The 144,179-nt window shown below is 39.6% G+C and overlaps 4 protein-coding genes and 1 long non-coding RNA gene across 8 annotated transcripts; 2 read left to right on the plus strand and 3 right to left on the minus strand.

Annotated features, from left to right (window-relative positions):
• The first annotated feature begins 331 nt into the window (after positions 1–331).
• On the plus strand, positions 332–18,944 carry LOC145420451 (uncharacterized). The gene is made up of 2 exons (XR_013901762.1): positions 332–458; positions 18,314–18,944. It is a non-coding gene; the product is annotated as an uncharacterized LOC145420451 (long non-coding RNA).
• Positions 18,945–24,992: 6,048 nt separating this feature from the next.
• fgfrl1a (fibroblast growth factor receptor like 1a) lies at positions 24,993–91,779 on the plus strand. Of its 3 annotated transcripts, none has more exons than XM_026182139.2 (9): positions 24,993–25,477; positions 26,657–26,760; positions 51,089–51,361; positions 52,913–52,972; positions 79,729–79,806; positions 83,308–83,601; positions 86,997–87,169; positions 87,265–87,445; positions 88,545–91,779. In XM_026182139.2, the coding sequence occupies exons 2-9, from the start codon at positions 26,700–26,702 to the stop codon at positions 88,964–88,966; spliced, it is 1,542 nt and encodes a 513-aa protein (XP_026037924.1). In that variant the 5' UTR covers positions 24,993–25,477; positions 26,657–26,699; the 3' UTR covers positions 88,967–91,779. The 3 variants fall into 3 exon arrangements, with proteins under 3 accessions (XP_026037924.1, XP_080160583.1, XP_080160588.1); XM_080304457.1 differs by having other exon boundaries at positions 87,027–87,169; XM_080304462.1 differs by lacking the exon at positions 52,913–52,972.
• An 8,476-nt stretch (positions 91,780–100,255) lies between these two features.
• On the minus strand, positions 100,256–108,081 carry rnf212 (ring finger protein 212). Of its 2 annotated transcripts, XM_026182164.2 has the most exons (13): positions 107,857–108,081; positions 107,392–107,520; positions 106,729–106,790; positions 106,522–106,596; positions 106,294–106,350; positions 106,070–106,128; positions 105,931–105,990; positions 105,309–105,373; positions 103,577–103,637; positions 102,475–102,517; positions 102,260–102,305; positions 101,514–101,583; positions 100,256–100,618 (listed from the first exon to the last, which is right to left on the minus strand). In XM_026182164.2, exons 2-13 carry the CDS (start codon positions 107,510–107,512, stop codon positions 100,510–100,512), a joined length of 828 nt encoding a protein of 275 aa, XP_026037949.2. In that variant the 5' UTR covers positions 107,513–107,520; positions 107,857–108,081; the 3' UTR covers positions 100,256–100,509. The 2 variants fall into 2 exon arrangements, with proteins under 2 accessions (XP_026037949.2, XP_080160595.1); XM_080304469.1 differs by lacking the exon at positions 101,514–101,583.
• A 113-nt stretch (positions 108,082–108,194) lies between these two features.
• Positions 108,195–112,835, minus strand: LOC113030586 (transmembrane emp24 domain-containing protein 11). The gene is made up of 5 exons (XM_026182181.2): positions 112,554–112,835; positions 111,686–111,777; positions 111,410–111,535; positions 111,139–111,285; positions 108,195–110,902 (listed from the first exon to the last, which is right to left on the minus strand). Exons 1-5 carry the CDS (start codon positions 112,681–112,683, stop codon positions 110,753–110,755), a joined length of 645 nt encoding a protein of 214 aa, XP_026037966.2. The 5' UTR covers positions 112,684–112,835; the 3' UTR covers positions 108,195–110,752.
• Positions 112,836–115,249: 2,414 nt separating this feature from the next.
• spon2b (spondin 2b, extracellular matrix protein) lies at positions 115,250–123,611 on the minus strand. The gene is made up of 6 exons (XM_026182193.2): positions 123,480–123,611; positions 122,154–122,414; positions 121,571–121,794; positions 120,261–120,452; positions 118,750–118,936; positions 115,250–116,289 (listed from the first exon to the last, which is right to left on the minus strand). Exons 2-6 carry the CDS (start codon positions 122,386–122,388, stop codon positions 116,111–116,113), a joined length of 1,017 nt encoding a protein of 338 aa, XP_026037978.2. The 5' UTR covers positions 122,389–122,414; positions 123,480–123,611; the 3' UTR covers positions 115,250–116,110.
• Positions 123,612–144,179: the final 20,568 nt, after the last annotated feature.

Here is a 144,179-nt window from a genome sequence, read left to right on the forward strand (position 1 = left end):
AGGAACAACCTTATAGGGGTCTCCTTTTCTCTGTCTGTTAAATATCTGTCGGTAGTGGATTAGAAACTAAAAAACAGCCTAAACACAGAAGAAAAAACATATTTGTTGCAATCATGGACTTCCACAGATGGACTGATTTTTGTCCTTGTGGCTTGCACAGAAAATGAAAACCAAGTGGAAAGCTCAAGAGTGGAAGACGAGGAGGAAGAGAGGAGGGATGCAGCAGCCAAAACTGCTGAATTGCCAGCCTGCTTTCCCTTTACGCCACCAAACAGACACCAGGCAAGCTGACAAGGACAACTAACCCCAGCAGAGATGAGTCAGGGGTGGGGTGGAAACACTGGGATGTGGACTTTGTTTTTAACCTTTATTTATTCAGGGAAAGCTTGCTGAACACGCAGTCTCTTTTTCAAGCTCGTACGACAGATCCCGCAACCGCAGTCCTCATCTTACAGCAAGTATTCAACTTCACTGCATACTGCTAAAGTTTACCTGCCTTTCTCATCTTAATATTCTAAAGAATGAGGGCATTTCTGATTATTTCCTGAGGCAGATTTCCCCAGTGAATATGTGAATTGAAGCTGGTGTCCTTCCAGCTACAAACCACATGGCTAGGCTTTACTGTGTAAGAACAATGGTGTTAAATTGGTGCTCATAAAGGTTATTAAAGGTGCTACTTGTAACATTTTTTTGTTTCTCAAAATTAAGACCACATTTCCTATAAACCCGACACTTCCTGTGCCATGTGAATGTGTTTTGAAAAGTAAAAAGAAGGTAATGAGCCAGTAACAGCCCTTGATAACAGCAGCAACTTGTTCCAAGAGGTTTTAACTGTCATTTTGAATAATTGCAGTGGTGTAATATTTGCACAGCAAAACAGCTCTTATATTACAGCTTGCAGCCCTTTTTCATTTCAGCATAAGGAGACCAAGCAGTTTATATACTTCACAGACTTTTCCAAGGAATTGGTTGTTTATGGAAATACAGTTCTATAATTTTCTAATGATTTTTGAATTGTAAATCATGACATCTGGGTTTAGACTGTAGATTGTAGAGTAAGGAACTTATTCATGACATCCCTGGTGGGTTTGGTTGCAGAGATGCAATCTTCCCAACATCCAATATAAAATGTGGAATAACTCTAACCCTCGTGCTGTTTACTGAGCATCACATTTTAGCTGGGCATAGGAATATTTTTACGGTCATATGGTTCGCTTACTGTCCAATCATTTTTGCTCTTGTGTGTCTTATTACCTATCATATAGCTATAATCAGGCTGGTGTGAGGTGTTTCAAGCCTCTGTGGGTTTTACGGATGGGATTGTTTCGGCCTGAAATATCTCTTCAATTATTTATGAATGTTCATGGTGCAGAAGAGGATGAATCTTAATTAACCTGAAAATTGCAGCAGCTTCCCTGTAATGCTACAACCTGGTCAAACTTTTTACTCATTATCTAAAGAACTTTTCGATACTTTCTTCAAATTCTAATAAAATGAGCTACTCGCCTACAGGAAAATCCTACATAAGGCATCATCCCTGAAAAAACTCCCCACTAAAATTTGGTGCATTTGTTACAGTGATGTTGTTGCAACCATTAAGAGGTGCTGAAAACTAAAAGAAAGGCCCAGGTTGTCGTAAAACAAGATTTTTGTTTAAGAGGCTCATTGTTACCCAGGACAACTGGAAAACTTGACCTGGGCCACAGGAAATCTATGTTCATTGGTCTGCTTTGCCGCAGAAAGGCTAAGTGATGCCAACTGTAACAGAAAGTATGCCTGTGTGTGGTTTTATGAGTCAGTGTGTGTACATAAATTCTCACGTTTCTCAGCATTACCTGAGATGAGTCCCGCAGCCTGATTAAAGGACAGCGGATACCCTTACATCAGTGGTTGCCATAGCAATTAATTGCCGCAAATTACCCAGAGTGTGGCGGTCATTTCCTCATTAAGTGCTTTGGGAGGTCACAGAGGCTAGCATTACACCCATCAAATGAAGTGTTCTCCATCAAGTCCTCAGATTACTGGGAGAGTTGCCGCAGCCTGAGAAGGATCAAAAAAGTTTCACTGTTCTCTGATTAATTCGTGTTTTTTTTTTACTTTTGTCTTTGTGGGTTTTGCCCTTTTTCTGCATCCACTCAAGTGCTTGTCTTTCTCAATAACATTTGTTTAATACCTTTAATTCCAACCTTCTTCTAAATATCTACAGTTCTGATTACAGATTGTCTCCCTTTATCCCAGGAGAAATTATCTTCACATCTGTCTTCTCTAGTGAGCTTCATTTCTCTGTGTGTGTCTCTATGTTTCTCTATTTTAAAATTCATCTTCATTTCTCCTGCTCATCCTGTCCTTCCTTCCTATTTCATCTCAGCATTTGTCTCTAAATGTTTTTGGGGTTTTTTTGCTTTGTCTTTCCTCCAATATTTTCCATCTTTAGTCGTGCCAACTCCGTTTATGTTAATGGGAAAAATTGGTTGGAAAAAAAAACAGATACAAATTTCAGTGCGAATGTAGCAAAAATGCAGCTGAAGAAATGAATCCTTGAGAGAAAAATGAAGATGATTTAAAAAACAGTTAAAGGATGAACAAAATGTGGGAGTGATTTACTGAGGAGGCAGAGGTAAAAAACAGAGGAGGAATGAGATGAGCAGGGTGAAGAGCAGAGAAGCGTTGGAATAGTAAAGGTAAACAGGCAAGATACAGAAGTCACTGCAGCGAGAAAGGTCAAAGCTGTTGTAAATGTAAGCGCGTAATCAAAAACTTAAACCAACAGATTATCTTCATCAAGACAGAATATTTAAGGCTTATTGCAGTATTAGAAATATGTGAAGAATGACATGACTGTCATAACATTTGTATAAGGAAATGTTTTTAAGAACGATGGCTCCTTTGCCCTCCTCTCCCAAAGTAAGATTTAATGTGCACTGATGTCTGAATGACTAATGTTTCCATCGAAGCTTTTTCTCCCCTCTCTATTATTTTGGCTTGATTTCAAAGTTTTATCAACACACCGTGTCTCTTTGATTGTTTAGAAGGGAGGTTTTCATTCAAATGCACGCATAAATGAGGCTCATTCGCACACGTATGATATATACAAATAAGAGTGAAAACACAGATGCAAAAACATATTTAGTCTAGAGAAATAACACGATTCAGTGTCTGTGTGAAGTTCAAATCGATTTCTTCATGTGTTGAGTGATATAGACCACACAGGAAGTAGAGACGGCACGATACCACTTTTCAATGTCCGATACCGATATGAATCCGATATAGTGTATTTGTTAATCAATAAAACTGTTTTATTAATATGTTGCTGCATTTTGTAGAAGTTCATACTCAAGTTTTTTTTAAAAACACTAAAGCTATTCTGTTATAACTGTATGCAAAAAACTATTTTATAGTTCAGCAATACTGATCAATCTAATAAACGTAAACCTACACCATCCTCCATATTCTGGTATTTTAAAGAGTAGCAGAAATATTAAGCAACATAACTAATAGGGTTGCAAACTCCCACAAAAAATAAATAGGGAACCACCCCCCACCCTCCGCTTCGTGATGCTTAATCGACGTAATCAACGATAAAGATAATTATTTATTAAAAGCTACACATTTTAAATGAGAATAAGAAAGAAAAGTACGTCTTTGTGCCCCCTTTTCCCTGTTAATGCCCTATCGGCCCCCCTGGCTAAACTTTGCTAGATCCGCCCCTGCACAGTTACCAGCCGTCAGCTAGAAAAGGATCCTGGTGTAGAAAGAAATATTAAATAAATTCTAACAACAGATTATCAAGCTTAAACGTGCTGCTGTTGTTTATCCGCTGGTTTCCTCTTTCTGGTGCAAAGTTGGCCAAAAACAAACAAGAGAGACGGAGTCGTGACAGAAAAGCCGATCAGCTGATCATTAATCAGTTTCGTGATTGAAGTAGCAGCAGGAGAGGGAGGGGGAAAGAAGAGGAAGTCGCTCCATATATCGGTTGTTAAGCTTAAAGTGGGAATGCTTTACTAACATTCAGAGATGAACTTACACACTGCTTTACTTCTCTGGGATCACTTCCTTGGAGATGAAATGCGGGGTTGCTAGCGAAGCTGCAAATGCTCAACCAGAATGCCGACAGGCCTTGCACAGCCACAGTCACGTGACGCATACCGCCCCGACGTGCTAAAGCTATGAGCTGAATTACGTCATGTCGCAAGTTTTGTGAGGTGCTTTCGTGATATTTAATGGATCGGATTACATTTTTTATTTCTCTCCGACATCCGATCCAGTAGTTTAGGTCAGTATCTGACCGATACCGATACGTAATATCGGATCGGTCCATCTCTAATAGGAAGCCAATGTTTCTGCTTTGTATCCATGCTGAATCACTACAAGTCAAACGAAAAGCCCACACACACCACCAACTAATGCATCATGCACACACCGTGTGCTCATTCCTGAATGCATTCATTTTGGTGTGAAGTACACAATAAACAGGTTTCTCCCCCGACATACTTGTCTGCTACGTTTCCTGTTTTAACGCAGCTGCTTCTGTTTTTGTCTGAAATTGTGTTGTTTAGCTCAGATTTTAGTTTAAATGTCTGGGTTGCAAAATCGTTCCAGGTTACATCTGTGGTTATCGCATGATGGTTTGTCTGCAATAGGAATATTCTGTGAAGTGCTTCTTACAAAAACAAGTAAAAATCACAGTGTACAGCCCTGGAAATTGAAAAATCTGAAAAAATAAACTTGCTTATGTAGCGGCGAGACCTGTCACTTAGAGGGGCTTTAGATCCTTAGGGCTTAGGCACGATTTAGACGTTTGAGGAAGAGGAACAACGTGATCGCGATGAAAGCAGCTGAAAGTGCTCAAGAAGAATCAAGGCTATTGAACAGGCCAATCACAATACTTGCAGGCCGCATCGACCATACATGTAGCTACATTTCAAGGGACGTGCATGACAGGTTGCGCCGTAGGCTACAGTGTAGGATTTCAGAGAGGTTTTGCGGTTATGATGTGGCTGAGGTGTAAATTTCCTGTGGAATCATAAATCCCGAGTTAGCGACGTGAAATTTGTTGATGAAGTGTTAAAAAAATACCTCTAAAAACAAATACATTGGAGAGAACTGAAAAAGAGCTTATATACTTCAAAACTATACTTTGATTAGGTTTGAACCACCTCCTCCAAAGGGAATCTGCCCATTAAGTGGTCACTGTGAGTAGTTATTACTACCATAGAAATAGCTAGTAGGGGTCCTCCACCGCCATTGTTATTATCTCATTAAATAATGGTTATGGGTGACTATAGAGGATATAAGGACCGTACTCCCAATCAACCTTCATTATTTGGTTAGGTTTAGATACTAAAATTAGACTTTAAAATTACAATTTTCAGTCAAAACTGCAACTTTGTTTACAATGTGTTTATCAATGATCAGAATGGATAACATGCCTAGTGTAGCTTGTGGTTAGTGGTCCTTTAACTGATTGATAACATTCAAAGCAAGTGAATAGATGCAGTAAATAGTTTATACAACAAAATGCAAAGGACTAAATTGCCCAGGATGTATTGTTTTGAGTTCTGCTACTGATTATGTCAGAAAGTGATTTAATCAGCTTGCAGGAAATGTTCTTCCAGTTCCTCTCATGGGCATTAGACATTATATTTAAGCGTTTGTGTATCCAAGAAAATGAGACTTCTCACTACATTTCACAAGAAACTGTGCAAAGCATTACTGGAATCATTAATGCTGGTACTTCACTCCACAGCCTACAATCTGATTGGCAGTGATAAGCAGAACGGAGGAAGACAACAAGCCAACAAACAGCAAAAACTGTGAAGCTCACTCGTTAGAAATAATATCTCTGAGGGCCACGTACATCCAGGAAAATTAATATTGAAAGCAAAGAAAGGCATAGAGGAAAATGTACTGAAAGAGATAATTGAATGATGTACTTTAATTTAAAGAAAGCAATGACGAGAGGAAATAACCAGATATGAACCCGGATTTCTGCCACATTTATCAAATATCAGATATTTCCTACAGGGAGATTCCTGACCACCCAACCGCCAGTTTTACAGCATGACTCACATATATTAAAGAGGTAAGTTTACACCAGTATCTCGGAAAATATCTGGTACACCAAAGAACTTATCATATTCTTGATACAACAACCAACATGTTTGTAGAAGTTACAGCTGCCCATTAGGAGCCGGTAGTGGAGAACATGTTCCCGTAACATCTCTTATCACATTATAATTACCGGATTTGTTTGTGGTAGGTTTTGGATCTGATGCTAACAGGGGCCACACAGCCACTGCGATGAAAAAGGAAATTTAGTATTTAATAGAAATACTCTGTCTGTTTCCGCCATATACAACAGAGGACTAGATGTCTAAGAAAATACCAATCTTCTCTTGTGCCACATGTCCCTTTAGAAAGAAAGGAAGAAACAAGATATAGTTTATCTATGTTGGCAATCTGACTTACTCAGTACATTAAAATAATATTCAAAGAAGCAATACCTTTTATTTCCTTTAAAAAAAAACTCCCTGGAGAAGATAACTCATTTTTCCATAAACACATGGGCCAACTGCAAACCTGAAAACAATCCCAAAAAGAGCTTTCCGTTGATCTGCACAGTGATTCTCCTGCACAGGTACAAATAGAAGCTGCAGGGCTTAAAACCCTGACTGCTCATCACTGATTTGTTACCCGTTGAAGGCTCTTGCAGCTTGGTCAGGGCTTTAATATCATTCAGGTTTCTCCTTTGCTAACTTTGTGTTAGTGTGATGTCTTTGCAGATGTTTACAAAGAATCAATGTCATGTTGGCAGCATCAGATAGATGTCTCTGTCTTCTTTTCCTTGTGTCCGTGCAAAAAAATTAATTTATAGACCACATTAGCATCAGCTGATTATGATTTATAAAAAAAATACAACAGAGTTTCAGCTTTCATTTTATGAAGTCATAACTTAGATTAACTTAGATTCAGGAACAAGACCACATCTCACCCTAATTAGATTTCCTGTTTAAACAGTTGTATAGGCTTGTCTACTCCTTTTCTGTCCCATTTGTCTCAATTGTCACAACCCTCACCCCAAACTCTGTTTTTCATTCTCTTTTTCTCAATACAAGAACAACAGTAAGGCCTCACTGAAATTCCCTCGGCGGGTTCTTCAACACCTGGAGGCTTACAAGCCAACTTCACCCTGCCATCTCTGATCCTCATGGTCATATTAGTCATTTTAATCCATTTGTATATTTTAATGATCTCGGGGTTTGTAAATTACATGTCTGATAGTTGCAAGTCAGGAATATCCAAATCCAAAATCTTAAAAAATCACAAGTTCATATTGAAAATATAAACACTTACTGAAGACTCATTCAACATACTACAATGCTGCAGTTAACTGTCTATGATTTAATTTTTTTAGGGGATAGAAAAGTTCCAGCCCAAAAAAGAGGGAACATGAAAGATGGTAATAATCCCACGAAGACCTATTCACAGAAAAACAGAGAAATGAAGATGTAGAAGGCACGTTGCCCACTAAGATCAGATAAAGTGGAAACCATGCCTTTCTCCAGGTCATGTGGGTTCACAGAGAGAGTGGTCAGTTTATTATTTACATGATGTTAGCTAAAATGCAATCCTGGTTATTGTTGGCATGCCCAAAAGAACGAGGCAGGAGATGACGCTGTAAGATTTGTTTGCTTTTAGTGGCTCATCAGCAACAAATCTTACCAAGAGAGGAAAACACAGTCCATATGTCTACGCTTCATTAAAGGAAAGAAAATTGAGTATAATTCATTTGTTTGCCTGTGTGTGTTTGCGGGCGCAAAGCATGCATGTAAATGCACAAAAAAATGTGCATAATTTAAGATGAAACAGGAGGAACATTAAATGATTAAATGTATGAGCAGCTGCTGGTGCATAAAGAAGGAGACCTGCTTGTGCGCCATATGCTGCATATTCAGATTACACATATAATCATCGGCTCGTGTTACATTTTTCTTGCCTCTTTTCCTGTTCCAATTACTTTTCTCTTTATGTTTTTTGTCAGGTGTCACAGATTACTGCCATCAAAGAAAGACTAAGACTCGGTACAGATATATTTACCTAATTGGAGATGTAGATTATAGTAACACATGAGCTCAAATTCCACCCTTTCCCCCCCTCTCTTGTTCTATCAGCTACTCTGCACAGATATTTCTGCTGGAGTGCAAAATTATTTCTGTGTGCAGCACAAAACAGAAATAAAGAGAATGCAAAGCATAATAATCAACCCAGAGCCAATTTCAAAAGCTGACAAACCTGTTCAGAACATAAAAACATTCTTTTGAAATCCACTTCATCAGTTTATTTCTTCTGTTTTATATTATTTCTCTCTGCTCTTAAACCCTTTTGAGCAGTTCTTTGTCATCATTTTCCCTCCCTCTCTTTCCCCCTGGTCGCGTTGCTTTCCACTGATTGTCACCATCAAAGAAAAAACAACAGATTACCTTCATATGTAAGCATTCAGAGTTCCAGCGGCAGGGTGGATACACTTTAAAAGATTTTTTTTAAACCAGATTTAGCCCAATTAGAACAACATCAATAACATAAATCCAAGAATGCAGTATGTCATAGCTTTTCCTTGGAGGCCCTGCTAATCCAAAATGGATTGCCGAGGGTAACATTTGGTCTAATTAGTTAGGGAAGTTTTGCATGCCAAATTCATGCTTTGTGAGAGTTGAGGTAATATAAACAAATGGTTCATGAAGCATTTGGCCATTAAAATACACAAGTTTAATTGCACAACCGCCAGCGCTGCCGCAACAACAGTTATTCCAAAGTCTAATGAAGCAGGAGAAGAAGAAAGGTTAGTGTAAGAGAATAGATGCATTTATTAAAAAACACCGTGATCAAAGCAGCAGCGTAACTGCGTGAGGTATTACACATGAGAAAACCAAAGAACATGATGTAATGTCGGGAATAAAATACATTACAATAGTCTGAATGAGTAGGAACGATGTCAAGAACCATAACAGTAAGAGTGCAACAAGGTAAGGGAAAAATCAGGAAAAGTGGGAAGCTGAAGAAATTGTTTGAACTCATGTGGAGGAAGGAAAAGGAGAAAAAAGAGGAATGATGAAAGGAGTGAGGAGAATGAGAGATGTTAGAAAAAAGAATGGCAATCAGTGAAGTCATGAAACATAAACTGGTGAAGCAATAGGCATAAATTGGTGTCGTCACCCTTTGAGTTAAATACATTCGCCAGTCAATTCATTAGGCACACCTTGCCAGGTTGAACCCTTTTTGCATTCAGAACTGTCTTTCTGCAGATTTGGCAGCTACTAGTACAGTGAACTCAGTGTCATTTTAAATAAACTACTTTGATATAATTTGAGCTTTGTGACGTGGACATCATAGGATGAATACACTGTAGTCAAAGAATGCTAAAAGTGTGCCAAATATCCTCACATTATTATGCACCACCAGCCAAAGCCAGAATGAGTCCGTGATTTCATGTTGTGCATTCCAGATTCTAAACCTACCTGAATCAAATGTCACCAGTTTCCTGTTCCTGGCAGTAGTGGCACCTGGTATGGTAATCTGCTGGCGTAGCCTGTCTGCTTCAAGCAATGGTCTTCTGCATACCTTGATTGTTATGAGTGATTATATAAGTTACTGTTGCCTTCCTATTAGCTTGAAACCCTTGTGGATCTCTGGCATCAACAAGGTATTTTATTTTCCCAGAGAACTACCGCTATCTAGATGTTTTCACTTTCTTTTACCTATTCTTTGTCAACTCTAGCGATGGTTGTGTGGGAAAAATCCCAGTAGATCAGCAGTTCCTGAAATACAAAGACAAACCCATCTGGAACCAACAACCATATCACAACAATCTAACAGAGTGGCCTTAAACTTTATTCATAGCTTTAAAAAAATTTGTTTTTAAATAGTTGCTGCAAGATTCCTCACATATTCAAAGAGAAACATGTGGAAACCCAGCCACGGAAAGAAGGAGACTTAAAAGACAGAAAGCATGATTTTGTTTAACCAGACATTGTATATTCACTCTACGCTTCTGGCTTGTAGTGTCTTTCAGTACATCCAACCAAAACCCTGAATATTAGAAAATCTGTGTTTTTCTGAATGTCTGAGTAACTCTGCAGGGATATGGCTTTTGTTGACATGACCATTTGTCACAGATCTCTCAAAGCATGCAGGTCTGGAGCTTCACAATAACAGCCAACTTTTGCCAACCCCTACATATTACTTACCAACTGTGAAGTCAAAAGTAAGAGTTATGCTTTAGATTTTTTTGGTGGTGTCAAATGATTTCTTTCTAAGGCCAACCACCCAGTAGTCATTGCTTTGTCAGAACACCAAATGCAATTTCCACCATAAGCCAGAGTAATAATTTGCTCTGACAATTCAGGTATGTCGAAAGACAGTTATAATAATCAAGAGTGAGAACATTTACAGCGTATAGGAATGTCTTGAGTCTTTCACAGTGGGAGGTCGATAAAGCTCCAATAATGGCCATGCCAAAGTGTGGGTTGCTCAAAGCTGTTGGCTCAACTGTCTAGTGGGCACTTGGTTGTACCTACAGCACAGACGCAGGTTCATTCATGTTCTCCCACTATATGTGTTACATCCTGCATTCTCGTGAGAAAAGGGACACTGTTTACTGTGGAAGTTTATACTTGACAGAAAAGAAAAGGTTGAAAAGCTTCATAAGTAATAAAAACCATTTTGTGGTATTAATTTAAGGTTTTATTTTTGTTATGTTATATTCAGGACTTTGATGTTTCAGCACTAAACAGGATGAGGCTGAGACACCTAACATCAAGAAGATTTGCATTATCATTTAGTTTTGAGCTAAGATAATGGAAGATTGAGGAGAGGTGTTTCTAAGTTAACTGGATTTGCTTCCATATCTGTTGCTTGTGAACACACTGCTCTGTTTCAGGAAGTATTAAACTTTTAATTTGAATAAATCACGAAAAGACACATAGTAAAATGTTAAAACAGAATGACAATACAAGATATTAGCACATGTAGCGCTAACCTAATAATATTCAGCCCTTGCGTTCATTTATGGTTAAAACAAGCAGTTGCTATGGAAACACAACAAACGCACTGAGATTTTTCGGGATCCTTTTGAGCTTTCGTGTATATGTTATCAGTAACTGTGCAAGCTTCTTTATCTTCATCAGTCTGTCATCTGTTTGGGTTATCAGAGCGCGTGTGTTGCCCGAGAAGCTGCTCGACTTTTAGAGTATCTCCACTCTTTTTTCCATAAATTTAAAAAGGACATGAATCATATGCTGGGTCGTGTGTACATTTTGGAGTGTTTTGGAAAGAACAGGTCATCACCATCATCAAAACTACAACTGAGGGAATATCTTCTGGTGGTCCATCTCTCCAGGAGAGACTCAGAGACTTGGAAACAAACAGTACTACAAGTACTTTTATTTTGGTTGTTTTTGTGTATGATTAAAGTTGTAATAACTGCAGGCTTGTACCTTAAGCCTGAACCACAATTTGCCTTTTTTTAAATTTTTTATCAGAATCAAATATTTGCTGGTGTATTTCTTTTGTACTACGGCCGTTGCTAAAGAAAAGAGCAAACAAAACATTCAGTAATAATTCTGTTCTAAATATTTTGTGATTATCCATCTCTTTCCTAATGTGCCAAAACGGCCATGCAAAGTCTTTCCTCTGCTACAAAAGTTCAACACTAGTAGCTGGTGGTCTAACCTTTCTTCCTTATCTTTAGGGCACTACAATGCATGTTTGTGTTTATGCAGATGCTATCGTGTGATTCGCTGGGTTCACTACACCTTTACCATCAGAGAAAGGGGATGTTTTCATTGTTGTTGCTTGAGAACTATCACAGTAGTGATGACCTGTGGTGCCTCAGACAGGAGCTCCTTTGTAAGAGGTGTGGCGTTAAGGAAGCTGATCTCTGAGAAAATAGGGATCAGATCAGAGAAGAGATGTTCATCTAACCACAGAGCTGGGTCTGGGTGTTTTCTAACATTGTGTTTCAGTGAGATGCAGGAGCTTTGGGTGTGTTTGTTTTTGTACACGATTGTGCAAAGATGAGGAGCAGAGGTGAAAAAAGATGGGAAGGCTGTGAAATAGCATTACCATCATAGCATCACCAAATACCATCATGTCATTCATGCCTTTTTTCAGATTTATTTAACAGTACAAAGGACGCTTTCATAAAATAGGTATCGGGTAAATAAATCCAAAACTAGGAAGTAAAATCAGTTTCAGCATGTTTCACCATATAGTGTACACATACGCTACATGGCCAATAGTGTGTAGACACCTGAACATTACATCTGAATACATGAAACTTTTGAAGATACCATTCCAAAACCACGGGTATAAATATAAGGTACCCCATTCATTCTTCCAGGAAGGCTTTCCACAAAATTTAGGAACCTGGCTGCTGGAATTTTCCCTCATATGGGTCCAAAAACATCAGTGAGGTCGGGCACTGATGCTGGGCAATAAGACCCGGCTCCTAGTTGGCTTTCCAATTCATCAAAATTGAAATGAATCGTTTGAGGTCAGCTCTCAACAGAGACCAGTTCTTCCACAACAAGCTTTAAAACGGCTTTATGTTTTACCTCACTTCACAAGGACATCAAATCCTCAAGCGCTGAACAGAGTAGGAAGCATTGAGCTTATAGCAAAAATGGCATTTTAGCAATATTCCCAAGCTTCTATCCAAGCCAGGAATATTACCAATAGGGATAGGATATTATTAGGCTGTGTTTTCTTATCTTAAGCAATAATAGTTAAATGTATTATTATTATTATTTGTTCTGCAAAAGCAGGGAGAACGTAATTTCCATCCTGCTTAGATTTGTACATTTTATTATGTCATGCACATTTCATCATTTTAAGGTGTGAGTTCTTACAAAACAGCCTCACAGTTGATGAAAGAAGGTTTTTTAATAAACTGAAGGAAGGAAGCAAGATGTTGCGCTTCATAAAAAATCTTTTCATGAGGGTGAGAAAGTGAGGACGTAGCCAACACATCAGGCCGCGGGGTCACGCTTTTTAATAAAGCAATGAAATGCAATAAGGTAATTTTCATGTTGTAACCTTTCGTTACACAACAGACTTAATTCAAAACGGATTCATGTTGTCACATTTCCGACAGCATAAAAGAAATTCTGTTCTGTACAAAGAGCACCTGACATAATGGGAAACCTTTAGTGCCGGGACACACGTGTATACTGAAAACCTGGGAAACGCTGAATTTTGCACCATGAAATCATAGTGTTGACTGCTATTAAAGTAAATGGTGTACTGCTTCTACACACTGATAGTGAAACAGCAGCAGCAGGTCTTAGTTGTACAGTTTTCTGTCATTAGGAGTGAAAGAAAAACGTTTTAATATAAACAAGCTGTACCAGGCTGGACTTGCTGAAGCAGTAACAGGGGGCACCTCACTAGTTTTAAATTGGCCTATAAAAACAGTGTAACCTATAACAGAAACCTGAATCTAATATAAAAGGAGAATGCTGAAATACATACAGGCCGAGGGAGCCTGACTTCACCTACATTTATATACTTTCATGTGTGAACTTGCAAGTGTGCAAGTGTAGAGAGTATTAGGCAGTAAGTCATACATGCAGTAATTTGGTGGAATTCCTGTGGTCCTGTAGAAACACTGACAGCCAATAAATACAGCCTGTTAAGCCCGACTGATAACTTTAACCCCTGACTCTGATTTACAGGTGGACAAACACAAGGTAACTCCCGGTCCCATCGAGGGTGTGTGACTTTTGTCTTCGTCTGGAAAAGAGACAAAAATTATTTTTTATGCTGTTGTTTAAGGAAATGAGTGTCATATGCTCCTTAACTTACGATCCAAATAGCCAAATAATTTAGAGCAGCGGTCCCCAACCTTTTTTGCGCCACAGACCGGTTTATGCCCGACAATATTTTCATATTTCCAGTACCGAAAAAAAGAAAATTTATTCATAACACACGTGAAAAGACCCAGGAAAACTGAGTTAACGATAAAAACGATAACAAAATAACGCTGAAAACCGATAAAAACCCTGAAAACCAGACATTTCACACCTGAGCCTCAACTCTCGCGGCCCGGTACCAAATGACTCACGGACCGGTACCGGTCCGAGGCCCAGGGGTTGGGGACCGCTGATTTAGAAGATTCTAATGTGTGATCAAAGTATCCAAACCCAAATCTTTTCCTAAAATTAACCAAGTAGTTTTGTAGCATAAAGACCACCAAATATCATTGGAAAGCAAAAATGACAAGAAGGAAAATAATAATGCCAACATGACCCCAAACATCCTTGGTAAAAGTCCTGTGTTCATGAGTTTGTTGGTTCTCCAGATATTTATCGTACAAGAATATCTTGTATTTACTTATGACTTAGAGGTACTCCACATCGATCTGTTTTTTTGTTTGTTTGTTTTGTTTTTTGCCTGATGAAAACTTAAAATATCGTTTTACCTGATATCTGAGTGCCCCTGTTTTTCCTGTTTTTACTTTCACCATGTTCTTGGGTTTTGTTGGGGCTTTTTTGCTGTTTTGTTTTGGGGTGAAGTCATGTTTATTCATAAAGCACATTTAAGTCCAACAGATATTGATCAAAGTGCTGCACAACAATCAAACAAACAATTAACAAAGTGAAATTACAAGACAGTAAGTGAACATAACTAAATACATCATTATAAATAATTAAAAAGATCAACCCATGGTGCTTGCAGAACGACAGCTGAAAAGTTATTTAAAAGTCAAATGAAAAGGATGAAGAGAAAAGGTAAAGGTTGAGATTTGAAGACTGTTAGTGAAGGGACAACCTAATCTTGAGGGGGAGGCTGTTCCAGAGTTTTAGTGCTGTGACTGCAAACGGCTGATTGGCTGTAGAATCCGTTCTGGTACCTGGAACTATTAACAGCTGCTGGGCAGCTAACCCCTAACCCCAACCTAAGCGTTTGAGAAGGGGCATAAAAGTGATTGAAGGGTACTTAAGGCTACGAAGCTTGCTCTGACAATGGACTTAAGGTGCAAATCTAATTTCAAAATGGAATCAAAACTTCTACCTAAGAAACAAAGTAATGTTGAGTGGCCTGACAATAAGGGGTTTCAAAAAACAGGATTTCAGTTTTATTCCCATTGTGTAGAAATTCTGCAAAAGCCAAGTTTTAATTTCAGTTGAACAACATTTTAAGGAATTTACTGAGGTGTCAATATCTGGTTTTAGAGCTAGATGAAGATGCATATGATCAGCAGACACTATTATGCTTTTAAAATATCGATCTAATGAGTAGCTGAAAACAGAATAGGGCCCAAAAATAGACCAGTGTGATACACTGCAGGGCTAGAGGGAAACCAATAAATCGCTGAAGTTGGGAAATCAGTATTTCATGATCCACTGTGTCAAATGCAGCAATAAGATCACATAATGGAAGCAAGGTTGAGTAACCAGCACTGGCAATGTATAATAGATCATTAGAAACAAGCCCAGATTCAAAAATCTCATCATTGCCTTTCAAACTTTTGGAAGACAATTTTTCCTGGAAATTCAGCCAAAAATGTAAATTAGAGATTAAAATATCCCAGAACAGGACTTATCCCTAAAAATGTTCTTATAAAGGTTAAACTCCAAGGTCCAAAGAGTCTGGGAAGAATGATATCAGTGTTGAAGATAGTGGGTTTCAACTTATCAACAATGTTACTTAAGTCTAAAATTAATAAAACTGGTAGAAGAGGAAGAGTGGGGAATTTAAAATGTTAAAATTATGTTGTGAGAAGATTATTAACATTTCCTTTCTTTCTTTTTTATACATGGATATTTTTAAAAGGATATTACATTTGCATTTTTTTTATTTGCATAGCCAAATGTGGAAGTGGCAAAGCAACTAAGAGCAGAAAAGTGAAAAAAAAAAGGGAAAAAAGCAAGAAAAGCGGATTTGTTTTTGCTGCATTTCGTACTAGTCTTTGGTTTATTTACTTCTTTTAAGCAAACAAGTTAACAGCATCCTACTGTGTCTACTGTGCCACCCTGGTTTTATCACATTCTTTTCAGCCAGGTTGCGACCAGCACATATTACATTGTTCCAGTGTCGCCTTAAAAGCACCTGAAAATATTTCTGACACTAAATAACAAAATATCAAGACATTTACAAATCAGAGCATGCGATGGATTGTAAACTATACACCCCAAGGTGGTAACAAAGTTCAACATCTTTAAGAGGGCAGAGGGAGTGAGACAAAGTGAGATATATATGGACTAAGTGTGAAACCTGGGGGGAGGGGGGGCTAAGAACATGAGCTCATGACTGCAGCAATAGTGAAACATTAGTGTTAAGTGCTTGTAAAAGCCTTCTTTGCATTACCTCAGAGTGTGAGGAGGTGAGAAATGGACTTAATAATACAGCTCCTATGAAAACTTAATAGTTAATGGAAGGTAGAGAAAAAAGCTGCAAACAACACGTCAGAAAGCCACCAGCACCACACGCACACGCACACTATTTACAGCAGCACTAAAAGTGCTAAATGCTACTAGCTGTGGCTGTACTAGTGGCCCACACAGGCACAGCTGGCATGTAAAATATTGTACTGTATATGCAGTCAGAGCCTTTCCTCATTCTCTACATGTTGTAGTTGGCCACCAGCACGCTGATCATAAATATAGCAAAGCCATTCTGAGTTGGCTGAAAAGAGGTTAAAGGCTAAATGCTGAACAGAAACCATTTCTGACAGCTCTGGCTTCTTTTTCTTATGCTAAATGGGAGTTTTGAGAATTTAAAAATATTTTGAAATTTATACAGTTCAAACTATTTTACAAAGCCATGAAAGTGGGTGATTGGCTCCGTCGTTTCCTTCCTGGGTCTGGCCCGTGGAGTTTGCATGATCTGCCTGTGACCGTGTGAGTTTTCTGCTTTGGTCTTCTCCCACAGCTTTTGCAGGTTGGATTAACTGAAAATTAAATTTCCTGAAGGTTCCTCCTTGGGCTTCACGTGTCCAGCCATCCTTCAGTCATACATAAAAACGGTACATGTTGGGTTATTGTGAAAGCATTATAAAAGAGCTGCTTGATTTTAATCTATACGAATGAAAAATCACCAAATTTAAACACATGAAACGAAACAAATCATTCAATTTCATTGTGGGCAGCAAGCACCGCTCAATAGATCATTTTCATTAAGAAATTCCATACACTCCTTTACAGTCTATGTCTGATGCTGTCACTGTGGCCAGCCCTGACCCTGAAACTGTCCACTCTCAGGTCAGATTACAGTCACAATGAGTTATGCAAAGTTCTGGTGTATTTTCTTCTGTATCATTGTGTGCTTTTACAGCTGGATCCATTACATTACGCTCTTTATATTCTCCCCGTCTGGGGGGGGTTAAATCTCTCTTGGTAGATTAACAGGCCCCTTTGGCCGCTTGGACCAGTGTGTGTAGAGTGAGTGTGTGGCAATGTAAGCGCTAGCTGGCATCCAGATGTTGAAACAGTAGCTGTGCTTGGAAAAACAGCTTTTGTTTCCATGTATACTGTTCCTTTTGTGAAACAAGCATTTCTTCTACTATTTGTAACTTCATAGAAGCCATTTTTAGTTCTTGTGCACTGAATTGATAACAGCAGGATCAACATTTCCAATACAGCACGATGGTAGCAGTGGAATTTTGAGTAGCTGGATTATCAACGTGGTATTTGTCTCATCAAGCAGGGTTTGTTATTTAAGATTTCATTTATCTATAGAGTAAATTTTTCAAGGTTTTCTCTACAAAGAAAAAAAAGAAGAGGAGAGAAAATGCTACGTAAAGGATCATCTCTATTTTGGGACAATTACCACTTCTTATGCAGGATTACATTGGTGGTAACAGTTTAGAGTGACCCTGTGTGCCTCCAATCTATTGTAATGGCAATGTAATGTGACGCAGGACAGGACTTTATGCAGTCTTGTGAAAGACTAGCCAGCCCATGATTCAGTAGCTTGTATAGTCACTGCAGGCAGTGATAACGTGAAGTAATAATTTTCTGTATGACTTTATCCATCTCTCATATTATTACTGAGGACTTTTGTTCCTCTCTTCTTTAAAACTTCAGCTGATTCAGTTATGCACACAGCGTTTTAGGCTGAGATCTGGACCTTTACTGGGCCATTGCTGCCCTTGTAGGTGGTTTATCTTGAGGCGTTATCGTGGAGTTATGCAGCTCTATGTTTAGCTATAACAATACAATGTGTGTCTTTGACATGATTTTCTCATAACCAGCATTTCTGATATAATCCCTTCCCAAATGCAACATTAACTCCAGTTCACTGTTTTTCCTTCCAGGGATAACTTTCTGCTAACAACCAGATGAAGAACACCCCAAAAACCTGCTGTTAAGAAGATGGTCATCTATAGCCATCAGAATTTCTGCTTGTCAGAGTCACTACAATCCCTGCCACTTGTCCATTTCTCCTGCTTCCAAAAACAACAACTTCAAGAATTGAGTCTTCACTTACTGCCTAATACATCGCACCCCTTGACAGCTGCCAGTGTAACAAGCTAATCAATATTACTCGCTTTACCCATCAGTGGTTCTAATGTGTGGCTGATGGGAATATATTTGACTTTAAATGCTAATTTTCAGCAACTGTTCATGTTTTAATGCCATTATTAACTAAAGGCTGAGCAATAGGGCTATTTATTATGCGTGGCTTTCACACAGTCAGGGTTCAGAATTGAGTAAATTTTGCATTTGCTCTGGCTACAATGTAACAAATCATTGATTTCATTATACTAGTTGTTACCAGTGTAAGTTAATATACAATTCAAAGGCCACATCTGGGAGATGGCTAGGAAGCTGTTCTTGTTATTTTTCTTTTTTATGGAAAATAAATTTATGTTTAAACCTTGTTTTAAGGGATTCGTCCTGGTTAAACACCTTCTTGTAAATGATTAAAGATGTTTTTAGATTGTACACTAGGTTCTTCTTGGTTGTGCTTTTGGGGTTAAGACTCTGATACCATGTTCAGAGGGCTTAGTGGGATTGATGGGTTTACATGCCTTCTTATATCTGTTTCTCTAACTTTTCCTTCTGCAGTCTCAAGGTTGTTGTCTAAATAGCCCAAAATGATAAAGTCCCCAAAGAGAAAACTGCAAAAGCATATTTTGTGAAATGGGAAGTGAGTGAAAAGCCTCTCTCTCCCGCTCCTTTGCTCTCCTTCTCGCTCTCTCTCTCTGCAGCCGTTTTCCATTATCAGTGCCCAAACCAGCTTGTTAAAAAGAGTGAAACTCAAACCACAGTTTTGAAAATTACAGAATTCCTTCATAAATGCCCAACCCTCCCAGCGGCTACACTGGGTTCAGACTTGAGGTGAGACCGCCATACTACAAACTACACACAGACACACACACACATATTACACAGGTACTTTATATGCATATGGATATGTTTTGTATACTCTATATACTGTGTATAAAAACCTTCATGTTTTAGAACATGCTCATTTTTAGCCTAAGAGGTGCATTTCTCACATGCAGATGCATATATAATCTGCATATATGTGTGTGTGTGTGTGTGTGTGTGTGTGTGTGTGTGTGTGTGTGTGTGTGTGTGTGTGTGTGTGTGTGTGTGTGTGTGCAATAGCAGGCTTGTGGCTCCATCACTGTCTCCTTTTTTAGTCTTTAAGCATTTCTTACAGCAGCTGAGGCTGCTACATGCAAACTGTCCACTCCAGCAACAGCATTATCACTTACACAGAAAGGCATAAATTTCAGAAAATAGTATTGGGAATAAATAAAGGCTAAAAAGATGATTTTCCTTTTTTCAATAGTGCACCTTGCCACTTGGTTGAGTGTTTTTCCAAATCGTTTAACTGGCAGGCAAAATGGTGCAGGTATGGTGACAGTGAGTCAACTACGCTCTCCTGTTTCTAAGCAGCTGCTGTTTAATTTCCCTCCTGTGTGTGCATATGTGCCAGCCTGACCAGCGAATTGTAATTATTCTCAGCTGCTCCTACAGGTAAATGTGTTGAATGGCTCTAATGAAAAATTTACGCTCAGTCAACTTAGATAAGACCAAAAAAAAAAATCTGGAGGTGGAAAACCAATCTTCATGCTGTGTTTAGGGTTTGCAGCTGATACAGAGACAAAGCATTTGATACTGGTCTAAGCAGCAAGAGTGGAATAACACCAAACCACAAGTGTTTCACACATACATGCAGTTCAGTTTGCTCTCCATGAGTAATTCTATGTTCTGCTTTAGAGGGAAATTGGTGCACTTTGGCCATAATTGTTTCAAAACTGCTAGCTAATTATGACCTTTTGAAAACAAAGTGTAGAGATTGAATGTGACATTTCGCTGCGCCTGCAGAATATAAATGCCCTCTTGCACTGGCTGAAGCCCAGTAAAACCTAATAATGAAAAAAACCATGTCCCACTGCTTTAACAGAATTGGAAGGCTATATTTGCAGGTTTCTTCCTGCTGACCAACAGAAGAAACTACTACTTGCAGTAGTATTAATTCACACTCAGACTGCACTATGAGAGTTGATAGTCACTGTATTCCCTTAAAGGCTGATCCACAAGAACAAAAACATACACTCGTGACCATATTTTGTTGGACTAAGGTAAATTCATGTGTGAAGTGCAAACTTTACGCTTTAACTCAAGGAGCTGGCAAAAACTTAGCATTAACTGTTTATGAATTGCTGTAATTTGCATACATACAGTAGTTTCCTATTTTCAGAGGCTCAGAATTAATTGGACATTTGACTGACAAGTTATTAGATCGTCAGGAGACCAAGCTGAAGGTGGAAGAATTGAAGGTTTTTGTTGGGAGTGACTAGGATGGACAGGATTAGAAATGAGTACAGCAGAGGGACATCTCAGGGTGAGCAGTTTGGAGACAAAGCTAGAGAGGCCACGTAGAGATGGTTTGGACATGTGCAGAGGAGGAATAGTGGGTATACTGGACAATAGAAGTTGATAATGGAGCTGCCAGTCAGGAGGAAAAGAGGAAGCCCTGAGAGGAGGCTCATGGATGTAGTGAAAGAGGACATGCAGAAGGTTAGTCTGACAGAGGAGGATGTTAGGAATAGGGCACGATGGAGGAAAGGAAGCAGCCAAAAACAGAAGGCTCAATTCTCCTTCTTTTGGCTGGACAACCAATAGACACCTACATGAATGTAAATACAGAGGATTTACAACAAGGTCCAAACCTCTGGTTACACTCAAGAGCCTTGGAAGATTAGAATTTGCTCAAAAATGAGGAAAAAAGAGCCTACACAGTTCTGAAAAAAAATCTTTGGACAGATGAAATCCAGATGGACTTCTACCAGAAAGATGGGAAGAGACAAGTTTGGAGACGAAGAGAAACAGCTCGTGATCTGAAGGATACTGCATCATCTGTCAACCATAGTGGAGGCAATGTTGTGGCATGGGCATGTATGGCTGCCAGTGAAACTGGAACACTGGAGTTTATTGATGATGTGACTGCTGATAGAAGTAGCAGGATGAATCCTGAACTGTACGGGGCTTTACTGTCTGCTCAAATTCAGCCACATGCTCCAAACTAATCAGACAGCACTTCACAGCACAAACAGATAATGACCTAAAGTATACTGGAAAAATAACCCAAGTAGAGCATGCTTTTGGGATGTTAAATAGTTCAGAGAGACCACAGCCAAGCGCCAGCTGAAGGTGGCTTCAGTAAAGGTCTAGCGGAGGTCTTAAAGGAGGAAAAACAGCATTTCAGGAGTTCCAAAGTTCAGGCAGCCATTGTCTGCAAAGTATTTTCATTCAAGTATTGAAAACATTTCTTAAATTTAAAATGATGCTAGCTTGCCCAATTAATTTTGAGGCTCTGAAAGTTGGGCAATAAGTATAAAAATGGCTGTAATTCCTGATCAGTTAATGAACAATCTTTCTGAAACCCCTTGAATTAAAGCTGAAAGGCAGTGCACATTTACTCTTTGATTAAACATCCACTATGTTGATCTGCAGAGGCAAAACTAAATAAATTGAATCTCTGTCCAATAAATTATAAATTTCCTCCATAGTACATACATCACTTATGTCACCTTTCAGCCAGGCAATCCACAACACCTGAACTTCCAACTCTAATTTTCTTTATTAGCATATACTTGAAATGCCATAGCTAAACCGCCATATTGCACTAACCTGTTAAGAGTAAGGAAATTCTTAGTCCTGAAAGTGCTCTACAGTTTCTTTATAACTCTCCCTCTCACAAAAATCAGCATTTTCCATTATATAAAATTACAGGTTCCAGACTGCTCTTTAAGAGGTGTTTTTCTGATGGGCAGCACATGCAGTATGTATGAAATATGCTGCTGAGTGTGATGTACTGCACACGTTGAGTTATGATATTTTCCTCCTTAACAAACTGGCACCCACCATCACTGCTGTCTGACCACTCGTCTTGGTCTCTCTATGTATAGTAAAAAAGGAGATTTCTGGCAGAAACAGTAGAAACTATAGTCAGGCAGAGGTAAGTGATATTAACAAAACCTTGAGCAGAAGTTTGCAAATGTAATTCATGTTCATGACAGTGATATGTAAGGTAAACCATCAACGTCTGCAACTTTATGTGTAGAGTCAACTTTGCTTATGTAGTATGTATTATACCCCTGTGTCTCTTTAAAACTAGTGATGGTGTTACAGATACAAAGAACTGTCAACAAATATACACTTGGACATACTATGGTCCATAAATCGTCTGTTCGAAGGTTGGTAGCAAAACAGAAATCACACACATGGTGTTGTTCATACGTGTTCGTACACAGGAGTCTGTACCAGGAATAGTTCCAGCCTGCTGCCTGTCACAGTGCATGGATTTCAATGGAGCAAACTCAACCATATTCCCACCATCTGTCATGTAGATTTAAGAAGTTTTAAGAAGATTTAAGTATAGCGGTATGTAAAATCTAAAAGAGTGTGTGTGTGTGTGTGTGTGTGTGTGTGTGTGTGTGTGTGTGTGTGTGTGTGTGTGTGTGTGTGTGTGTGTGCATGCGTCCTTGTCCTTTTAACATAATCTTCTGCTACCATCTAGTGGTGAAAACCACACCTAAACCCCACTGAGGCCTGCATTAATGCCTCAAATTTAACTGGTTTGCAAATAAGTTAAATGGATCTTTATCCACTCGATTAAATAACCCTGAGTTGCTGTTAAGTGGAGCATTGTTCTTTGTCAGTGCAGCAACAGCCTGCTTCTACCAAATCTATGCAACACTCATATATATGTGTGGCCATACTCGTGCCTCAAAAATGGCCAATCCTTTTCAAGATTTGGCACTGAGCTGATTAAATCTGACTCCAGATTTTAAGCTGAAAGCCAAAAAGCTGTCACAGGTGCCTACAGACGAATGATTGTGAATCAACAGGGAAAAAAGTGATGGAAGTGGTTTGTTTGGAGCTGTTCTGTTGTGCTATGTATTTATTAATATGTTGAAATGATGATAAGCATTCTGCTCGTGGCGATATTTCCTCATAATTTCCTGTATATACCAACATCAACAGAACTCTGGGTAACAATGACAAGTGCTGTTGGTCTTATTACCAGGAGATGTCACTGCAACTTTAAAATAGAATAGAATATGATGGAAAACAGAGTGATGTAGTTTTTAGTACAGTCACCATGCAACAAGAAGTTTCCTCACAGTCCAAAGGCATGTGAGGGAATGTGATTGACTGGTGATTCTAGTTTCTTAATTTGATGTCAGTGGGGATGTTAGACTGCGTGATTACTTTCTCTCTGTGTTGGCCCTGTAATGATGACCTGTCCTGCCTTTCACACTGTGATAGCTGGGCTAGTCTTCAGCCACTACAAAGTGGATAAGTAGTTAAGAAAATGAATGGCTGGGTGGGTAATAGAATTTGCTCATAAAGGTTATCTATTATTTTAATTATCTGTTTGGTATTCAATGTAATAATTTTTTGCACACTCAATTAACATATTCATCATTAACCCAGACATCCTCTTCTGGTGGTGGAACAAAGAAGTAAACAAACAGCTGTGGTAATGTGACAGTTTGCACTAAACATGTGAGACTTATACACATTCAATGTAGACGCTTTCTTTTGTTCCCTGGAAACTGACTTGGTTTTTGCAATGAAAATCACTCAGCAGCATTTTTAGAGCTGCAATGTAGAAGATTTGTTTTGATAATTCTTCTGTCCAGTGGAATGAGTTAATTGCCAGACAACTCCTACAAAAACCCAACTTTCTCCAGGTTTTTTACATTTACATCAGTGATTCAGTGTGCCTTCACACTCTGAGTCACTGATCATCTCAAAGATAAAGCTGGTACGCGCCCTGTGTCTGCATATGCAAATATTATATAATTTTGAAGCATGGTATTACGTGTTAATTTCATCACAGGGAGTCATATAAAGAGGTCGACTTTTAGCCAGTGTCTGTAAGCCACTGTGCAACATATACCGCCTCTGCGTGTTGTACCTATTTATTTTATAGCTGTAATAACGTACAAGTGCCACTAGGGGGCAATGTAGCTCCATACCTGGAGACGTCTATTGGGGTCCGCGAAATCGTAGATGGGCTTGAATAGAATAGAATAGAATAGAATAGAATAGAATAGAATAGAATAGAATAGAATAGTGAAATCATATATTATACATTAGTCAAAGTAGTATAAGTCTATATTGATAGATACCATTCTTATTGCTGTTGCTGCTAATACTACTAATAAAATAATAATAATAACAATAACAACAATAATAATAGTTGTAATAAAAATCTCCTTTTTAAAGACTCGTTCAGCTTTCCTGGAGTGCCTGTTGTAACGTTTCTGTTCTTTTGTGCATTATTGCTGTAACTAAAAATTATTAATAATAATCATTTGAGTAAGTGTCCCCCTCCTCGCAGCTATAAACCGCTCCAAATTTGTCCTGCACGCTCCTGCTCTCTGATTGGTCTATTTTCTGATTGGCCTGCCCTCTGATTGGTTGAAAGTTACGTGCTGGGACAATCCGTCGACTGGAGTTTTGTTTTCTCGCCTGCGGCTGAAATACAGACGGCGTACCGCTGCTGGAGGCGATGAGGATATGATATTAAGGTTTTTATTCTACACATAGTTATCTCGATAGTTTACTGGAGAGTGTAGATGCATTTTTTCCCTCTCTCTCTGTTTTCTTTCCTCTTTTCCCGGTTCTCTTACTCCGCTCATTGGAGCGGTTTACATGCGGGCTGTCATTCAGAAATACTACAGATACATTTTGAGCGCTCATGTGTTTGACCGTGCTCATGAATTCAGTTTTCTGCGTTTAGTCGCATGATTGTCGCTTTACTTTGTCCAAGTAGACTTAATACAAGTTGGTATTTCAGTCACAAACACGTGTCTGCACAATCAAGTTATTGTAGTCTTCCAGTCATTGGACTTAAGGTGAATTACTTTTTTTGCGGAATAACGGCGTGGTGCCCCCCCCGGCGGGTAACATACTGAGGATACCGCAACACGGCTGAGAACAGAACAGTAAGTCCGTCTTCTAAAGTCACTAAAGTACATTAATGTTAATGTTTCTGCACTTCATAGTGACTTTCACAGTGAACTTGTTTGCTATCTTTCAGTTTTATTAGCTTGCATGTTGGAAAACAACATATCCTATAGAAATTGGTAACCGGTTAGAACTGTTGCAGTTCTAACCAAATTCCCAGGGACTAAAGTAAAAACCAATTTTTGAAGCATATTCATATCGTGCAAATGTTTTAAAACGGACAGATATTGGCAGCTTCATGATAATACGTCCACATTTTTCATACACGTACAGATACCCAGTCTGGACTCATATTCATGAAAGCTATCACAAAATACAGAATTTTCTCCCTTTCTAAATACTTTTAATGTTTTTGGTTAGAAATAACGTGAAATTGCCTAATAGTAATAATGTACTTGTAAATGCGTAAAACACCTTATGAAAACGTTTTGTAGTAAGGTGTTTAACGCAAATAAAATTTAACCTCACTGAAGATCTCAGCTTAATTCTCAGTCCCTGCCAAATCAGTTATCTTGCACTTTAAAGTGAGTAGCAGTTCCTAGTGAGCTGAGACCCAGCGGATGACAGATACTGATCAAAGATAAAGATGTGAAGTATTGAAATAAGATCTCATAAGGTTTGGGAGGAAATTTATGGAGCAGAAAGATTAAAAACGGAGTAAGGAGAGACTTATGGACAGGTGGACAGAATAAATCTGCAAGGAAAGTAGTCTGACTTCCAGAAAGTGTTCTGACAGATTTATTCTCCTGTCTGGTCGTGGATGAACACCTTACTTTGTTGTCACTGCCACTGATTAGATCAAGAAATTGTTTTAAACATATGATGCATCAAAAAGAAGAGATTCTGGGGTTATTTCTGGGGCATTTTTTCTTTTAAAATTCCTGGCAAGGTTTTCATTTCACCATTTGGTACTGCATTTCCTTTCACAAGCAGCTATTTTGACAGCATCTGATCATAAGAGAGCGTCAAATGTTGAAATGATAAAGGTGACCAGAGACTGTGAAGACAGAAGGGAAAAGTGTGGTTGATTAAGTGATCATTTACATACAGAAATGTAAAAAAAAACTGCACCTTTAAGGCAGGAACTCAGTAGCACCACAGGTGTTATACATTAATAAGAATCTTAATATCTTTTTTGTCATTTAATTTCCTTTCAGATCAAATCGTCTGACGTTTTTTCTTCCTCATAAAAATACAAAAATGGGGCTTTTCCGGGTCTGTCTGTTGTTGGAGATGGTCCTTATTTCCACCGCTGTCAGGGGTGAGTAACAAAAGTACTGAAATCAACAACTGTAGAGTATTGCAGTCAGATTGTGTGACTATCCAACAGCCTTATAAAGGTTGGTGCAGTTAAATAGTTGTGGGGATGTTTTCATGGTGTGCATTCTTATTCACTGCTACATCAGTGTATTCTTTTTGTCAGTATCTTCCTCTGCTCCTTGGGTTTCTTAATTTCTTTTCAGAATTGATATATTTGTTCAGAAACTATAATGTATTTGCATTCCTTCATTTAACTCTACGTCACTGAATTACCATAGATCCAAACACTGTCTGGTTGTTACATTTTCTGAGATGTTCCTGTGCTGTCCTGGGACCTCTTGGTTATCCCAAGGGTGCTACTGTGACACCAATCAAGTAAAAAAACCTTTTGACTATTGGAATATTCAGATCTTCATATTTTGCAACGTTATTTGGTTTTCAGTTTCAGGATTCAGATACTCTTTTGTATATATAGCTACATGTCACCATAAGCTCCAGATGTAGTCACTGTCACTTCAGTCACTGTTGCTGCTGACTATAATTTTCTCTTTGAGTGGTTGTTTTATTCATACAGTTTTAACAGAATTGCGTGAAAAACTAACTACACCCTTATCGCTTACTGGACTCAAGAAAGTAAATTGCAGCCAGGGGTTGCTAATCAAATGCATTTGATTAATTAAAAGCAAGTGTGACCATATCTATAAAAGCAAAAGCGCTGGCAATTTGCTGGTCTGGAGCATTTGCACAATGCCGTAGTCTTTCCGGGAGTGGACATCCTAGCAAATCCACCACAGACCAAAAAATTCTGAAAGGAATTGCAAAAAGCTCAAGAGCTACTTAGTTAGCTTCTTAAATGTTAAAGTTCATGACAGTGGAATTAGAAAAATACTGAATAAGTATACAGTATGGCTTGTTTGGAAGGTGTGCCAGAAGAAAGCCTCTTTGCACTAAAAACAACATGGCAGCTTGACTCTGGCTTGCAAAACTGCATCTGAACTAACCACAAAACGTCTGGAACAATGTCCTTTGAATAAATGAGGCCAAAGTGGAGATGTCTAGTTGTAATGCACAGCACCATGTTGGCAAAATCCGAACACAGCATATCAGAGCAAACACCTCATACCAAGAATCAAGCACAATAGTGATGATTTCGATTTGCTTTGCAGTCATTGAGTTAAGCGTGAACTCCTGTACAACAAAGCACTCTAGAACAGCGGTCCCAAACCTTTTTTGCACCACAGTCCGGTTTATGTCCGACAATATTTTCACGGACTGACCTTTAAGGTGTCACGGATAAATACAACAAAATAAAACCAATACCGGTACCAAAATACGGAAGATTTATTCATAACACACGGGAAATGACCAAGGCAAACAGAGTTAACAATCAAAACGATTTAAAAAATAACACTTAAAACAGATAGAAACCCTGAAAACCATGAATTTCACACCAGAGCCTCAACTCTCGTGGCCCAGTACCAAACGACTCACAGACCTCTACCAGCTGCACTAGAATCGAATGGGAGGCCATTTGTCAGACAGCAATACGGTCATAACACAGGACAACAATCCCAAACACATCAGCAAGTTTGCAACAGAATACTGAAAAAGAAAAGAATCATGGCGTTGCAAAGTCCTGTCATCAATCCAATTGAAATGCTGTGGCATGAGAACTCTACCAGCTATTGAATCATGGGATGTACTTGAGTTTTTCACCTGACCTCATAGAGTCACGTGGCTGTAAATGAAAAAATCACCGTACAGCCTTCAACACATAACTTATGTCTGGAGTGTCAGAGCTTCAGATAATCGTGCAGATCACAAACTGAATTCTTCAGCCGTATAGGGGGGTCTGTCACCACCATCGGTTACAGAACAGCTCCTTGTACTTTGTTCAACAATGTGTTTTTTGTCAGTGAAAATCAGTGTAATAGAGACAAACAACAACAAGCTGTACATAGATGAGAGCGATTCCCTGCTTGCCTGCAGGCTTTATGGGCAGACAGTTGTGGAGCTGGCGCCCGTTCCTCAGATCACACCAACGATGAGTTTTTAGTCGGAACAAAGCTGCATTCAGCGAGGCGAGGCAGAGCCAGCATGCAGACACGGGGCCGAAAGTAAACACAGGGCCATAGACCGCAAAGAGATGAGATTAGATTAGCCTATTAGGGATGTTTGCTGTACAATGCATATCCTCCCACTCACTGACTGCAGCCTGTCAGCTTAGTCAGGCAGCAGAGAAGGACAGAGAGCAAGATTAAGGAGAATGGAGGAAAGACGTGGAAAAGAAATCGGAAGGAAGGGGGGCAGGACTAGGGAGATTGGAGTAAGAATGGATGATAGAAGGGACCTAGTGAGAAAAGAAACCAGTGGGTACAAGTGAGGTAGGAATAGGAGGGGAAATGGACAGTGGCTGAAAACACTTTACAGCAGAGAGTGTAAGAAAGGGGGCAAGAGAGCACGAGGCGAACAGAGCTTTATAGCATTAAAAAGATTGCAAATCTCACAAATCTTCCCTGTCACCAACTTTTTTTGCATAATAGAATCCAAATTACAACAAGTTAGCAGCAGATATCATCTACAAGAATACAAGAATCTAAAAGAATCTTAATCTGACTGGCTTATTTATTACATTTTTCCACTGCACTCTAGGAAATGATACAAAGAAACATTTTAAATGTGTGACTACTGAGATATCTCAGAGAAATATGCCAGCTATGTCAGCAATAAACAAGAAAAGTAAAAATATCACAGCTCACAATAGGACATTTCAAATTGAAAACAAGGTCTCATGGTATCATTTATCAGACCATTAGCCTTTCTACACAAGATGCAGTTAAAGTAAATTTAAGCTATTTTATAATTTAGGACATTATGTAAAAAAGCATTACCTTAAAATTACCACATTGTTAAAGAGAAAATGTTTATTATAATAATAAATTATTAAACATAAGGGTCTAATAACGGTTGCTGTGGATTGTGCCGAGGAACGAGGAAGTGACACGGAGATAGTGAGACAGGCAGTTAGTGATAAAGAGGCAACTTTGGTGCCCCTTGCAACAGATGTAGAGTTGCTGCACTCCAGAGGCTTACACAACTGCACTGTGTGAACTGGGGTCTGCGTGCATAAGTGTGTGTAGCTGAGCATGAGACTGAGCAGCTGAGAGATTAGCATTCTCGCCTGTTAGCTGAACAGCACCGAGCTTGGTTTCAGGGGTCAAAAAGTAGTAGGCCAGTGGATTTGAGGCTGCCTGCAGCTTTGGACAGAGTTAGATTCCAGATCAAATCAAATATTTGACATTTCCAGGAATCCTTTGTGAACTTCAGAACTGCTCTTTGGATTTTGTCACTTTTGGCAGAATCAAACTTTTTACCTCTGTTTCTGATCTTTATGCTGTTAAGCTACCTTCTGTACCTTAATATGTACATTATAGACATGAGAGTGGTAGTGATTTTAATCATATTTCACAAAATGTTAAACCATGGCAGATTTGCACATTGAAGCAGATGTAATGCAACTTCCAAATATTTCCACTGCCGCTACAAATACACTCTCCAAGAGTTTCCTTAGACTTCGAAAATAATGGCCTCCTTCAAGTCCAGTTTCCCTCAGCATTAAACAATTATACAAAGAAACCAGATTCTGTAGAGCAGATGTTGCATTTTGACTTTCTACTGACTTAAACTGCTAGCTTTGGTGCTTTCTGAAGACGCAGCTGAACGATCTACTAAATGTGTTAGACACTGAGCACATCCAGTTGTGGTTTATTAGTGTATATGCTGTTATTGTGTATGCATCTACAAATATGGAGATAGATTAATTATGTGATGAAAAATGCCATGTGTATGTCAGATGGTTATCAGTCTGTCAGTTGGTATTTATATAAGACAGCTGTTGCAGCTTGATGGTCAAACAACTGGTGCACGACTGGTAGGATGATATTAATGTGATTATTGAAGTTAATCCACCAGATTTTTGTTTTCCTCTTTGTACGAGCTTATATGTTGAAATGGCATTTCACAGTCTTAGATCTCTCTGGAAGCAAATTCAGAAAAAAAAAGACGTACCCAGAAATGAGATGATTTGTGGGTTTCTGTACATGGTTTCCTGATGTACTCTTCTGTCTAAACAGTTTCATGTTTTCCATGTGATTGTGCCGTATAGACCACCCATTATTTGGACGAAGAGAGAGAAACAGACACGGCAATGAGAGGGTTCATCGCCGTGGGTTGTTGTTATAATAAGTGTAAAAAAGCCCACAGCCACATTAAAAATGCATCTTCATTCCACGAAAGCTGCCAAAGAAGCAACACTGCAAACACACACTGAGAAACAGAGGGGGAGAGAGAGAGAACAGTTCATCGTCACTGCAGGAAATGACAGACAGAAAGTGCAGAGTGTAAACAGCCACATGCACAGACGCTGGAAACATATACAAGTAGAAGATTCTACCCATAAATATAATTTAACATATAAGCAGTCACACACAGGCCCCCAATCCCTTAACAACCCTCTGCCCCACACACTCACTACTGAGGAATGTAATTAGCATGCTAACACTAACAGTGATATGTAGGAGAGAACTGTGGTTAGGTAAAGAGTGGAGAATGAGACAGTAATCAGAGGTAAGTGGAACACATAAATAGCACAGGTTTTAAGTTTTTAGAAGAGCTAAAGATGGCTGGAGGGCAGGATGAAGTGATAGGTATGAAAACTACAACTCACAATCCCTTTATTTTTCCATCAGTTATTTAAAGTTTGTCATTAATGGTTAAAAATCTGTCATCAAATTGTGAAAAATTCCTGCCACAAGTTCCCAGTACCCAAGACGACAATTTAAAATGTCTGTTTTATCCAGCCATCAGTCGAGTATACCAAGAGAGGTAAAAACAAAAGATACAACTACAGAATTGGCTTTTATTTCTAGGTGTAGTAATTAGATACTCTCTGGAACAACAACTTTAAAAAATAATGGCTACTTTAAAGATAAAATAAAACGTAGCAGTAAGTTTCTGCCTGTCTGACATTTAGTGGATTTAGATGGAAGAGAGCAGAATGATTCCTCTTTAATGGAACAGCTGCTTTTCAGACCACTGCTTTGTGCTTCATTGTAACAAGACGCATTATAAGGGCAATATAGCATCACATTTTATCACAGTGTAGCAGCAGTGTAAGTAAATGAAGGGTATTTTCCATCCTTTTCCACGAATTAGGATTATTAAGGACAGACTACCTAATTCAGAGAGTGAATCTACTAAAAACATCGTGCTAGCTTTAGCATTATAGTGAAATAGTTTTCGCATAACAAAAGTAGCTAAGAGGTTGTATCTTGAGTTGAACTTCTTACCAAGGCCCTGCTTTTCCATCATGTAAACATATTACTAATTTCATTCACCGTTTGCTCTTCCTGTCATATGGAATAATGCTCAGTGAAGTCACTTGTATAGTTTTTGTTGCACATCACCAGTTTTCTTGCATATTTGGTAAAGTATTGCTTCGTTGGAGGTTGTCGAGGTAGCTCCTTTTTAGGTACCAAATTGTCACCAGAGGGTGACACGCGGCGCTCACCCTCAGTGCCCGGGCATGTCTTGTTGTGCGCACTAGGGAACATAAAAGGCATTGCTATATAATAGTATCACAATATTACAGTTTGATATATACAAATCTGGACTAGTATGCGATATGGCTCACATAAAATGAATCTCTTTCACCTCACTAGTTTAAGCATTCAAAGTGTCCTTAGTCACAGCTAACAATTGTAAATGCCATTTGACATGCTGATAACCATTATATGACCTGGGGGTGTTTACCTGCCAGTCTCAGTGTTCGCACAGGAGGTGCTAAAACTAGATTACCCAAAATGGCTGAAACATTCATCAGAATCCACGCTAGGCCTTAGAAAATGTTTCTTCTCTTGCGTGGAACCAGTATTTTTTACCTTTAACCTACAGAGTTTTTTGTTAGTGTATTATGGAAAAACTAAAGAGCCCTTTAGTAAATGGTTTAAACGATTATGCACTTTAATTTAAGATTTAACTGAGGCTTTTATCCTCTATTTGAGAGAAGAAACAGACTGTGTGTGTGTGTGTGTGTGTGTGTGTGTGTGTGTGTGTGTGTGTGTGTGTGTGTGTGTGTGTGTGTGTGTGTGTGTGCTGGTTGATTAACTGACAAAGGGAAGCTTCAAAGGATCCAAATGACTCTTTCAGTTCCTCTTGTTAAATCCTAACGTCAGGGCCAAATGTTGTTGGCTGTTTGGGCTGGTGCAGCTGTGGCTGTCAAAAAAACTCCAAATACCAACAATGCACTTTAAAGAAGAGACCTGAAATATTCGTGCATGTCCCTTTTACGTGTTAGTCTAAAGTGTGAGTTTTCAAAACCTAGAACTTATTCTACAATATGACATGTCCTACAGATTAACTAGCACTGATGTGGACCTCTTCACGGGCAACGAGCTGGGACCTTGTGGAGCAGTCCTGCAGCTCACTGTTTTATGGGGTCTGCTAATGTTGAAGGCTATTAGCCCACATTTAGATAAAGTCAATGTTTGCTTTGAGTTTGCTAATGGTGGGGTTTAATGGGGCTGTCTGGACGTTCTCTGCAGGGGCTGACGCTGTGTCGCAGTATTGCTAAGACGCGATGCCTGTTTGTGGAGGGGGTGCAGGAGAAGGAAAGGCAACAGGAGAAGATAAGATAGAAAAGGGCAGTGTGGAAAAAATACTGAGAAAGAAACAGAAATATTTAACAGACAGTTTTGAACTGACTTCATGACTAAATTTGTAATCATTTAAAAATACTGGAAATGTCTTTAGAATAATTGCACACCCCTAATAGCAGTAGTCTAACATAGGGCTGTTTGATATAACGATATATATCGGATGACGATATAAAAACATCTGTCGTTTCATTTTACGCTATCGTTTGTTTCGTGGTGTCGCAAAATAAACTGTTTACGGCAATATTTTTTCATGGTTTTGATGGTCACTATAGTGGCTATATTAGTTTCTTAAAGTTCTCTTTCTCTTATATTTAATATAACCACACTACGGACGGACAAGCTAGTTTTTATGCGTTGTGGTTAGCAACAACGACGGTAACAGCATCGCGTGTCCGCTTGCTTATGTTCCACATAAACCTTTCACAATAAAGCTCAAGATCCTGTTGAGACTTTTCAAAATAAACTGAATCACGTGAAAGATGCAGATTATTTATGGATGAGAAGTAAAAAAAGAGCCGCCTTTTCCCCGCAGCACGCCGTGTAATAAATACTCACAAAGAAAACGGCGGCCGTTACAACTTATGTCTAAAAATGAAAGGCTGAGAGTTACAGTTGCTAGTATGATGCTGCAAGGACATAATATGAAGACAAAGTAAGTTTTTGTGAACATTAAATATTATACACATTTCTCTTCTGACCAGCATGTGCAACACATCTGTAATTCCAGAAGCTTTTTAATATTATTTCTTCATTCCCGCTTTATTTATATGCAGTATTTTCCCCCAATTCCCTTTTTTTCAGCTCTCCGTCTTTCCCGGCTTCTCTGTCTCTCCCTTACATGGTGCATTATTGTGTGGCGCCACAGTGCTGTATTGTGGTCTCAGTGGGGTTGGGGTATGTTTGGTCAACGCTACAGCACAGCAGGTCAGAGGGCACCTGGCAGATCAGGGAGGGGTCAGGGAGAGTGTGAGCATCAGTTTATGTACACACACTGTGAATGTGTGTGGCTGTAACGCAGGGTCAGAGAAAGCACATGCTGGCACCAGAGGAGTCTGTAATAACACTGGTGGAACTCCACAGGACAGCACGCATTAGTTTCACTGCATTTTTACATCGTTGTCTCTAGTGTGTGTTCCAAACTTCATCAAGCATGTATTAATAGATTTAATGAGGTAATATAAATTATCCCAAACTTATAACATAGGTTTTAACAATTAAAGACCTCAGTTGTGAAGTGATTATAAGTCAACAAAAATTGCTTACAATGATTGAAATCTATTGTCTTTATTGTTTCCTATTAACTATTTATAAAACATCTGTTTAAATTATGCACTGAATTTAATAAAATTAGTTATATAGCCATAGACAGCAGTGATAATTGTAAGCAAACAGTCTCATAAATGTAATGCCATTAATCTGCTGTGCAGGTGTGAAGCATAAAATGTGTTTTTAGTCTCCAGTAGACCCACATGGACTTTCTAGATACCAGTTTGTAGTAACTGGAAATGGATAGAAAGTGTTTTTAAGCAGATGAATAGAAAGACACCATAAGCAGTGTGTATTTTAAGAAAACACTCCTGCTGACACCCCATTTTTATCCATCAATATCCCAGTGGAATGATGCTCCAGGTTACTTTGGATCATTATTAGCCTTTACACTTAAAACCTTTTACCATGAACTGTTTTATTTTAAAGGTGAAACAGTAGAAAGTGTTCACAAGAAAGTCTTTTGAGTGTCACAGACTTAACTGTATGTACTTTGCTGCCTTTTACATCTCTCTCTGCAGTGTGTCTGTTTTCACTCTCACTTTCTTTCTCTCTCTGGCATTTTAAATCCTTTCTCACTTTCTTTGTCGCTGCTGTTTTCTCGCTCCTTGTCTGCCTTTAAATCAGATCTTTTCAGACCCCTTTTAACCCCCACCTACCATGCACACACACACACACACACACACACACACTTCAGCTGTTGATTCCTGGTGGCATTACAAATGGCATATTGAAAAGTGATCATTGGGACACTTTTTTCCCTTCAGCCTGTCATACTGACGTGAGTTGAAGTTATGCACCACTGTGGGCAGCTGTGAGCTTGTATCTATGTGTGTGTGTTTGTGTTATTTGTGTAATAAACAAAACAACAGGAACCCAACACCAGCCTGACCAGCATTATCACCATTACACCTTTGGTGTCAAATGTGATTGACATGTAATAGACATTTGGCCACACTCTCTTCATTTTGTCAAACATACTGATGACCTTTGACTCTAGGGAGTGGGAACTAATTGCACAGGATGTTAAGGTGGACAGCTTGTCTGTAGCTTTAAATTATAACAACTAAAGATTTCATATTTGGAAGGATTATGAAAGTAAATACCATGCCTACAATAGGAGGAAACGCTACAGTGCTGTTTTTTTTTTCCTGAAAGAATCACGATTTCTATAGAAAGTCATTTTTCTGCTGTCTTTTTTTCCTAATTGAATTAAAAAAAATACACCGCAACAAACAGATGAAAACCTCTACATAAGAGGGGACACAAATACTCTATCTTTATCCCCAGTGCCAGCTGTTGCTGTAGAATCCATACGGCAGGGGGATGTGAGCAGCATGTGGGGGTAGAGTTACATCCGAGCCATTTTAGGCATGAAGGGATAAGTTTCATAGAAAATAAAAGGAGTGAAATTGGTGTCCAAAGTGCTCGCAAGATCCTTACACTGTGTGTTACAGCCATTTTAGTACTCGCAGCCAAAGTAGTGAGCATATCCTCTGTTGTTTATTGTCAGTGGTTTAAAAATCAGCAGAAAATTGCATAACTGACATTTCTTGCTTTTTTTCCCAAAATAAGGCAAAACATTGACCAGATCTGTAAAAGATTACAAAAACAGAGTTTGAAAACAGATATTAGTTACACTGAGGCAACTCAGGACATTAATATGCTCCAAGTAACCACATCCTGCTGATTTCTTGCTGAAGGGTCTGCAGAACAGTTAGCTGTGTTAATTATTTCCCACTACATGGCCCTTCATCACACTGGTCAGCTCAGTGCATTATTATCCAAAGGTAATCCCTCTGTTGCACTGGCACCATTATCACACCAGATCACAACGGGCCTATTCTTCTATATGTAATTAACAAAGGTCCTTATGAGCTGCTTTCTGGGATTTAACTGTTGTGTTGTTGGAGCTTTAGGGAAGGCAGTGGGATGTAGTGGAAAATGGAGAATGTGGGGGAAAGGAAAGCGCTCACATAAGAATACAGCGGCACTTCAGTTTAGGTTTGAACATTTAACAGCATCTATTACACACTGAAAATTTAACCTGGGAATTACAGTTTAACTGTCAGCTAATGGACCAGTGGGAGGAAGTTACATTTTCGTTACTTTTTTTCAGCTTGTTGTCCCGATGCAGCCATGTATTTCTGAATAAACAGCTTTTTGTGGTTAAGAACAGTAAGCCTGTTTGCAACATGTCTCGGATCATCGAGTCTCTAATTTGGGCGAGATGGAATAAAAGGACCATAATCCTGCGTCTGTAAAAGAAAGAGAGCTGAGGTTTCTTTTACACCACATATTGATTATGTTTTGAAAAACGTACTTTTGGTGTTTGCCTTTTGGATATTTCCAGATGCTGCTTTACATGCAATGTTAGACCTGTCAGTAATGGAGTATGCTGACAGTGTGTATCGGACTGTCTCTAAAACACATCTTCATCCTCTTGCTTTTATATATAATCAACTCTATTTATCATATTAGGGTCTTTTTTTAAACGTCACTATATAATGATTGACAGACTCAACTGGTTCCTCTTGATTCAAGAGGTCAGTATCACTGGTACCAATTTACATTTTGATTATCCTTACTGTCTAAAACAGGTTATCTACTAAGAAGCTCGGGTCAGTTCTTCTATAGAGTTTCTTATGTACTTGATGCTATTTTGATTGACCTGATCAGTGCCACTGAATCCTCCTATGGCAACATTTTGACCACAGTTTTTGAATTTGTCATTGAGAGAATAACAATCAATGTTAATATTGAGACATTACATGTCAGAGGGTTTTCCCTGATAAAACTGTCTTGATAAAAAGCTCACTAGAGACACTCATAACTTTGGAGACACTCATCTGCTACTTCGAGCTACCTATAAGCATGATGCAACATTTCAGAAATGTTATGTACCTGTAGATTAAACCTGCAAGCTGCAAATTATAGAATACAAAAGCTTCAGACTAAACTAGCATAATGACTACTTTTACTTCTTACTGTGCTAGATGAAAATACACGAATGAGTGAGATCCATTTACTTACATTTAAACATCACTAAAATACTGCTACTTGGTCAACTTTATGTTGAGCTTCGCAAGATTAAGATAATGTTAGCTTTTAAGTTTTAACTGGAAAGATGTAAGTGTGGAACATGCATACACCACGGTAGTACTGAGACCACCAGTCTTGTTTCAGTCGTGTTTTATTTATTTATTTATTTATTAACCTTTATTTAACCAGGAAGATCCCATTGAGATTAAAAACCTCTTTTTCAAGGGAGACCTGGCCAAGATAGGCAGCAGCAGATGTCTCACAGTTACAGAAATGACTCAAACACAGGCAGCAACAACACACATGCAACAATAAGTGAAAGAATACAAACAAAATAAAATAAAATTCAAATAAAAATAAAAAATCTGTTAAAATGACAATCAATCTAATTGAAACAGTTGCATGTTATGGACTTGGCCTCAAGGATTCGTAGTTTAGATTTAAAAGCACTTAATGAAATGAATTCAGTCATTTTCCAGTCGTTCTGCAGTTCGTTCCAAGCCGAGGGTGCTAAATGGACAAAAGCTCTTTTACCAAGTTCAGTTCGGGAAAATGGAACAGAAAGCAACAAGTAGCCATGCGGACGAAGAGAATACCGACCAGCATGTTTCATTACAAGCAGGGAACATAGATAAGAAGGCAGCAACCCAAGTATCGCCTTATATATAAAACTGTATAAATGAGAGTTCCTCCGACTTACCAAAGCAGGCCGTCCTACCTGAGAGTATAACTCACAGTGGTGAGTCTGAGATTTACGGTTAGTGATGAACCTCAGAGAAGCACGATACACAGAATCAACCATTCGAAGACATTGAGCAGAAGCATTCATATATAGAATATCACCATAATCCAGCACAGGCAAGAATGTTGCAACAACAAGCCGCTTACAAAGGCTTTAACTTATTTGGGGTAATTTTTTTTTTTTATGGTTTTGGGGGACATTTAGATGTCAGTTGACAAGAAGAGATTAGCAAAAAGAACTATGGCTTAAGCACATGCAATCTCACACAAGCACCTTATCCCCTCTCTCAAACACAAGCAGTGGACTAAGACAGTGACCAGAGCTGAACAAATGGAGTTTAGTCATGGCTGAGGATTGGTGTGGAATGTGGGAGGGGGGCATGAATTTGTGTGTGCATGCATGCGTGTGTGTGTGTGTGTGTGTGTGTGTGTGTGTGTGTGTGTGTGTGTGTGTGTGTGTGTGTGTGTGTGTGTGTGTGTGTGTGTGTGTGTTATGTGCATGCTTGGAATGTTTAACTCCCCACCCAATGAACCAGAAAACACACAGGTGGAGGAGGAGGTGGAAAGATGTGAGGGAGAGGAGGAAATGCAGGATGATGAAGGAGGGAAAAAGATGAGTGCTGGATCGCTGATCTTCAAAGTGTGATGCTCAAACTGACGAGTACAAAACAAATCCAAATAGAAAGAAAAGACATGTTTATTTAAGTGATAACCAAGTAAGTATTAATTTGATGAGCTTTACTTCTAACTCCACTCTGTCACCTTAACAAAGTAGGCTTCTCACTTTTGGACAAAACACTGCCTGAGTGAGAGTCATTTAACTGCTGACAGGTCTGGACTGCAGTCTGGTCAGTTCACCGCTCAGCCTGTTTTATTATGAAGCCATTGATGTTATGCTATGTGCAGATACGGCACGGTCTTGCCGAAATAACCAAGACTTTCCCTGAAAATCATGTTGCCAGGATGGCAGCATATGTCGCTAAACCATTCAGCACTGACGTTGCCTTCACAGAGTCTTCAATGCATAAGCCTTTGTATTGCATTGACTACAGGTCATTTCTTCAGTTCACCTTTAAATGAACTTGAGTCTGGAAAAAGGTGGCGGGAATCGTTGCTCTTGGATTTTTTGTTTTTTCTTGGCATGGTAGAGTTTTATCTTCTTACATTAGCGATGATGACCAACAATATTGTGTAATGGAAATGATGAAATACCCAAATTCTCTTTTTATGTTTTATGACAAATCGCTCTGAAATCACTGAATTGTCTAAATCTTCATCCTTTCACAACATGGGGAGCTATAAGCTATTTTTATGACTATTGCTCTCTTTCTTGCGCCCTCGCTTATCCCTCGTCTCTTGTTTTTATAGTTATGTCAATATGGATGGCTCCCTTAGAGTAAATAGTCTGCTTTCTACCACTGAAATCAGGTGCTTAACACAGGTGGTACCGTGTGTGTGTGTGTGTGTGTGTGTGTGTGTGTGTGTGTGTGTGTGTGTGTGTGTGTGTGTGTGTGTGTGTGTGTGTGTGTGTGTGTGTGTGTGCATTCGTTATCACTCGCTGTTAATGAGTTACAGTGTCTGCCTCCAGAATGTTGATAAATGCCAGGTCGAGGACATCGCTTTGCTTTACACACATTCACCCAAATGTGCACCTAATCAAGCGTGTTAACTATTTCTTATCTTACGTCAACTATGTCTTGGCTTATCTGTAAGGCGTAACACAAAAAGACACACAAGATACAGATGTATATATTTACAGTGGCTATTTTACAGAGATTTGTAGACTATAAATGAATGTTTTTTGCCACGTACTGTACGTGTAAATAGTGTTCCTTTTGTTGGTGCCTGGGTCGTTGCAAAGTTATGTTCACAGTGACTGTAACCTGACTGTGACTAAATAAGTAAATTGACCCCAGCCTTGGATTCCTTGCATACAATCAGACCACCTGCTCTCCTGTTCTGTTGGGGAAAAGGCTTTGCAGCCTAATGAATGTTTGTTTGAGTTCAGTACTGAAGGTTGGAGTGAAATGATCTGAAACTTTTGAACAGTTGTTTTCTTTTTAAGTCAATGTTACATTTATTAAAACCAAATAAATGTTTGTTTTGAATCAGGATGAAAGTGAGCTGAGTGTGCCATCATATTCAGGCTCAGCACATCTCTGTGTTTTACTTTGCACCATGCACTGGCCAGCCAGGAATGGTGGTAATACTTTTTACTCTATTTGAGTAGTTAAAGTATTCAAGCAGACAGTATTTCTTACTCACTGGAATACTGGAGCAGGCTGTTATTGAGCTGACAACCTTCTGATTAGGAGATATTGAACTTTGAAGGCATAAAAATACACACACTAAACTAGAAGTTTGTGGCCTTTAACCTTCGTTGAGGCCTAGCATCTATTGTTTAGTGTTTAGATATGACATGCATAAACTGTGTAAACAAACCTTATCAGGCTACGTGGATGTTTTGGAGACCCTGTCGTCACAGGAGATAGACACGGTATCTTAATGTACTTCCTGTCTTCTTTTTATCTCCAGCAATTCAAAGACAGAAGTGACAGAGGGGCATAGTTTTGTGCATTCGTGAGCAACTACACGATCACTTTCCAACAAGTCAGGACTGCAAGATTTCTCCAGCACTGTCAATCTTTACCTTTTCTTTTTTCCTTTTTAACTCACAGGTTGCGAAGAAAATACAGGGTTACAGAGGCTAAAGTATATTCTCTCACAGTTTTACCCCAGGTAGTCATTAAAATGTCAGTTGCACGTCCAGTCTGCAGCTTAGTTGTAAATCCTCAAATGTTAGCAGGTAGCTGTTTATGTGGATTATTTGCTTTCTGTTCATCCTTCCATGGCTTCATCCCTTAACTCTGCGCGAGTGGTGCCTCTCCGCTGGCTTTCACACAGTGCTTTTCTTTTTTTCTTCTAACTTACTGTACTTTTCTTCACTTCCCTGAGTCTGCAGTTATGTAGTTAGCCCACAGTATTCCTGCACACCCACTCTCACAAGTGCATACTGTGCATGATGTGGTTTTCATAAAGCCCTTTATAAGCTTTAAAAGAATGCTCAAGGTTTAAAGTGCTCTCAGGTTCTTGTTGGTTTGCAGAACTTTACAGTCATGTTTCCTCCAAAGGCCTCTTATACCATTTTTTCCATGTTCAAGTATCTTCTGTCTTTTCTCTATGAGTTCAAACTACTCCACTGTTTATATTTCAACAGACCAGAATTTCAATGGTTGCTTAAACATTTCTTATGAATGTAACTTTTTGTATATATTAATGTTGTCAGAAACACAGACCTGGTTGCTTTACATGTGAGAAATCACGTATTGAAGACCGGGAGGAGACGCAGGGCGTCACAAGCTAGTTTACTCACAGTACCAAGCCTGGATAAACGGGAGGGTTGGAAGGTCATACTTTGTCAAATTTGTGCCAAATCAAACATGCCGATCCATCCGCTGTGGCGATCCCTTGAAAAATAAAGGAGCAGTTGAAAATATCTTGCAGGGCATACCTAATATACTTACTGCATTTACCTTTAGGTCAGTAAGGTCCATGTAAAAACGCTAAACTGTGGAATTTTAACATGTTTTTCAAGATTTTGGCCTGAAGTTAGGCAATAATGTGTTACTCATACAATGCTGTATAGTTACAAATGAAGACATATGTTCATTTCTGAATTACATATGCGTAAGGTTCAGAAACTAGGAGCCTTAGATTACACGCAGCTGCACCAGTGAGCCGTCTGAAGAGTGACAACCTTTTTAATAACCTGATCAGCATTCATTTTCTCACAGCTGCATAATGTAGAACAAAGTGAAAATGTATTACTATTAAACTCTAAACCTAAGTAAAGTAAAATAATAGCTTTCATACCTCTCTCCTGGGTGGGGTGTGTCATTATAAATGAGTCATATCTTTTTCTCCAGCAAATGTTTTCCTCTTAACGGAGCATGAACCCGAAAAGAAGCGGTCGGTGGTAGATTTCACACCTTGCACAAGTGGTTTCAGATCATTTATCTGAAATTTGAACATTGATCATATTGATCGTTGTTTCTGGAAGGAAGTCCATAATTATGTGGTAACCGTGAAGAGTTTTCATGTTCAGCGGGATTGTTGGGTATAGTTTTGAGGGTTTATTTCTTCACAAAGGTTAGGGCAAATCTTTAACCTCAAGTTTTCCCTTGTTTTTGTAATTGAGCAACTTGTTTGGTAAGTTTCTTCTAAATGATAGCCTTGATTCTTACTTTTGATTATGGAGGAGCTTTCCTCCAGGGAAAGGCAGACAGGTGCAGTCGAGAGAAGAGAGGAAAGCCGGAACAAAATAACTAGCTATTAGAAAGGCTATAGTGAAAGAGCACAAAGAGAAGGACAGATCAGAGACTGTAAAAAGAGAAAGAAAGTGCGAACATGTAGGAGAAAATAAATCATGTCTCTCTGAAAGGTCTGACGGTATAATTTAACTGTAAAATCTATTATAAAAGCAAAATGAAAAGGCAATAATCCAAAGTTCACACCTTTTGATTGTGCGTGTGTGTGTGTGCGCTCGGGAACTGATGGTGTGAGTCGCGGAGGGGATCAAGTTGCTGAACAAACCACTCAGCAGATTCCTCAAAGTTTTTCTGTCCGCTGTGTGTTTTTCTTTTGTGTGTGTGTGCGTGAGAGAGCGAGAGAGAGACAAGTGTATGCTTTTGGTTTACGTAAAGTGTGTGACTGTATGTGTGTCGTGCAGCCCGCAGTGTTGTGCCAGCCTCAGGCACACAGTTAACTGTCAGGATGGGGTAACAAGCAGCAGCTGACCTGCTGATGGAGTGGAAGTGAATGGGTCAGAACAAGAAGAAAGCATCTGTGTGTCCGTCTGTGTGAGAAAGCTCCTGAAATACACAAATGATTGTACACTTTGTGCTCTGCAGTTTCTGCCTCAATTAACATAAGATCAACTTATTTTATGTTTGTGCGATTGTGTCAGTGAAAAAGAAGGAAGAGGATAAGTGAGATTTCAGTTTTTTGTGAGTTAATTCTGTCCAATAAGCTGCCTGAAAGGCTAAATGTGGCCTTACGCAAAAAGAAGTCCTGTTGGTTTATAATCAGTTTAGAAACTATGGATGTGATAATGGAATATGGCTTATAAACAATAACAGCAAGGTTTCTCCAAAGGCATAAATAGCACACTTGTGAGTATTGGTGTAATTTAAGCCTGAGAACAGACAAATTGTCACTGAAGCGTACTGCAGGAAAGTACACATAGAGTTTGGTTTTTAAAATCTTAAGTTTTACTACAGTACAGGGCAGAACTAAAGACGTAAATGTTACTTTTCAAACATACCTGGTAATAACAATGAGCTCCTGAGGATTCGTTTGTGTTGCAGCGTTCCAAACTTTTGAGACACACAATATTTTACAGATGCACACACATGCTCACACACCTCTACCTTGATCGGTACATCAGCGCTGTGTCCCGCTGTCAAGAGCTCTCCATGAAAAGCATTCCTCGGCTCTCCCCTCTCGCCCCAGTCTCGCTTGCCTGCCAACAACAACGTTGTGTTGGACTCTGCAAACCCATCTGACTCAAAGACCATTGGAACGTTAGGGGCAATAAAAGACCAGAACTCTCAATCAAAAACATAAAGGTTCAGCCCCAGCGACTGCATTCTGCCAAAATATACAACACAACAAAAAATGACCAAATTAGCGCTTTAAAAAAAGTCATGTTTGAATGCTGCTCCTCTACTTCTGATGATATTTTGCAGCTCTTATTTTGCCATGCTAGTTACGCTATAGATAGTATTTTTACCATGCTAAGAAAATTTGTAATTTTTAAATTCTTATGTGAAATGCATTCGTGAGTTTGATTTGAATAAACAGCACAGCACTGGCAATCATCACCGAATTTCTGCAAATGCAAAATAGAGAACCAGACAAAACACATTAGAACTGCGAGTTAATTTGTCACTGTGTCATATCACAAAATGTTAGCGTGAGAAAACACAGACGTGTATTCGTGGTATTTGGCACCCAGAGCCAGAAAAACAGTCTGTTTGTACTTGAGTGTAACAACTAATTGCATTTGCATTAATTTTGCTAATAAGTGTCCAATTTTAGAGCGAATATAGAATAATGGACATGGGGCCAAACCAGGTGAGTTTACTCGACCTTCTGTGGGGCACGGCCGGTTACATCAGGGCTAACTAGCCAGAGAAGAACTACAAGACAAACATACAAGACTATTATATCGACTGAGGCCATTTTTTGGGATCCTTGCAATGCTCAGATCTTGCTCTAGTATATAAATTTAAATGTAGTCACAAGGCAGTGTGATGATGTCATAATGTCATGCATAATACATGTTTTGTCGAGCAAACTTGCACGTCATTGTCATAAAATTAAAGTCATATGATGCATTTCTAAGTTTGTACTTTTAAAATGTGTAATTTTAGCCCATAGGTAGATGGTGGCTCGGCAATATGATGGTGTCATAATATGTATTATACATGAGAACCTCCACCTCTCTATATGCCCAGCTTGGACAGTGGAGATTTGGAGTATTAGAGTAAGATACTGTTGAATTAATAACTCACAGCGTGTCTTTTATCATGTCTTCCTTCTCTCACCCCAACCGGTCACGGCAGATGGCCCCGCCCCTCCCTGAGCCTGATTCTGCTGGAGGTTTCTTCCTGTTGAAAGGGAGTTTTTCCTTCCCACTGTCGCCAAACTGCTTGCTCATAGGGGGTCATGTGATTGTTGGGTTTTTCTCTGTATTTATTATTGTAGGGTCTACCTGACAATATAAAGGTCCTAGAGGCAACCGTTGTTGTGATTTGGCGCTGTCTAAATAAAACTGAACTGCACTGGATTCAAATGAGTCAGTATAGTGCCACAGTACATATGCTATTGGATAATTGGGTGTAGTTGGTGAAAGAGAGTTTATTCGTGACATAGCTTCTGCTAAAAAAAATAAATGCTTGTAGCATATTAAGGTACTACTCTAAGTATTTGTTTACAGTAACTACAGTACAGTAACTAATATTCCCCATATTGTCTGAATATAAGGTCATCGTTTGGTGAGGGTAGTTTAGGATTTACTAAAGAACTGATGATTATACTGCTATAGTCCGTCTAAACAGCCAAACCTGCCCAGGAATTCTGTTGATAGTGTAAACTTACATAAAATAAATCCAGAATAAATTTACTGATTTTATCTTGAGAAGTAAGAGCTTAAAGTGATGAAGCTAATGTGCATGAAAGTATGTGTTTGCTCCAAATACAGACTAATTCATCATCCAGGTTGGAACTTGAGCTTCGCATTTGCCGTTGTTTTGGGAGTAACTGCTGAAAGAACAGAATGTACAGTATGAACTAATTTTTTCTTTATTTGGCCTTCAGACTTTCTCCATCAGTCCATGCAGAGATCGTGCAGCTCTGAGCAGGAAGCTTCTGTCCCTGCAGGAATAGCATGCGTCTGACGTGGGCTATATTTTCCTGTAGTTAAGCTGCAGAATACCCAACGTGCATATTCAGTCTGTCTACATACTCCGTACTGTATAACCATAGGGCAGACAGAGAGGGGGTGAGCATTTGTTTATGCATATGTGGGCACAAACAAACTATCTTCAAGGAGCTTTAAATTATTGTGGGAAGTCAGTTGTGGGCAAGAGAAGCCCATTTTAAAGCCCTGCAATTTTCTCAAAGATGCCAACTACCCAAAAAGATAAGACAGTAATGCTCAGGCACTCTGAAATTCATAATTACTGTAATTGACTATATACAATGTTAAGAAAAAGTTTGTAAATGGGATCTGTGAGTATGACCTGGTCTTCACAGTGATTGGATGTAAACTGTGGTCCAGTCTTTATCTAAATGACAAATGAGCCTGTGACCCCAAGTTCAGGTTAAGTGGTGGTCCTACAGACAGCCTACAGATAACTTTGCAGACTATAATCTATATGTTTACTGTCACCAGGGGGCAGTGTCACAAACAACCAGTCTGTGTGCTGCGCTTGCTTATGTCCATCAGCCAGCGGCAAAGAAGAGCAAAGTTATAACAAATAAAGCGCTAAAGTAAAACTAGGTGTTAAAAACAATGCAGCCTCCATCTGTGCTTCTTACGCAGTATTTTATGTTTTTAGTGCTTTTCCAATTTGTGTTGAACTCCGCTGTTATTCGGGTCCCTATTCTGGGCCACTTTTCAACATACACACAGCCTCGTCCACATCGAGCATCTTTCTAGTCACCGCTCTGCCTGGCCTGTCTACAGTGTTGCTGACTGATGAAAAGTAAAGTCTGTCTGTTTCCAATTTACATCAATATTTAGGCTTACTATCCAACTGCTTTACTCAACTACACTGGGCTTCAGCTGGCAGACAACCACAGTGACCTAATGCTATAAAATACCTTGATAAAGCTGATTTTTTTCAGCTTTTCTGACCCATAGGCAACAATGCATTCCCAAATTATGATGCTTCCTGTTCAGTATTTTTTCATTAGGATGGTGTCAGTGTGCAGGAATCTTTTACACTTTGTGTTTACATCAGTCCGTGTAAACATCAGGTGTGTAGTGAAGTTTCTTTAATTGGAAAATAGCTGCTTTTCTATCTCATTAAAAGTGTGCGTTCATTTAAGATGAATTCTTTGTGCACATCGCAGATGACTCATTACTAAATTCTGCATTCATAGACAGTTTGTCTAACTGTGAAGTGATAAATATCTACCACCCATTAAAGTTACTTTATGCAAAGCAAATGTTTCTTGTCGGAGTCTTCCAGGACCTCTTTTTTATGAGCCGTGGTTCAATTTAGCAGATGTTTCTTGTCAATGTGAAATAAAATTGTGTTTTTTGTAAATCAACACATCTCTAACCCACACCTCCAGGATTATTCGAGTGACTGGACTTGGACTGGATGGTTAGTCACTCCTGACCCCAGTTAGCATTCGTTGGTGTCGTAATTCAAGACAAATATGCATTATATTTATTTAAATTCACATGCTTTTCTTCCTGTTGAAGGTTATGTTTTGGGTTTTTTTTATATTATATTTTTGTAAACCTACTTTCAGCTGCGTATTTACCATTTACTTAATAGGAGCCTCATGTGCAGAAGTACATAGACAACCTGAACTGCGTCTCGTGAAAAAGAAGGAAAGATTTTTTTTTTTACTTGCTTTAGTTTCACCCCCAAGAGACAGATTTAAAAAGACTTTTCTGTGGTCAAAGACCTGGGAGCAGGGGAGGAGGAGGAGGAAAAGAGGCTGCTGTTCGTGTGTTCCCATCACTGGGGAGAGAGAGAGTGGGAAGGAAGAAAATTTAGAGGTAGAGGAGGAAGATGTAGAAGAGGTTAACTGTCGAAAGTTGAGAGGTTTGGATAGAGGTCCTGTTCCTGTGATACCCTGGGGACGAAATTGAGGAAGTGTGCGTATGTGTATGCGTGTGCGCACGCAAATGTGAAAAAGCCAGGAGAGGGAGAAAAAGAAAAGAGTCTGCAGTGAACGAAGAGGACGGCGTGAATGAGTGTGCTGAAAGAGGAAAAGAGTGAGCAAAGTGGAGTGGCAGAAAGGAAAAGAGTGATGTCAGGGGAAATGAAAATGAAGGGAGGGGGTTACGGACAAGAAAAAAGATTGGTAGTGGAGTAGTTTAGAGGTAAGGGGAATAAGATTACAATCTTAGAGGAAGAAAAAAGATAGAAATAAATAAATAAATACAAAGGAGAATTAGGATTGTGTGGCAGTAATACCACCAATCAAAAGAGGTAAATGTGTGCAAGAAAAAGAAAGATGGGAAAATATTTCAGACACACTAAGTAAAGAAAAAATGGATTTTATGTGTGTTCAGAGAGATATATATCAGAAGAAAATAACAAAAGCAGACCAAGAGATCCAGCGATATGTAACCACATTACCAGGAAAGAAAAGAATAGATGTATAGGGTAGGAAAAGGAGAAAGAGTGAACTCTCGGGCCCCTAATGAGAAAGCCATACAGATGAACGAACACATTCCCCTATCCAGGAATGATGAGTTTGGAGGAGAGCAGGCTCCTCTGAATACCTGTATGACTAATGTCTTTTTCACACATTTCACTTCCATCCATCCATCACTGTGTCCACATCCTGTTTCCATGTTTAAATAGCAGCCCTCCTTGTTAGCACAAGCTAGGAACTACTGTAACGGTTCCCCCATTTTTATAACTCTCTTCTCACCTCTTTAGGATTTTTTTCTTCATCTTGTTCATCTCCTACTTCTGCAGCTGCACAGTGAAGGAATGAATCTAGTTCCAGCTTAGCCTTTTTAAGGGTTTTTTTTTGTTTTTGTTTATATATTTAAACAAATCTGGTGTTGCATTCCATAACCCATAATCTGCTCTCACTCTCTACACACAAAGCCCCACCCCCAGAGTCAGCGACTAAACCAGGCCTAGCTCACTTATGTATCTTCGTCATTGCTCCAAACTACATTTAGCAACATTTTTAGCCCCACGAGGTGTTGCTTTTGTACCACAGGCACACCTCTGTCTGCAGGTTGCAGCAGCATATTCATTCACATATTCAAACACAGGGAGAACATGCAAACTCCACACAGAAAGACCCCAGCCTGATGGTGGAATTGAACTCAGGACCTTCTTGCTGTGCAGCAACAGTGCTAACCACCGTGCTGCCCCTACACTGCTGAAATGACTGAATTCAGACTGAACTGAACAGTGACAATGTCATCTTAGTTCAGTAACTGTTTAATTGTACCCAGAGCTTTAAAAAAAGATAAATATAAATAAGAACAGCTTCACTGGGAATTTGGCTTTTATGGAATCACGTCTAGGTGTGGGCAATGAGAAAAGAGACAAGTAAACAGATGTTGGCCGCCTGGAGATGGACATGTTTATTAGCCTTAGCACTTTCTGGAAAGACTTTAGCAACATGCAGGAAGAGCGTATATTTTGAAACAGGGTAAGGAAACTATGTTTTTGTGGTGTATTTCAATCAGTGTGTTTTAATAAAAGTGCTTGTGACATCTCATGGTTTTCACTTGGCACACTTAGTAGAAAATAAAGAGATATAGATTGTGTAATGCCACTCAGCCTAAAAATACAGTCATATGATTTATGCATGTCATGCGCGCCAATGCTCCACGGCTGGACAATGATGTATTTTCTTAATGTTCAAAAACCCAATTTAATTTTGGGATTGCCCCGCACTTAATAATCTGTTGTGGCTCTCGTCGCTCCTGTTTCTCACGCCAGCCACACAGAAGTGAAAAACTGGAATGCCAGCTGTGATAAAACTAGTCAATCTTTCACTGTTCTTAGTGGATCGCTACTATAATGATTACCCCTAAAACCTTTTATGATTGCACTTAAAACAGTCTGCACTTCTTTGCCTTTTCTTCTTCACTCTCAACCCCCCACACCAGGCTACTCCTTTTCTCCCTTGCACAAAAAATCAACTACGACCTCTAACACAATCACAAGCCAACCAAAAAACAGCATAAGAAGAAGTTCCCGACAGCCAACCAATCATTTTTTGACAAGCACACATTTAAGCAGTATCAAAGGGGGCAATGAATTAAACGCACCTGAAATGTTTGAACTGTATCTGGCCACATCGATTTGATAAACGTCTGTCAGGCGCGCTGTTTTCATGGACCGCCGTTTGTCCTTTCTTTCACATGTTTAACCTACAGGACGTGACCTGAAGTTAGTTGTTTAAGGGTGGATTTTCTTGCAATTGCCTTTTGTTGTTTGCTGGGAAATTGTTTGCTACATGGTGGCCTACTGTGTGTTTTTATTGCTATATTTAGAGAGTATTGTTTTAACCTAAAGGGAGTAATGCAAGGTCAAACAGAGATGCTCAGAAACGAGTTAACTCCCACGCCACTCCTGCTTCCACCTCTCTGTGTTTCTGTTTGTCTTTCTTTGTATGCCTGTCCTATTCACTCGTATTTCATTCCCTTTCTCTTCGCAGACTTACTCCCTTAAATTCCATACTCCCTTATTCCCTTATTCATTTCCTCCTCACTTCTCCTCTTACCTTCCCTCTTTCCTTCCTCTGTTTCTCCCCCCCTCTCTTTGTTCTGTCCCCTCCATTTCTCTCCATCATTTCCTCCCACCTTTCCAATTCGATCAGGCTACTTTAATCCCTTTTGTTTTCCTAGTGTGCTATTTCACAGTAGAGCGGCTACCGAGCGGTCAAGGTCATGCCTGGCTTCGTGTCAGTGTGGCATATCAAATGATATTAAACTTACTAATTGGCTTTGTGTTTGCTTCCAATGGATGCTTTTAAGACTGTAAATTTACCAAGGAGTAAACTTACTTCTTGAACTTCCTGGAATAATTAGATTGTATTTTGTATTTAAGTTATAATCTAACTTATGAGCTTGTCAAACAACAAATTTGTTCAAAACTGTAGTATTTTGTCTTTTTCTTGGAGGGGTCAGAATGATCCATTTTCTCGTAGATCAAGTTGCACACTCTTCATTCATGCCCAGTATACTAATATACTAATTATTCAGGTCTTACATAACCAGGCTGAATTTACTGCTGATGCTACTACCGGTACTAAAGTTTTCATTTTTCTTCTACCCTCAAGGTCCCCCCAGGGTGTCAGAGCGGGTGAACCATCGGCAGAGCGCACGTCTGGGTCGCACGGTTAAGCTGCCCTGCCCTGTGGAGGGTGACCCCCCTCCCCTCATCATGTGGACCAAAGATGGCCGCAACATCCACAGGGGCTGGACACGGTTCAGGGTGTCACAGCACGCTCTGCGTATTAAGGAGGTGGAGATGGACGATGCAGGAACTTACATCTGTAAGGCCACCAATGGGTTTGGCAGCGTAAATGTCAACTACACACTTATTGTGATAGGTAAGTGTTTGGTGCATGAGACATCAATGTGAACCTTTGGATGAATTACGTAGTAGAACTGTTTGAGCACGAAATGAATCATTTTGTGCTTCAAGTAAATGGTAAATGTAAAATTGAGTTGCACCAGTGCAGGCGATGCAAACTGTTAGTCCGGAGGCATGGAAATTCCTCATCTGTGTGTGCGTCTCAATGTTAATGTCACTATAAAAGAGGCTTTGTTGTGCCATGTTTCTTTTTCCTATACAATGCCCAGAAGGCTGTATTGTTGTTAGTGTCTGGGTGGGTGAGCTGTTATGTGGAGGCAGTAGTCTGTGACTCCTCTGACAACCTTGTTGCACAAATACAAGTGTGTATTTTATTTTATGTACATGGACTCAAATAACCACTTCCCTCAACTCTTATCCATGTAAACAAAATACCTGTTGGAAGGACAGTGTGTCAGCGTACATTTACACATGCAAGCCTCTGTCTTTGCCTGCTCGTGTGTCTGGGTCTGTGTGCCGGTGAACCTCCACACCCGTCTGTGTGCGCGCGCGCTTCATTCCACGAGTTTGTGCACATGCCACCCGATTTTGTGTGTGTCTCTGTGTGTGCGTGCGCGCGCGCGTGTGTGTGTGTGTGTCAGGTTTCAGTCAGTAGAGTGGATGCCAGCAGAGTGATTAAGGCTGCATAGCGTTCCAGAGAATCTGACTAAAGCTGTACTCTCTATACTGCGTCGGCACTTCAAAGACTGGGTTGAGTGAAATGCTCCGATGCAAATTCATTCATTCGGTGTTTTAAAAGGACAAAAGTATATCTTCAATTTGAAATTAAGTCATGCACCAAAGTTAACAGGAGCCAGGTTGAAATCTTAGACAACACAACACTCGCAGAAAACCTAATGATGCAGCGTTTTATCTATCAATGAATATGAAGATTTTCTTCCTATAGATACAGCATAGATTTTATTATCATTGAAATGACAGGTCTGAATTTCGGTTATAGTGTCAACAATACAGTTTCAGTCCCAGTTTTCCATAAATTTGCATATTGCCGGTCGAAAATATCCTTTTATTTTCCTGTAATTATTATCGGTATGCATTCAAAGCTGCATCGGTCTTGACCTGAACTTCAAAGGCAAGCTGGCATACAGAGGGCGGGGGCGGTGGTGGAAGGGTTGGGGGGCAACAGCTGCCGCTGAGGTCATCCAGGCAAGCAGCTGCTGCCCCCTTCTCCCCTCCCTCATTCACTGTCCCTTTCACTCACTTCACATATGCACACACACGTTCATGCTATGCACAGTTAATTGGGCAAATGTATGTATATTATGTGTTTGTCAGTCTCACTGGTAATGAGAACCAATCCTGTGAATTACAACATCAAAACTTGAGAATAGGATCCTTTCCACTTAAAGCAAAGTAAACTGTGCAAAAGTAGACAGTCATACAATATATTGACTTTCAAGCTCATTAGAGCAGCAAGGATTGGCTTGAGAGTTTTGCATGCATGTACATGTACATGTAATTAATTAAAAATCCAAGCAGGGTAATGTAACTTGTATGTTTCCAATAGAAAATGATCGTGGCTTGCAGACTCTGGAAACTGTTTTCGTAGCTGGATCAATCTACATTGGTAAGGATGCTCAGAGCATGGAGCAGTAGTTGTTGTAATACCTTACTCTGTGGACCTTTACCTGTTTCTCTGTTTGATGTACTTTGCTGCTCTGCTAAGGGTTCTCTCACTGTTTCGCTTCCTTGCTTCCACCACACGTCCCCTTCGCTTTCATCTCCCCTCCTTACCTGTGTGGTCCTGTGTTAATTATCTTATGACCGGTCTGTTTCACAGTAATGAGCCCACACCTGCATCTTATTGTATTTCCCTCTCAATTTCTAACCAAGAGTATCATTTAACACCTTTTTCTTATTAGCACCCAATATCAGCGCTCATTCCTCCTTCCCCCAGTCAGCTGGCTCATTTTCCTCCAACCACGTTTAATTTGTACCAATATTTTCACAGTTTCCTATTTTCCCCAGATGTTTTAGCATTCGATTGCCGTAAAACACCCACTGTACTCCGCCTCAGTGGTTGGAAGGCATGGAGAGGCATTTTGTGAAGGCAGGCTTTTGTTGATGTGGGGAAATTGGAAGATTCTTTGAAGGGTTAGTTCTTTTATTGTGTGTAGGTTGGAAAATGTTTGTAAGTAAAATGTGTGCGTGTGTTTGTGTGAGTGTGTGGTTGTTTATTTGAGGACTTTTGCATGCGCGTATGTTCATGCGTCGTTGTGAGAAGATTTATTGGACCACCAATAAAGTGAAACCAAAAAAGATTTTTTTTCTGCTCTACAAACCACAGTGACCTTCAAAAAAACTGAAAAGGCGAGGCAAGCTTCTCTTTCGTACTCCCGCAGTCTTTTCGTGCAGTTTCTTCTCTTTTGTTCTCCCTTATTCGCTTTTCTTTAACTTTGTCTTTTCATATTGTGAATTTTTTTTTCTTTTACTAGAGCAATGAATTATAGAACATTTATAGCTTAAACCAGATGCGATGACAATGAAAGCATGTCTGGAGCAGAATTGGGAAACTGTGCATAAAAAGGACGGAAGGAAATGGCTTGGAGTCGTGTGTGTGTGCGTGCATGCTTGCATTTAGGCGTGCTTTCAGTGCATGTGCGCATAAAAATGCGGTTTTGAGTTTTAATGAGCACGTGCGTGTGTGTCAGTGTGCATATGCAGGTCTGTTCGCAAGTGGGTGACATGATGATTTGTGGTGATTTAAGAGCTCAACCATAGCAGCTGACATCTGTTCATAATTGGAGAACAAAGCGCAAAGACAGGCAGAGAAAGATATCAAACCTCGACCTAACGTATGTTTGAATAAATACGGTTGTACATGATTTATGTTCATCAAGCCGTGGCTACGTAATGAAGACTGAAGCAAGACAAATCACAACATTAAACATGACAAATGGCAAAAACCAAAGCAGGACTATGAAGAAAATTGATTTAGAAAATTATTGTTTCTTCAATAACATCTGGTGATTTAATGCCAGGATTAGCCCAGTAATAGCAGTGAACTCCTGACATCACACAGCTCCGCCCTGTTTGTCATGAAACTTTAATGTGGTACTGCACACCAAATAAATGGTTTCACATCGTTGCCTGAGACTGCTTGTTTCCTGGTAGGCCTGCACTTCTTTGACAGCAAATCCAGCTCGTTTTTGCACGTTCAGTCTTTCTTCATTAAACTGCATTGCATGTGTGAGACCGCAGCTGTCTTCCGGCCAGAAGCTAACACATGAGATCACGTTGCAGACCAACATCATCTCGCCATCCGTCAGTTTCTCCATCCTGATGCCCCCTCTTATTTCGTGTTCTCAAATTTCTGATTTTTTTAATTGAGATATCTGGTGCCTCATCTGAAGAGGATGTAGTGGCAGCCAAGGTTTGCAACTTAATTGGTGTGAGTCACACGCAAAGAGAGAAAAGTATGTGTCTGTGATTGCGCAGAGCTTAAAATGAATCTCAAGTAACCCAGTGTCTTGCCCTCGCTACCTCATCCACCTACTTGACAAATTAACCATTTCTGCTCAGGTTAGTTGGTGTTCACTCTAGCATTTGAGGCCTTACAGGAAGTAGGTCCTCAGTAAAAAGCGCAAAACATTAAAAAAGCTGTCATTTTAAGATAGAGCCCAGAAATCATCACGTTGTTTACCCCTCCTCCTCTTGAACTTAAAGATGCCTTAATAGCAGGGGATCTGGTTCCAGGAGAAGTTCCCTTCCTTTGTCTCTCCTTATGGAAATACCTGTTTCATTATAGCGCATAATTTTATTAGATTCTCAACTGAAGAAGTCTCAGCTGGGAATTTTTAATAATGTATGGTAAAAATCAGAAATAAGTTACATTGTATTCCAGAAGTCTTTGCATTTAAAAATGACACGAGCTTATGCTTGATTCGGCCAACAGTTGCAGAAAGTTAGGGCAGAGTTGAAAGAGTGTATGTGCGCCTGTTTCTTCGCCTGTCACAGTCATTTTGTTCGGTTCCGCATCACATTTGTTCCATTCTCTTTGGTCCTGCTTTTGTTACAACACGCCGCCCTTACAGTGAAGTAGACAAAGCTGTTGCTCCGGATATCAGGGTGGCACTGTGGAGATGTAAACATGCTGGTGTGTATGCGTGCGTGTTCAGGCAGATATGACGCAGCAGAAAGAACGGGTTCAGGTTTCAAAAGCTGTTTACCACCTTGTTGTTTCTTGTAACGATAAACATTAAGATGCACATGGATATATTTACTGCATCTTTTTGCATATACATGTCAACAAGACGGGACAGGAAAATATTTGTCCAATCCCTCACATGCACATGTCACCGGCAAATGTGGACAAAATACAGATGCAAACTGACATCAGCACAGTCGCACACTCCTCAGAGGCCCCTGCCTCCATTTCACGCTTGTCTGTCCCACATCCTCTCGTTCTGCCTCGTTTCACTTCCAGCAAAGAGGAGGAAAGAAGATGGACATGGGGGAGACGCAGCAAAAGAAAACAGAGCCGTCAACAATGCCGGAGAATAAAAGAGAACAATAAAATCTACGGAAGTCTTGGAAAAGCTGTCTTAACAGGTTGAGATGCATTCAAAGCAGTGTAGGGATAAGGAGAGTTGTATCTGCTGCATCTCCTTTTACCTAACACTGAGGTGGTCTGTGGAAAATAGTAGCCACGAATACTTATCTCTCTTAACTTCTCATGCAAACTACAACCAACTCTTCTCACAGTCACCTTCTCTCTGCTTTTTTTCCCGTCCTTTTTTCATCCACCTCAAATATCCTTCTTGTATTTCTCTCAAAACCCTCCTGCAGTTGGATTCCTTCAGCATTACCAGTCAAGAGGAGACGTCTTTTCTCTTGAGCGTCTTTCACCTCCTCGTTCTTTTGCCTTCTGTTTGCCTTCATGCTCCATTAACATCTGTGTATGACCATGTGTGTGTGTGTGTGTGTCTGAGTGCATATGGCTTTTTCTCTACTGATTGTACGCCAAGTAAAGCTCACACAGACCCCTAATGGGTCTTAAATACCCCGTGCTAGCTTTGACTTCAATTCTCCGCACTAGATGCCATCTGTCAGTCAACAAGCCTTTTTCTCAAGGCCCAAGCAGTGACTCATTTTGAGGAGAAAATCCACCCAAAAACTGAAGTGAAGCACACGTTTCATATGATTACAGAGAGTGTAAGTGGTATGTCTAACTGAAGGCTGAAAACTCTTTAAATTACAGTTTTTCTATGAAATCCTCCCATTCCTCTCACTGTCGTGTGTCAGAGTTAGATTCAGAGTTAGGGAAAACTGACATCTGCTTCCACTTTCCCACTCGTTACTTCTAATGTAGTTACTGCTAGTAGTAGAAGCTAAATGCATATTGGTATCGACAATATATGGCCAAAACTTCGAAAAGCACCATCTGCTTGATTGTGGAAGAATCTAGAAGACTAGCAGGACGGTGTGCCCTGCTGCACCACAGCAACTGCGCGGTAACAGCTCAGAGGCCAAGGCACTGACCAGGCCTCCAAACTTCACAGATCTCAGTGCCGTCAAGAGTGTGTGCGCCGAGCAAACAGATCCACAGGAGCCAAAGTATCCATCCAGACTGCTTAAGTATTACCAAGGTAGTTTTAACATTGTGGTTGATTCATAGATGTTGTATTAATGTGTTACTGTTGGGTTATCAGGTGAGAGCCGTACGTGTGTCAGAAAGATTAATGGGCTGGGAAAAACCATTAAGCTTTAGTGCAGGTAACTTTCTTTAAAATTACACGTTCTGACAAACTTATAATGTAGCAATTTAATGCTGTAATTGCTTTTTTTTAAGTCAACTTAATAGCAAATACAGCTGTTGAGTAAAGACAGTACTGCTCAGTATGCAGAGTATTTCTGTTTTACTGGCACTCGACCTCTACGTATCCTCTCCGTCTTGCTCTTTGCTGTATTCTGCGCTCTGTTAATTCTGTTTGAGGAAGGAATTTGATCTTAACTTCATTTACCAGCTCCTCAAAACTCTAAAGCAAACACATTTTCACCCTTGGTTTCCACAGCAACTCTCCCACAGCTAATCTGAGGTGTAATGTTACCTCTCTGTGTGTTTTGGCACAGCAGCGTCCTTTGAGTGAAAAACATGAGACTAATAAGAAATGTAGCAGGGTTTTATATGTATCATTTGGTGCCCCATCACTCACATCATGAAGTGCACTCCGTCCCCAGATATGGGTAAAACTACACGAAACTGAAAATTTGAGGATGCGAGATGCTTTAAAGTATCTCAGTTTGTCAATTAAGGCGGACGTGTCCAACAGTGATAGAAGATGGGAGAATCTGAAAGGCAGGGAGGGTGAGGACATATCACAATGAAAGCAAGCTAGACTGGAGGAAATATAATTGTAGAAACTGGGTTTGAAGTGGAAGAGTGGAGAGCTAAGGTTATAATTCTTTAAAAGGTCTTAAAGGTAAATGTTTTTCTATAAAAATCTACCATTTTGTATTATGGACAATTAAAAAATGTTTGGAAAAAATCTATATTTTTAATAAATTCACAGAACACATGTCGCATTACATTTATGCCGAACTAGACATCGGAACCACATCTTGTTTTTTCGATGGGGTACTAAGAATTAGTGCGCTGTGTGCTTCTGATGACCATCAATGACATAGGTAAGTGCAAATTCAGTAACATTTTATTAATTCTTATTGATTTTGGTTGTTATAAACTCATAAAATTGCTTCCAAAGGGTTTAAAACCCTTAAATCTAACTGTCTTTAAGCATAGGAACCAGAGATTACTGTGTGACAAAACATTTTAATTTAAGATGCTCTGTTTTGCAAAGTTTTTACACAGTCGTATAAGCTTAAGAGAAGCTCTTAACCTCTTAACTTTGAATAGACAGAAAATGTCAGCATGATTACCAATTTAATCTCTATTTTAAACCAAAAAAGAGTCATAATCCAAACTTACATTTTTTGATAACTGTCCATCCTGGACATCAGACACCACAAAAGATAACTGCAGATAAAAGTATACATTTTTAACAAACAAATGATACATTTAGAGATCACAGCCTGCTGTTAGAGAATCAACAAGTTAAGATGTGAGCAGGTGATTTAGCAGGGAGAGCTCGGTGCAATTGTAAGAGGCATCGACAAAGCCTCTCAAGGAGACACTCGCTGTTTCCAGAGTGGGTCCTTATGGGAGATGTGTCCTGCACCCCCATCACTTAACAGCCACCCACTGCCACTCCAAAGCCTCACCCCACCTGCAAATGAAAGCAAACAAGGTGCTTCGGAGAGCCTCTCTGCATAACTTGCAGTCCCTCACACAGAGCAACAATGACGCTACAAACTCACAGCAGTGGGGTTAACCTCTCCAAAAAACTAATTGGTGAAGTCTCTCACACACACACACACTACAAATGACTGGGAGGAGGGGAAGATGGAGGAGAGGAGGGAAGAAGGAGGGAGGAAATGAGGGATTAAGAAAGAGGAGGGAGTAGCGCAACAGATAACTAACATGTAGTACGTCAAATAAATCTGTGAATAATGTAAGTTATATAATAGTTGGATAATAGTGTATCTCTGGGTTCTGTTTAAACAGATAAACAATACTTTAAACTGCTGAAACCATGAGGGATACTGCAGCACGATATTTCCATTTAAAAATACTTAAATATGCGATTAGCTATGTGATATGAATCAAATGATATACTGATCAAGACAACAACAAAAAAAGTTTCCGAAAGTTTTACAAAGAACGAAGGAAAGGGAAGTGAATGGCTGAGTGTGGGTATTCGTGCCTGATCGGAGGAGTTAGCAGGGGAGCTGAACTTCTGAATAGACAGCTTAGTGGCCATTATACGGTCTAGAGGATTAGTCCTGTTAACTATTGTTACCCTCAGGGGGTAGCAGCACACACACACACACACACACACAAATACGCAAGCATTCATGCTGCCATACCTAGACGCGTGTATTTTTTTCCTTTTTATACACTAATTTTATTTATTTATTTATTTATTTATTTTCTATCACATAGATATTAACTCATGCGCAGATAACTTGGAACACACATGCCATACACCCCCACCCTCCCACCCTGCCCTGTAACTCCATAATAGGCCAGTCTATTGACAGACCTGCTTGTTCGCTCGAGGAGTCTTTTCTCATTAAGACCAGGATTTTGTCGCTGGCCCCGCAGGCTCCATTGTCCACTTAGAGCACGTTATTAGGCCTTCCCTCTGTAACAACCCCCGTGCTGAATAGACCTGAGAGGAGTGGAGAGCCTGCGGAGGGCAGAACAGGGTCTGGCAATTAGCAAAGACATGTTTGAAGAGAAAAGGGGGGGGAAGAATGGAGAACTGGGGGAGAAAGAGCGAGCAGACCTGTGCTACAAAAAGCTTTCGTTTGAAGTTTTAGAAACTTTTGTCTGCTTTTGCTGCTTTCACTGTTGTGCCGTCATCAAAGCCAAAGACAGGTTCTTCAGCACACACCATCCCTCCTCCTCCTCTTCCCTTCCCCTCTGTTCTTTTCTGTTCTTCCCTCGTTTGTTACTCTTCTCCTCCAAAGTGCATTTGTGTCCACGCTGAAAGGCTCTGTATCTTCTGCGTTCGCTTTGATGTCTTAATGACGACATGGAGAGCAAATTATTCTCAGCGATTCCCTCCTTTATTCTCTTTTTGTCACTTTTTCGGATTCCAGCAATTACATCTGGCTTTTCCAGATGTCACTGCACTGACAGCAAGCAGGACAGGATACGACAGAACAACTCACACTGAGCTGAATAAAAAGCAGCAGGCGTGGAAAAACTTGTTCCACTTATCAAAATGTTTATCGCAGTTTGAACTATGCATCCCAAAGCTGGTGCTCTATCTGGATTTGATGAAGCCTTGTTGACTTGTCAGTGTTTTCCTGTCATGTGTTTATAGGTATGCAGTCTAAACAGTTTTTTTAAAGCTGCCTCTATTTCATATCTATTTAAGCTTCAGGAAGTTTGATTAAATGCTTTATCTCGCCTATTTCTAAACGTTCGGCATAGCTGGAATGAAATAAGCAAAGAAAAAATATGATTAGAGAAAATTACCGCAGACAGAAATATCTTAAGAAATTACATGTAATTTGAAACAGATAACGTCACCATTAAAGAAGAAATGAGCTCCAACAGACGGGTTTTGTTCCGAGCCATCAGGTGTGCGTCTGCATGTAGTTACTTGCATAATTTTGCAGCATTCCAGCGCATTATATTTCACCAAAATGCATGCACAATACATTTCCCTCTCTGTTCTCTGGGTAAGATGTGTGTGTAGTTTTCCCCATGGTTCTTAGGCAAATACAGCAATGGGTCTACGGCGCCTCTGCTATCAGGCCTGAGTTTGATCAGTGTGACAGTATCCTGAAAACTGATACACTCACACGAAAACACACACCACACACTCTGTGGCCGTGACCTCAAGCTCCTCTCCACAATGCTGTTTTCTAACGCTGTTTGCATTTTAATGAGTATGTGATATTTGGAGATTTAAGTGCTGCGTCAGCCTCCCTCCCTCCTTTTTTTTTGCCTGAACATCTCAATCCTAAATTTGTGTTGTGATTTATTCTGTGTTCATCGCCATGTAAGTGTTTATGTATCAAACATACTGAATTTAGCACTTTGACATAAGATTATACACAGTTGCATCCATCCATTCGCGTCCGCTTCTCCTTTTCAGGGTCGCGGGGGGCGCTGGAGCCTATCCCAGCTGTCATAGGGCGAGAGGCGGGGTACACCCTGGGCAGGTCGCCGGTCTGTCGCAGGGCCAACACACAGAGACAGACAACCATTCGTGCTCACATTCACTCCCGCATTCACACCTATGGGCAATTTTGATTAATCAATTAACCTATCCTCATAAACTGCATTATCTCGGTGGGAGGAAGCCGGAGCACCCGGAGGGAACCCACGCAAACTCCACCCAGAAAGACCGCGGCCTGATGGTGGAATTGAACTCAGGACCTTCTTGCTGTGCTGTAACAGTGCTAACCACCGTGCAACCGTGCTGCCTGCACAGTTGCAATCAAGGCTAATATTTTTTGACAGTTAACGTTTAGCTTTACGTGTGTCTGATTTAAACTATTGTGCTCTTAGTGACCAAAAGAATAGTTACTAGTATCAGCTATAAGGTAAAACAGAAGTAAGAATATTAGTGAGAAAGGAGTGTGTATCGCTGCTGTCAGACAATTTTTAAATAATTTAAACAAGCCAGAAAGTTAACATCCAGTCGACCCATCAGATTCCTTTCTCTTTACTATACTAGTGATGGTTTGCTACATCATGACTTCAGACACCTCATTAGGTCGAAAAGACAGCGGTCCGACATACTGCATCGATTGGATCAAGGCAGACGTCTGTTTCAGTGTCCTTCGGTCATTCACAGGCTTCCAGCAGTGTCACCATGGTTTTGCTGGTTGTTAGCAGAATTTATTCACTATCAAAGAAACGTGCTATTTTGTTTTACTTTGAAGTGCATGTCAATATGTAGTTAATAGGTCCTGGGATACAGCGTGTACTTGGAACACACACAGAATGAATGCAGTTATCTTCTCTACTAAAATGTTCTCTAGGGGAGTAAAATACGACAGTTTGAGGTGAGCAAGAAAGCATCCCACTGAGTGTTGACAAAAAAGTTGCATTGTTATTAATCCACAAACAGCTCTGAGTAACAAGAATGACTGTTGAACAAAGCAGGAATTGGGGTGAGTCATGTTGAAACATGGCCCAGCGGCGCATCGTGATGTGAGGGTTAGTTTTACATTGTTGTAAATAGTTGTTCATCAAAGACATCCTCTCAGCATGTAGCCTCACACAGCAGAGCATGCCAGCAACTTTGAAGTTCAAGAAGACAACCGCATATTGTCAGCATGTACGCAATTAAATGCATACACAACAGCATGGGGACGCACGTTGGAACACCTAATGAGCACCCGTGCAGATCCGTGCCGAAACGGTGATACGTGCATGTTTGTGCAAAGTTAACAAGCTCATCCGCACACTTGTGGCATATTCACGCTCAACAGGTTCGGTGTTCGCTTTGAAGTGTGGCTAGACAGTTACATTCCAGCACGGATCACAGCAGAGTTCAGCAGTAAGCAGAGCAGTGGTCTACAGACCGGGCTCTTTGTTAGGGAATAGTAATTTCTGGGTTTCAGACTTAAAAAAATTCTACAGTTATTATTAGAACGCCAGCTTGGTGCGGGTTTTGGCAGGTTAGGAGTTGACAAGTAAGGCCCCAGTCACACAGGCCTAGACACCTATTAGCGCACAGGTGTCGAACTCCAGGCCTCGAGGGCCAGTGTCCTGCAGGTGTCCTTGATCCAACACAGCTGATTTCAATAGCTAAATGACCTCCTCAACATGTGTTGAATTTCTCCAGAAGCCTGGTAATGAACTAATCGTTTGATTCAGTTGTGTTGCCACAGGGTGAGATCTAAAACCTGCAGGACACCAGACCTCGAGGCCTGGAGTTCGACACCCCTGTATTAGCGACTGTCTGGCAACCACTGGTAACAAGGAAAAAAGGTGTAGGTGAGAGGTTGTTGGCTGTTGCTGCTTGAAATTGGTTGCAAAGAGGTATATGATGCTGCAGTTGCCTTGCTCACTAGCAGATTGCCGCAGTCGCCCACAGTTTGTATGGAAATGACTGCCAAACACTTAACGGCTAATGAAACTGAAAAGTGCACCTCACCCTGGAAACAGAGACCATTTGTTCATTTAAAGTGAATATGTTGCTTCAGCAGTGAGGCATAACTTTTACTTTGAAGACAGACGCTCTCTGTTTCCAGTTTGCGTGACACGTTTAAGGTTTCGCTACTGCTCAGTGGTTTGTTTCCAAGTGTTTGCAGACAAGTCTGCATCTTCCATGCAAACTAGAGGTCTAAGCAGCAATCTGCTAGCAATCACAGCACTCAAAACTTAGCTTTTGGTGCAACACCCTCAGCTGGTCAGGAAATATATTTTTTACTTGTTGTTTGTCCACTGTGACAAAATAGCTGTCAGTCAACTTGAATTTCATTGTTGGGAAGAGGGCGTAGAAGACGGAGCCCAATTGTACATGAGAGGAAGGGAGAAATGTATAGTGAGCAGGTGCAGGGCACATCATACAGTACCACGTGGTTTTTACCAAACATCAAACATCTTAGAACATTGTTTTATATGGTCAGACCTTTCCAGGCTTATGTATTGTAGACTCTTCATTTCACTCTCTGCACAAATTTGAAGCACTGTGTTGTTTTTACTTCTTATGGAAGTGTTCAGAAAGAAAGTGTTTTGATCAGCTTTATCAACAGGCAAGTCCTATTTTAAGTAGAAACTGAGATTTGGGAGGAAACCCAGGTAGAAAGGTTGTTTTCAGCCTCATCTACCTCTCATTGCTCCTTAGCCGCCTTGATTGCACCGATTGCCTGTTGTGAAAATGAATTAAACAATGTAAGAAGAGAAAAAAGGTTAATTGGGGACAAAACTTTTGCTAATGAGCAGATATTTGACTAGAATATAATTTGATACAGGGCAGAGCAGGGTGGGCGAGCGAGAGAATGATTGAGAGTTCAAAGTGCTGAGCCGAGGCCGTCGGTGTCTGTTTCAAAGGCGGCACGTGGCGATGGATGTGAGAGATTCGTTAATTCTGCAGAGCAGAGCACTGCCTTGAAGTTTACTAGGGTTACACGCGCAGCAGCTGGACGGACACACAGTCTCAAAAGCATACACAACCAGGTACAAATGCTGTCCACACGCAGACATAAAAGAGCGCACGTATGCTTATAGGCACCCACACACACATAAATCAAGGCAGATGCAGTAATTACAAGTTCAGCACACTCAGGTAATTTTATGCATAAATACAAACCCGTCGGTACAAAAACAATAATTTGTAGGACATACATTTAACTTTATTAAATGTTTCATTTGCAGCCAGATTTATTCTTTTGCTTTTTAACGCATAATAGTCGTTTAACACTGACACAAGCACATTGCTGCTGTTTTCGCATCCTTGAGGAACTGCTGCAGCGTTTCTGCCCCCTGCTGAGCAGCAGGTTTGTCACTTGGCGAGGAAGCAATAATTTATCGATGGAGACATCATCTATTTTTGGAAGATGACAGTTGTTTTACGAGCCAGGATGATTTGAGGCTGGAGCAAATTACTAAATATATCTGACTTGGTGCAACATTAAGAGCCGGTGCATTTTCTGCATCCTATCAGATCATATACCTCAGTGTCTATTTAAGTTATCGGTCTGCAGTATATTTGTAAAGCAATGTCTCAAACAAGTTTTTCAAATAGTTTTTTAATGTAATTAATTTTTTATTTTTTTTGGTTTGTTTGTTTTTTGTTTGTTGGTGAAGTCACTGGTAACTAGTCAGACTTAACGCTTATGTAAAGCACACCTGGTGGACAAGTGTGTGGGAAAATAAGTCATGCACGTTGTCCAGATCATTGACGAATAGTGTTTTAGTCACAAATGTTTCGAGTTTGAATGCTGTTATTGTTACTACCACATTCTTTAGTGCTGTGTTTTTGCTGAAACTTGTCGCTCCAGTTCATTTACAGCAATGCATATGTGCATCCTTTCACATGCATGTTAAATATTGTTTAACCCATCTATATAGTACATTGACACACTTGGTTTCCACTTTTGTTATCTCAGAGGCCCTCCGTCATCCCCTCTGAGCAGCAAACGTGAAGTAATTCAGTAATTCCACTGAATCATTTCTGACCTTGTCTGGATTGCCTCCATCATGGCTAAAGCTTTACACTGCAGCTGTATGTTTGCCAGATTCCTGCATGGCGTCCATATTGTCTCCATTTTTGGCTAATCTCTGTTTGTGTTCAGTGCTTGACCCTGCTCCTCTTTCAGCGAAGTGTGAACAGTGATGTAAAACAGCTACACGAATAAGCGCACATGCAAAGATTTATATACCATCACAGTAACACACAGATGGAAAAAAGGGTGAAAAGGAAAAGTAAGAAGAACAAATTAAATACTTTACTTTCATACTGAGGCTTTAAAAAACTAAATAAACCTAGCCAGATGCTTGTGCTACACAGACACACACCCACGTACTTCACATTAACCAACACACAAAGAAAATTGAAAACTTGATCCTTTACTGTATGTTTTCAGAACTCATAAATCCCATTGCTGTGTGATGTTTATGAGGGAGTGTGTGGAACCACTTGTGCCTGTATGTTATTTCACCACCCTGTTGATATTTTACGCTCTGACACAGTCCATGTTCGGGGTTGGAGGAGCTCAAGATACTTCATGTGTTGGTTTTTCGTGACTAAACCGAGGCCTCATTGTTGTATTAAGTCTGACCGCCAAGGGTCACAGTTTCTGAAAATATACCATACATATAAACAACTGCTGCAAAACGGATCTGCACTTATTAACACTCCATAAAAACCTAGCATGCTAATCACATATTGTGTATTTAAATAATATCAAATGGTGATTGAATAAGACAGGATTTGTGCTTTGTCAGCTGGAACAGATATCACTGAACTCTCATTACCGTATATTCTTCTGGCACATTCTGGTGAATCTTTTTGCAACTACTGACTCATTGTAGCAGAAATGAGGAGGAAATAAAATTGCTATCGATCCCAGATGGAAAAATCCCGTTCCTTTAGTTAGGGCCTGGGCTCAGCAATAGGAAAACAGGTAGAAGCCCTCAATTGTGTATTATTATGTTGGTATATTACGTTTCAATACATTCAGGACACTATATGGATAAAACTATTCTGCCTTACTCTATTCTATAGGTTTAACGTGTAGGTAGGTTTATTAATGGTACACCGGTAAGCCACCTGAGAGATAATTTAACTATATATATTAGGGGTGCAAAGATACACAAAATTCACGGTTCGGTTCGGTTCAATACTTTGGTGTCACGGTTCGATATTTTTTCGATACAAAAAAATGTTCATGCCTTTTTAATTTGTCATTTATTAAAATTATAAATATATATTTTAACTCAAAAGTACAGTTTTTAAAATTAATGTTGCTGAAACAACAAAATAATAATAATAAAAATAAATCTATCTGATCGAGAAATCACTCATCTTTGGAAAAGAGAGTTTATTACAGAGAAATGGCTCTTTCCAAAATAAAAGCTCTACTATACGCTTCTTCTGGGATATATTCTCAGCAGCATATTAAACATATCAGGTCCCCATAAGGAGAATCATGTGCTAACACTGTCTAAATGACTCAGGTAAAGTTTGTAGCATGCATGCTTGTTGTTTTTGTCTGCTTCCACTTGTCTTTGCGCTAGGATGATGTCGGCGTAAATGTGCAGTCATATTCGTTGTGTTCCCACTAGTGCTGTCAGCGTTAATCTCATTAAAATGACGTCAACGCCATGAAGCAGCAAATCTCCGTTAACAAGTTACCGCGGATTGCCCTGTGCGTGGAGCTGGACAGCGTCAACACCTTAACAAGATAACTGCGCTAACCCACTAGTTCCCACCAATTGAGCATTGCGTGGCACATTCGACATACTGTTTTACTTTTGTTCATGACGCGCTTACCTTCAGGGTCATACGTCACATGAAAACCAAAATAGTTCCAAACGCCAGCTCTGAATGAGGGTGGGGGAGGTTCAATTTGCCATGTTGCAACGAGCTTAGCTTCTACCTTGCTAGCTTGTGCTGCGCTCAGTGGATCTGCACTCGACAGTGCAGCCTAGGCGGAGTAATTGAACGCAGATCCACCGAGCGCTCAACACAGACAGCATCGTCAGAAGAAAAGTTGATAAAATAAATAAAAAAATTTGTATTGTTCGATACATATGCGTACCGAACCGAAAGCACTGTATCGAACGGTTCAATATCGATACGAGTATTGTTGCACCCCTAATATATATATATAGATATATTTATATGTAGACATACACCCCTTAGATGTCGTGGATATCTTGGTTAGCACTTGGTTACCACTTAATATGTATGCAACCATAATACCGATAGAGTCCATTTAGTTTTCTATAGCAGTTGCATTTGAAAGTAATTTGAACTATGGCACAGACCTTCAGCTACTTTTTATTATTACTATCACTGTCGAGTTTCAGAAAAATCGAAGGATTGATTTTAAGTGTGCCATATTTTCCAAACAACACAGTAATAACGACGGCCCGCTAGCATGCTCTACCAAAAATAGTGCTTTGTTGTGTATCTGACGGACGAAAGCTAAACAGGTCCACTGAAGTTGCAGCATTTTTACAAACCAATTCTGGTTCATCCGTGTCATTCAACGAGCCGCTTTTGCTCTTCTCATTCTGCGTCTCCGCCATGTGCGTATGTAAACAAAGTCACTATCGCGATATTTCATTTTCCTATCGTTGCCCAAAATTACACCGGTATTACCGTGAATGGTATGATATAGCCCAGCCCTACATCTCGTGTTTTTAAACGTACAATAATTTTCCATTAAACTTGAACTTTGGCAGCACAAGTGCGCTCCATTTTACAGAGGAGAAAATGTGTATCATAACAGCTTTCATTGATTATGAAAAATATAAATTCACTGCTCACTAGTGTTTCAAGTATAGTATTTATTACATACATAATGACACTGTGGTAAACGCATGTAATGAGGAGAAATTTGAGTTTATTGTCCTGCTTTATTCTTCAGACACAGTGTGGACAAGAGCACTGACTTGTAGCTTATAAACTTAATATGAATTAATTTAGAAAAGGATTTGTTAGATAGAGAACAAAGGGAACACTACAGTTTAATACAGCTGTACAGTGGATCTGTACTGAGAAGTCTGTAGCTGTTGCGAGCCTATAGGGTGGTAGGATTTACTTCCTGGAACAATTTTTTATTGCCAAGCATTTTTAGCCAAAACCCAACTCTCTGGCTTAAATTAGTTACCTGGAAGCATCAGCTAATTGAGGATTTGGTGCATAGGAACTGGGAATTTTAAGGGCTTTTCTGTTCTCAATGGGTTTTTTGTTGTTGTTATTCAACACTCGTAGCTACACATGCAGTCAGAACTTAATCCAAGCAGGTTGTGCTTTCAAGAAAATGAAAAGGGGGGAGGGGGGTGCTTTGAGGGGCAAAACACACGAGCACCACAGCAGTTCAGGTCATAGCAACCACTGTTGGGTGTAACAAATGATTAAAGTTTGCATTAGTGTAATTGCATTCCATTTTTAAGTAATGCAGTAATGTAACAAGTTACTTTAATAATGCAGTAATCACATTACAGTTATGTTGTTACTTGTGTTGCAAAGGTTCTTCAGTTATCTGCATGCTGGTTGGTTAAAAAGTGTTTGTTTGTTTTTTCTTCCATTCATGTCACTGAGCAACATGAAAGTAACGAATGACTTTTTCCAGGAGGTAGTTAAGTAACGTGCTGCGTTAGTTTTTACAAAAGTGTTGTTTAAAGAACATTTAGGCCAAGTTACTGACACAAAGAACAACTAAGCAGATTTTTAACTTTTGTTTTATAAGCATTTTATTCCATGTGTGTTTTCAGTATAGACGTGAAAAGACATTTAGAAAGCTGAAGGTTTAATTAATTTTGTGTATTCGAAATTACCAGAAATTACTTATGTAAGTTGTAGACCAGAGCCGCATGTTCCATTATTGAATCCTTTTTATTCTTTTTGCGTTTTTACATAGTTTCAAAACTTACATTTGGTAAGATGATTGGTTATTTGTAGCAGGCTGGTTCTTAGCAAGTGTATCCTATATTAGACTATCTAAAGCAAAGAAATCTGAACTATTGCCACAAGGTCACTGTAGTAGGAAAGCTTTTTGTCGCTTTCTACCCAAGTGTTACTGATGAGATAGTACTCTGACTGTATTCCTTGCACTGTTAAAGCATGTATGCGCACTTGCACTTGATTAAAAGATCAGCAAAGAACATCATCGGTTTTTAGAGTTCAAGAAAATGTATATTTTGTGGATTTATGGAGTGCTCCCAATCTGTCAAACTCCGCTCTTTGTAGCCAGAAAATCTGGGTTTTTCGTATGATTAGCTTTAGAATATTTTCTGGTTTCTTCTTGACCTTACTGAGTGACTGACAGTTGGACATACAGACTCAGACATGCCACTGCGTGGTTATGAAATACAGCCAAGCCTCAGGTGAATGTAACAGATCTGACATAAACCAGACACACACGCACAGATGGTTAACCCAACAGTGGAAAGCAGCACCTCTACCTCCTCAACGCATGATGCTATGATAGTTTTTTCCTACAAATGTGTGTGTGCGTGCGTGTGTGTGTGTGTGTAGACAGAGTGGAAACAGCAGGTTGCCTTTATTCATGACCATACAGTCACCCTCCTCTCTCATGCATCTACTCATACCTTACACACACACACACACACATACAGGTGGCTGTAATTAGTGTGTAGAGCCCATTCATGGCACAAGATCAAACTGTGGGCCGCTCAGTTTCAGGAACTACAGAGCCCTGTTCAGAGTTAGACATACTCACTTAACCACATTCATTGATGCACGCACCTTTGCTCTGTAGTCCTCATGCTGTGTTTCTAATGTGATGCTGGCATACGAGAGGCTTCCCCTTAAAATGTTTTTGTTTAGTCTGCTCATTCAAAAGAGTTCTGTTTGACTTAACAGCAGAAACTTACACACTGTGTAAGTATTTACTTCAGCGAGGAGAGAATACAGAGAGAGAAGGTGGAGAGCAGGGGATTATGGGTTAGATAAGCCTGAAATGTTCAACATCTCCAATCAGCCATAAGACTACACACATTTGGTTTTTGCTGCAACGGTAGGCAGAATCTACACAGCTGGGAACAAGGTTATGAAAGCAGGAATAATGCTGCTGGAGAAAATCACACAGCTCTGAGCGGTCAGCTTTTTCATTCTGGTGATCAGGGAGCTTTCTCTGTGAGTTTATTTGACGTTTTTTTGGCATTCCGTCTCTCGGTTGGGTTTATTTAGTCTTCTGAAAGCCTTGATGGTAAAAACACTTAGTGGTAAAACTCCTTTATTTCATTGTGTTCCTTTAGTTCATCAATGATATACTTGGTAATAGTCCATAGATGTTCCGCCTTCATATGAGCAGAATATGTGCAGAACTGTGCAACTGGCCAGTCAGTTAACTTTACAAGGCTTTGATTTATTGTAAACATTGTTTTTTACGTTTTCTAAGACCTTATTTATGCAGCCAGCCTCTCCGAACAGCCTATCTCGGTCAATCAGGCCGGCTGACTCTGTTATTTGCTGCAAACGACTGCTGAAAACTCATTTCTATAGGTTAACCTCTCCTTCCCCTTCATTTTTGGCCATAGTTTGCAACCATTTGCATGTATGTGTGTAATTTGGAATGAATGCCTGCCGGTATGACTGATTACGTGTCTGTATGTTTGAGCAAGTTCACTTATCTTCAGTGTGTGGCTTTTATTTGAACTGTAAAGCACTTTAGAACTCTGTGTTTTGAAACATGCTATGCAAATAAAGTTATTATTGTTCTTACTTTATCTCCAATTTCCGAGGCCCACTACAGTATTTAAAAAAAGACTTCCCCCAGTTTCATTTGAAACTGGATCTAATATATAATAAAAAAAGGTTTTTGTCTGACGTATTTTGCTTAATAGCTAACTAAAATATGCCTTTGGTGCCTCTATTTCAACCCCACAGACAGTTCTGTGTTTAAAGCTGGCTTAGCTGTATCTGTTGGTGCAGCATAGCTGAATAGTGAGGTAAATGTTGCTAATTTTTGTTCCACTAAAACTTATGAGCTGATATGGATAAATGAGGAAAATGTTTTTGGAGCTTACTGAGTTTGGAAAAACTGAAAAGTAGCTGCTGCTGGTTTCCAAAATGATCTGCCATATGCACCTCTTTTCAAATTCATCCAGCGTTAAAAAGTTACATTGCATTCGGGACTCTAGTCAGTCAGAGTCCTTACCTTGCTTTAAAATACAAAATCAGAATTAAAGATTTCCTGGATGTCACCCCACCTTTATCCTCACACACATGCACCCTGAGCCGTCTCAGATTTTCCCTTATTTTAAAACACATGCTGCTAAGGAATGCTAGGTAATCAACCCCATATTTAGATCGCCTCGTGAATTAGTTGAGTGCGTGTTTCTGTTGGATTTGTTCACACCAAATAGGTCAGAAAGCTGGAATCAATTTCCCTGCCGAACACTGATGTGTGTTCATCATATTTCAGAGTCCAGGATGGCACATCGTGTAGTCACATTTGTAAACAGCATCGTAAAGTTGCTCTCGTAAAAAAACAAACAAAAAAAGAAACTGGTGTACGGGGGCCAGTGGAAAGGGTTGGACTAGTGAATGGGGTTAGCTGGAAGAGAAACTCCATCAGGTGTTGGTGTGCGCATGTCTGCGTGTGTCTGCATTTGAGGGGTAATGAGATCAAATGTTCCTGAAACATTTCAGAGCAAAAGATGTTTTTCTTATGAGCATACAAGGATCTTTTTTCAGCTCAAAAATTAGTTATGCGTGTGTGTGTGCGTGAATTAGTACTTTAATGCATGATGGAAAATGTCTTCACCTCTAGCACACGTCACCAGTGTGATCACTGGCCACTAAGTAGTCTGAGCTTGCAAATGTACAAGCAGTTAATATGTCATTTAAGCCAGTGTTGCTCCTCACACGGAGCAGAAGTTAACTGCAGTGTATGAGTGTCTGCCCTGTGGATACAGCTAATAAATCTCTCTCTCCATACTGTTGCCTTTTTCTCTCCAACTCTCTTTTCATCTTTCGCTCCTGCTGCCTCCTGACCTATTCAAAAAGTCAGTCGTATCCCGTCTTGTTTGCTCTCTCTCTCTGTGTCGCAGTCCCTTTCACTGTCTCTCACTCCCATGCTGTTAATAGAGGACAAAGCAGCACAAGTTGTAATCATTTCCATAAGGCTACACAGCATCTGCACAGCCAGTAGTGGAAATCTGCGTCTGTGTGTGTGCATTTTGGAATGAACTACACATGTGCACACGTGTACACTTACTGTTTTCTCTGGAGAACATGACAGCTTTATGCATACATAAAGTGACTGCTTTTACCTATACACCATGTATCAGGGGGCAAATCTTAATTGTGCAAACGTGTTGTGTAAAATGGGTTTTGGGCAAGCGAGCTAAAGGAGAGAAAGAAGACAGAACAGAAAGGTTGATGGAAAGGTAACAGAAGTTTAGTTAAAACTTGCTGGATAAGATCTGATCATTATTTTATTATCGCTTCATCTTTAAACTTTTAAACCGGAAAAATCTGATTTGGAGAAAACAAATGTCATCAGATTATCTGCGATTACACTGAATCCAGTTTATTGTTTTGTCTATTTTCTTCACATTTGACAAGTGGGCTCGATCAGATGTGTGTGCTGATTGACTCTCAGTCAACTCTAAACATTATTATACTTAAACACCAAGTAAATAACTGACCGGGGGAATACTAGACTGAAAAACATTAGTCGTTCGGTGCAGGCAGTTACTGGCATTTTGTTACGTTTGCAGATATGGGTCGTGGAGTTCAAAGAGTCAAGTTTGCACAGTTTTCAATGAGCCACACAAAAGTGAAAGAGGACTATAAGAAGAAATGTTTTGTCAAAATATCAACCCTGCTCTTAGGTGCTGTGTGTTATAGACCTAAACTCGGGCTTTTCACTCATTATTTTATTTTTATTGACACTTTCATATTTATAGCCATGTGTTTGATGAGGCTTTTGTTTGTTCCCACACACTTAGAGGATTACATGAGCTGCTATTTACATATTAAACACAAGCCATACTGCAGAATCTGTCCACAGTCCTATATTTATCTAGAGCTACACTGTGTATATCTAACCATTTATTATAATCACTTTGGTGTAGAGTTGCAACAGACTATGCATAAATATTCTGAAAAACAATGTTGCTGGAGAGAAAAGTATGTTTGGAACGTAGGCTCGAGATGCTATGGTGTAATACTTTGTGAAAAAGAAACAGACGGATGTAAAAAGAGAAGTTTTGGATGTTTCTCTCTTTGCCATTTAAGTTTCAAAAATGTGTGTAACCTTTGGTGTTATTCCATCTCCCACAATAGTAGGCTTATAACAAAAGACAGAAACCCACAACATGTGGTTTCATTGTTTCCAGAGTCTCATTGAACTGATTGAATTATAATGATAGTGTGTTTAGGTAGAGGGTCAGAGCACTGACAGGCCAAACAGCTGCCGAAGGACAAATGTTGTTTATTCTGCTGGCTCTTATAAAAGATGGGTTTGGAGGAAGATGTATGCTAACACAACTGTACTGAAAAAATGGGATTTAACATTGTCAAACATTCAGTTCTTTTTTTAGACTGCAATTTCACCCTCTTACCCAGGTTTCTTTTTTAAATATTATTGTAATACTGTCCACTTTAAATGCCATCAGCCCATCTTGTGGCCATTATTAGATTAAATCAGTCACATAAATAATAAATAGGTGCCCTGCTCGGCCTAGTTGAAGGTCAGAATGTGCACAGGTGCTTTTTCACCACTGATAAACTAAAAGCAACCCAGTGGTCATGTGCATGTAAAGGCTGTAGTTGAATATTTTTAGCATATTATATTATTGCTTATTATTGGTAGATGAGATGAATTGCAATGCAAAATGTAGTATTTGGGCTTAATGAGTCTTTAAAACTAAAATATTTTGAACTTCTCATCCAGATTTCTAGGCACTGCGGTCTTGACTGCAGGTTCATAATAATGAACACCAAGTCATTGAGAACAACAAATTCCTTCCATCTATTTTCTTCTGCTTATTCAATTCAGCGTTCCTGGGGAGCTGGAGCCTTTTCCAGGGTACACCCTGAACTGGTCGCCAGTCTACTGCCAAACAACAAAGCATGCTCAAAAAAAAGGAAATCAAAGGAAACTATAACAGAGCTTTCAGTAAAGCTGTGCTATTATTAACTCAGGGGATTGGGGAATGGTCTTTTTGTACAGCCATCACATACAGAATAGAGACAGGTTTTCTTAATAAAATGAATAAAGTCTGACTGAAAACAGAAAGTTTTAGCTTGTCAAACTACATCTGTTGAAAAGAATAATATCTATATCTAATTCAATAATATGTTCAAAACTTTAAAATATGATTGAAAGCTACAAATATTAAATATTATTTCAAGGTAAACAGTTAATAATTACTGCTGATTTAGCTTCTTCTTTAAAATGAAAATGTAATCTGTGTAATGTTTTAAGGTTATTTTGTGGCCTCTCTGATCATTTGCACAGCATGCACTGTGGTTTAGATCCAGCTTTGGTCAAAACTGCAACCCTCTACAACAGCGGCGACCCCAACCTTTTTTGCGCCACGGACCGGTTGATGCCCGACAATATTTTCACGGACCGGCCTTTAAGGTGTCGCGGATAAATACAACAAAATAAAACTAGTACCGGTACAGAAAAAAAGAAGATTTATTCATAACACACGTGAAAAGACCCAAGAAAACCGAGTTAACGATAAAAGTAATAACAAAATAACGCTGAAAACCGATGAAAACCCTGAAAACCAGACATTTCAGACCTGGGCCTCAACTCTCGCGGCCCAGTACCAAACGACTCACGTACCGGTCCGAGGACCGCTGCTCTACAATATTTAAAGGGAGCTTAAGTGAAACTAAGTCCTCCTTGGATGAAGGTTTAACTGAACAATGGTTCTCCTTTCAGTGTTGTGTAAAATGCCTTTGCTTGTGGTAGCTCCTGTCTGAAATAAGAAGTCAAACAAGTTAGTGAAGAAAGCTGTGGCTGCATGAAGCCTGAAACTATGACGATGGTCAATTTTAGAGGACTAACAGTGGTTTACAGGGTTTGTCAGACACACAAACTCACATCAGGACTGCTGGTTTTGGCCCTGAAGCTGCAACAACCAGCGGTCAGCAGAGGCTGACCTAGAAACATCCTTTTCTCTGTCGCTTCTGCCCCAGGGTGGCTGTGGCTACAATGTAGCTGCCATCACCAGTGTGTGAATGTGTGTGTGAATGGGTGGATGACTGGATATGTAAAGCGCTTTGGGGTCCTTAGGGACTAGTAAAGCACTATATAAATACAGGCCATTTACCATTTACCATTTTCTCTCCCTCAGACATGCACACACATCAGCTTAATCGCACGCACGGAGGTTCTGTCCACATATCCAATGTCTCTCTATTAAAACGTGGAAGGACATGACCCTTTAGGAAAACACTGCCCCCTGGACACACTCGTAGATACATACACACACTGGACTGTGGGAGTCATATTTCTGAGCGTGCTCATGTACAATTGCTGCCTTTTCTCTAAAGACATGAAAGCAAATACAAGAAGAGGTTATACAAATACACACACTCTCAGAGGGGTATGCGGCCGGTTAAAGTGTGAAATGTAGCACGCTGTTGAACCATTTCCCCCCTGTAGATGTAGATTTAGACAAAGATGAATAAAAAGAAACAAAGAAGCAAAGAGGCGGAAAATGAAAAAGAGATGCAAAGCACAAGAAAGAGGAAGGAGTGAATGTTCAGTTCAGAGCCAGGCAGGAATATTTAAAGGAGCGCGACCATAAATTTTATACTCATTGTGGATTTGCACATCAGAAGCTACAAGCGCACATGTTTTTACAATTATGGCACTTCACAACAGGTAGCAAACTGCATACTTTCAGTGGAAAATATGGATTTGTATCCACTGCCTGTACAGACACAGAAATAAAGTCCTTGCACATCTTCTTCAAGGACTATAAATCTTCACAATGATACAGCAGAGACAAGCACAAAGATATTATGTACATGATGTTATAATTTGACACTGACCAGAAACATGTGGCCCAAAAACAGATGGAAAATACAAAAGGTAGGGCCAAAGTCAAACCTTTTCTTGTTTCTTGTTTTATTGTGCAGTGTTGGTTTAATTGTGGTTTTTAACCATAGTTTTTTGTACTTTCCAGACTCTTTTTAACCTGTTTTTCTACCATATACCTCACTAGTAGTGGAAACATTATGCTAAAGGGACACTTGGTGCATTCAAAGGTGATACCAAGGAATCACGAACAAGCATCTGTATGCAATGAGTATGAAGTTAGTTTGGCCAATGTCCAACATTTTGTTATTCACCACTAGACCCTCATCATCCTCATCTTTGCTGTTTCTGAATATTTCATTGTTGGCAGTCCTTACACACTGGTCTTCATGTGTGTGTGTGTGTGTGTGTCCGTGTGTGTGTGTGTGTGTATTAGCTGTTGTCAGCACCAGGCAACGTATCTGGCCGAACATTAGAAGGTGGAACAAGATCAGAAGAAAGCATTTTGTTTATTAAAAGCAGCTGAAGCAGGGAGGGTATATTTTCGACTATGTGTGTGTTCAACTTGAAACAAACAGCAAAACGTTAAGTCTGCCCCCACAGCCCTGCACTCATGTAACCGAGCTGAAGAAAGGTATGAAACTGGCTCCGCTGGCAGAAACCGTTTGAAAGCCTGGTTGTTGAACGTGCTGACAGATTGCAGATTTCACACTGAAATATGTATTTTTACTCACTAAAGGGCAAGAAGACTGCAAATCTCATTCAGTCACATTCAAAACATGAACAATATTTAGTGCAGTTGAGTCTTGGTTTGTTCTTTTGTCTCAGAGTCTCTCAGTCGAAGCCGTCTACAAGCATCTTGTATTTATAGAAGTATTTCTAGTAGCTTTGTTTAAGTAGTAGAACCTGGTACCAGGTCCTTTTTAGTAGTCTCTAAAAAGGACCTGGTACCAGTAGTTCCAAGTGAGTTGAATTGAAAATGTGACGTGAACAAACTGCATGCCACTGATTGGCCAGAGAGTGACTGCATGAGTCATGAGAGTTCTTCGAAAGAATTAAATCGGCCATTTTTGAAACCCAGCAATGACAACGCTGTGATCCAATGACAAAATACAGACGTTTACTATGGGTTTAGCAGCAGGTATACCATCGCCTCAATGTCCTCCATTGCTGTGTTGTGGTTGTGTCACATACAAATGGCATCTTGGGACTCATCTGCAATGGAAAATGACCAGTCGAGTCAAGTTGAGCTGAGGTGCTAGTAGAAAAGAGAAATTGGAGACATTTAGACCTTTTTTTGCATCTCTGAAGAACAAGTTCATCTTAAATGTCATCACAGTTTTGAATTACAGGTAATAAATATTTCCAAGGTTTTAATGACTAAGTCACCGACAAGCCACAATCTTTTAATCACGCAACATAATCATTCATTTTTTGTAGTTTTTAAAGAAATATATGGTCACTTAAGTACTTTGGATATTCTGTTTGGCTGTGCCGTATGGACAGTTGAAGGTTTTTAAAGCCTTCATCTGTGAGTGGGTCTGCAGGAGATGGCGATGGGAGGGTTTGCTTTCTGGTAAGAGTGCTAAACCACGTTCCCCCTTTAGATTAGACCCCCTTGCCGCTCAGCTTCAAACACCCTGCCTTTTCTCAGAACTAGCCGTGCGTGTGGCAGGAGGGAGAGATGAAGGGGGAGTCCGAAAGAGGGAAGGAGGAGTGAGGTTTGACAGGAATACCGGCACCTCAAGTTACCATTTAGCTAAATAATGCTAGAACACACACATCTACACATGCACTGACACACCCACGGAGAAATTCATATCACACACGCACACACACCCATAGAGACAGGAGCCCCACCACGTGGACTCCCAGTATACTATTAATACCAACCCAGAAGATGCAGGTCATGTCTTGTATTTGCATTTCATGTGTTTTTTGTTCCATCATACAAAAAGTGATGCTTTAAAGACATTTGGCGCTGCATTAAACACTCTAAGCTTTCAGGTGGTCTTCTAAAATCCCCAAAAATGGTATAGACCAGCATGCACAATAAACATCACACACAGATACACACACGTTCTGCAGGTGGTCCAAGGCTGTTTGGTTCCCTTTTCTATTCCTTTCATAACCAGCATCAGGTGTTGGTTGAAGTTTCAGGTTCAAGCCAAGCAAACCACGTACAACCCCCACATGTATTCTGACAGACCTGATATTGGACTGTATCAGACCTCCCAGCTCCCTGCCATCCCCTTTAAAGGCCCCTTTTGGATGCAATGACTCTATCTTGAAGCTTTCCCTTGCATAAAGGTTCAGACAGATGTTTGTGTCTTTTTGATAATCATTGGAGGAAGACGTGGAGAGAGAGGGAACCTGATACAGCAGCATTAAAGCAGTGTGATACTGTAGTGTGTGATTGAACACATTGTATGAAGAGAAAAGCTTGTTCCATTTCATTTTTCACCAAGGGGAAATTTTCCCTTTGCTACAAAGTTGAAGGACCAAATTTAAGACCACGGTTTCTCAGAGACGTGAGTCAGGGTTTAAAAACTGCAGGGCCTTGGGTAAGCATGGTAGGGGAGTAGCATTAATGTCAAGGCTTTCATTGCTGGTAAATGCACTAACTTACTGAATCATATTGTTTATCATTTGGTTTCCTCATTTAACAAGTATATGGTGGTGATTCACGGCTGAGTGGTTTAAAATTACACGGTGGAGAGCAGAACACTGGCTGGAAAATACGTTTGTGAAAGCCAGACTTCACAGTATACTGTAAAATAATTGTTCTCTAAATATTGCTTTGACTGAAATTACTCTTGCTTGGCTCTCAAGAAGCTTTTACACATTTAACTTGAATTTACCTGCCCTTCATCATTTCTAGGATTGTTTTACGACTTTTATTGCTGCAGAGATCTCACTTAAAAACCTGCATATCTAGAGTGAAAACAATGATGCTTCTGTATTTCTCCTTCCAGCTGTTAGGAGATAAAACAGTCCTCTGATTGTAATTTGCAGGAATCGAGCAAATAATCTTGATTTAGTTATTATTAATCTGTGACTCTCTTTCATAGTGTGTTTTTTGTTCTGTCCCCCCTCACCCCAGTCAGTCATGGCAGATGGCTGCCTGCCTGAGACTGGTTTGAGGGCGTCTTCCTGTTAAAATTGAGTTTTTCCTTCCCACTGTTGCCAAATGCTTGCTCATAGGTGGTTCTCTGTTTTTTGGGGTTTTCTCTATATTATTGTAGGGCTTTTACCTTACAGTATGTAGCGCCTTGAGGTGACTGAGGTGACTATATAAGTACATTTTAATTCAATTGAACTGAATTGATTTTACATTGAAACACTGGTCCTTTAGTGCAGCTGTAGCATGTAAAAACAGCAGTCAGACACCGATAAAATAAAACCTCCACTTTTGCATTCAGAAAGATGTTTATTTTACTTAAGCTGTACAAGTGGGCTGTTTAAAATAGTAACTTTAAAAACAAGTAATTTCAGCTATTGTTGTTTTTTTGTTTTGTTTTTTAATTTAGGGTCAATCCTCAAATCCCACCTCTTGTCTTCCTGTCTCTCTTTTTCCCTCACCAGATGATTCCAGTTCAAGAAATGGAGCAGGACCAGCCCACAGTGATTCTGAACATGCCCCAGAGCTTGCCGGGAAACTGGGTAAGCACTCGTGACTTCTCGGTTCTCATCACTATCGAGATATAAACATTTGAAAATGAGAAACAAGCTTAGAAGTGAAACCTGAGACAGCATACAGTAGCCGATTGTGCAATAAACACCTTGCACACTGTCAGGAGGGGAAATGATGAGGGTTTCTGCCCACACACAGACACACAAATACGCGCGGGCACACATCGGGGTGGCTGTTTGTGCAAGTAATTGGCTCTGACAGAGTGGAGAGCAGTCTATTTGTGTGAGGTGTGATTTGGGCGGACGCATTCCTTCCTTTCCCCCCTCCCAAGTGTTCCTGGACCCACTTGTCATGTAGCTTAACCCTTCTTTCTTTACTTGTTGTTATCACTTCATCAAACTCTCTCACCTTCACCTCTTTCTTTTTGCTCTGTCAGTTCAGACACACTTCTGCTGCACTTCTGTTTCTCTTCTGTGGTCATTTAAGCAACCAAACATACGTTTATATATAAACATCAACATAAATTCTTGCTCTGTGTTTACAGGACCTTTTATGGCATATTATCTAAACTGAATGATAAATCATCTTAAGTGCATGCACTAACACAACAGTTACACCATATATGGTATTACGCTTGTAACCTTTTTTTTCCAGAGTTAAATGAAAAGTGAAGATAGTGGAAACACCGGAGAGTTATTTTCAGACATAAAAAGAATGGTATCAAAATAAATCAATTAAATATTACTGGATACACTGATACTAGGCTGTCATCTATCATACGTACTGACTTTTTACTGGGAGAAGAAACAACAGGCAAGAAAGTGTGTTAGTTCAATTAAAGAATCCGAGGAGAGTAGTGTTCAAACTAACTTTCAATAAGCTGTCAATCAGAATCCAAAAAGTTTTATTAACACCTCATAAACTTATAAAAACCTTATAAAATTGAGCTCATAATCATTTTTGTTAAAAAACAGATTTCTAGTTTTTCAACAGGAATCAGTTGGAGGCAGCCAGTAGATCTAACTAAATTTAATCTTTATATAAGATAAAAATTGTGGTTTTTTTATTCTTTTGAACAAATTTGTCCTTACTTTTCTTTATTTAAGAATCTAGTTGGTATTATTAGTCTTATTAGTCCTGAAGTCCAATTCTTAACCTAAATCTTTACTTAAATCTTAACCCTAACTTATTTTAACCCTCCACAGAACCTCACCAGAACTACTCGCGTTGGGAATTATCTCGTCTATCTCAGTATAGCATCTAAAATCCGTGCTGGATTTCATACGGCTCTTTCTGTCCCTCGCACGCACGCTCTGTCCCACCGTGGCGCTCCTACTTTTGGTCTCTGGCACACCGCCTGATCAAAGGCAGTCAGTCGGAGGGTCAGCAGTATTTTTACACTGTGAAGTGTGGCGCTGAAGTGGCCCCCGAGACCCAGAACAAGCCTGCCCTTTTGCTCACTCTGGCTCTCACCTTCTCCCCTCTCTCGATCGTGGCTTTTTTTGTTCGCCCTTGCTTCTCTCGCCTCTGTGTTTTTTTCTTCGGCTTGTTCACGTGCCCTCTCTTTTACCTTTGCTTTTTATTGTTTTAACTCGGTCTCTTTATCGTTGTTTTTTCTAACTATCACTTCAAGTTTTATTTGTCTGTTCTTGGCAATCGATCAGTCTTCTGAAGCTGCTAACCTTAATATGAACTTCACTTTTTTGCCTTTCATCTGTTTTCCTCTTAACTTGTGTTTGATTTGGTTCATCTTAGACAGTATAAATCAGTTTATTTCCATTACACCTCGCCGTATTCTATTCATTTTCCAGTCTCATCTTTGTCCAGTCTAGTTCAACTAAACTTTGTTTTGGCTCTTTCCCAGACTTACCAGTTATTTTCAGTCTAAACACATGCACCGGTTGAATTTGTGTACCCATCAAAGCTGTACATTAAACTATGAATCATTGTCTCATCCAGGCTACTTTCTTTCCTCGCTCTTTGTTAGATATGTTGACTCTGTCTCGTCACAGCTCAGCTGTGGTCCGGTAGCTTTTCTCAGACTCAGGGTGCACAGAGGTGAGACTTAAAAGCCTTTCCGGTATGTTTGTTTTGTTATCCTGCCCAGCTTCAGGCCTGTCGGCAGAGAGCTGTGTTTCCACTGAGTAATGCAGCTGTACTGAAATCTCCTAATTTGAGCGCACAAACCCATCACATAACTCTTCTCCCTGTTTGTTTATCCAGAGCTAGAATAATAACTGTGTCTAAAGAAAGAGATGAAACTGCACTAGTTTCAGGGTGATTTACCTTCCCGGTTGATGGCTATCTGCTGTGGCTAAAATATGAGGGCTGTAAAATCAAGCGCTCCTGTGAGTGATTTCCTCTCCTGTCTACTGCTTAGGTTTTTCTTTACCTCTTTGATCTGTTTTCACTGATTGTTATGCTTTTTAAATACGATGTGTATGTATGAATAGACTAGACTGAGGTATTGTTCAGCAATGAAATATTTGTGGTACTAAATGGAGTTAATTCTTGCATTCGGTAGAAGGATGTGGATGTTTGAATAGCTTTATGCATGGAATGAATGGCTGTTCGGTGTGATGCTAGGTCACTGTCTAGCTTTTTATGACTTGTGCAATAACAACCGAGTATTTAAAGTGATGCTTCGCTCTTGTATAGCTGCTTTCTGGTTTTTAGAAAGCAGTTCCCATGGACGCTTGATTTCAAGTCCAATGCATGGCCTTTTTATGAGCAGGAGAGGGGTACCAATGTGGATCAGTGGAAAATGTGTGTGTTTTCAGTGATGTAAGTCTTCTGTGTCAGGGAGAAGAGGAAGCGATTCAAGTTTTTTTCTTAAACAAAACAATTAGGGTTTATTACAGCAAATTACACTGTATATACCAAGAGGCACGTTGCCATATGTTGTTACAGCACAACATGGAATTCCTGGCACTGCCCGCAGAAATGACTTCAGTCTGCTTTACGCTCCTCGCACTGCAAAAACTGTACATCACTCACCAAGTCTCAGTCCTCGCTCAGTTAAATTTTGTTAACAGCAAAGCAGGTGATTTCATGGTGCATAATTTATGATTATGAACAAGCTCTGGCAGTTGGAGGGACATAAAATGAATCTGTAATCCCAAACATTTGTAATAATAAAAGGTTTTTAACAGCCCCGTGGAGGGATTAATTATCCAGAGATGGCATTTTGCAGTTATTCGTCAAAGAATGTGGGGGGGGGGGGGGAATAATAAATAATAAACATGTAACTGTAACACAAACATGTAACACAAACTGTCAGGTAGCATAACTGAAATTGTTATGAGTTCAGGAATGTTTTACTGGTCGAAGCAACAAGATCTGTAAATTGACTCTGTAAACTATTTACGACTAACAATTTAATTTGCATCAGACCGTTTTTCCCACCTGCAGCTGACTAAGAGAGAGAAATGAAGTGTTTGTTTCTGTATGTTTTTGAGTGGTTTCAAATCAAGCTTTATTTTCTTTCTCTAATTAATGAGCATTTTTTTTCCTTCTCTTTACTCTTGCAGTTCGTCCACGTTTCACTCAGCCAGCAAAGATGAGGAAACGCGTCATCGCGCGCCCAGTAGGCAGCTCTGTGCGGCTGAAGTGCACGGCAAGCGGTAATCCTCGCCCTGACATTGTCTGGTTGAAGGACAACAGGCCACTGGTAGACGAGGAAGATGGAGCAAGAGGGGAAGGGAAGAAGAAGAGATGGACTCTGAGTCTGAAGAATCTGACGCCGGAGCACAGCGGGAAGTACACCTGCCACGTCTCCAACAGAGCGGGAGAGATCAACGCCACCTACAAAGTGGAAGTCATACGTAAGTCACCAATGCTTGGTCTCGTATAGAGTATAGATTAGCTCAGGTTATCAGGTGATGCTGAACCACATTTTCAACTTTGGTAGCCATTAGCTGAAGCCTGACGTCAGGGAGTATTTTCAAAATGTACTATCATCCTTCTTAAAATAGCAGAGACCTTCCTCAAAGGTCAGAATACTATTACAGTATAAACAGGGCTAGTAAATAACTCATCACAAGTCCTTACTGCCAGTTAGTATGTAATGCTAAACAATGGTAACCTGAGGGCCACACTCAAGCTTTTTCTGGAAATTTCAAAGGCTTCATCAGAAATAGAGATAATGCTATTAGGAGCAACAGACACCCCATCACCCTGAATGAATGTGAAACAGCACAACTAAAGGGGGGCTCAGAGTGACCGGAGCCAGCCCTAACTGGGAGTTTTATTTAAAAAGAAACCTTTAAACCTAGTTAGAAAGCTAGAAACAAGGTGTCTCCTTCTGGGAGGTGCTTCTACAGGTAAAGCGATTAAGGCTCCGCCTCCCATTCAGAAGCATGCTCGTGAAATGTTCAGTGTATGCGTTATATATGGCTATATGTGGTCATCTCATGCTGTGACACATCAAAAAGCAAATTTTGGGGGAATGTGGCGTGCAAGTATTTTAGCATTCCTGCTGTTATATTATAGACCAGTAGGAATGTCTCTCACTGAAACAATAATACACATTATGCTGTACACATCATCGTTTTACTGAAGGGCCGGCGTGACAAAATAGCAGGGTTTGAAATGGGTTTTGTTTCCAGTCTTACTCACGGTACAGTGATTATGCAGGATGTCTAAGAGCATGTGATCAAAATCACTATAATTAACTTTTCAGCCATTTAAATGATTTGTTGTCAAAGAGTCTGCTGCCAGGAAGCAACCGCTCATGCTCACATACAGGCTTTATTGAAAGAGAGAATGACATTAAGATGGTAGTCATTAGCAGATTTCGCTTACAATTATGCTGTAATTGATGACTGTTAACTTGTGCTGACAAACATTTATATTTTACAGGATAAAAAGTGCTCATAATTGAGAAGGTTCTGGCTTATCACTAAGAATAGAAGGTTATTTATAAGTCTTCTTTCAGCAGCTTTTATTGATCCCCCACTTAGGGCTGCCACGATTAGTCGACTAGTCACGATTACGTCGACTATCAAAATCGTCGACGACTGATTTAAAAGTCGACGTGTCGTTTGAAGCTTTGTAAGATCACAAAAGATGCAGGAATGAGTAGTAGGGTTTAAGAGTGTAATAACGGACTGAAACAGAAGATGGCAGCACTGCATGTACAAGGATGCCAGCTGCCGTTTAACCCCGAAGGAGAAGAAGAAGCTGTCCCAGAATTCATAGCGCAGCCCAGCTCAGTTTCCAACAATGGCGGCAGCTGGTTAGTTTTAATATTACTCTTATTATTCTTTTTGGGTCACAAAATAAACGTTTAACATATTTTCAGGCGAGAATGTAGCTGTGTAAACCTCAAATATCTGCTCAGTTTATCAAGACACCGCATATTTTCAAAAGCGCTCGGACGTTGTCGGAGACGTCTGTTACCCACTAGCTCGATAGCTAGCTCAGTAGAGCCGTGAGAACACCGGACTCCCGGCAAATCGTTTTCAAACCCACCGCCGTCTGTCGCTACTGGAGTTAGATAACTTAAAAATGTTATTGTTTGGCTTTTTTTCGTATTTTATTTGTTCCTGAGTAAATCGGTTTGGCTGAGATTAAAGTTAGTTTTTGCACAGCTGAATAAACATCAAGCAGACAACTGATTATCAGAAGTGTGAGATGCTGGAGAATATATTCCGGTGTCCTGTTATATTTTAGATAGCAAGGAGTTTATTAAACTTCACCGAAACAATCTGCAAATTTCATTAAAATGTAATAAACTATCATCTTTTCTTTATTTTTAGTTAGCACAGACCTTAAACACTTACAGCTGTAAGCTAATGATAGTTATATAAGAGCAGATGAATGCTGGTGCAATAAGCTGTATGTTTTATGTCCAATGGATGATGATCTGATTAGTCGACTAATCGCAAAAATAATCGGTGACTAGTCGATTATCAAAATAATAGTTTGTGGCAGCCCTACCCCCACTAGTGTTGTCTGTAAACATCGGTCCAACAGGTTAGAAATGTTCAGCGGGCTTTTCAGGCTGCAGTGTGATCCGCTTTTTAAAAAGAGTCTTGTTACTGTTGAGGGTCGAATGTGTGTTATGGCGACTTGTGGGTGTTTTGTGCCGTATTAGGTTGTGTTGGAAGATCGATCGACTTAGTGTTGACCTGTTTGGTGGAGAGATGGTGTCGGTTTTGTGCGTGTGTCCACTCAACTGCGTGTAACCAAATGTTATAGCTCTGTTGAGAAGCTCAAACTAGCTCTCTACACTCTCACTCCACTTCACACATCTGTTCTATATTAAACCACAGCTGTAGTCTCACACACACAAGCGCACATAAAATAAAAAGAAAGTAAATCAAGCCGCTGCTTGCTTGTGTCAGATGTGACGTTTTCTCTATCGGCTGAGATTCATCCAACTGTCCGTCATTCCCAGCTGTTAGAAAGAGAACTAGAAAAAAAGAGACACAGGGTCAGAAACCCAATAAAGCTTTTAAAAATCATGTATAGCCTGTGAGTGGAGATGCAAGACGCTATAGCAGGAGCATAAATTGTGCTCGGAGGTGAATTTTCAGCTGTATGACAACCCCTCTGTATTTAAATGGAATTAACCTCAGCTTTCTCAGGGCTTGTTTCTGTTACATTAACATTTTTAAAGTCTATACCAGCACCATGAAAATTAAGCTAGCACTGCTGTTTACAAGGGGAAAATGTATTCTTTGAACTCTTTATCAGATACAAAGAAAAGGTTTCCATATCATCACCACCACGTAGAAATTAAGCTAAGTTTGAAAGCTGGTTTTCTTTCATTAATTAATCCTGTAATCCACCAACCAAAAAGCCTTTCTCACTCAGGCTTCTGTTGCTCTCAGATTAACAGATAACGGAAAGGAGATGATTAAGTATCTCTGCAAGGCCTCTTTTTATCAGCTGTGTGAATTGATAAAGAAGAAACAAGAGCTACAGATAAATGATCTGTTTGCATGTCTTTAGCAGACAGGGATGATGCAGGGGAAGGTGAATACAGCAAATAATCCTCTTTACCTAAATTATTACTCTCTCTGGTGTAATTTACTCCAAATAAATTGATTACAAGTGTATACCTCCTCGTTTACTTCTTAATAAAGCAGACAATTAGAAAATAAAATAATCAAACCATTTCATTTTTCACATTTTTGTAGTTTGAAGAATACAACATTAAAAATAGTTTCTGTTTCTGTTTCTGCACGTTTGTCTATTTTGTCTCTTTCTTCAGAACGTACCAACTCTAAACCCATCCTGACAGGTACTCACCCTGTCAACACCACCGTGGATTATGGGGGAACCACGTCTTTTCAGTGTAAAGTCCGCAGTGACGTCAAGCCAGTTATCCAGTGGCTTAAAAGAGTCGAACCTGGTGATGAAAACAAATTTAACTCCACCATAGAGGTACAAAAAAACCTTTTCTGAAGCAAATTAGCAGCATTATTCATTAGACTGAATTCTTTTTTAACTTTGAGGTGTGTATTGATGTTTTTTCCAAGGTTGGAGACTATCACTTTGTGGTCCTGCCTCCAGGAGACGTTTGGTCACGCCCTGATGGATCATACCTCAACAAGCTTCTGATAACCAGAGCCAAGGAGGAAGATGCCGGCATGTATATCTGCATGGGAGCCAACACTATGGGCTACAGCTTCAGGAGTGCCTACCTCACTGTGCTTCCAGGTCAGAGGAAGAAACGTGCTGCCTGCAGAGACAGAATTATTAGATCTTATAGTTTACAAAGCCACAAGAACTTCACCTAAAAGTTCTTATGTGAGCAGAAATCTGTGGCTCTTATTCCAGATGTATGCTCTTTCTTTCTTCCAATAGAGGCACAGATAACTGTAACTGTGGATACCAAGAACCGATCCATACAAGTGTTAATTATTCATTTATACTCCTTACTGCTAACCATTCTTTATGTGGAGCAGACCATAAAGGGTAGGGGGCTGGAGCCTATCCCAGAAAGGAGCAGGGTACACCCTGGACAGATCTTCAGTCTGTCACAACCACTCACTCTTAAAACCAGTTTAGAATCACCAAATAACTTAAGCCCATGCATGTCTTAAGACTGTGGGAGGAAGCAGAAGTACCCGGAGAGAACACGCAAATTCAAAACTCAAACACAGAAAGACCCCAGACTGGATTAAAACCCAGGACCTTCCTGCTATGAGGCGACCGTACTAACCGCTGGAGCACCGTGGCGCCCGAGACCAAGACTAATAAGATTAAAATATAAATAAAACAGACGGTTTATGCGATTTACCTCACTCATTGCATTTCAGCCCAGTGCGATTCGTTTCTGCTTTCTCTGCTCTTCGCATCAGTTCTTACCACACACTTGACCACAACTCGTTATCTTATCGTACATGCACTAAAAAGCTTCCCGGCAAACGTTAAGCCTCATTGTTTGAGCTTCACAGTGTTTTCAGCTCACTTGGCTACTGTTTACTGTTGCTGTACCAGAAGTGAAATACTTTCAGTCTGCCCTTTGCTATTGAGCCAATTGATGTTTGAATTGAATTGAATAAACTGGCCTCATAAATCAAAATTATTCAAGCTTTTGATTCAGCTTCAAACTGACATCCACATTTCAGATGAATCCCTAGCTACAATCTGCTTAGCTAACCTCCTTTCTTACAAACCTCTGTCTCTAATGCCACCTTTATTTAACAACATGCTAGCTTACAGCAAAAAAGTATTGTAAAGTTAGTCACCATGACTCATGTAGCATGTCTTATTTCCACTTGTCATTAATGCTCTTATTTTCTCTCCGCTGCAGATCGGAAGCCTCCCCCCAACTCAGTTCCTTTACCGTTATCTCCAAGTCTCCCCTGGCCTGTGATTATCGGAGTACCAGCATGCGTCGCCTTCATCTTAGGCGCTGCCCTTCTCTGGTTCTGCCAGTTAAAACGCACCTGCTCCTCTTCTTCATCGTCTTCTGCTCTCCCTTCTGCTCAGCGTCTGCCCGTGGCCAGTCGTGACCGAACCTGCCCAACGGTCTCTCCTCCGCCAGCCAGCGGGGATAAAGACTGTCTTTCGTACGAGGACTACGTTGCCCACCAGCAGCTCCTCCTGGCTCAGGGAGGCAGCGGATTGGCTCCCAAAATCTACCCAAAGATCTACACAGACATACATACACACACACATTCACATGTGGATGGGAAAGTGCATCAGCATCAGCACATTCATTACCAGTGTTAGCAGTGAGGTTAGTAGGAAGCTTTGGTGTTTCACGTTCGGCTCTTAAATCCAGCCATCAAAATCCACACTAACTGCTGGTGTACAGAGCAAAGGACAAGGAAAGCACATGCAAAGACTGTACAAAAGCCTGGAATTATACAACTCTGCTGCAGCCACATTTTGTGCATGAACAGACTTAAGAAAAGAACAATGAAGAATGTAAAGAAATATGGTTTTTATTTTTAATCAACCTGGCATTCAGTTCATTCTGTGAGGGGAAGAAAAACCCTAAATCTGTTTTATTCAAACTTTTTATGATGTCACTTTTTTTCCTTTTTTTGCTCAAAGGTCCTATTTGAAGACACAATTAAGTGAGCAGTTTAAAGGTAACTTAAAACAACATTATATGTCGTTATCATAACCACACAGCCTCCTCAGTCACATTACAAAAACTTTCTCTTTACTACAGGATTTCTAATATAGCTACTTGTGTATATAAATGATTATGTGGTATTCGGCAGGCTATTTCCTGTTAATCTATAAAGAGCAGTGTAGCTCGTGTGTAATGTAATAGCTTAATTTCAGAGCATATCTCAGGCGTCAGCCCAACTGAGCCATGAAAAACACAAATCAAGGCAAACTCGACTATATCCTCAACCCCAGCATGGATTAGGGCTGCTTTTGTTTTCTTCTTCCAGGCTGACAGCCGCTCTGCTGAATCACCAGCTGCTATCTGGATGCTTTGCAAGTCTTGTTCATTAGACTTTAGATTTGATTCAAGGCGGTGAAAGGTCAGAAAACCGATTGCAGTAATCATTCGATCTCTTCCTGATCTCTTCTGTCACTGAAAATCTCTTTACTGCTTTGCATCGTCACCTTTTTGCCTCATTTCATTTCATTTTTTTCTGATTTTGCAAAGGTTGCCATACTGTACCCGCATAGTGCATCTACACAGGTGCTTTTTGGGGGGTTGATAAAGCCTCCCCCAATCAACGTGAAAAGGAAATAGTCTGAGTTTGAGTTGTAACCTTTCTTCCACTTTTAAGTTTGAATGAGTCAGACCTTTTTCATTCCTATTAAAACACGCTTTGTAGGCTTAGCTATGTTCTTATATTACTTATCTTTGAATTATCCTGGGCAGGGGCCTAATTGGGTAGATTAACTGAAAACACCTGGCAAAGGGTTCAACCGCCTTCACTAAAGCAGTCTCAGCAATCACACACACAAGTCAAAGGATGACATTTATCTGCATGTCTTTTTATACCTCAGTGCTCCTGGTTGGTGTAGGGATGTTCACCTGCACCCACCAGAAATAAAAACATTTACCCTGAACAGAACATCAAAGAAAAGCAGCTGCAGCAAACATTAACGCACAGCAAGTTTCAGCAGACTCTCTTTTGCTTTTTTCCTCAGGTATCCATCTCTGCGTCTGCTCGTGAATCTGACCACTTCATAAAACTGTGTAAACCGATACGCTAAGATAAGATTTAGGTTTCAGGTGTTTTACATTATGGTGCTCGCTGAGAGGCACGTTCAGCCATGTGTCGGGTTGAAACAGTGGGGGGACTCTGTCCAGAAGAGCGTAAACATAAAAAAAAGAAGGGTAGAAATTTCATGTGGAATATGAATCAGACTCTATGCTTGCCACGCCAGTCTGCATAAAAGCAACATTTCTCTCTGCAATCCTTCCTTAGGGCTCAACAAAATACAACAGCGAGAACTTTACAAGGAAATGATATATCGGAATCATCTGGTAACTTTAATGCTTGTTCTTCAATTTATTTTTGCACATAAATCTTTAATCTCAAGAATGACAATGTACAAATATATTTTTATAGAGATACTTTACTCCTGTGTATATTTTTATATTACTCACTGGTATGCCTGGCTGTGTCACCAAGAACTAGTTGCCTGCGGTGCTTTGAGTGAACGCATGTAGAACCAACTGCTGGTTAAGCCTCCGGTTGCTTGCTTTTTTCATTTTAAGTCACCTGCAGAAAAGAAGTTCAGTACATTTGATACTGTTATCTACAGAGTAATTGTACTTTTACATTATATACATCAGACTGCCTGCATATCTCAAGCATGCAACACCACACCCTGCATCATTCTTGCAGTAAGGTCACTCTCTTATTTACAGACTTAAAGACTTTTTGTACATTGCAAAAGGGAGTTCATTTAAATGCCTCTTTGACAGAAAACATCGTTTGAAAGATCTCACTTCCCTGCTCGTGAGAAATCTTCCATTTTTTCCTGTTACGCTCACCCTGAAATGTGTGAACTTTACTCTTTTTCTTCTTGTATTGGAACAGTTACCTTTCATTCTGTCACTGTTACTTGTTATATGCATCAAAGCTAATCAACTGCCAACAGACCGACTGTGTATATGTGCACTCACCACTAGTATGTACATGGAATGACATTAGTGTTGAAATAATAGACAATGTTAGTTGATTTAGTGGTTTGGACCATACAGAAGCTCTTGCAGCACATTGGCCCACGAAACGTTGTAAATGCTAAAGATAGAAAAAGAAAGTGTGCTTCTAATTTATTTTATTTTTGACATTTTTTTTATTATTATTTTTATTTTCGTATAATTGGGCATTATACTGCATGAATTGATTCTGTGTTCTAGTCATAATGTAAGCTATGTAGCAAATACCACTTTGATGTCCTTGTAAGATACTGTATTTATACATGCTGACAAAATATACAAAATTTTATTGATAATCTTTATATTGACAATGTTGTACAGTCTATTGTCATTTAGTTTTAAAATGATTTCCTCCTATTGTAATCGTTTTATTGGTGCCATTAAAAAAAAGTAAAATCTGGCTGATTTGCCTTTTTGTTCTTAAAGATTCACTTCTGCACTGAAAGGCATTCACTGGCTGTGCTGCTGCATCCATTTTCTGTCACACAGATGCAGGCGGGGATTCCAATTTAGTCCAGCACAATACCTTCGAGCACCATGGGACTGTCTTTAAGTGAATGTCCTTCTCTAAATAGTCAAAGCTCTTTGGCTGTGCGAGCTGCAGCCAGCGTTTCATCTGTCAGCGTGTCTGTCTGGAGGGATGACAGACAGACAAGTATTGCGTGCAGATGGAGGGTGTGAAGGCGCAGTGTCTCTCTGCTCTCTGACTCACCCGAAGAGGAAGATGATGACAGAAAACACTGCTGAAAGGATGGGGCATTGCTAAAGAGTGGAAATGGCTACAGGGCAGGATGTGAGAACAAAGTCAGTTCAGCTCCATCGCTTAGTTTATGAGAGTCCAGTGTAGTTCTGAAAGAGCTTGCTGCTTACACTTTTTAGTATCTGCAAGCAACATTTTTAAAATTCTGTTGAGCACTAGTCACAGATGCGCATTAACATCGCCCAGCCTTTAAGCCAGCTTTCTTGTTCCTCACAAGCAAAAGGTTGAAACAATGAGAGGTGAAGCTTTTGCACTCGCAGCCAAATCTCAAAAATATGTGAAATATATGATTTGGTGCATTCAGAGAAGTCTCAAACCTTAACTTTAGTGGTGAGAATGATGACCTGCAGATTCAGGGGTTCATCTTCTGTGGGTCCAAACCCAAATCATTTCCATATTACATGCAGCCATATAAGCCATTTTTAATGTTATAAAGTAAATCAGTTTACTTTTAGTTTAGTTAATAGTAATTCCATACAGAGAGCTGACTTCGTTTGATTAATTAATTAATTTAAGTTCAGGTCATGAATTTATCTACAAATTACTTATCAAACAAAAAACATTTAAATATATTCTCTTGGAGAGAGTTACAAGTGAATGGACATTAAAATAAAAGAGAAAGAAAATATTTTGAACTCCTCGTCTTGACCCAGAACTGATTAGATGATGTGTACACACTGTTTCCTAACTTCTTGGATTCATTAAAGAGTGAGCGGGGTGTTCGGCATGATAGGATGGAAACAGGCGAGAAGGGTTAAGAAAAAAAAAACAGTGCAGGGAATGAAAATACCTCACAGGAATTTGCTGTTGTTAATATTTGCAATAATCAGCAGTTACCCATGTCTGTATGACCTCAACCAGGGAAGTCCAAATCCTGGATCCCTGACAGATCCATGATAGCTGTGAAAAATGCATGTACATATTGTGAGATAAGAGAATTAACAACATTTAAAGAGTATGTTTCTTATCTGGGAGATTAACATTTTCCTGCTTTTGTCTGTGTGGGCTTCTCTTTTTTTTTAGTTTTTGTAGTTTGATTGACTTGAAGAGCTGGGGAGAAGAACCTGGGAGGACAGACAAGGGAGAAAAGATAAAGCGAAATGAGGAGGAGAAGGATGACACAGAGCGGAGTTGCTGATAGATGTGCTGAGCTCACTGGTGTTCTCTGATGAGAGGAGATGAGATCAGTGAAGAGTGTGGAAGTGTGAGAGGAAAGAAATGCGCAACAGGAAGGAAGATGAAAATGTCACGGAGGCCAGATACAACCTGTCCCATCTATCACACATATCCCATCTGCCCTCGCTCTGGTTTGTCACTTCGTGAGCATTTCACTGCTCGTTCACAAAAGATTTTTAAGACTTAAGACTATCTTTAAAAAATATTCAGTGCAAGTTTTTCGATGGTTGGCCTACTTTACCCTATTTATGTGTGTGTATGTGCAGAGTAGCCCTACAGGTTGTATTTGTGCCTCTGTTCACCACAGCGGTGGATTCTAAGTCAGTAATGAAGATGCGATTGAAGTGCAGACTTTCAGCAGACCTTTCAACTCAAGGGTTAAAAAGTATTGCATTGACTGTTTTCAGTAAGTGAAAAAGTGCTCTATTGAGTCGGGATCACTTGACTGCCTTGGAAATGGACAAAGATCGCATTTTTTTGCCTTGAGAATTTTTACTTTCTTTTTATGAACTGCACATTCCCTCTCAGATGTGCTCTGGTAAAGTCTAATCTGGGCTTCTTGTTCTTGAGTGTAACCAGTGGATCTTGCGGTAACCCTCTGTTTTTACATTCGTGAAGCCATCTCTAGATTTTTAGATGTCGTGAAGGTGTTTTTCTTAACCTTTGAAATCATTTTGCAATCATCCACTTTAATTCTCTTGGTGTTATTAAGCTACACTGCATTAGTTCTTGTTAAGAATTTACCAGATTGTATATTTGGCCACTCCAGAAGTTTTTCTCTCCCACTGATATGATCGTTTAGATTTTTCGGCCTAATGGTGGCCTGACCTCATATTGAGATTTCCAGTGAACAGCTACAAATATGCAATTTCAACACTTGGAAATAACAAAGTAACAGGCCTCACCTTGCAATGAACGTCAGTCATCTGTTCAATTACTTTTGAAAACAGAGGATTATATGTAAAACTGACTGCAATTGCTACACTTAAAGCACTTGGATTAATGATGAAAATCCCCACTTCAGTAACATCTTGACTGTCTCGGCTATCTGAAGACTCAAAATTGTTTTTGCTCAAAAACTTATGGACCTTGCTCTATGTGGCTTCACACAGGGATATTTTTCCATTTCAGAGGTCACGAACGAGTTCAGTCTTAATGCTTTTTACATACATGACTCACAAGCTGTAAATCCTATTATGATGTGTTTAATATTATGAAGAAAGTATTTGAACATGGTAGGCCTTTTGCTTTCACTAGTAGAGCTAAACTGGTGAAGATTTTATTAGAAGTGCTTTACATAAAAAGAAAAAATGAGAGAAAAAGTTCAATTTAAATGTTTTTCTTGATTCTTCAGGTAACATTACTCACTGAATGGAGGAAGGAAGGGAATAGTAACACAACCATGTAAATAGCTTGTGTTTATTCTGGTTTTTCCAAGTCCAGTTTTCTAATGGACCTCATGATCACTATGAGCACACTTTAATATCTGAGTAAGTAAGCCACAGTCATGGCTGAAGCCAATGTCTACATCTTGACATAAACCTCTGCATGTTTGAACCTTCTTACCTTGTGGTTTAGTTGGATCCTTTGTATTCTGGTGGAGGTTTCTGGTATGTGGTTGGATGGTTAAAAGGGTGTTAACCCAGGGAGGAGATTCCTGGGTATTTGAGTCAACAACAGCTGTGGTTGGTGATGAAGAGAAGCTGTCCAAAGAGCTTTTTACCGTCAGCTGCCTTTTTAGTGTGAAAGGAGTGCTCAGGTGAATGGAGTCAGTGACCATGAAGGGCTATCGCTGTCTCTCACATACTTACACACACACACCTGGGGGGAAAAACACATAGACAAAATCTCCTCATAAAAACCTGAAAAAAATACCTACACATCTGCACACTCACCTGGACGAGAGTAATGGTAAAGTTCATATGCAACATGTGTACACAGCGTCTTATAGGAGTTTGCACACACATGCACAAACACAAAAGCACAGATATATGCAGTCATTGCACACACACACAGATGGAAACAACGCAGACACCTGGCTAGCATTGAAGCGCTGTTCTGTTTGCATACCTCTCCCTCCCTAATCATCCTCCACACAGCCACAAAGCCACCAATAAAACTAAGAAAACAAAAACACAATAAGAGGGCAACAGGCGGCTTCAATCCTTCTTCCACCCATCCCTCCCTTCCTCTATTCCTCCCTTTTCTCTGTCTCTCTGTACTGAATGTTTACCTTCCCCTGTGAAAAGAGAGGGATCTGGACAGGCAGGGTGAGAAAAGAAAGAAATCTGGCCGAGGGGAAGGGAGCCAAGGTCTTTAAAGTCTGCCACAGAGCCGTGACAAAAGCCTCCTAATCTCAGTGTTGTCTTTCGGCCCCTTTTTCTGCCTTCACATCCTGCCAAGTTTGTGTCTGCATGTGTGTTCATGGAGAGTAAAAAGGGAAGAAACTAACAGTTAGGGCACTAGCGTGCATGTGTGTGTATTTTTAAAAGAGCAGTCAAATGGCAAAGCAAGATAGTGTGTGCTGGTGTGAAAATTTGTGTGTCTGAGTCTGTGTTTGTGTGTACGACAGGAAAGGAATCTTTCCGTAGTTGTGCTGACATCACTTAAACATACATAGAGCAGTTGAAGGAGGCCCCTTTCCAAAGGCAACAGCCGACTTCACGTGTGGGATGCCTGCATGTATGTGTATGTTGAAGAATACATGAGTGGACTCGGTCACCAGTCCTCACCTGTTTCTCGCTCCCTCATAAGCCCCCCATTCAGCTCTCTTCCGCCAAAATGCCACAGGAGTTCCTGTGGGTGTGTGTTTGTATGTGCATGTGCAACAGTTCCTCAGTCTCATCCTCTTTAACCTCTACAAAAGAAGCAGTTGTGAATAGATGTAGGTGCATGTGAGTGTGTGCATACTTGAATTACTCATGTTTTGGGGGCATAAAACCATCTATACAGTCACACTGAAGGGGCTAATATCCCTTTATAACATATATCATTAGTGTAAGGCAGGTTGTGGTTTGGGTATGTCCTGAGGAAATGCACATAAGTCAGTTTAATGCCGTCTAAACTGATGGAAGCACGATTGCATTCGTGTGTGTTTGCATGGTTGTGTGAGTATTTGTGTGCAAGTGACCTCTTGAGCGTCCCTTCCTCATCCTGCAGATCCCTATCTGTGGCAGCTGTGGTCCACAGACCTTCACACTCAGCAAAGGAATGCATAGTGGAGCCATCAAGCTATATAAAAGGCAGCGGTGGACTATAGCCCCATCTAAAGGCAGATCAATTTAATGTCAAGTCCACTGTTTACTGAATGAAATTCAGCTCTGCAGGTTGTTGGAAGAAATCTTTGCGTTCAGCTTTGTTGATTATTCATCAACCTGCTCCACATGCTATGCAGTGAACTACAGTATAGAACAAATGACTCACACCGTTATTTTCTGACTTTTTCAACTTGATTTGTCAAGCTAGGCAATAGCATTGCTAAAATGGTGGCTGTGAATCAAAAAAGATGTCGTATACATGAAAACAGATTAGATTCGTTTTTCAAATCAAAAAAGTGAAGATGTAAAATGTATCTGCCTTAAACCCTCGATACCTTAGTACCTAAAGGCCTTAAAAAAAAGGGACATGGATTTGTGGCTTAGTACCCTAATTCTTTTCTCTAATGTTGACATTGCTGATACTTTCTCATTCCCTATAATAATATATAGACCTCAAATAGTAAGGACATAAAGTAAGGATATCAATTTTAAAAACATTGTCTATTGTGTCCATGTTTTATAGGTTTATGTATATTTTAAATTTATTTGTTTGGTTGGGTTTTTTTGCTCTCTCGCTATTCAAGTGATGGCAATTTGCAACAAGTGAGATATGTCACTTGTCGTATATGAATTATGCATATTAAGGATGGTGCTCTGTAATTATCAGAAGTCTGAGGAAGAAGCTTTGGCTATCAAACAGTAAACCCATCAGGGTGGTCACTTGCAATTTACCTATTAAACATTATGTTACAATAAAAGCATATCTCATCTTTATCACATGACGAAACAGTGGAAGGAAGAACTCCCTTTTTAATTGGAAGAAACCTTCAGGGTGGTTCAGGGCAGAGGGAGGAGCAGCCATCTGTATGACTGTATGATTGGCTGGAGGATGCAGGGGGACAAATACAGCCATAGACAAAAGCTAATGATATGCAGCAAAAGCATGTAAACGCAAGGAAGTGAAGAAACGTTCAGTATATCATGGGGAGACCCCCAGCATCCTGAGCCTTTAGGGGTGGTTCAGGGTCACTTGATCCAACTATAAACTAAATACTTTAAACTATATGCTTTAAAAAGGGGGGAGAAAGGGGAGTTTATGTGTAACTAATAGGGAGGCTATCTGTCTCCTAAATGCAAACTGGTTGGTTCCACAGGGGAGCGGCCAGAAAGCTGAAGCCTCTCCAGCCTGACAGTGAAATGCTCTGTTGGTTTGATATCCTACTAAAAGGTCCAAGATATGATAAGGCATAATCATTCATGACTGTATGTGAGAAGGAGGAGTTTAAATTAAATTCTGTATTTAAGACAGAGCCAATAAAGAGAAATGAATAAGTAAGATATCTGATCTTCAGTTCTAGTTTTACTTCAGCAGTTTGGATTAGCTGAATGCCTTTTAGGGAGCTTTTAGAGCAGCTCCATAATAAGGAAATATAATAGTTGAGCCTAGAATGAGTTGCATGAACTAATTTTTCTGCATCACTCTGAGATATGATTTTTTTTTTTCCAATTTTAGACATATTGTGCAGATAAAGGAAAGCAGTACTATATATTTGTTTAATGTGTTCATTCAATGACATAGCTTGCTTGAAAATGACTCCAATATTCCTCATAGTGTTACTGGAGGCCAAGAGAAAGCTTTAGGGGCCGAGTACAATATGTTTTTTCTGAATCTAGAAGTAACAAGTTACAGATCATCCAGGCTTAACACCTTTGTAACATGCCTGTAGTATTGATTAACTTGTGTCATCTGACTTCACATAAATTTTGTAGAACTGAGTGTCATTTGCATAACAATTAAAATGTATGCAGGGTTTTCTACTAATACTGCATAAAGGAAGTATAAAAACATGAAACATATTGGTCCCAGCACCAAACCCTGTGGAACTCCGTGACTGGGCAAGAAAGTGCAGAAAAACCCACAAAAACCCACTTTGTTTACATTTCAAAAAGTTGATTCTGTTCACTTTTTGGGATTTTCTTACCTGGATGATTGAGTATGCATGAAAAAATTACAAGCTAACAAATAAATACAGTTTCAACCGGTGTAGCATATCGTCTTTAAAACCAAAAGTGTGTTCTCATCTCTGTAGTCAAATATTGCGATCAACAGTATGGAAAGCACTGCACTGAGGTGTAACATGACAAGCGCAGATGAAACCACCGCAGGGGTTGCACTGCTCTTAAACAGTAAACAGTATATGAGGTAAATCATTTATGATCTATAAAAGTAAATGCAAAATTTGAATGATAAAACTTTGTCAATACTTGTTCACTCAAACACTTTCATTACATTTCTTTGCTTTTCAAATTACATCTTCGACACTAAAAGTGATTCGACTTTATATAGAAGCAAGTTCTCTGCACCTCACTAAGACAAATAATTCAAATGTGAAATCATTTAGTTCATGTCTTGTCTTGCCTACAGGGGATTACACTTACCACACCAAAGTTATAAGACTGAAATACTGAGTGACAAAGTGTGGATCAGATCAAGTGAGAAGCTTTTTCCTTCTCTCTCACACACACACACACACACACACACACACACACACACACACACACACACACACACACACACACACACACACACACACACACACTCTATCCACACACACAAACAGGAGAGTGAAGATAGAGAGACTGAGAGAGGGAGGGGTGGACAAGCTGTGGGAACATGCTGCTGAATAATTACCACTGACATCAGAATAGTTTTCTTTAGCTCTCTGAAGTGGCACAGCTCATTTGTACAGCCTGGAGCCATGCAGAGGTGTGTGTGAGTGCAACAGAGAAAGTCAAAGAGAGACCAAGAGAGAGAGAAAAAGAAATTATAGAAAAATTGTAATAAACTTACACACATTAAACAGTATAACACTTATTGAAGTTTCTTGAGCTTAATAGCACAAGAGTTCACCTGGTTTTTGTGTGTGTTTATTTGTGTGCGCCCATAAGGTAGTGATTATTTTGATTTAGTCTTCTAGCTGTCAATGTGTGACACCACGACAGCTGAACATGCCCTGGGGAGCCATTTCCCTCTAAGTGGACCTTAAAAAACAGGAAACGTCTTCAAATCCCACTGAAGCGAAGAAGAGGATCAGGCCTACAATTCTCTTACTTTACAAACGAGCACACACCCAAATGCAAGTGCCTGAACATAGCGTGCACAGACCCAGAACACACACACACAGTCCCACCTGAGCCCTCCTGAATAGACACCATTCTCCACCCTGACAGCCGGGAACAATAGAGGTGAAAACACAGCTTTTCAAAGACAGAATTGACCTGTCTGAACACATCAAGCGTCCTCGCCACCCGCTTCACTGCGTAAGCTTTTCCGTGCTGAGATGACTTCAGGTGATATCGTGTTTCTACGCGGCTACACTTTTCTTCGCCTTCACTTGCATTTGCTTTGTAACAGATATGAGGTTTGTGTTTCCAATGTTAAATCCAGCGGGCAAAGAAAACGTCATGTCAGATTGTGCCTTTAGCTAAAAGCTTGTAAGACTTTGTGGGCTGAGGCCTTTCTCCACTGGATTACTCAAAGTAATTTGGCCTGAATATTCTGACCTTTGACTACAAACCAGTCAGTTGGAGATTTCACCAGAACGCCAAAGTTTGGTGTGAGCTAAAACTCTGTCAAAAATAGAAAACATTGAAACCATTTCAATCAGCAACAAGCCGCAGTGTTATCTTATCATCTGTTTATTGAATTTGTAGATTGAACACAATTTACCAAACTTAAATTTTAGGTTTGTAATCAATGTACATAAGAACAAATCTTGGCTTTAAGCTAAATACATTTAATTGTGTCTGTGAATTCACAGGTGTGTGAGTGAAACCAACATATAAACCGGGTGGTGACTCATTTTAGCTAGGCGTACTTCATCTAGAGACCTCATGACAGTTTTCGTGTGTGTTTATTAAGGAGGTGGTAGACCAGTTAGGACATGGAGTGCCTGGAGGAGGACGGTGGTCTAAAGATTGGAGACTTCCATCCAGAACTCTGGCCGAATGACACGTCTGGGGTAAAAGGTCCTCCTTGAAAACGGCTGGGAGACGATAAGAGAGGCAAACTGTTAATCTACTGTAACAACAACGAGGCATAATTGGATACACTACATGTCATTAAATGTAACCTTCTCTTTTTTTTACGCTCTCATTGATGCAGTTTTCTTGTTGTGTTTTATGTGGGGCAGAATCAACACAAATTTCACAGTAGTGAGATTTCTACATGTTCTCTGCGTTTTGAGTTAAAGTTTCTTCTGGATGGCCCATGTTTGAGTTGGTTTCAGCTCTATACTCACCTGTTACCGCTCCCCTCGTTATCTGTTGTTTCTATATATATTGTCTCTGTCTCTGTTTATTCATTATCCCTCATAGCTGTGTGTAGCTCTCCACAGTACCTCGGCACTCTGAGTTTGACAGTGACGCTGTATCTCCTAGTAATCCTTAGAGTTGTTCATTCGCTGGCTTATCTGTTTGTTCCTGTGTATTTTTAGACTATGAGAATTAAATGCTCATTTTGAGTTTACTCCTGCCGTTTTGTGTGTTCTGAAATTGTGTCCACAAATAAATAGCTCACACAGTCATGACACCGCATGTTTTTCTTGAAAAAAATGAACTGTTCTACAAAATGAAAAGCACACAAATGATCAGCACCAGCAATAAACGTAGGAAAACCTGAGACGTTTTGAAGTGTTTTTTAAACTAGCAGAAGATTATCAGACTTTTCTTTCCCAAACGAATACACAAAAAACAAAACTAATCAGTGAAAAAAACATCAGAAAGGCTCACAGGATATAAAATCTACACAGAACAGTGGCCCCAGCCACACCGGAGATTCCAACCACTAGCCTGCTTGCTGTGAGATAACACCGCTAATCACTACATCACCATGCTGCCTATGATATTGTTTTGATGTATTTAATGAATTAAACTTGTTACCTCACTGTGGCTGAGCATGCGGCGTGACTGGCTGACATGTTTGGGTTGGACGATCTGTGAGGCATGGTGCCTGCACATCACACAAGATAAAACCATGGTTAATCCTTAACACAAGTCAGATAAAAATGGCTCACAATGATTAAAAAAATTCCTGGGTCATTATAGGCTTATGTGTCTCTTGTTCCACCTCACGAGCTTTCATTTGGAAAACCATCAGAGATGGCAAGATAAACAGGTGAGTCATCTTCCAGAGTAATTTGCATCAAACTTGCACAGATGTTGCTACCAACAAACCAGGCAAAACACCTAAAGCTTGTACACGCGCCTCTGCAGCAGTTAGGTCTATAATTAATGACACAGCTCATCCTTATCTTGCAGTAACCATCAATCAAATCTTCTGTAAAAAGTATTTTTAATAGCATAATCAATCCACTGATGGTTACAAAATGATCCTCTTGTATATTAGCGTATGTCCTGAACTAAACTGCTATGTAGGTATAGTAGATATCTACAATGTCTAAAGTGATAAAGGAAGAGCAACTAAAGGACTGTCACCTTATTTATCTCTATTGATTTATTTACTATAGGTGGTCAAATCATCAGTTTCTAAGTCTCAAAATAGCAATAAACACAAGTGTACAATGACAGCATTTCCAGCAAATGGAAATATCTGACACAGATGACACCTCTTCCATTAGTTAAAACCAAAACCAGTAGCTGCATAACAGGCAGTAGAAAGCACATACCAGTCCATCCATCTTGTGAAGCTCTGATAAATGAGCCAGAGTTAGGCTGAAAGACAGATTCACAGAGAAACAGCACAAATCACAATGTTTTATTTGCTTAATACTTTCCATCATAATATACCAAAGCCTTAAAGTCAATGTCAGGATGCTGTGTAATCTCGACAGAATCTCATTCATAACAATGATAGACAGCGAGCGAAGTAACTGGGACTTACTTTCCAGAACAGGCTCCTTTGATCCACCTCCATGTTTTCAGTGCTGCCAGACAGGAAGGCACACTTCATTAGTTCTGTTGGCTTCAGTGTTTTTAACAGTGCACCGATACCTGAATGCTTTCGATTTTTCTTTAATAGGACAACATTTAAAGTTACATTAGTATTTATTTTTTCAATAGTAAAACACTGACACATCCTTAGTGAACAGTGGACGTTGCAGAAATTTTGCAAAAATTCATGTACAAATGAATACAAGAAAACATGGTATAATGTAGTGAAATAAATCTGACCTTCTATGTTCTATACGCATTTTAAACAGTTTTAGATAATTTGTTAAATCCTTTTTTAATTCTACACTAAACTGTAGAAGAAAAACTGTAAATGAACTTCAAAAATTATATCATTCACATTTTATTTTTACCAAAATCATGACTCTTGTGTGTAGTTTACTGTACTTGTGAGAGAAAACACAGATTATTTGAGTTGGGGGATTTTCAAAATATAAATCATTCACTCTGTGATACTTTAAGCAAGATCAAAATAATTTGAGACCAAATTTATATTATAATGGCACCACTTCACCCGCGTTGCCACCCAGCAAAGCAGAAAGACATCTATCAGTGACTAAAGTGCCAGCGGCTGAATCGACCCTGCAGGAAATGACATTTATATCCGCTCTCCATCTTTTAAAGCCAGTGTCTCAGTGGATAAAATAACAATAATACTATTAAATTCTGACACTCAATCAGTCCTGTGTCAGTACTGTGTAGGAAACCCAGTACGTTTTCCTGATTAAACCCAAGCAAAGATCAGCTTATTCAGGTGTGTGGATAGCCGCAGGGCAGGGCAAAGCTCACGGCAACGAAAGCTAACATAAGACATCAGTAGTGAAGCCAGGATATAACATGTTTGTGCTGTGAACTACCTCCTACTTTCTCTCTCTCTCTGAAGCCTGAGGTATAGTAAGAGAATAATATAGGCCAAAGAAGAAAAATTAGCAGCATGAGATAGAATGAAGAGAGTATTAATCAAAAATGAGCAGAAGGAGAAGGTCAGCGCTATTAAGGAAAATTGTGAAATAGTAGACAGAGACTATACTCACACATTAGTAGCTGAAGAGTGTCGTGAGAGGGACACAGAGGAGTTATATGGTATCTGTAAGACTTAGACGAAAAAGAAGGAGCAAAATTTAAAGTAACTTAAAACATGCTGTATGCTTAGTGACAGACATTATTTAGTTATTCATAAAATGAACCACTTAGATGGTTGTTTTACAGTCTAAAAGTAATAAGATTACAAAAGTTTCTGGTCTTTGTGCATGGTTTTTTTTTTGCAACAAGCACTCATAGATTTAAATAAATATAATCTTTTATTATAATTAATTCTAATAACAGATGTTTTATCTGCTTCATTGACTGTAGCATTAACAAAGTGTATAAAATAAACAAACCATGTGTTGTATAATAACTAAAAAAGTCACTTTGTTAGGTACACCATGCTGTTAATGATTGGACCCTCTTTTGTCTTCAGAACTGCCTTAATTCTTCATAACACACATTCAACAGGGTGCTGGAAACATTCCTAAGAGATTTTGATTCATAATGAAATGACAACATCACACAGTTGTTGTAGATTTGTTATCTGCAGATCCGTGAAACTCTCTTATTCCATTACATTCAAGAGGCGCACTGCTGGATTGAGATCTGGTGATTGTGGAGCCAATTTACAGTAAACTCATGTTAAAGAAATCGGTTTGAGTTTTGCGCATGGCACATTATTGTGCTGGACATCAATAATATCAACAATCCTCAGGCAGACTGTGGTGTTTAAACAATTGGCATTAAGCGGCCACCCTGAACTCACTCATACAACACAGTTCCACTCCCCAATCCAAAGACTTCCCTCTATACACAGACTACACAACTACCATCACCTCTGTGCAATACTTAATTTACGGGCTATAACCCACACTGTAAATATATAACACTATTTTTCCCCCAGTTTGTATATTTGCAGAGTTCTTACTTGTGGATACTGTTCATATGTACATACTGTAGTGCTACAGAACTGTGTACCTCACCCCCCTTTCTTTTCCCACGTGTCTGCACTGAATAAAGACACTTTGTATCTCACTGTACATGTGTATAGTGACAATAAAAGGCATTGTATTCTGTTCAAATTATACCAAGAAATCCCCCCCGGACCATCACACCACCGCCAGCCTGAACTGTTGACACATGGAAGGGTAGATCCATGCTTATTTATGAGAAATTTTGACCCCTACCACTAGTATTGTCCAGTTTTGGTGAGCCCATGGGAGCTGTAAACTCACCCTCCTATTCTTAACTGACAGGAGTGGAGTGTGGTGTTTAAGGTCAAATGTGTTATCCATTCAGAGATGTTCTTTTGCTGCCCTCCTATCAGCTCACAGCAGTCTTATCCTCTGACCTCAGCTATCAGCAATAGAGAACTCCCTCTCACTGGATATTTTCTTTACCCATCTGACACCAACAACCACGCCACGTTCAAAGTCATTTAAATCAATTTTCTTCCGCATTCTGATGCTCAATTTGAACATCAGGTTGTCCCGTCCACGTGTACATGACTAAATGCACTGAATTGCTGCTACATGACTAGCTGAGTAGATATTAATGTTAACAAGCAGTTGAACAGGTATATCTGTGAAGTGGACAGTGAGTGCACATATACAATTCTTGCATAGGACAGAATTAGTAATAAAAATTGTTAATGGTACACAGTATGTCTGCATAGTTTGTCAGGCGTCATCAAAAAACAGATCATTACAGTTGCCAATACAATAAGAGATAGTTTACCTGGTTTATGTCCATGTGGGGTTTGGGAACTATGGCTCATATGGTGCCCAGATGAAGCTTTGGTACTGAGTAACAGGAGTAATAAATAATGTTAATCACTTACACAAAGCGCACCTGCTGAAACCTACACTAAGATAGCAGATGATGGCGTTTCTGCATGAAATCAGAGTGGATTAAGACATAAGAGATGAATGGAGCTGTAGTACTTTTATAGATTATTCTACACAGACTAGAAGTCTGTATTTTTATTGCTGAATTCATTTCAACATGCCCATGGAAACACTAAAGCATTACTATAGTTGAACCATAGATGTGCCAGGAGTGACACCTAGTGAACGGTGCGGAAGAACAACCAGTTGGTTGTAAAAGTCTTTAATCACAGGTTTTTAACTGCCTCCACTAATCATTATTTACTACTTTTTAAATTTTATTTTACCTTAACATCATTATTATTGATGCAAAACCCTAAAAAATGGTATTCAAATCTACAGCACAGGGAATTTAGCCAGACATTTGTTAATCAAAATAAAACATAAAATAAGAATTAGGGGAGCAATAACTGGCTTTAGCAGGCAGAAACTGACAATTACACATTGGGTTAACTATCTATTCAGTGTTGTACCTCTGAAGCTTTAGTGCATTTTCCAGCTTAGCAATGTAGGCACTCTGTTCATTCAGCTTCCTGTTAATTGGAAAAATAAATAAGAAACCCTTCCATCTTTTCACAAACTGCAGCTTATTTCAAATCTAATTTAACTTACTTTGTCATCTGCTGCATTTCTTGCTTCATCCTCACTACTGCCTCCTCCAGCTTTTCATTCTGCAAGTGATTAATTGATGAGTTTGGTACACTAGGTGGCATAAGCATCTGTTTCAGTTACTGTTGTCTTCAGAGCTAGACAGCCAGTGTGGTAGATGAGTTAAATGTTGCAGACTGATTGAAAAATACAATTTTAAGGCAAAGAAATAATAAGAAAAATATCACCCTTTGCTCGTAGTGAGTGAAGAGCCTCTTTTGATGTTTTTCCTGGTACTTTATAACCTGGGAAAACGCAGAATAAGTGCTGTTTTTGCAAGTTCTGCATTACACTATTGCATTTAAATCTCCATCTTTTGGATATATTTAAATGCTATACAGCACAATTGTTTACAGGTCACTGGAGATATACAATCGGATTATAGGTGTTTATATGAAGCAAGAAAATGACTGAACTTGGCTGATTTCCGTTAAGTGCTTGGCTGCCACCACCTTGATGTTTGAGAAAAGGGCCTTCACACCAGGGCTGCTCTGAAACGAGCACATTTAACATAACTCTAATGACAGCAGAATATTCAACTTTTAACAGTCTGATTATTAATGTGGCTATCCCACCCCAACACCCACAGTTACCTGGGAATTTCATGAGAAAAGAGTGCTTACTTTGTCAGACAGTGGTGACAGTTGGCATTTAGCGTTGCAGATATAACAGCTGCCTGGTTGGCCTGAAAGAAAGATTATATTTAAACCAAAATTACAAAGTCAAGAATATAATGCTGGCTCGCAAGGATAGGAAGACATGGAAGGACTGAAAATTGACATCAAGGGTTTCTGTCTGTGAAACAAAATCAGTTAAATGGGTTTGTCTAACCACGGGAGACAGACAAAGTCAATAGTCTGATTAAGGTGAGACCAATCATGAACAACTCCAGGGCTAATGAATAGTGATTAAAGGACCTCCAGGAGTACCATCCATTGGTGAATGGTGTAATTTCACTCTCAATTTTTGAATGAAACATATAATCACAGAGAATCACTGGTTTTCTTTATAATATAACAATCTCTAACACTGATATTTAATCTATTTTAAACATAGACCCCTAGGGAGATCCTTTCCTTTAGAGACAACTTAGAAACATGCAACACTCAGTGCAAAAAATAAATAATCAGCTCTGCAATATCACTTAGAGCCCAACAGATGTCCCTGTCTAATCATACTTTCATTTGCTGGGGAGTAGGAAGGCTGTAGACTTGGTGCTTAAATATATGCAGGTATTCCAAACAGTGATTGTTTTGACTGTGTTTGCAACAAAACTGTTTATGTACCTCTCTGATAACCTCTCTGATAACAACCACTACAGATGACATGGCCACAGCTTGTGACCGCCAGTTTGCGGTCGGCACTTTGAGGAAGAAAGCAGGAATTGCAGCAAACCCAGGAAGCCATTTCAAAACCTGCAGGAAAATAAGATTAGGTGAGGAGTTAATGAGCTAATTTAGCTAACGTTCTTTGCTAAATTACGTTTATGAATTAGCAGATTTAGCTAAACGGTCTTCTAACTCTTATTTACACATGCGTATTAAAATTGTTGCTGCATATCTTCTATATATAGTTCGTTTTTACAGCCATATTTCATTAAGGTTTATTAGATAACTATATTTATTACTTTGAAAACCTTGTGACTGCTGGTGAAGCTAAAGGCTAATTTAGCTTATATTAGCTCTGTCCTACTCCCAGAGTCATTAATGGATAATATATGTCCTCACTGCTTATAATAAAGGTAACTTCACCTTTTCGCTGATGGTCAATTGTTGTTGAAGCTGTTTGTCCAACTTCTAACTAAAATTGCTGAAAACCTGTAAATACCTATTTAAGATTATGCCTGTTGGACATTTGAACACCAGGTAAGCTATGAGTGAAATGCATCATAATCACATGATGATTCTTATGCTATTAGCTTATATTTTCTAAAATCATGGTACCTAATTATAACACATTCAACCTTTGTAAACATTGTGTATATTTTCCTAATTGCTGTCTATGATTTTCACCTTATTTAGGGCAAAATTGCAGTAATATAAACGATTATATTGAGTTAATGTCACACAAATCAAAGATTACAATGACCTAATGCCTCAAACAATACTTTATTCAACAAAAAACATTGCAAAGAACAAAAAAAAAATTTTGCAAGCACCATTCCAAGTTTTTATGCAATTTTTTCACATTTTAATTTGCAAAGGATACAGTTGTGCTCAGAAGTTTACATGCATTCATCGTGGTCATGAATGTCATGGTAACTTTGGACTTTTAATCATGTCTTTGAACTGTTCTTTTTCCAGAGTGAAAAGCATACATCTTTAAATACTTTCAAGCTCTATGCACCCAAATCTTGATTTTATTTATTTATTTAGGATTTTCTGTAATCCACGACATCAAGAGAAAACATGCAGGCTCAAATATATGTCCACATTCATTTAAGTGCTTTAATAAACGGTGCTAAATGTTTTATGCTGTATTTTAACTTGACAAGACCAAGGCCAGTTAACTTTTGTGATCATGATTAACTACAACTGCTAGTTTCTCTTTTTAGCATAAAAACGATTTGATTGACACCACTGATTAGATTGACCAATGAGAAAGTCCAAGGAACTCAGATTTAAACATGAGAATTGTAGATTTACGCAAGTTGGGAAGATCTTTGGAAATAATTTCTAAACAACTGGAGTTTCCAAGATCATCAGTTCAAACAATTGTACAAATGTTATTTGGATGTTTCACCACTTTTTCTTTCTTCTGAAAGAAGACACAAACTGTCATGAAAGAAAATTGGTTAGGATGTTGAGGAACAACCGGGGGAATGAGGATCAAGCCTGCCACTGTTATGGTTCAAAAATATTGGAGATGGACACCAGAGGAAAAACCCACAATAACAACACTGGTCCGGTCGGGTTGAGTCAAACGATGATTTAATGATCACACACGTGGGAGATGGACACTGTATGCAGACAGTCTCAGATCTCATCTCAAAAAACACCTTTCCATAGTTTTATGAAATCAGGGTATTAGAACGCCCCCTCATGCGTAGTGACAGGTGTAATACAATCAATGTTGACAATTTTATTTAACACAAAGAATAACATTGTCTCCTTCCCGAGGGCAGACGCTAACTGCCCCCCTTCTCCTGGAACCGTCTGTACCCTGCTGAGACACAACATGGCAGCTACAAGGACTCTTTCATTTATTAAGACCATCAGTGTGTATTGCTCTAAATCAAGTATATAATATTAAATGAATATTGCTGGATCAGCTACTTCTACTTAAAACATATTAAAACATGACTAAGCACAAAATCACCAAGAATGACATCTTATAAGTGCTGTGTAAGCGCGTGCGGCCTTCCAAGCTCAAAGCCTTTGCCCTCCATAGATCAGCCAGACTCGCGCTGGCTGTAGCTTTTAACCTTTAATTACCTTGAGCACAACTCTAAAATGAGCAACAAACTGCAATGTGTGTGGAATGATCATGGTTACATCTGCAATGGAAAATCATGTTATTATTCTGATACCTGTAAGAAAGATCAAATTAAAGTTATCACCATCACTGTAATGCAAAGAATAATATAAGATCAAAAACTTCAATTCATGCTTAATGCAAAGCTGGTTATATACTTCTAATGAACTAATAATGACATATTAAAATATTAAATGATAATGAGAAAAACATCCCCTCCTTATTCTACACCACGAACTGGAAACTGCTGGAAGACTAGTGTCACTGTCAACAGTGAAGCGAGTTTTATATCGCCATGCATTGAGAGAATGCCAACCAAGAAAGAAGCCCTGACTCTAACTAAGAACACTACCAGCTAACAAGCATGAGGTGGTAGCCTCATGTTCTGGGTCTGTTTTGCTGTCAGTGGTACTGGTACATTGCACAAAGTGGGTAAAATAATGAAGAAGAAGGCCTACCTCCAAATTCTTCAACTTTACCTCAAATCAGCAACTAGATGGTTGAATGCAATTGGGTGTTAGAACAGGACAGTGATCCCAAACACATCAAAACTGATTTTAGAATTGATAAAGCAGGCTAATATTAGGTCTCTGGAGTGGCCTTCCCAAAGCCCTGACCTCAACGTTATTGAAAATTTGTGAACTATGCCTAAAAGCTGGATCTTTGCCAAGAAAGCAATCGATCTACAAGACACCTACCAATTTAGACAAGTAGAGTGGTGAAATAGCCAGCCAAAATTATACCTTCATGGCTACTAAAAGTGGCGGATGCAATTTGAGAAGGGTCTTGCTAATCAAATATGATTCGGGGTATATGTATATATTTGATCCAACATGTATAATTGTGACCCTGTGAAATCCAAAATAGATTGAAACTTGAGCACCCAATTTTTGATTATAATCATTAAAAATGTGTGCTGCACAGTCATTCCACAGTTCACAGAAATCACTAAAACCCCAGATCACCACAACTTCATGCCCATGACGAATGTATGTACTTCATACCACAACTGTATATACAATAGTCTTAAACACCATACTCTAGAGCATCGCACCAGCTGTTTGGTAAAAACTGGCCTTTTTATTAAGCATTATAGCCCTAGAGCACTCAAACTTCACTGGTACAGGTATGTGAAATAAAAGTAAAAACAATGAGGCTGGTCAAAGTTGTTCATCAGACCAGTTTCTTCTCGATGAAGAAGTCTTTGAGTCTTTTCATCTGCCAGAAACCAACCACCAGCAGAATGGAGGTCTGCACTGCAGCCCACCACAACACTTTGCTGTTGGTGTTCTCACTGATCTGACGAAATACCTCCTCCTTCTCCTGAATGACAACAGGCAACAAAATAAAAAGAAAGAGAGAAGAATAGAATTGATAACCTGTTATATGATGTAATTTTACCATTTTAAAATGAATATATTCTCCTTCATTGGTAGCAGTGGAAAAAAGTACTTCACAATTCTTGACGTAAAATGAAGCTTATATCTGATATACTGGTCTCCTTACTGTATGTCAGGTTTAAACAACTGTTAAGACAGTGCAGTAAAATATTTATTTACCCTCTGGAACTCCTGCTGCCTGGTAATGTGAATCATCTGCTCCGTCAGGTGTCTAAGACTGTTCTCCAGGGCCTCCATGCTGTCCTTGGTCCTATCAGTATTGTGACCAACTGTGAACCCTCCCATTTGTACATCCAAATGTAGCTTCTGTGTAGCAAAATTGATAAACAGAAGTTAATGTTAACTATTAGTCAGTGTTTAAACGGGGAGTCCATTTATGTATTTTGCTTTGTTTTGAATAACATTTGTTCTGTGTGTCCACGTTTCTCACCAGACGTTCATGGGCAAAGACAGAAAAACTTGTCGAGTTTGTTTTAAAGCAAAGAAAATGCTGACCAGAAGTGTGAGCTGTGAAGGTGAATTTACCAAATTTCCCATATCGCTTGGACAACATAATCTGAAAAGTAGGAAAGTTACTATTATTATTAGGCTGTAATAAGCACTTGTTTTTGTTTATTTGTTTCTTTTTCATTTCCAAAGATACATATTTTTAGTGTAACATCACGTGAAGACATTCAAGTGACCCCGTATCGTTTGAGTCCAGTACCTCACTGTTTGAATCTTTTACTGTCACAGTGAGGCCAAGTTGAGATAATTTTGATAACGCCTTCACATCCCAAGGCTCCAAAAGAAAAAAGCCTAAAGGTAAGAGACACACACATGAGTGCAGACATATACACAAACAAAATTACACACACAGTAACTGCAAAGACCCATAGCAAGCTTGCAAGATTCGTGACATATGCTTATGATAAGATTGATCATTTCCAGTTTGTTTATTCTGTGGTTATCAAAACTCACCGTAATCATTAAAAAGTCTTAAATAGTCTGCGATGAACATCAAGGAAAAAAGATCTGAGAAATGTTAAGTAATGTAAAGTATCGCAAAACACTGGCACACATGCAGCTCAGTAAATATGGAAAACTGCAGAGAGAATCACTGAACTGCCGTGTGGTAAATAAGAACCAAATACAGTTTGTTTTAGCGACTCTCAGGTAGCTGTGTACCCAGGTGTTATTACTTGGTTATACATCCTTAAATACACTGCTTTTTCATGAGGTTCTTTCGTGAGGAGATCTTAAAAAGCACTCATTTTGATTTCCAACTCCATGAACCTTGCAGTTGGTGGAATGCTCTTTATATTTCTTTCTTTATTGTATTCATTTAACTACTGGATACATTGGAAGTGTTTCATTTAAAACAAGGCTCGAATAGCTTTTTATGGTTTTTGCACTTGCTCAAATTAGAAACGTAATATTGTGCATGTAAAGCTACTGTGTGATTCAAAAATCACATGGTTTTTAACATTTGTAAATAATTACATTCACCCTCAATCACTGATTCCACTTTTATTGCTATGATTGGGTATCATAAATGATACTCAGGAGGACTTTTCCCCATCTAAAACACTCACCGGTCACTAGTGTGTCTTCAGGAATCTCCTCAATGATGCATTTCTCCTCCTGCTCTCCAAGATGAAAAAACATGGCAGCAGCCAGCATCAGGTAACACTGAAGGAGAAAGCCAGTGCCTTGCAAACCCATTTTATGTTAACAGCAAACTATTAGATTACACTTAACAGTGACCTAATGCTTTGCCTGCAGTTCCAGTAGAGCCTTTATGTAGATCTGCAAATTCTAGCTCAAGTTTGAGGTATTTTCCATCTAATGATGTCCATATGTGAGAGTGTGAGAAACTCACAGGTGCTACTTTGTGTGACAAGTTATTCTGGTAATTTTGTAACTGGTTAACCTGGCAACCAATAGAAAAGCTGCAATGGCAAGCATGTACCTGATATAGGGTATCTAGCTGTTTCTTCGTTTCACTGCAGATTATATTTATATTCTGACACTAACACAAGGTAGGAATAAGCATCATGAACTTTTGGTCACATATAACAATTTGTAGTGTCACTTATAAAAAATGTTGTGTGTTTATCAAGGATGTACTTTACATTTACCTCAGTAAAATTCAAGAATGTGCTTTCCAGTTTTTTTCTGTACTTTAGAGTACCAAAGGACAATTATATGCAAAATATTAGCACATTGTAATATAGTAAGTTGATTGTTTGACAGTGTCCCATTATGTAATCAGTAGGGATGGGTACCAGTATCCAGTGAAATGATGGCACCGGTTCTGACATAAACGGTAGTAACCAGACCGAAAAGCAGCGCACATTTCGGTGCTTTATTTCGGTGCTTTTTTTTTCCTGAGCTGTGATACACTTTAGATTCTAGCCAATCATTTTACGTTTCCGAGGATAGTAGGCGGGCCCAGGTACGTACGTTCTTTTAGAGCAGAGCTAAAGATTAAAAATGCCCAAGGCGAAGCGGTCAAAAGTCTGGCTGTACTTCACAGCAAAATATGCAAACTCAGCAGCCTGCAACAGGTGCTTTAAGCCGATACTGTGATACTGTCAAAGGAGGTAACACCTCAAATCCGATGAAACACCTGGCGACGCATAGCGGGTTTTTTTTTAAAAGCCGAGAAATGCACCGTATTTGATAGCTTGCTGCGAGACCTCACACCGTGCACATCTACTGCGGGTGTGGTGCCTGTTATCGGACCCGGAGTTAGCAACATCCCCCAAAAACCCGAAGAGGAGAGTCCTGGCCCCTAGCCCTGCCACTGTAGCAGAAATGATGATGATGATGATGCAGCAGCAGCCGTTCTTCTCTACGTGAGTAGCTTAATGTTGTTCATGTGTAATTTACGTTGAGTAGGCTAACCACGTTATTACATTAATGCATGTAAGGTGAACTAGCAAACATCATCATAGCTACATGCGGCTGTCTTCTTGTTTGATGGCAGATACTCCCTTCACCCTGGACAAAAAGGCTAAAATGACCAAAGAAAAAGTGGAAAACAGCTAAACATGAGAGGTTTTTGGACAAAGTTTGTGTTTTTTTTCCATTGTTTAAGCACTGCTTCCAGCCAAGAGTGATACCATATATGCCCCATAGCTGCTAACATTGTTATCTTTTTACAAAAAAACAGCTGAACATGAGAGGTTTTTTTTGTGGACCAATTTTGTGTTCTCCATTCTTCAAGCACCGGTTTGAGCACCGTTTAAGCACCAGCACCGTTTCAAAAGTACCGGTTTGGCACCGGTATCGGATAAAACCTAAACAATACCCATCCCTAGTAATCAGTGTAGGAAATGTAATCAAGTCCATTGCGTAAAATGCCATATGTTTACCTTAGATGAGGTCACATGCAGAGAAAACTCCCACACACACTGAATGAACCCATCTCATATTTAGCATCTGCAAAAGTTGTCATTTCTAAAGTAAGCAAAGAATCAGATTTCCTTCTCATCCCACACTCTGGTAACTTTACAGGAAGCTTGAATAGTAAATCAGTACTTTTATCATACCAATAAAATAACCACAGGTTTTATACTGTGTCTGTTAAAAATTCAATTTCACAAACAAAGCAGGGATATTTCTCATGACATTGCACCAAACTGGATGTTTACATTACTCTTACTTCTAACACATAGTTAGTGAACCTACAATAGAAATGCTAAAACACACATCTTTAGCTCAGTAATTTTCCTCTCCCTCGTCATTCCGAACGGAAGGACATCCCTCATGTCCCAGATGTTTAGTTCTTATTGCTATTCAGTCTGCCGTCTGTAGTTTCAGTGCTGGCTTGGTGGGAATATCTGTTCTACATATTTACGCTAATATCGTTTACTTAAAATTATGTCGTCTTCATCATGCCCTGAAGGAAAAGGTCATTTTTCTATGTACATATCTATTTTTGTGCAGTAGGATTTATGCTTTATAGCCTTTATGTGAAATTAATTTCTTGCTTTAAGATTTTAAACTTTGAGTTCTAAACATTTCATGAACTCTTTAATCACTGGAGATCACTTGTGTTCACTTTATGACCAACACTTCATTAGGGTGAATTCAGTCCAAAACCGTGTGAACCGAGGTCAGCTTGTCCTCTACACTCCATTGGATCCTGCAAACGCAACATCAGTAATATTAACTTAATGCATGCCTAATATTTAAAGGTGATAATCAACAGGCCATGACAGTTTTAATTAAACGACGCCACCATTTGTTTCTTGAGAAAACAGGAATCAAAGAGGAAACAGTATTGTAAGTTGTATTTACATTTTATTGACCTTTACAAAAAAAATACACATATTTTTAGTGTTTTAGTATTTTACAAAGCAAGTTTTTCTGTTTTAACTCAGTAACGTAAAGGAATACAAATTATTTCAGATTTCATATGCTGTACACTACAGGTTAAAATCCTGTCAATAAATATATCCATTTTCTTTAGGAAAACAAGCGCAATGTTTCTTTAAACATTATGTTTTAAATTTAGGAAAGTGTATATGTCACTTTTGTTATCATATTACTTCTGCTAATGGGGCTATTGAAGCACCGTATTTCCACCTTTTCTTAGTTTGATATAATTTGTATAATTTTGGATCTTATGCCAGGATTTTTTCTAAATCCTCTAAATAAAAGCTGCTGGGAGTAGCAAACAAATATTTGTGATCTTCAGAAGTGTCAAAGCAAATCCAATTACAGTGCCAACTTGTGTTTTCAGCTCATTTTCTAATTACCAAACAGCATTGATCTCTCCCCAGACAATTTTGATCATCTGCCAAAACTGAATTGGCGTCTAATGGCTATTTTGCCAAACTACACCTCTTTAGTGCTGTCAGATCTATCAATATGAAGGGAAGATTAAGGATTTTTTTTAAGGCACACTCTCCCAGTTGAACAGTCACATAATCAGTATGTATATTAGTGATTTCCACAGAAACAGTTTGGTCAGGGAGAGCCGATGGAAGCTGGTTTGTGATGGTTAAACTTCATGTGATTAAATCGTGGACCTTTTACTGTTGCTGTTGCGTCTTCGTCCTTTCCTCCCTTTTCTGGCTTTCCTCTCCTTCTTCTTTCTCCTCTCCTTCCTCTCTTTCTTTTCCCTCCTTTCCTGGCCTAGTCATAAACAGTTGTCTGGGAAACACTTCCGCTCTTCCTCCAGCAGGGGACAGGCTGCTCCATTGTTGGCTGGGTGCATTATGATGTAGCGCGTGCGGTGCTGAACGCCTGACTCTCCACATTTGCCCTTGCACAAGCCCCAGGGAGACCACACTGACACTTCACAGTCCAGAGGGGTATCTGCAGAGAAGGGCGGGCAGCATAGCAATCATATTAACAATCAGGTTTCCATTCTGCTAATTTGTTGCTCTTAACTTTTTCCACTGACTTATAAGATGAGTAATATGTCGTAATCAGGAAAATCTTCTTTTCTTTTTATAACACAAAATTATTAAAGGGTGTTGCCGTGCTTTGTGTGTAGGGCTTATGAACCCACATTTTCTCATTATAGACTCTTTGAGTGGTTGCACTGCTGGAGTTAATTTTCATTTTGCTTTACTTTCATTTGTAGAGTGGGTTTTTGCTCATTGTGCTTACTTTTTTTATTTTTGCCTCAGAGTAAACAGTGCTGCTACTTAATGACTCCTCTGCAACAGATCATGATTCAGCCCCTTATTAGGAGACACCTCAATTATAATAGAGGGTAAGGAAGCATCCTCTGACTTTCTGCTTTTTCAGCTAACCTAATAAAAATGTAATCCTTTTAAAGTCTTATCATCACATCATGTTTTTTGGTGCTTTCAGACTACTTGCTGATGTACCTCAGTCAAGCTCTTGGTGGGCTTCTATGCAGCTAATATGAATCGCAGTTGTCAGTTAGAGAGTAGAAAAGCAGAAGGAAGGGAGGTTGTATGGAAGCTGCATAGATGGACATTTGGATATCAAGTGAAAGGCTGATAACTCCCTTTAAAATTTATGTTCAAGAATAACAAAGTGAAGGTTAATGTGACAAAAGGTTGCAGAAACGCAAAGATGATTTAACCTGATTTTTCATCAGTGTCTCACAGATCTAGAACAGGTGCTTACTGATCATTAAAGAAAAGTTTTGTTCAAGCTCTGGGGAGAATACACAAATACGATGGAGGGATAATGACAGGGGTAGGATAAACAGACACAAGGGTAAGATGGAGCATTGGGAACAGGGGGAGGAAACCCCAACAGATTGTTGGCCATTCTCTGTTGTTTGTTGATGGGTTGTCGGGGGAACGGTCTTGTAGTCTGTGATGCTGACTCAGACCCTTGCAGTTACCCTCAACCCTGCTTCTGATTAATGCTCTGTCAGCTCTTTTGCCAGGCCAACATGCTATCTATTACTTTTTCCCCCTTAAAAAAACTTTTCCCAGTCAAGTCATCTATTTAGACTTTCCATGGTGAATTGTGCTTTTATAAAAGGCTGTTTTGCCCTCCCTATCACATGCATCATTCACACAAAGTTACTTGTCTGCTGCATTGCTAACTTTTAGTTTGATACAGCTTTTCCATGTACATTTTCCAAGATGTCTTTGTATTCTTCCTTTCTCTACAGAAGAGTCTTAAATAGTCTCGGAACCCACATATCCAGCTTCACCCATGAAATAAATTCCAGTGTTTATGTCCCACTTGGCATCATGACTAAAAATTTACTGTATATAATTTCTACACAGTTTTCATAAAGTACTCTTTGACATCTTTTATCACACATCTTTTGCCTCTTATACTAGATGCCAGATGTGTTTCTGGTATTTTCTGGTACCCTGACTCTGGCTTGGATTTTCTGGTCTTTGGTTGGAAACAGTTTAGTTTGTGTGTGGCCTGTAATGTTTCCTAAATTCCCCCAAAATGAGCAAGTCCCTGCCTTATGTTAAAACCTTACACCTGAGTTTGACAAAGCATGTAGAATTCTGTATTCATTTTGTTCTGTATATACTTTTAGTTTAGCCTTTAACAACAAATATAATATATATAGTATCAGTAGAATAAGAAAGACACTATAGAGTTGGTGTTCTTCTGAAGTCTGTCTTTGTCTCATATGTTTGCCTAATTCAGTTATGGATGCATTCAGGGTTTGTCACCAGAATGACTTGTAGCTGCCAAGACAGTATCTTGAATGCAGAATAAAACATAGATAAATATATGGGGATAAAAATATCCCTATTGGTGTGTTAACCAGGTCAGATTGAGAACCATTGAGGATTGGGATTAATGTAGCAGGGCTCTAGACTAACTTTTTGCCATGGGCGTACCGGTACGCCTAACTTTAAAAAGTTAGGCATACCGGCACAAAAGTTAGGCGCACACAAATTTTATAATAATTTATATAATATAATGTGTTTTCTGGAAACATTGTGCTTTTGCGACCAAATTGGTCACACTCTAGAGCCCTGTGTAGAGTTCTCTTTCAATTGTCACTCAGTAGATTACTCAGTTTTCAGAGAACCGGGGTTACGCGAGTAATGGTTCACGCATGGATCTGTGTTAAGACATAAAGGAGGACATGATGCCATTTAAACGACTGCTCCTAATTTTCCCATAAACATTTCCCAAAACATAGGACTCTAGTGAGTGTGAAACTGAGACCAAACTGAGATGTTAACTGCCACATCCTTGAGTTCTAGCTTTTGTTATTGTGTTCTGTACTATGCTGTAAAATGCATGTTTCAAAGAAAGTAGATGAATCATATAAAAACAGAAATTCTTCATTTACTTGTTATTCAGACTTACTTATGAGCTTATCTTCAATCTCATTTCCTGTTGGCAGCTGGTTGGATTGAGTGGGCTCCATGGGCAGGCTGATGATCTTATTGGTCTTCTTTATTTTGGTCAGTGTGACCTTCGCAATGGGTGGTAGGTGCTTTAGGCGGGGGTAGAAGAAGGAATTGGCTGGGTGACTAGGGAAAGAGGAAGTGATCTGTGAAGAGGAAAATGGACAAGGAATATCTATCAAGATATGTGTTGTAACAAGCCTCTTCAGACTGATTTTGCTGCTGCATGGGCTTACAATTGATACTAAAAGTTGAAATTACAGTTTAATAGAAAAGAAAGCTGGTATCACGGCAACAGCTGCCATATTCTTTTGATTTTTGCTGGAGGATTTAGGGAAGTATAAATGTCTTTAGGTGCTTCCTGGAGGCAGATAGTGCACACAGCTGTGTCGGTGGTGGCTTAATTACCTTTATCAACATTACTAAACCTCAAATACTCTCATATAGTTTACTAGTTACACTTTAATTGATTTTCTGTTATGTCTCACTGAACTCAGCCTGGTGATGATTTCCATATACAGTGGAACCCCAACTTTCGAATACCCCATTTAACAAAAAATTCAAGTTACGAAGGCACTCGCAGCAATATTTCTGCCCGCGTTACGGCAAAATGCCCACGTAACGAAATCCGCTGGCTGTGATTGGCTGAGCCCAGAATGCCTACAATGCCCACAATGCCTTCCGAATCATGTGACAACCCCCTTGGCTTTCGTACTTGCGCTTTGCTGTTTCACTTGAACGACGTATTGGTGTTCCAGTTAGCAATTAGCCTATAGCCTATCGTTCACTCAAAAGGCGCGATGGGTGCTTCGACTTACGAAAATTTTCGACTTACGAAAGACCCTCGGGAACGAATTAATTTCATAAGTCGGGGTTCCACTGTAGTGCATTATAATATAAATTCAGCAATATGACCAAATTGTGAAAAAGTCAGAAAGTTTCTGTTTTGTTTCCCTGTTTATTCATAGTCTTTTTCAGTTTTTTGTACTATTTTGACATTACTGTCTAACCAGCTAACTTAACATTTGTAGCTGATGAAAAAGTCGTCTTAAATATGAAAAAAAGATGCTGGTATTGACCAGACCTAAATTATCCCTGGACCATTGTGCTTGCAGTGTACTGATGGATAAGACTTACACCATGTTATTGGTTGAGGGATGCATTTTAAAACTTATAATTATGTTTAAATTTACCTTAAATATAGCCTTATAGTTATGTCTCTATTCTTTTTGCTTTTTCTGGTTGAAATGTGCAGAAATAAATATTCTAATGAGTGTAGTTTATTTTGTTAAAGCAGTGTTGTAATTTTTGGGCAAATTCAGCAGCCGTAGAGTGTTGCTGTACATCACTTCAATACAGCATCTCTGTATGAGTCTAATAGAAACACTAATGTTTTCATTACTAGCTGTTGACAATCAGGATTTCTAAATACCCGGGTTTACTATGGATTCATGCACCTGTGCTGCCCACCTGTGTGATTTTATCCTGTGGGATGGTCTCAAAGTTGGGAGACGAGAAGGTGAACCCACTGTCAGTTCCTGCATCATATGGAAAAAGATCCACTGACACATTTTCTTTCCAGTGGTCGCCATCACACAGGTCTATACTGTCCACACCCACAAACCAGTCCGGGCTTGGGACGAGACGTACAATAAATGACAGCTGTGAATGGAGAAAGTAAAACATAAGAAGTGAGTTAAAATGTAGCCACAGGCAGAGATGAGAATAGAAAAGGAAAGAAAAACATAATAAAATCCTTTCCAAACATCTTTCCAACATCTTAATTCTCAAACCTCCTTCAAGGACCACTAAATACTTCTAAATCATATATGATGTCTGTGTTTTACAATGATTTATTTTATTGTGCATTAATATGCTCTTTTTTTAAGCATGACATAATAGAGATTCGTAGTCTTGTACCGGATCCACCACTCTACAAGTGCACTTTTGTTCCAGCATGGCTTGCTTTTATTTTGGTGACCATCTTATGTTTCCAATTGGCTTTTTCCAAGCTTAACAAATTTTCGTCAGATGTGCCAGAGGTTTTATTAGCTACCCAGAGACTCATCAGTGGGAAGTTTAACTGCAAACTTCTGCAGAGGTTACATAATTCGAAGAGACATTAATTAGACTTGTTACAGTTACAGAAGCTCGCTTTTTGGTGTAGTTTACAGGAAAAAATAACTGTCAGGAGCTTGTTTTATAGGAACATTTTGTTGCTGCATCAGCCTAATTAAAGAGGCATTATGCAGTTTTTCTCACAGTATAACTTCATATTATGAACAATTATCAGTAGTGTGGCAGGTTATTATTTGACTACAAAGACACTGGATGCAAATTTTAAAATGGTTGCAATTTTGATATATATATTAACATATAATATATAACATAGCAACAAAACATCTTCAGTAGAAATAATGTCCGAGTTTACACCAAATTTCTTATTTGCACTTACATGAAATTTAAATAACAGTGAAACATTGAAAACTTCACTGACACTGAAATATTTGTAACCTTTGCAAACTACAGTGGAAGTTATTGTATAATCTGATGTGGTGCTGATTCCTAGAATGATAATTTCCACTTTAAAACAGTTTATTTATATTATGGTCAAATTTGAAACCTGTTTGGTCTGGGTACCTATCTGTAAGGCTTTATTATTGGGCTAAACAGAGCTATGATTCTAAGTGCTTATTTGGGAATTCTTCACACCACCTTATCTATGCTGACCTGTCAGTGACAAGCCTTGCATGCACTTAATGCCCTGTTGAGAAACTTACAAAGGAGTGCCTGGCAAAGACCTCAAACTCAGTGTGCATCTGGCCTGTGCCGCCCACGACAGCGGGAGCGGAGAGGATCCCATAAACACTCTGGATGCGTTCACCGGCCGTCTCAACTTCCTTCACAAGCGTCCAAGCCTCACCTTTCTCCGTGAACTCCCTCACTCCATTGCTGGCAAACTCATTACGTTGCCACATGTGATAGTCAGAGCTGTGGGTCACCCCTAATGGAAAAGAAAGGATGAAAAATTGTTGTTTCAGCAGGTGTTAGTCTGAATAGTGAGATCATGTACGGTACATCTCGGCAAAGGGAAATTAATGGAGTTCTGTGACTGTTTTCTAGTGTTTTTGGACTGAATTGGGCAGATGTATAGCATCCTACTAGTGGGTAAAATGTGATACAAATAAAAAATAGGATTGTTTTTTAATAACTCTATAGTAAACAGTTGGTGCATTCCTCTTCTGATTTATTCAAAAGACATTTTATGTTGTAGCTTTCTGTTTTTCAACCACCCAATAGATCTTGCCACATTGACCTGAAAATAATGTGACTAATAACTTGCCTTAGGTTAGATGCACTTACCAATAAGATTTGACCACTGTGCAGGAGGACGGTAGCGAGGATACTGCTTAGGAAAAGCTGCCTGGGTCCACTTGCCAGTAAATGTTAGACTATACTGGGCAGTTTCTGAAGCTGTGCACATGGGGATGTCAGTAGGGACAGGCATCGAATGAATTCCTTGGCCCAGACTTAGCATCAAGACAATCAGGTGACAGAGTGCCTCAGAGAAGGAGATAGTCATTTTTGTGGTGTCCATGATAAGAGTAGATCGGGGGAGAAGACCTGAATGAGGTGCATAAAAGAAAATGGTAAAGAAGGAAGACTAGTCAGTAATAATATAGAGCTGCAAAGAAGTACCTGGTCAGTTACTACACAGTAAACACTATTTTGTACTTTTTTCTTTTATAAAGGTCTTATAACAGCGGCCTAACCATAAATATTGGTTTTCCAAATAAAAGTCTTCTCATTCTTTTTGATTCTTATAATCTTATATATTTAAGACAGATCAGCACCAAGAAAACTGTGATCAGACACCAGTAACATTGGGTTTAACAACTTCTTTATACAAGGGACATTTGTTTCTAGGCAGTCTTTCCACTTTTTATACTTGTAAAGTTAGTTTAGCGTTGTTAAAGTGGCAGAAGGAAATCTGACATTTATTAGGATACATACAGCGAAAGTGTAATCGCACTTGCAGTCTGCTAAACCATCCATCTCTGTATTACCTGCATTAAAGGTACTAAATAGAAGTAAGCTATTCTTCTTCTCCATTGGATATCTCATTATTGCCTTCTTCCAGTCATGGCTGCATCTTCCCTGAACTCTGTCATTAAAGCTCCAGTGTGGGTCTTCTGATTTAGTCGTTCAGTTAGCAGTATCACTTTCATGCTCATATGTGTCACTGTTTAATGAAGAGTTCAAGTGCTGCATCCCTGCTTCTCAGAGGGTATATAAATGAACAGCTTTCGCATAGATTGCAACACATTTTTAGTATTTAACCCTGAGCAAGTAAGACACTTTATCTTGACACTGCCAGGTCTTTCAGAATTAGCAGCTTTTCCATTCTTTTAACATTTTGTTCTTAATTTAAATATTTACAATTAAATTAAAAATGGCTACATTTACATTTTTTATCACCTTTGCTTACTCTGAATATGTTATCACTTAAATACTTTGTACTTGTTTAAAAGTCCTGTGTCTTAAAAACTGTTAATAGCTCACAGCTCTGTAGCTACCTATGGTTCAACTCTTACATCCATCAATTTGTGTAGATTAGTAGTCTAAGCAGTCTTTTAGCTGGAAGGCTATGCAGAAACAGGGTAAATGTGTGCTGTAGAAACTACTCACTGGGTTTGCTCAGGGTTCCAGATGAATGATGGACTGCAGCTGAGTGGAGTAGAGGGCTGAAGGTAAGGAGAAGGGGAGAGGAGAGCTGTGGATGTGGCTGTCGGGACGAGTGACTGCAAAGTTCCAAGTCCTTTTCCGCCTATTTATGTGTTTTAGGAGTTTCACCCCTCGCTTTCCTCCCCTCCTTTCCCCTATTTCCCCCCCTCTTCCCCCTTGGGCTCCACTCCCCTCTCCAGCTTGCTCCACGCTTTCACTCAGTCTCTATCTTCATGCAAATGACTTCCTTGCCCCCTTCATGCCCTTTGACTTTGGCTCTCCCTCCTTCACCCGCCTCCTCCTCTCTCCCGTACTCTTTATAAGTATCCTATTAAATGAATAATGCGTTCAGCAGTTCTGCGTGCACTGCCAGGGGTCCGATGCAGTCCGTGGTTAGAGTTTCAGTTCACAGTTTGATACTGTAGCTCTCTAAACCTACATATATGACTAATGAGGTTAATGGTGTACTTATTCTCTAACGGTTTCTTGGTCACATTTTTGAATTTCAGTTGAGCTACTAGATCCAGTCCCAGTGCTGCTTTTTAAGTCACCTAGGAAGTTTTATTGCCTATGTCGTTGTCAATTTGCATACTTTCTTTGATGTGTTTTTCAGGGGCTTATAAAGTCAGTCAGCATTATATTACAAAATGCAGAGGAGTTACAGGGTTTCAGACACAACAAGATTGTGTTTTTGGTGGCTCTTGGTAAGTGATTGGCAAAAAACTTACTGATCTAGTATAGTCAGTGGTTTAAGAAGTTGTGCTTAAGTTGTACTTGAAAAGTGATGAGCTGTGTTTTGTATTAAACTGTATAAATTGTATTGAGCTGTTGCAATGATTACCATGATTGGTCACCTTTGTTCAGAGAGCTACTCTTCCGAACTATTTCTGGAAGATTTTACATTAATTGTAACAGTGTCATGATTCTTTGTTATTATTTTCTGAACACTTTTAGAACAACTCGCATGTTTTCTACAAAAATATGATAAGCATTGAGTGTTTTTGATCAAACTTTGGCTTAGACTGGCTATAAATAAGTATTGTTAAATATGCTTTAGTTCCACGCCTATAGGAAACCTAACTAACAGTTGCAGTTTTCTCCCATTGTGTTAGTCTCCCAGTCAGCTTATAGAGCATACTTTAGTATTTGTATGCAAGATACTTTTTACTTTTGTTTGGTCAAATATTTAGTCTAAGCCAGATTTCTGAGGACATTTTGTTATGTCTCTGTGTTTGTATGTGTGTGGGTGGAGGTTGGGGGTGTGGTACTTGACTTGCTGAACTTGGAGGTGACAGACCCACACTCACGTGCAAACACAAAAATATGTTGGCATGCTGAATCAGCCCACATGTAATGATTTCCATATGGTCACGTTTCTTTAAAAAAAAAAAACCCTCAACCAAAACACCTACACACATACAGACACACACACACAGACCAGTTGCCTTCACTCAACCTCATTTCCACGATTTAATTTTTGGCCTGTAGAATTCAGTCTGTTTTGACCCAGTAACATTTGAAAAGGAAAAGTTAACTCATTACCACCCTCATTACCCAAGCTGACAGTGGTGGAGTGTGCTCAGTTTTATCAAAGTAATTCTGGCAAAGCATCAAGTGACTCAGGATGGGGAAGAAGTGCTGCTGACTTAGCTGAGGATATAGTTAGGTAGTGGAAGTAACCCCTTGGAGATTTCCTCAATCCCACTGACACTTTCTATAATGAAAGCAGTGTGTGGAGACAAGGGGGATGACTGGCATAGTCACACAGTTCTTTAATGGTAGAACCACAGGGGAGGATGAGGTTCACCCTGAATTCTGAAAAGCTCTGGAGTTTGTTGGGAAGTCCTGGTTGGCACATCTCTGCAGTGTTGCGTGCGGTGGCGGTGCTGGATTGGCAGGGGATGGTTCCATTTAAAAGGTCGTAGTCGCAGAACAGTGGACCAGTTCTTTATCCTGGATATCCTGGATTGGATAATATTCAAGGGTGTGTGTGAGGTTACCCAACCAGTCCTCAGGTGTTTTGGGAATTTGAAGAAGGCATTTGACCAAGTCCCTCAAGATATCGTATGAGGGGAACTACAGGAGTATGGCTAGTTGCAAACTACAGCAAAAGCCAATGCATGTTGGATTTCTCCAGGGCTGCGCTTTGTCACCAATTCTGTTTATAATTCTTATAATTATAATACTCTGCTGTAGCCAAGTGGTACAGGGTCTGTGCTTTGATGGTCTCAAGATATTGTCTTTGTTTTTTGTGGTTCTGTTAATCTGCCGATGTGGTTTTGGTGGCATCACCTGGCTTCATCAGGTGATGGCCTCCAGTTTGAGTATCTCAGGGTTTTATTCACAAGCGAGTGGAGGATGAGATTTACAGATGGATTAGTTATATTGGATTATTATATTGTTTATTGTCCTTTTTGAAATTCCATTTGTGTTTCGTGGCAGCTGTCAGAGAAATATAAACTAAAACAATAAAGAGGTTATTGTTACAGACATTACTGAGATTAAAAACAAGAAGTTGCTGCAGAAATGTAGAGCTGTCGCTCAGGTGGTAAAACAGGTCATAAATGGAAGGTTGGTGGTTCACTCCCTGTCTGCTCCAGTCTGCACGCCAAAAGCCCTTAGGCAAGATACTACCCCCAAGTTGCTTGTATGAATGCATGTGAATGTTAGATAGAAAGCACTTAGAGTGGTTGTGTGAGGGCTCATATCTCTAAAACCATTTTTATAATGAAAGTATAAATAAAGGGCTTTTGAGAAAATGGTGGTGATATTTTTGCATTAGAGAGAAATGGAAACACTGTCCAAGTTCAAGTTGTTTTTATATTGTTGTCTCTTCTGTTACTGTGGGATGCTGTGGACACACCCATTTCAGCTCTACTTTTTCATCATATAAGCTCGACCCTGACTAGCTGGCCTTGATTTAGAAACACATAGGTCTGACATGTAAGTCATCTTATGCAGAAAAAAAATCAAGAATCAAGGAAAAAACATTCAGAAAAGACAACAAGGGCCTCCAGCCAAAGTCGGTCGCATGTGTAAAGGATATAGGCACATATTGTGGTATGGAGGTGGGTGTATTCTATAAATTTCTAAGACTCCAGGACTCTGAAGTTAAGAGTAATATGGCAATTTTGAAGACCAAGTTCTTCTTAAATGAATTGAAGAATTAATAAAATAGACGGTTTAATTCACAGATTGTGGAAATTGGCAGCTGGCAAACAAAAAATAAAACAATGTCATGCCCGAAGCTGTAAAGAGCTTAAGTTGTGAGTTTATTTACAGTCAGCTTATGAAAATGGAATATTTACTATGTTAGAATTGTTGTTGATACTTTCACTTTGTCAAATGTAATTTTAGGGAATAGTCATTAATATATTTTTCAATTAATGTTGCTGGGTTCTTAAAAAAAGCAATCTATATGAAACACTATAATGTTCTTCAACAAGTATGAATATGCAGTCTTGTAAAGAAGAAAGACTAGAATTATGTGTAATCAGACAGACGTGCAACCTTCAGAGACATTGCAAAAAGCCAATGACAAAACATCAGTGACTCAGTGACTGTACCATTGCAGTCATTGAGTCAACCACAAACTCCATTGTATACAGAATACAATGAGAAAAAAAGAATCAAGTTGCTGGTCCAGACAAAATCCAGATGTCAACTTGAATGAAATGCTGTGGCAGGACTTTAAGAGAGCTGTGCATAAATGAATAACTGGAAACTTGAATAAACTGAAGCAATGCTGTAAAGAAGAGTGGGCCAAAAGTCCTCCATAATAATGTGAGAGCCCAAACGTTACTTCAAGTTATTGCTGCTAAATGCTTTAATAACCCTATTAAACCATTTAGCAGCTTAGATTTGCTTAAATTTAAGCACTATTTTAATAATTAAATCATTTGTGATTAATTATGAACCTGTCAGGCACTGTCCCAATTATTCTTGGAAGTACAGACACAATGATTGCACTACACTCACTAGAGTTGACAAATGGAGTGTGAATGTTTTGCTCTGGGAATTTATAGCACAACAGAGGGAAAAGTGGATGATTCTTTTCTTTATCTTGCAAGCCAAAAGTCAGATCATCCAGTACACTATTCACCCCTGGCTGCACCCAGTGGCCTACCTAGTGCTCATATCAGGTTATGAAACAGATTCAGTCTTTTTATGACACAAACTTTGACGGCTAAGAAATATTATCCAAACTTGGTTTACAAGCTGGAATTGGTTTTGCAGCCAAGTAACATCACTGAACTTTCTAGCAGAAAGTAAGAAACAGAGTTGAACGCATTGATTTCAGCGACTGGGTGAAGATATTGAAGGCCCCCTGATGCAAACCATGAGGCCACTCAATGGACCGTACAGCCTGTAAACAAAATAACAGAGATGTTATTGTGTGGTCCGTCGCCAGGGTTGCTGTAGTGACACAATGTGAGGTCATTGTTTTGTCGTCCTGGCTTCATCTAAGAAATATCCGCAATCAGACATGCACACGAGGACACAAACAAATCTAGAGTCTCGTGTGTCAGGACATGAACACACAGAGATGCGTGCGGTGCTTCACGTGACAGCTTGTAATAAATTAAAACAAAAGTCGCATCAGTCATTCATTATATATATTTATATATATATTTGACCTGTTCCTTTTCGAGCTGAAACCTTTCCTCACCATGTCTGTGAAGGTTCTCAGTCATCCAGGTCATCGTACTCTAAGGAGCTTGGAAAGAAAAGCGTCTGGACTTCTTTAAGTTGCTTGAAGACGTTTCACCTCTCATCCGAGAAGCTTCTTCAGTTCTAAGGGTCAAATGGTGGAGAGTCCCAGATTTATAATCCCAGATATATAATGCCATCTATAATCCAGTTTTGAGATCCCTTCCCAGACGCCTTAACGCCCACTCACATCCTGGGCCATTTGACCTCAGGAAATCACATGATAGGGTGGGGCCAGGTTTCACAATGAGCTCACCCGAAACCCTGGCTGATTGTGACCCACACCCGCTTTCACACCTTGGCTCATATGATTAGAGGATCATCAGGGGGTCCTTTTGTCCCTCTGTGGGGGGAAACTCCCACTGGGTTTAAATCTGGGACTCTCCACCATTTGACCTTAGAACTGAAGAAGCTTCTCGGATGAGAGGTGAAACGTCTCCAGGTCCAGACGCTTTTCTTTCCAAGCTCCTTAGACCCTTTCCTCACCATATAACCTTTTTCACACTGTTCTCTTTACAAGCCTTCACTCAGCATGTCCCCAGGTCCTTGTTATTGTAATAATCGCTGTTGATTTCCAGGAATAATTTCCTCAGCTGTGTGGGAGCAATCTGTGCCTGTGCATTAATTTGCACATTATTGGATAAATTGCGTATATGCATGTGTGTGTGCACGCACACGCCCCGTCTAATGGATGCAGCAGGTCAGCACAGAAAGAAGAGACAACAAGTTTGATTGTGGTATTTTGTATCTATGTAGCACATGGCTTGCTGACATGTGGCTGCAGTACTATCAGAGTCCCAGATTTATTTACATGATGACACAAACATATAACCCATTTGTATGTCTGTCTGAAATTGCTACTTGTTTTAAATCACTGAGATCTTAAATTTGGATTCTTATAATGATAATTCTAAAAATAAAAAAAAGTTTAATCGCATAAACCCTCTGACCTACCTTAACTCTGTAATGAATCATTCATGATTCCTACCGTTTGCCTCCACAGGAACAGAATATTATAACTGACTTTGTTGAATGTTTGTGCAATCAATCATCAGAACCCACCACATTCAGACAAGCCAATATTAGATGTCGAGACCAAAGCGATTTATATCTGAGAATTATGGATGAACAGCTCTGTTTAGAGTATTAGGTGACAGAAGAGTATTAAAACACAACACGTAAATTTACCACAAGGAACGCACAGCTGCTGAGCTTGCTGTTCCAGCTTCCTCTTACTCGATTTTGTGTCTTTTGTGGCAATTTTCGAACAGTTGGCACCTGGATTGCGTCGTCTAGGTTTTGTTGGAAGGCTTTTAAAAGCTTCACAGAGAACATTTGCACAAGGGTAACTTCAAATAGACATGAGGGTTCATGTAGAGGAGAGAAGCGCTGTGGTTAGTGACTCGTGTCATTTACTTCTTAGTTGCAATAACATTTGCTATTTCTATTTTTTGGCAAGCCTTTCTTTGCCTTCTTAGAGAGCTTGCGTTGTGCGAGTAACTGTTGGTGGCTATAAAACCCTAAAGAGAAATTATATATGAAAAATTGTAAAAAACTGCATCAGATGGCCACTAGGTATACTTTAAAATTCTGAAATGCCTCCATGACCTGAGTGCCAGATCCTGAAATTGTTGGTTGGCAAGCCCTCATTTCATGAAGTACAGTATCCCTTATAAATAAATACATGTTTTGTCTTCTCACGTTCTTTGTCTTTTGTTCAACCATATCTGCCATAGGAGTAGGAGACACTTTTAAACTTTAAAAAACGCTAGGGCCCATGAAAAGGTCACAGTACTTTTTCTTGTGGGGACATTCAAACATGATGATTTTAATGAGGCTTGCTCACAGGTTAAAAGGCAACATTTATCATTAGTTTGAGTACTTAAATCTTTTTTTTATCAAAGGTTATTTACTGGCAAAAATATCTACAAACATGGGACAAGGGTGGAAAATTAGCAACCACTATAAGCTCTATAATCATTTTCATGCTCCATCTTGGTACTTAGATCAAACTCCTTTGCAGAATTCATGGCCATTACCCAATGCTGTTTTTCGTCTCTTGAGACCCTCTGATAGGCATTTACTGCAGCCACCTACAGTTGTTGCTTGTTTGTTGGTATTTCTGCATTCGGTTTTGCATTTAATAACTGAAAGGTGGGCTCCAATGGGTTCAAATTAGATGATTGACTTGACCATTAAAGAATACCCTTACCTTGAGAAACTATGTTTGACACATTCCATTTCCATCATAGTCTTGAAAGCATCTTTTAGTTGTGACCTAGACAATGATATACCTACCTCTTTGAGAGTGTTCTTTGTTAGATGTCAAGTTGTTTTTCTTAACCATAGAAAATAACAGTCATCGTGCATTTCAGTTTCCTTCTGTGGTTTTTCAGGCCTGTTGGTGTTGCCGAGCTAGCCACTGCGTTCCGTTAATACATTCATTTATTCAGTTGAAATCAACTCGAGAACTTTTATGTTCTTAATTTTTCATGGAATAAAAACAGATGTCATCTCGCCATGAAACTGGATCTCCAATTAATTTTGATCCTTCATGAGTGTCTGTATATAAGAATGACTATTACTTCAGAAACAGTTATTACTTTTGTTAAAACCCATGAACCAAAACTGAAAGTCTGCACTTCATTTGTATCTTAATTTATTTATTTAAATCTACAAATACAACACAGCTACAAAAATTGTGCTATTGTTGAAAAAATGATGGTCGAACCAATAAGGAGTTAGGAAGATTTATGTATTGGTTTCCCTTTTTCTTCCTTTTTGTTTTTGAGTAGGTCATGGCTGATGTTTTAGTATATCATTACATTTTGTGCCCTTTTGCTATTACAGAGTTAAAGAGTTACCGAGCTGGCCATTTAAAATGTTTTGAAAGAGTAAGTCTAATTTTTATTACTGTTACTGCAGTTTTATGTCTTCATAGTCTTGTGTCTTTATTTGTCTTTCTCTGACTGTATTTCAATATTTTACCCTCCTGCTGGTTTTGTCTCTCTACCCGTTTGGAGCTTCTCATTCTCGTTTCCCTCTTTTCTCTCCCGCTGTCTGGTCTGACGCACTAAAGTAAGATCCCATCATGTTTTTCCCATCATGCTCTCCTCCCACCCTGTGGTGAGGCACTGAACCCCCAGCCGGAGGTATAAAGGACATGATTTACAGGGCTCCTTTGCAGCAAAAGAAAAAAGAAAAAAAGACATAAAAAGAGAGATCAGTTTTCCAGCACAGTAGCCCTGTGCTTCAATGCAGGTTTCACTCGTCAGTGTTTTTGGGGTCTTTTTGGGGTTTTTTTTACTTGATATATGTCAGTTCAACAACGACATGGTGTGGTCCAATTTTGTCATCCTGCAAAAGTGCCAAAATGCATTTCCACAGGAGAAGAAAACAATGTTAAAGCTGGTTTTGGTTTTCTCCATATGGGTTCTGTTGACATATCTAGATGGGCAGCACAGAGAACCAAATGAGGGAGGAAGTGGGAACAACAGTTAAACATTAAGGCCCAGGGCTGTGCTATTGACACTCAGGGATGCTGTGGTTTAAAAGAAACCATGGGGTGTGAAGTCCCAGTTAAATGAAGTCTCGTTTTTTTATCTTGTGCAGCAAAAACTTATACATACATAAATATATACAGTGTGAAGCTGAACTGTGCAGCCTTCTACACGTTGAAAAAGAGCTCAAAGGTGAATGACCTGATTTTTAATTTTTAAATAGATAGTGTCCTGGAAAGCTGTCTGCAAGCATATCATTAATGTGAATTAGCAGTGGAGCTGGGTTGCTTTTAGATGACAAAATCAAAATAAAATGTGGACTTACATGACTGCCAGTGGAATTCTGTTTTGATCAGACAATACTGGCGTTGCAGTCAATATTTCTCAGAAGTAAGTACTAGATGTTTGGTAGTCTGGAATAGAGGAAAATTCTTTCTGAAAAACATCACACAGTGGCTGTTTTAGTTAATAATATTTTGAATTACTAATCCAAGATACCAGTTAACCCTGGAATGTTTTTTATTTTGTAGAACCTTGGAAGCATATCACGATGTTTTTAACAAATAGAGGTAACACTACAAAGTCTTCCAGAATAAATGCTTTCTTCTGATTTTGATTTAGTTATACATTATAATCAGTTATGAGTTTGAAGCCAAACACTGATTCTGTTTAATAGTACAAAAATCTAGCCTGGAAGTTGGAGCAGGAGATCTGTGGCTAGAAAGTCAAGAATTTACATTCTGGACAGACTTAAGAAGAAAAAAAATCAACAAAAGTTTCTAATCCCTAAGCAACAAAGACATTTTAACCCCAGCTGGTCAGCTGGAGTAGGTCCGTGGTCAATAGCAGAAGACTGTTTACACTGGAAAGCTGAAAGGTGTCAATTTGTAGAGGTAAAAAGCCCGACGTTTTCTCTCCAGACTCTTATGTGGTATAAATATCTAATTGTGCTTGTTTAGTTTGACTGGGATGAGACTCTTGCACTAAATGCAAAAATTAGGTTCTGATATTTCACCACATGCCACAAAATCATAGCCTCACATCATTGCGGTATTTAACACCTCGTATCATATTTACACAGTGTTGGGAAGGTTACTTTTAAAATGTATTCCATTACAGAATACAGAATACATGCCCCAAAATGTATTCTGTAACATATTCCGTTACGTTACTCAATGAGAGTAACGTATTCTGAATACTTTGGATTACTTAATATATTACCATGTTTTTTACAACAACGTGAATGTACTATTGCTGTGTGATTTATTACTATTACTGAAGGTCCGCAACTCTGAACTGTAGTAAAGGGACCTCTGACTAATACGGCGGGGTCCCTGTCGGCTCGTAGCCAAAAAATAGCTTTACTTTGTTGTGTGGGTCAACTTTTCTTGCGAGAGACAGAGAGAGGCGTTGAAAGGCTGCTCCAACGGAACTTATTGTTTTCGGAGGAAAACACGAACACGGTGTACAGTCGAGTCTTAATAGCTTACTTACAACTGGGCTCGTCAGGCACTCTTCTTGGCTGCAGTGGTTATTATTATATTTACATGCTTCCAGCTCCCGTTTCTCCTCGATGACAACTCGTACCTTTCCACTCCCCTTTTTCTCCCTCCTCGCGCTCACAGACACATAACGTGTATGGCAGTCCATTCTCCCTGCAACACGGACTACACTGCCCATGATGCTACATTCTTTAGAGCTATGCTTGTAGCATTCTGCCTGTTAGCTTAGCACAACAACAACAACAACAACGAAAAGGCGCTCTCTCACCCAGGAAACACACAGTCGCAGAGAGAGAGAGAGCGTCGCCCTGTAACCATGGCAACCGTAACGCTGCCGCCTGGAACAACAGAACGTAGCTGTCAAACAAAACCCAAACAGTCCTGACCCGCGACAAAATGAAACAGGAAAGTACCGCAGTGTAATCCATTTATTTCAACAAAGTAACTGTATTCTGAATACCACCTTTTTAAACGGTAACTGTAACGGAATACAGTTACTCATATTTTGTATTTTAAATACGTAACGGCGGTACATGTATTCCGTTACTCCCCAACACTGTATTTACATAACATCAAATCCCAAACACCTGTCATGTGTGGACTGCAACTGCAGTTGGAGCTGTTAACCTCAAAACTGTTATGTGATTCAGGTGAGATCAGAAATGATTCATGTGGATTTCCTTATGGATGTTGTTATTGTGACCAAGATCTTCAATGTTATTTCAGTTCAAACCTGAAATGCTACAGATTGCTTCTACTGTATTCTTCTGGCAATGCGAACTGTATGTCAATCTCGTGGTCCACTCTTTTCTGGTTGCGAACCATGGTCTTGGATTTGGAAATGCTCATTCTCATTCTTGCCACTTCACACTCAGCTCTAAACCGCATCAGTGCAAACTGAACCACTGCTGAACTACAGTTTGCAAATAAAAGGCCACCAAAGTGGAGACTCTTTATAACCTGACTATCCCTAGATGGTTTATCCTTAAAAACCTTTGATGGCCCTATTTAAAGCCAGTCTTTACCAGATGCAGCAGAGAGGAGAGGTGAGTTGTGTTACCAGATCCATGGGCTGGTGAGGGTTTTTGGGGTTGTTGTTGGGGGGGAACGTTTTGTTTAGTTATACATTAAATTCAGTTCACTGTAAATAAATTGCTCGCCTTTGGAAATGATAAATGGCCTGCATTTGTATAGCGCTTTACTAGTCACTAAGGACCCCAAAGCGCTTCACACTACATTCAGTCATTCACCCATTCACACACACATTCACACACTGGTGATGGCGAGCTACATTGTAGCCACAGCTGCCCTGGGGCGCACTGACAGAGGCGAGGCTGCCGGACACTTGCGCCACCGGGCCCTCTGACCACCACCAGTAGGCAAACATGGGGTTAGTATCTTGCCCAAGGATATTTTGGGCATGCAGCCAGGAGGCAGCCTGGGATCGAACCACCGACCTTCTGATTAGTGGCTGACCTGCTCTGCCACCTGAGTAGTCTACTTCCCTACCACATTCCTTGACGTTCGAGTCTGACTACGTCACACTTGGATACCATTAAGGCTTCAGTATAGGAAATTCAGCTGCTTTGATTGACAGGTATGCTGACAAAGAGAGCTGTAAGCTGATCGGTTTGTGCTAGTCTTTACGTCTGCGATTCGAGTCACTCAACTGAATGATGTTTGTGGTGTTTTGCCATTTGGAGCATTTTAAATGGAATTACTGGCAAATGATGTGGTTTGCTGTCTGATACAGACTCTCTGCAAAGTTGTGCTTCAGTTTTTAGTGAGTGAAATTCAAGTATTATGCTATTAAGCACTAATTCACAGCCATATGTTGGGAAGATTAGGGAGGTTACCATGCTCTTACGTAATCAGACACACACTGTTTGCTGCTCAACATCTCATCTCTCTTGTCATTTGAAAAACAACAACACCCAGACAGACATTCCTCATGAATAAAACCACTGTGAAGTTGTGACAGGCTGAGCCTATAAATTTTACTGCTGGAAACAAACCAGTATATCTGTGCTCCAGTGTCAAAACAAACCCCAAACACCCATTAAGGCTTTTACATATGGAAACACAACAAGAAACAAAGTAATTACAAATCTAACAAATGTTATGAGAAACTGAAAATATGCAACTAAACTAAAATAAATGATAAATAAACCTGAGTGACTGTACTAATATAAATGCAGGCAGGTAAAGCAAACAAAGGTGACCTTTGATTAAACTTACAGAAGAACAATAACAAAACACAGTGCCAGGTAACAGGAAATTCTAGCATGTCAAACAGAAAAAAATCTAAAGCAATGACAAACTAATAATTATAGGTGGACATGATTAGATATGGAGATGTTTAACTGTCCTAAATGTGTTTACATTATAAATATATGCTACACTAAAAGTCTACAGCCAGCTAGCAGAGTGAGGATAACATAATATATAGTCCATTCATCCAACCATTATTTTCATCTTTCAAAGATTTTGGTGGCAGCAGGCTAAGACAGATTAGATATATAGCTTCTATGATGAGTTCTGGGTATTCCCCGAGGTCTCCTCCCTGGTGGTTGTGCCAAAAAAACATGCAAAAGGAGGTGCCCAGAGGGCATCCTAACCAGACTGCTGAGCCACCTCAACTGGCTCCTGTTGACACGAAGAACCAGTGGCTCAACTGTGAGGTTTTTGATGTGTCCAAGCTCCTCGTCCTATCTGTAAGCTTGAGCCCAACCATGCAAAGGCCAGCGATGGTAACTAATTTCAGCTGCTTGTATTTGAGACCTCACTTTTTTGAACATTACCCAGATCTTTGTCCTTGATGTAAAAATGTAAATATTTTGGCTAAGCTATTCTTTCACCTTCATAGTTCGATACAACACCAACGTTGTTGCTGATTGTGCACTAATCTGTCAGTCCAACTCACGCTTTGCTCTCCCATTATGGGTTAAGAATATCCCAATACTTGAACTCTGTCACTTGGGGGTGGCCTTTCTCTCCTGACCCAAAGGGAGCTTACATCCAACATAGAGCCTCAGACTTTGCCTTGCTCACTTCCATTATAGCTGTTTCGCAGTTGGGTCACGATTCGATGAATCCAACAGAATCATCTGTGAAAAGAAGGGAAGCTGTTCTTAGGTTCACAAAACGTCTATAACTTGAAATCCTGCCCCTCGTCCCCCAAACAAGACTAGAGACGAGATTGGATCCTGTCTGTGATCCGATCCTGTTGGTATAATTGAAATCACAAAAGAAAATAGAATTTTGAACTGATGACTGTGCTGTTTGGAAAACTAATGGTTCAGGTTTGTAACATTCATCTTGCATGAAAACAAGAATTTGATTCATAGTAATCCATTGAATCGATGTCAACATCATGGTGCCGCTGGAGTGCTATTAACAGTTATTGTGCTTCCCAAAGTCAGATTGTTGAAATTCATTTGCTTGCAATAGCAAAACTGAAGAGGTAAAATAAAATGTAGTTTATTAAACTTCCATGTCAAATAAAAAGGGTTACAGTTAACGTTGAACAGAGTAAATGACTGTACAATTCAATAGGTAAAAAACCACATTTTAAAGCTGCCTTTTAAATAGCTTTAAAGCACATTCTAGGTCATAAATTCTGGTTATGTAATTGAAGGGTTACAGTTGAAGCAAAATGATGGCAGTGCTTTCTCTGAACATGATGTGGTAAAACAATCAAGCTTTGTATGTACTGTGCAGAGAGACCTTGGCTAGAGTCTATCTCTACTTGATGATTAATTACCAGTTTGAGAATTTATACTAATTATTTATGTAGATACCTGATAAAACAATGCAATCCAGAAGTTCATTCAAGGAACAGGAAGTTCTCTATTTTGACATGTTTCAACAAGCCTGAATTATGCCAACTTATCATACTGTAGTTCTGTTCTTTAATATAATGTACATCGAACACCGAATGTATTGGTCCAACTTTTGCAGCCAAAGCAAACAGTTGTATCTATAACTTCTGTTCCCCGAAGGAGAGGAATGAGGTACAACGCATAAGTATGGGATACCACGCCCTCTCATGTCCTGGCTGAAGAAACTTTTATTCATGCCTCTAAGGCAGATGAGCTGTGTTGACATGCGCAGAGCCCCACCTGCACATATACCCACTGTCATCACAGTCATCCCTCAGTTCGATAGCTCAGAGGCTTGCCATTTGTAAGCGTACAAGCCTCTAGTGGATGACGCCCTAGCACTCTGAATTGTCACTAACACACTAGGTGGCAGACCCTTAGCAATCAAATTGAAGCATGAAGGTGCCACAGATCCAGGTGCGGATGAAACACCTCTACTCCCGCCTGAGAGAAAAGGTCCCTACGGAGAGGTAGCTGCCAAGGACTCACTGCTAGCAGACCGATTATCTCTGTATGCAACGGCCTTGGAGGCCACCAAGGGGCCACTAGAATCTGAGAGATACTGCCGACACACTCTCTCTAGAACTGGAGATATCATTTCAGCTGGAGGAAATGCACACAGGAGCACGTCTGGCCATTGGTACACTGTTGTGTCCATGCCCAAGGGTGCATCGTGGTCAATTACGGAGAAGAACAGGGGGCAGTGAGCGTTTACCCTGCAGGCAAAAAGATCTACTTACGCCTACCCAAATAGATCCAAATCTGGGACACCATCAAAGGGTGAAACCTCCTCCCCCTCGTGCTCTGAGGGGTGCTAGCGCTGCCTTGGCATATTTCGCGAAGGTCCGAGAAGCGAGAGACAACCCAAACGGCAGCACAAGGTATTGGTAGGCTACGCCCTCGAATGCAGTGAAACTACCTTTGGTTTGGGTGAAAATAAGCATCTGTTAGATCGATTGTTGCACTGGTCTGTCCAGATACACAGCCCTGTCCCTGTCTGGGACATCAGAGAGGCTCAGCCACAGGTGCCTCTGGGCCACTACTGTTGAAGCCATCCCTCTGACTTGGGAGAGTGCTGTACAGTGGGACGCACAGAGGATGTAATCTGTGGCGACTCTGACCTCGTTAAGATGCCAGACGAGAGGAGAGGGTCATGCTATGCGACAGCAGTCCATCCCAGCACTTTCTCCACAAACATCATCCGTCTTTCCAGGGTTGAGCGCTGGTGCTGGTGACAGAATGCACAGGCTTTGGGCTCTGTCAACGCTCTCCTAGCATGGACAATCCCCAGCAAACAGGACAGGCATGATGCTGGTCACTGTTGGGTGATGTGATGACAGGGGATGTATGCGCAGGCAGGGCTGTGCATATGTTATCACAGGTCAAAAAGGCGTGAATAAAGGTTTCTTCAGCCAGGACACACGAGGATGTGATATACCAAACTTGCGTGTTGCACAGAGTGGATCGACTGAAAGGAAACAGCCCTGACCCATCAATGCATGGACTCCACTAGAACCTTGAACGTATGCTATGGTATTTGGCACCAACATGTTAGCAACAAATTCTTTGAGTCCTGTAAAATGCCAGATGAAGCCTCTCAGGATTTGACTTGTTTCTCTGGGGAATTTATATGCCAAGTTAACATCTAAAACTCGTTGTTGTGCTGCTTTAAACATATTTGTACAATGATTGCTTTGTGGCATGGTGCATTGTCCTTTTGAAAGTGTACAAGGTTTGATCTCAGAAGCTGAGAGAAGGGAAGTAGACACAACTAGATGCAAAATACATGACACAAACAACCACCAAAGTAAAACAGGAAGTAATAGATGACAGACCCACACAAGCGAATCTGACATAGGGACAAAAACAAACAGAGACAAGGGAACCGGATGGGAATACAAAAGGGAACTAACAAAGGTATAATCAACAAAGCAGGCAGAGAACTAAATGCACAGTGACATGCCAAAGAGACATAACTGAATGGGAAGACAAGAATAACTTGAGACAATGAAATGGGGAAACCAGTCAACCATGGGTACAGAACACAGAGAGACTAGACAAACATGGGGACAGGAATGGAAAAACAGAAACAGAGAAAAATCCTACATAACTAAGACACATGGACTCAACTAGAAGATACATAATTAGATGGACTAGAATACAAACTGAGCGCTGGAGGATATAGTAATAACATAAAAGAAAATAGCCTTGTGGTAGGAAGGACCTGGCACTTGGCAGGAAACTGTTTTTATTTACAGTGATTCATGTACAGAAAGCTTTTCAGCTGCCCTCTCCAACTCACACATACCACACAGCCTTCTTCTCCGGGGTTAGGGGGCTACTGAAATAGGGAAGGCATAATTGGTGTGATGGCTGACAGCTGTGCCAGCCAGCCTCCCCTGGCACTACCCCCTCAACCCACTGCTCCACCCCTCCTTCTACAACCACAAACCACACCCTGCCACAAGCATTCTTACTAATATTAGAAAAGAGACAAACTAGGACAGAAGTGATCCTCAAAAAACAATCATCAAAAACTAAATGATAGCAAGAGCTTCAGTTCTCTTTCAAACTCACTCAGTGTGGGAAGCGCACTCTGGCATGACCAATCCATTTATGACCAATCAGAGGGCACTTCCAATAGTGAGATACCGAGTGAGGTTGTCAGAGAACATGAGTTATGCATGTAACCAAATGTTTTGGTGTCACTCTGTCACAGCCATCACAATTTTGCCTTGCCAAACGCCTTCAAATCCTTACGCTTTCCATTTATTATTACTGCTTCTTTCAACTTTGGGGAAAAATGTTCCCTTGCTTCCTAATATAGCCTACCCACTAACAGGTACCATGATGAAAAGATGATCCGTGTTATTCATTTCACTTGTCAGTGGTCATAATGCTATGCCTGATCGATCTATATAATTTATTGTTACTCAGCCGCCTCCAGCCCTGCACTTAATTGGACAAACTGGTAAGCTGTTTATAGCTGGTCAAACATACAGTACAGTCAAATTACAAAGCTGTTCACATGTATTATTAAATGAAACAGTAAAGCAAATATGGCCCATTATGATTACACTAATACTGTGCCATCACCTTTAAGCCGTACTTTTTTAAAGATTTGGGCACTGAACCTTTTTTCGGTGAGGTGCTTACCACTATGTCACCTCGCTAACCACTTAATGGTTAGTGAGATGACCAGATGTACCTAAATGACCAAATGAACCAATCAAAGTGAAATCATACCAAACCAAGATGCACCTCCATAGTTTACTTTGGACTTACCATATAACGGCATCACTCTTTGCTGACTAATGTTAAAAACATATAAATGTAAATTACTACCCACATCACAAATTACATTAGATATATGTAAATATAACCTTTGGGTAGCTCCTGGAAAGAGCTCACTGCTCTGTAGGACACACACACACACACACATGCAGTGATGGTGGATCACTCTATTTTTCCTCTTGCTCTACAGATGCTGTCTTATGCTGTCATGTTCTCATGTAACTGTATTGTAAAACCATTAGTGGTTACAGGTGAAAGCTTTTGCAGAACAACTGGGGGAAGACAGAGGCTTTAAGCTTATCGTCCACATCAATAATCAAACAGAGCTTTTTTGATTAATGTATGCCTGAAGAAGTCATAGTCATCTGTTATATAACATCATTAACATAGTGACATAACAGACTAGTTTTTGTTGTTTGTTTTTTTCACATTTGCAGCAGGTATTAAATGAACCCCTACTCTGCTGCTTTCACATGCTGGCTTTCTGTTGATGCATGCCTAATGGGCATAGAAATAACAACAGTCAATTTTGATGTCACATGACAAACTATACCAGCAACCACATCCCTTTCTCATTGACTCTGTATGAGATATTTTCATAATGCAATTTAAATAAATGTGATTTGATTTGTTGGCATCTGTACCGGTGATTGTAGTATTGAACTCTTCACTGCAAGCACCACAAACAAAGTGAAGCAAAGCATTCCCAATTCAGTTTGGTAGGCCATGGAGTCCCCATATTCAAAGTAAATGAAAAAAGTATTGCATGGAAAAAAAAACAAATTTCCAGCCCTGTGAATGAATGCAGATGACATTTCTCTTCATGAAAAAATAAGTATATTTTTACTACGTCAGCCTTCAAAAGTATCTTTTTTTCTTTAGCCTTTCACACTGTGGGGAGTAGGCCATCTATAGGGGACCATCAAAGTCCTCTGTCCTGTAGCTAATTAAAACTGTTGGATTGCCACCTTATTTTGATCGTGGAGCCTGCATGTTTCAGTGAACCCTAGAGTTATCCCAGGTAGGTTCACCCATGCTGGAAAGAGTTAAAGAGTAGAGGATAGGCCCAGAATGATCCCTAGACCTCCAGTTTAGAGGTTGGTTTGCTCTGAAAACAGCTTTGAAGGCAGGATAATCACTCTAAAAGCCACAGCGAAGGAGACAGATGTAAAAATGTAATAATGTAATAACTGTGCCAGTTAACTTGTGTTAAATTAGAGTAACCGGTTAACTAACTGTTGCTTTTTTTGTTCCTAATTAGGTTTGTGTTTGTTCCCCTGTTTTTAATAGACTTGATAACAAAGCCAGAGATATGCTGTGAACACTGGTGTCTAAGCTGTCCCAACAAAATGTGATATTGACGACACCTACAAAAACTGAGAAATCAGTCTAAGTAAGATCCTGTATTACGTACTTTGACTTGTGATTGTTTGAAGCTCTTTCACTGACAATGAAGAGGAGAAACCTCTATCCAACTGTCAGGCTTTGCAGATGAGTTACTAATAGTTGGGAAATAAAGAGACAAGGAAGGATATTAAAGTATCACTGAAGTAAAAACAAAACCTCAAAACCTTAAATCCCAGAAGACATATCATCATGCAGAAAAAATTCTTAAGATGTTGTTTTTCTTTTAAGGAGGTGAAAATGTGTGAAATAATTTCACTGGTTACCAGAGTGGTTTTAAAAACAAGCGATGACATTGTGAAATACGGATAATATCATCTCAGGATTATCAAGCTGACATTACTTGAAAATTGCTTAAACAAACCAGCTTGCTTCAGCAAACTTCACTGTCTCCTGCCAGGTTTTGCTTCAGTAGCTTTCTGCACAATAAGGTTTAAAGCCTCCATTCTGCACTGAAGGACTTGTTACAATAGATTGATTTTGCAGCACAGCAGAAAGAAAAAAGCAATTCTTATTTCATGGTGAGGCCTTTTTTTGGGTAATGGAATGGGTTCTGCAGACACAAAGGTCATATCACTCCCTCAGCATGTTGGAGGATGATGTCAGCTTTAAAGTCAAGGTGAAAATGAAGCAAAAGCCAAATGTGAATATAGGAGATTTCCACACAACCGTACTGTTGTGTAACTGCATCTGGACAGTGATTCTTTGTTCCCAATCCCTTGGTGTCATTTTAAACTTTGGCTAGTTCTTGCTGTAAATCAAACCCTGATTGACAGGCTGTAATAATAATAAGTCCAATGTCTGCAAAACAGTGCACATCGCTGATTTTTATTGCAAACATAGTGACAGGACTGCACTTATGAATATTGAACAGGATGAATAAAAATGCAAGAACACATTCAGAAACCTTTTGGTGAAGATGTGGTTTGATGTTAGACCAGATGTCTGCAGAAAGAAGAGTCGACCTTCTGCTTTTGTTATTATGCAAAAGGAGAAGTTCTCTGCAGAAAAAGTGCAGAACTACTGACCCACACTTGTGCAGTCTTGTAAAAATACAGACATTTCTTCGTGGTATTATTGAAGAACAGCACACAAGAGATTTTAATGCACACGACATACAAATGCACACAGCAAAAGTGACATAATAGAAGCTCTCACACACACACACACACTCACTCACCTTATTCCCTTTCAGTAAGTCAGCCAGAGGGATCATCTAGTACCTCTGGTCTTCGTCTCTGTTCAGGGATTTACTGTCCCTCTCTGAGGAATCGTTAAGTAATGCTGCTTCACTGCCCAGAACTCCTGTGATTCTCAAGAAAACCTATCAGGAGCACCTGCTGTTTCCATGAACCGTGCTAACCAAAATGAACCTAGGTAAAACCTATGATCCCTCACTCACCTAATCACCTCATAAATTCCTCTTTGCCATGGTAGCTTTTGACAGGTGATTTTGGTTCATACATGGATTATTGCAATTCAATATCACAGTCACCAAAACTGCAGAGTGCAGTTCATAAAAAGGGATTGTGTTGGTGACATTTCTCAAGACATTCAATAGGATGTTGCAAAGGGTGCAAAGGGACAGTCATTTGAGACAATGGGCCATACTTTCACTGTACTTTTTTGTAACATTTGTCATTATTGTCATTTGTCATCAGCAAGTTTTAAGTTAAAGCAAAGATTGCATTTCTTTATTTATTTTCTGCGACTTTTTTTGGTTTCTGAAGACTTGGAGGTAGAAAACTTTATGCTTTTAACTGTTTTATGGAATGGAGATTCAAATTTGAGGGAAGACCCTTATTGGACTAATGAAGTACCAACTAGAGATAGGAACCGAAGTAGTTCAGTTCCTTGGAGTTGTTAGTCTGCTTGCCTATCAATCCCTATCCCGCTTATCCGTTCCACTTGAAGTTGCGCTACAATCAGTTGATTTCATTTTGTATGCCGGAGGAGGAAAATAGTATAGTTGTAGTTTTCACCGTGGATATGGACACTATTTTTATTTTTATTCCACAAAAGGAAGTCCAAACTGCATCCAGGACAGAAATGGCTGCATTATGCTGTTAACACAACTTCGACTCTTTGCAAGCACTTGCACAGTAGGTATGTTAACACTGAATGTCGACCCCAGCCTAGAGGCCAGACCCAGAATTTCAGCAGGTAACAAACTGAAGGGCAGCCAGGCTGCAGCCTCCATTTCTACATTTGTAAACTGACGGTTTTGTATACCGTCAGTTTACAAAAAACATTAAACTGGCAGGTTTTTGTGTTTCTGTTTTAGTTTAGAATCTGTTTATCATGTACTTTTGGAAGTTCTACTTCTAACATTTGTTCAGTTTCAACAGTTGTTCCCGATCAACCCCTGTTTCC

The sequence above is a fragment of the Astatotilapia calliptera genome, chromosome 2 (assembly GCF_964374335.1).
Source record: "Astatotilapia calliptera chromosome 2, fAstCal68.1, whole genome shotgun sequence".
Lineage (NCBI taxonomy): Eukaryota > Metazoa > Chordata > Actinopteri > Cichliformes > Cichlidae > Astatotilapia > Astatotilapia calliptera.

What these genes read in the sequence shown, in the direction of transcription:
- LOC113030586 (XM_026182181.2), bottom strand. Translation starts at nt 112,683, where the DNA reads ATGGGTTTGCAAGGCACTGGCTTTCTCCTTCAGTGTTACCTGATGCTG. An exon ending in TCTTTGCCCATGAACGTCTG is followed by an intron (nt 111,286 to 111,409) that starts GTGAGAAACGTG and finishes TTTGCTACACAG; the next exon opens with AAGCTACATTTGGATGTACA. An exon ending in GGCAGCAGGAGTTCCAGAGG is followed by an intron (nt 110,903 to 111,138) that starts GTAAATAAATAT and finishes GTTGTCATTCAG; the next exon opens with GAGAAGGAGGAGGTATTTCG.
- spon2b (XM_026182193.2), bottom strand. Translation starts at nt 122,388, where the DNA reads ATGGACACCACAAAAATGACTATCTCCTTCTCTGAGGCACTCTGTCAC. An exon ending in TCTTTGCCAGGCACTCCTTT is followed by an intron (nt 120,453 to 121,570) that starts GTAAGTTTCTCA and finishes CTCCATTCACAG; the next exon opens with CTGTCATTTATTGTACGTCT. An exon ending in CACAGGATAAAATCACACAG is followed by an intron (nt 118,937 to 120,260) that starts GTGGGCAGCACA and finishes TCCTCTTCACAG; the next exon opens with ATCACTTCCTCTTTCCCTAG.
- fgfrl1a (XM_026182139.2), top strand. Translation starts at nt 26,700, where the DNA reads ATGGGGCTTTTCCGGGTCTGTCTGTTGTTGGAGATGGTCCTTATTTCC. An exon ending in AGAGCTTGCCGGGAAACTGG is followed by an intron (nt 79,807 to 83,307) that starts GTAAGCACTCGT and finishes TTACTCTTGCAG; the next exon opens with TTCGTCCACGTTTCACTCAG. An exon ending in CTACCTCACTGTGCTTCCAG is followed by an intron (nt 87,446 to 88,544) that starts GTCAGAGGAAGA and finishes TCTCCGCTGCAG; the next exon opens with ATCGGAAGCCTCCCCCCAAC.
- rnf212 (XM_026182164.2), bottom strand. Translation starts at nt 107,512, where the DNA reads ATGGCTTCCTGGGTTTGCTGCAATTCCTGCTTTCTTCCTCAAAGTGCC. An exon ending in AATGCACTAAAGCTTCAGAG is followed by an intron (nt 105,374 to 105,930) that starts GTACAACACTGA and finishes CCTGTTACTCAG; the next exon opens with TACCAAAGCTTCATCTGGGC. An exon ending in CACTCTTCAGCTACTAATGT is followed by an intron (nt 102,518 to 103,576) that starts GTGAGTATAGTC and finishes CCTGTCTGGCAG; the next exon opens with CACTGAAAACATGGAGGTGG.